The sequence below is a fragment of the Talpa occidentalis genome, unplaced genomic scaffold (genome assembly GCF_014898055.3).
Source record: "Talpa occidentalis isolate TD23 unplaced genomic scaffold, MPIMG_talOcc4v2.1 talOcc4.17, whole genome shotgun sequence".
NCBI lineage: Eukaryota > Metazoa > Chordata > Mammalia > Eulipotyphla > Talpidae > Talpa > Talpa occidentalis.
The window spans coordinates 52,887,745-53,004,568 of NW_023601754.1; the positions used below are offsets into that span (position 1 = coordinate 52,887,745).

Below are 116,824 nucleotides of genomic sequence, written 5' to 3' on the forward strand. Positions count from 1 at the left end.
CAGGGGCCGGGCGACCTCACGGCGGTCACCCCCGCGCGCCTGAGACGCCGCGGCCTGGGCGCGGGGCACAGGCTGTGTCTGACTCTGTTTCTCTGCTGTTCCTGTAACATGTTTCTACATTTCACGTTGTTACTGTTCTATGTTTAAAATGACACCAATCACTGTCCACTGCTTCTACTCTGGAACTGTTTATAGCGACTCTGAAACTTTAACACGAGCCTTCAAATAAACACTGAAAAGGAAAAAAAGGAAAAAAACGAAGCGTGTGCCTTGGGCGTCCTGCAGCGGAGCGCGCGGCCGTGCTGTACCCAAAGCTGTGTGTCCCGAGAGGGCGGCTCTGCCTTCCGTGTATCAATGTAGCCGACCACATAGTCATAGTGCCTTGTCTTCCGCCCGGAGAGCCCCTGGCAGCGCACAGCGGAGAGCGGACACGCCCGAACGAACTGTCCACGAGACCCAGACACCCCTCCGGGGCCTCCCGCCCAAGGCGGTGGGACACACACCCCTTAAGTCAGAAAATAAAGAGAACGTTGAAACCGCACACCTGCGTGATCCATTCATTGTCCCCGCACGCGCCCCCAGGCCCCGCGGGGCAGGGCGCCTCCCGGGAGTCAGGCAGCGCGCACGTTCACCTTCTGGTAGAAACAAACGAAGTATCGGCTCCCAAGGGCCGAGCGGCCGCCGCTGAGGGACGCCGGTGCTTCTCAGGCCGCGGGAACGGCAAGAGCGGGTCTGTTGTCCCTTGAGAGGAGAGGGCGCAGGCAGCACGAGCCCGGGACCGCCGCCTGTGCCCACCCGCGCGGGGCTAGCCTGGGGGCTGGGGCCAGGGCGGGCGGCGGCCCTGCCTTCCCGGACACAAGCGCACGGGGCTGCGTCCCTGCCCAGCGGCCTGTCTGTGCCGCTGCCACCCCCTCCCCCCGCCGCTGAAGTGACGAGGCTGTGGTCAGCGTCGCTGCTGCCCAGGTCAAAGGCAGCCCGACAGCTGGACTTCGCTTTCAGGCAACAAACCCAGCCGATACTCCGAGAGTCTGGAGGGCTGCAAGGGAGAGAGGGCGGGGTCTCAGGGAGCCCCCCAGGGCACGCACTGTCCCCGCTGGAGATGCAGGAGGGACGCTGGCCACTGGGGCCACCTGGCAGCACAGGCGGGCCCCCCCTCAGACGCCGGTGAGACAGGACCAGGGAAAGGGCCAGTTCTCCCCCACAGAGCCAGGCCGGTGCACCGGGGTGCGGGTCACCTGCGTCTGGGGGCGGCACCTTCCTAGCCTCCCAGCGGCCAGCCATCCTGCCCCGCCCACTCGCGGCCCTCCTTGCCAAGAGACTCAGAAGGGCTTACATGTGTCCTTCCAGAACCCGGAGGCTCCAGGGACGTGGCCAGGACGCCAGGCGGAGGTCAGTCATTTCTGTGCAAGCTCCCGAGAGCTAGTACAGGCTAGAAAAGGAGGGACTCTGTCGGGCGCTCTCCATGCCGGTGCCACCCGGAGCCCGGTGCCCGCTGAGGCAGAAACAAGTAGCCCAGCGTGTCCCAGGCCTCCAGGAAGGCACAACTGGGCTCTGCCGCGGGCAAACCCACCCGGAGGAGAGGAAGCCCTGTGGGCGCCCCGGGGCCCTGTTGGGAACAAGGACGCAGCCCTCGTGCTGCCCTCGTGCTGCCCTCGTGCGGCCCTCCTGCCAAGGCCAGAAGGCAGGCACAGTGGGGCTCCTCCCAGCCAGTCACCTCAGGGCGTGAAAGGGGAGATTTCATTGCGAGGCAGCCGGTGACCTCATGCCCCTCGACCTGGACCGGGAAGCCGGGACCGCCGCCCCAGCTCGCAGATGGACGTGGTCTGTGCGAAGGGCCCACTGCCTAGGGGTGGGCAGCGTGTCCAGGCTTTAATTCCACGTGCGCCCCACGGGGTAAGTATGACAAAGGCGACACTCTTCACCAATGAGGAAACTGAGGCTCAGAAAACCAGGGGTCACCCCCAGCCCCTGTGGCCTCGAGGCACCCTGGAGACAGCAAATCCCTGGCGAGGCAGCAGACCTGCCGGGGTGCAGCCCAGGCTCCCCAACTCCACTCTTGCTCTCATGCCACTCAGCAGACCAGAACACCCCGCCCACGTCCTGTGCAGCCACCACCCGCAACCCAGGCCCACTGACAACTCCCACCCCAGCGCCAGGCTCCCTCCACGCCCTCGGCCTCCTCCCGCCAGGCAGCCCTTCCTCTACCTTCAGCACCGCCCTAGGCAGCTGCGGCAGGGAATGAAAGGCAAGTCCAGGGCCTCCCGGGGGTTCAGGGGTGAAGTCTCAGCACTATTAAGCCATCGCCAGCCACTGCAGCACAAGTCCCACCCCGGCCAGGGAGCGACCCACAGGGGCGCAGACCTCTCCCGCCGCCCGCTGCTCCCCTCAGCAGTGTCCTTCGGTCCTTCTGCCTGCTCTGCTCCCCGCTCTGGCTCTGGTGCATCCTCTCACCCCCGCACCTCTGGCCCTTGCGTGCATAAATAAATGAATTTTTTTTAAAAAAAGAAAGGTAAGTCCAGGACTACAGAACGGGCCTGAACGCCTGCGCCCCCAGCGCCGCTCCACCGCGAAGGGCCTGCAGGTGCCGCCGCCCCACAGAGCGCACCAAGGGGGGCCCTGCGCCCCACGGCCACCCCCAGACGGCCTCAGCGCCGCAGGCTCTCGACAGGCTCCGGACCCCGCCCCGGGCTGCTCCTGCTCCGGCCCCTCCCACGTGCCCCGGAACATTCTCGCCCGACGCGCACGGCCCCCCGGGCTGTAGGGCCGGGATTCACCCCCGCGCCCGCCCCGTCTCCCCGGGCGCTCTCCCGGCAGGCGGACCCGGGGCGGCCGACCCGGCCCAGAGGACGCCCGCCCCGGCCAGGCGAGCCCCCGCCGCGCGGCCCGGCCCCGGCCCCCAGCACCGGCCTCCTGCGGGCACCGGGCCGGCGCCGTCTGGGCCTCAGGGACCCGCAGAGGCGGCGCCCAGGCCCGCGAGCACCGCCGCCGCGCCCCCGCGCCCCCGCGGCCCGGCCTCTCCCCCCGCCCCGTCCCGCCGCGGCTCCCCCGAGGCCGCCGGGGGCAGCGCCCCGACCGGGCCGCCGGGCTCGCTGGCGACGCAGACGCCCCGGCGCGGCGGGCCCAGGCCGGGCAGAGGCGCCCGAATCCCGGCCGGCGGCTGCGGCCTCCCCTCCCCGCGCGCGGTGCCCCGCACGGCCACGCCAGGCGGGCGCTCGGCCGCTTACCTCGTCCCGGCTCCCGGCGCGGCGCGCGAGGCTCTGCCAGCGCCTCTCCAGGGGCGGCGCGGCCGCGGGGCGTCGAGGGGCGTCGGCGCGGCCCCCAGCCGGGCACCGCGGGCTCCCGGGCGCCGCCCTCGCCCGCCCTCAGCGCGCAGCCGCGGCGGGGAGCAGGGCGCGGGGCACGCTGGGGCTGCGGTCACGTGCCCGGTGCGCGCCAATCAGGCCGCGCAAATCCGCTGATCACGTGCGGGCGTGGGCCAACCACGCTCGGGCACAGGGCCCTGGTCGCGTGCTGCGTGGCCGCGTGCCCGCGCGGCTCCTTCCGGGCGGGCCGAGGCGTGCGGGCCTCTGATTGGCTCCGCTGGGGGGCGGGGCGGCCTCAGCCAATGGCCGCGCGCCAGGGCAGGCCGTGGGCACGTGGCGTGCACGCTGTGCGCGGAGGGCGCCCGCCCCAGCGCCGGACGGGGTCGGGGTCGGGGTCGGGGTCGGGGGGCGGGGGGGCGGCGGGGGCGCGGGAGGGGCCGGGCCTGGGCTGCAGCTCCGCGTCGGCCTCCCGCGCCCGGTCCTCGAGGGGCGCCCGCCTCCCGCGAACAGCCCGAGCGCGCGGCGGAGTCGGCGGCGCGCGCAGCCCCAGCCCCGCGCGCCCCGCTCCCCGCGGCCCGGCCCGCCGCCTCCCGGCTCGAGGAGCCCGCGGCCCGCGTGTCGGGGCCTCGCCCGCGAAGGGCGCGCAGGAGCGGGCGCGGGGCTGCCGGGGCCCGGGGGCGACGGGCCCTGCTCCCCCCGGCCCCACGGGCCCCGCGCGCGGGCGGGAGGCTGGGGCGCCAGGGCGGCGCCTGGGCCCGGCTCCGGCGCGTCCGCGGGCGGCTCTGCCCGGCCCGGCTCGGCCTGGCCCGCCCCGGGGCGGGCTCCGCGCGCCCGTCGTGGCTCCCGCCCGAGCGGGCCCGGCTGCCCCGCCTGGCCGAGGAAGGTGGCCGTGAGCCGGCGGCCCGGGCCCGCGCCTTCCCCGCTGCCTTCCCGACGCGCGCTGGGCTTGCGGGGGCGCCGCCAGGACCTCGGGAGCGGGGCCCCCGCGCGTGGCCGAGGCCGCGCCGGAGACCCTCGAGGGGGGCGCGGGCCCCAAATGCCGTCCGCGCGGGGTGCCGGGCCGGGAGCCGGGGGCTCCCTGCAGCGGGGCTGGGCCGAGGCCACCGTCTCGCGCCGTGGGGGGGACAAGCCCGCTCCGCCCGCGGCGGTCTCGCCCGAGCGAGGAGCCCCAGGCGCGCCCCGCCCGCCGCCGGCAGGCGCAGGGGCCGCATCCCCTACCCGCCGCCCTGGTGCGCCGCCGAGTCTGCAGAAGGAAGCCGGGCGGTCCGGCCGCCCGCTGTCTGGGCCCCGCGCCCGGCGGCCTGCTCCGCGCCGTCCTCCATCTACAGAGCAGGCGCGAGGCCGCGGCTCCCGGGGCCACCCGGGGAGCCCTCTCTGCCCAGGACGTCCAGAGACCCTACGGGGCGCCCCGGCCTGCTGGCTTCCGAAGCCCCTTCTTTAAAGCAACCTCCGCAGAACAGGCCTGCCCCCCCCCTCCAGCCTCGGGGCTCGCCCCCACACCCCCGGGGCTGGGCCACAGGTGCCCGGCTCGGCCTGGGGATACCCCTGCCGGCAGCTCGCCTGGCCACACTGCGTGCCCAAGACACCGTGGGCCTGAGGCCCATTCTGTCCTTCTGCATCAAGGAGGCACGGTCGGGGCGGTGGAAACCCCCTGCACCAGCTGCCGGTCGCGGGGCCAGGCACACTCTGGACATCAGTGCTCCCTTCCGGAGCACGGGCTGAGTGAGGCCCCCCCAGGACCTGCGTGGGGAACTGCCAAGCACAGGGGAAGAGCTCTGCTGTCACCTGAGTCACGGTGAAAATGTTACAATATTCAAAAAGTATCCGGAAAAGCCCATCACCCCTCCCGCCAGCCGCGGGCTGCCGGGAGCCTATCAGGGGTGCCCTGGGGCGGGGCCTGATCCATGAGCACGTGGATCATGAAAGACCCAAGTAGAGCTCGCACCACACGCTGCTCGGGCGGGGCTGAAGCTGCCTGTGCCCCTGCAGGTGCCATCTCTCTCAGGTGTGTGCTGGCCGCGGCGCGGACACCGGCAGTCGCCTAAGGGGGCTAATCCTCACGCTTCCTCAGATGGAGAAACGGGGGTGTCAGGCCGGGCACCCTCATCTCTGGGGCTCACTGGCCCCACGATCCCAGAGCCCTCCTTTCCCTGCACTGACGTCGGAGGAGTCTACACAGTGCTGGGACCACCCCAGCCCTCGTACCTGCTCGGGGGCCCACCCAGCGGCCCTGCCACCCCAGGCAGCCTGTCCTGACCCGGCCTCCGGCAGCAGCGGTCACGGGGCCGGGGCTGCGCAAGGGCGTCCACAAGGACCGACGGGATCAGAACGAAGAGGCCGAGTGCCGAAGCTGGGTGAGCAGCAGGTGGATCAAAAAAAGTTTATTTGGAATATTTAATTTAAAAAGTCATACCTCTGAGGTGTGCTACGGAAATCATAGTCATTGCATATAAAACCCGCCGGGACCAGCAAAGCGAGGCGCCACGGACGTCCTCGGGGAGGCCCCGGCGCGCCGGCCCCCAAGCCCAGCACCGGCCACTGCCCTGCCACCTCCCGGAGACCCCGCCAGAGCGTGCGCCTGACGCCCCGGCCTCTCCGCCGGTCCACCCACCGGTCCACCCACCGGTCGGGGGTCGCCGTCCTCTACCTCCCCGCGGAGGACAGGCTGCCGGAGCAGGCCGCGCGTCCCCCAGGCCAGCACGCCCGCGGGGCCTCAGCCCCTCCCCCGCCACCAGGCCAGCGCCCCGCCTCGAGGCTCCATGGGGGGGCCGAGGCCATGACCTGGAGAGACCGGAGGGGCCCACAGAGCCCCCGAGAGGTAAGGAAACGCCTGAAGCAGTGAAGAGAAGGGCCAAGCCCCGGAACGCGGGGACAGCGGATCAGCGGGTTCTGCGCGTGGACGTGCGGGCGGCGCGGGCGCGGCGGGGGCTACTGCCGCAGCTCCACGTAGTTGGCGGGGAAGAGCCCGTAGCTGCCCTTGCACAGCCCCCGCCACCAGCCCTCGTCGATCATCTCGATGTTGGTGATGACGTCGTCGGGGTCGAAGGAGATCTCGTCATCGCCCGCTGGGGGGGGGGGGGGGGGGGCGTGAGCTGGTCCCGCTGGGGCGGGATGGGGCTGGCGCTACTCGCGCGGGCGGCCCCCACCCGGTCCGCCCCGAGGTCCGGGGACTGAGGCGCAGACCCCGCGCAGCTCGGGTGTGCTTTCTACGACCTTGAACACGCGCCCAATAGGCTAAGTCGGCCGGCCCCGAGGTGGCCCTGCGCGCGGCGGGGTGGGGGCGGGGGCTGCGGGTTTCCTCACCAGCCTGGTAGTCGTAGAGGGCGATGGCGGTGACCCCGAGATCGTTCTCATACTCGTCGTAGGTGTTCTCCTCTAAAAATACAAAGGGATCTGAGAAAAGGCCACAGTGCGCAGCCGCGCCCCGCCCTCGCTCTGGCCCGCGGCCTCCTGAGGGGTGGCGGGAGCGGCCAGGGGGCCAGGCAAGCGGCCGAGCATGGGAACAGCAGCCTCCAAGGCAGCGCCCCAGCCCCACCGCCCCTCGTCAGGGATTCTCCACTGTCAGGCGGCCGCCTGCAGGGAGGGCCATCCCTGCCTGAACAGAGAGCAGGGCCCCGGCAGGGGGCCTACCAATACCAGCCAGGCCCAAGCGACTCAGGTGAGGACATCCACACCCACCAGCAGGAACCACAGCTCTGGGAGGACCAAGTTAGGGCTGGTGCAGCCTTCAGACGCCTCAGGACTGCCTGACGTCCTGGGGCTGGGCCCTCTGACCCACAGGCCTCCCTGGCACAGCACCCCCTGCACAGAACCCCGTGACTGGAGCCACTGCCCCAAGGGAGGTGGGGCCCAGCTGCCTGGGCCTAGAACCTGCCCACGAGAAGGACCCCAGGAGCAGACGTGGCAGCAGGTCCACCAGGGGAACAGGGCAGGGGCTGACGTGGGGCCCGTACCAGCCTGGTAGAGGCCCGGGGCCTCAGTGGTCTCGTAGACAGCCTCCTGGGCGTAAGCCGGGTCGCGGAGCTCCTGGTACTCTGCAGCCTCCACGCTGTGCACAGGTTCAGGCCCGCTCCCATTCTCGGTGTCCCGGTAGCCTGGCTCAGCCTTGAACGGAGCCGTGTCCTGGGGAAGCAACGAGATGACCCCCATGGCCGCCTCGCATGCCGTGCCGGTTGCAGACAGCAGGGACGCACAGCAGAGCCTCGCTCCTGCTGCCACGCCCCGCACGGCCGGCTGTCAGGAGAGCCGCCTCCACCAGCCCTGTGGTGACAGGGTCCCCCGGCCCATCTCCTCCTCAGGCCCCGGAGTGGAGGCTGCGGAGGCCTGGCCACCTTCCTGACCAAAGACTCTGGGGGGGAGTGGCCAAGGCGGGACCGTCACACCAGGTGTGCACGGGCGGGATAACCAACCGCAGAGCCCCAGCAGGCTCTGGACTACTTGTCAGCAATGGGGATGACCCCACTGGGGGGCGTCTCCACCGGGGTCCCTCAGGGCGCATGCTCGGAAATGCTCCCAGGAGCCGGGGCAGCCCAGGAGGGCGCGGGAGCAGTTTCGAGGGTTGTGGCCAGAGCCCACGCAGCAGAGCGCATGGACAGCGCCGGAGGGCAGGCCAGGAGAGGTGGTGGGAGGCCAGCATGCCTGCCCGTTCTCAGCAGGGCTGCCCCAGGGCGGCCCCTCTGGCGGGCACCAGGCAGAACAGCCGACCCAGGGGTATTTCTGTGGACACCAGACTCCGTCAGACCGACAGCACCCACCTCGTAGACGGGGCTCGGAGGCCTTTCCCGGGCCGGCTGGGGGCTCGGCGACGCAGGGGGCGTCTGCTTCTGGGCCCGGGCTTGCTCCTGCGGGACAGAGAGGTGGCAGGGAGCAGGGACCAGGTCCCAGGCAACCAGGTGACCACGCCCGGGTGCTCCGAGTGAAGGTCACGCAGTCAAGCCAACCCGTCTCACCCAGGCCCGACTGAGGGGCCGAGGCGACAAGGTCTGGGACTCCGAGTAGAGGATCCATCTTAAAATAGGGTGCACTTACTCTGCACATAGGAACTGAACCTTTGAGGACCTGAGGGGGGACGTGGTGGGAAGAGTAATGGCCCCACGAGGGTGTGGACGGCCACTCCCAAGGCCAGTGACGATGTCTCCCTACAGGGCGGGGGGGATGACGCAGGCGAGCCACTGCAGGGCCTCAGGAGGGCGGAGACCCGGGCAGGGGAGAGGTCACCCCAGGGCTGCTGCGAGGGAGGGAGGAGGGCAAGGGCCGAGGAGGCCGTGGATGCGGCAGAGGTTGCTGGGCATCGGCAGCCGGCCGCTCCCGCTCCACCAGGCGCCAAGTCACCTCTGCCTCCGCCAGGCCCCAGCACAGCCCACGGGGCCGGGACAGAGAATCCCTCTCCTGGCTGCAGGGTCGCCCCTAGTGGAGCCTCCCTGCATATCAGACCCTCCCATATGCCCCCTCAGGGCGCCACGTCTGATGGCCAGGGCGGCAGGGCTGGGTGGGAGGAGAAGAGCCCTTTACCGCTCACGGCCGCACCCCCCCATCCACTTGTCTGGGAGAGAAGTGCAGAAAGAACCCCGGGGGCACACAGGCAGACGCCCAGCTCCTCCTCCGGGCCCCGCAGGGCAGTGAGGACAGAGACAGCACGTCTGCCTGAGCGAGCTGCCCGGGGTGCTGGGCGCACCAGCGAGGCTGGGACGGACGGATCCGCCAACTCTGGGAACAGCCATGTGGGCTCAGTGTGGCCCAGAGCGAGGCCTGGGAGGGAGCTGGACGAGCGCCACTCACAGCCAGCTGTCGCCGGGCCTGCTCCTGCTCCTGCCGCTCCTTGGCCATGCGCTGCGCCCGCTCCGCCTCTGCCTTCCGCCTGTCCTCCTGCTCCTGCTCCTTCGCCAGGTTCTCAAAGTTGGCCCGGATGCTGCTGGCCTTGCTGTTCGCTGCAGAGGGCAGGAAACGCGGATCTGGCTCCCCTACCATCTCCCCAAATCACAGCCGCACACGGGGACAGACCTCTCTCAGGACCAGCCCACCCGGGAGGACCAAGAAGGGGCCCGGGACCCTCCCCAGCAGCCAGCTCCACCGCCCACCGGCGTGAGCCCCCGCCCCGGCCGCCCAGCGAGGTGGGGAGCATCCTTGTGTCCTGTCTCGCGCTCCCTGGCCACCCACCCTCGGGAGCAGGGCCCTTGACACAGCAGCGGAGAACCCGGCATCGCTGGCAGGCCAAGCCATGGCCCGCGTGACAGACGGGTGCCGGGCGGGCTGCAGTGCGGCCGCTGTCCCAGCTCGCCGGCTGCGGTGAAAGGACACCCGAGAGACCACGCTTGGGGGACGGGCAGGCGCCTCCTCCACATATACAGACCAAGCCCATCTTGGCAAAAAAAGTAACTGGGAGTTTGGAGTCAGCGGGACAAGTGCAGCTCCCAGCACAATTAGAACTTGGAACCCTCGCATCCACCGCCAGCATCACCCGGACACCGACGCTGGTGAGTCGAGGGGATCTCTTGGGCCTCGGGTGACCACACGCGGCAACATCTGACATCACCACAACTCAGCGCCCCGGTATGTTCCAAACGGCCCATCGCTGGCCGAGGCCTCCGGTCACGCTGCCTGAGCAAAACCGGCTGATGGCCAGGGAACTGCCACCCGCTGGCGTGGCCCCACCCGGACCCAAAAGAACTGCTGACCAGGCCCCCCCGCGGCCCGCGGGCCTCCTCGGCCACAGGCCACAGCTTCACGACCCCTCAGGTGAGCCAGAGCGGCGCTGAGAACCTGCACTCTCACGGCAGGGCTCAGCACAGCGACGCAGCCCTCCCGCGCAGTTGCCGCGAAACCGTACTTTTTCACAGAAAACGCTATTATGCTCCAGGTGACAGCCTCGCGAGCTCTGAATAACCTGACGTTGGATCCTTTTCTTTTAGTTTCTAACAAAGCCCGAGACGCACCCCACATGACCAAGAGCTCCACAGGTACTGAGGACCCCCATGAGCGTGCCAGCATCCTGAGCTGCTGGGGCAGCGCCCAGGTCAAAGGGGAACCTCTGCGCCCTGTTTTCATCTCCCAGGCTCCAACACCTATGATATGTGCCCCCCTAAAGGTCCTCTGCAGGGGGGCCCGCTGACAACGGTGCCCCGCAGCCACCAGCCGCCTGGACCAGCGGGCAGCTGGTCGGGCCTGGGAGGGGAGAGGGGCATCTCCTCGGCCTAGAGGTGGAAGATTCCAGCACAGCCAGCGGGTAGGCCCCATCAACCACCTCTAGCAGCAGTGAACTGTGGGCAAGGAACCTTCCAGAACCTATTGCCGGCAGAGAGGAGGCCACGCAGCTGTGCAGTTATCCTGTCTCTGTACCCCCAGAGAGACCCCCACAGTCCGAGAGCGGCTATGTAGGTCTGACAAGTGCTTCCGCAGGGACAAACAGGACCTGCCACCAAGGGGGCCATCAGCGGCCACCAGAAAACACGCTGGACACTCTCCATCCCTGCCCCGTACTGGCTCACGTGTCCCCACACCAGCTAACATGCCCCCACACCAGCTCACGTGTCCCCAACAGCCTTTCCCTCAGCATTTCCTGGGAATCTTCCCAGAAAACCAAGTTGGTCGGGCACGTGGGACCCACCTGCCTCAACAGGGACTGTCTTCTGGTAGCTGGAGGTCACCTGGGCGCTGTCCTCAAAGGTGGCCGCATTCTGCAGAGATGGGAGGGAGCTCAGCAAGTGCTTCTCCACTCAGGGCCCCTCACCGAGCGCCAAGCCCACCCAGAGCCCCAAAGGGCAACCCATGAGCACGGCCCACACTTGCTGGAGCCCAGGCAGCCACGCAGAGGACAGCAGGCCGGCCAGAGGGACGGCGGGCAGCGGCTCAGGGCAGCGAGACTCCCGAGTGGGGCGCCATGCTGGGGACACATGTCCCCGGGCTGTGTCCAAGCCCGCAGAACAGCAATGCCTGCAGCGGCCCTGCCCCCTGGGGGCTGCGTGACAAGGCCACCCTCGTGCACTGTGCCTCTGCTGTCCCCCTGCTCTCCGGGACCCTGGCCAACTCCCACCCACCCTTCAACACAGCATCGAGACTCACTTCCTTAGGACCCTCCCCGAGGCTCGAGCCCTCCCACGTTCTCCCGGGGCCCACCCGGCGAAAACCCAGTCCTTGTGGTCAGCAGTTAGCAGACTCCGTAGGCCTGGCGGCCAGCTGTGACCCCAGTGACACTGGACCAGGGCCGGCAGCGGCCTCAACCCCTTCCACAGAGCTGACAGGAGGCAGACCTCATCCTCAAGCCCAACGTGGGAGCTCAGCACTCCCCTAACCGTCCCTTCCCCTTAACCTCCCCCCAAGGCCGTGGCCATCAGTCCACCTGGCAGGTTTAGGACTGACTCATGAGGATGTGAAGCCCACGTGACAGGGCTGTCCAAGGCCTGCTGCTGATGCGCCAGAAGGCAGAGCATCTCCTGGAGGAAGGAGTGGCCTAAGAACTCAAGCTCCCTTCAGCTGACTACAAGTATTTCAAATCCAAACGGCCAGCCACCCTCGAGGGCTCCTGTCAGCCCAGGGGCCATACATTTGTATGGCGTGGCAGCCTGGCCACCGCCCACAGGCCTGCCTGGCCTGGGTGCTGAGTGCAGGGTGGACAGGGACAGCGCAGGGAGGACACCGGACACGCATGAGGCCCAGGCCGGGAGGCTGGTGGTGGCGCCATGGGCCACATATCGACTCAGACATCTGGGACCTGGCATGGAGAGGCCGGCGCCCAGGGCCTCGCACACAAGCGCCGGCCCCTGCCCCTTAGCCAGGGACACGGACGTGACGGGCTGGGAAGACTTGCCTTGTCCATGCGGTCCTTCTGCACCCCGTATTTCCCACCGAATCCTTTGGAATAGTCTGAAAAGCAGCACAACAGGACATCACTCTCACGGCAGGGACGGCGTGGAGCCCGGCAGACATGCAAACAGCCAGGACGAGCCCGAGAGAGAGAGAGAGGTGCAGAGCAGGAGCCAGAGCCGCAGGAGGGTGCATCTCGGCTTGCAGGCAGGCGGGGCAGCCTTCCCCAGTTCTGGGACACAGGTGGGGGCAGTGTGCAGACAGTGGGTATGGGGCAGGTGGCAGGCAGGGCCTGGGGCGGGGCGGGCGGCAGGCAGGGGCCGGGAGACCGGGGCAGGCCCCGCAGGCGCCACTTCTACAGCACAGTTTTCACCAGCCCCGGGCAGCGCTGCCCGCCAGCCGACGCTGCAGCAACACACACGCCACAGCCCGGGAGCGCACGAGCACCGAGCTGTCCCCACACAGCCACGGGCCCCATCGTGCCTTCCCTGACCAACACGGCCACTGTCTTGCATGGCCTGGTGCCTCCATGCTGCCCAGCAGACTGGGGTGTTTGTCACAACCGTGCCCAGGTTCTAAGCCCATTTCTGAGTTTGGATGGTAATTCAGTAATTTGCTCCCAGGAGGTGTCTGCTGACACGCAGACCCTGGTGCGGGCCCACGAGGGCCGTGTCTCTCGCTTGTGTGCAAGCTGAGCCGGGCGGAGAGGTCGCGGAGATGGTGTCGTCAAAAACACAAAACAAATAAGACGCCTAGAAAGACCACCGCGGTGAGACACAGACCGCACGGGACGCCCCCACCCCCTGCCAGCGGGCCTCTGGGCAAGGCCAGGGGTCCAGCCCGGCTGCCACTTCTGTCTGGGAGGCCGGAGGCGGCTCACCCTGAGCTACAGTGGCCATGGTCAACAGTGGGGCCAGCGGGGCATGCTGGGGGTCAGAGCCCATCTCCAGAAACTGCCCGTGGTGCGAGTGGAAGGGCGTTGCCTGCGGACTGCTGCCGCGCTCTGCCGGCCAGAGACCCCGGGGGTTGTGGGGAGGAGTGAAGGGGACAGGGGCAGGTCGACGTCCTCCAGCACGGCCGGGCTGAAGGACCGCGCCCGAGTCTGTGCTAGAAGTGCTGCGCTGGGGGGCACTGTGCCTTGCTGGGACTCGTGCTTGGCCAGTCTCTCCTTGTAATCAAACCCCACAGCACAGGAGTCCTGCCTCTCGGACTGAACACCAAATCTGCCTCCGAAACCAGCCTTATAATCTGCGCATCCACCAGCGACGTGGGGAACAACCGAGAGAGGAAACACAGTGGTTAGGAGGCCGCGCACACGCCGGAACCCAACACGGGAGGGGCTCCCAGCTCGGGGTCCAGGGCGCCCCGTCCCAGCAGCCAGAGGTGGGGTCGGGGGCAGGCACACACCAGGGGCTGGGACCCTCCGGGAGAGCCCTGGGTGGCCGAGGGTCTCGCCCACGTGGTGCGGGCAGGGAGGCATGGGGCAGTCCGGCTCTCAGCCTGAGCGGGCCACACGCCCAGCCTTCTTCCCACATGCCACTGGGGGGGGACGAGGGTCCTCTGCTCAGGGGGTGTCCCCTCCCGTGGCAGCAGTTGAGCAAGGAGAGCTCCTGGGCGGGGAGCAAGGTCGCCCCAGCAAGAAAGGGCTTCCCAGAGCAGGGATGAGGCGGAGCCGGGGGGCCGGCATGTAGCGCCTGCCCGGGGTGCAGACGACTCCCCACAGGGCGCATGAGACGGACACAGCACGCAGCACAGGACTGGCGCTGAGCGCGCGTGCAAACAGATGCACACACACACGCACGCACACACACATGCATGCACGCCTGGAGTGAGCACGCCTGGAGTTGGGAGAATGTACCTTTTTGGGATTCATGCAGCTGCAATTTCTCCTGGTGGTCCCAGCCAAGGGCACACTTGTCTTGTCTGTCTGTCTGCACACCAAACTTCCCTCCAAACCCTTTCACATAGTCTACACGTGTGACAAAAGGCCGTGCCGGCGTGTTAGGCGTGCTTGGGTAACAGGGAGAGAGGGAGATTTCAACCCTGTTAAGCATACAGCTTGCTACGAGCTCTGGGGAACCCCCGACACCCCATCCATCCCCTGGATCTGGGAAACAGACAGGCCCAACGCAGGAAGCGCCCAGCGGGGGTCTCCGCAGCTCTCAGAGCCGCCGCCCGCAGGGTTGTGACAGGCGCGAGCCGGGCCACACGGGCACGAGGCGGGCGCACCCGACAGCTCTGCCTGGACTTGCCGCCTCAAAGCTCAAAGCCAGCCAAAGGCGACGTTTGCTGCCAGGGGTGCCCCGCCCCGACCCCAACGACAGAGGCGGGCACCTTTCTGCGACTCGTGCTTCTCCGTGCGGCCCTGGTACTCGAAGCCCACAGCGCTCTTGTCCACCTTGTCCTTGTCGATGCCGTACTTGCCGCCAAAACCTTTGGAGTAATCTGAAAATTAAAGAGATGACATTCACACCAGCAGCGGCGTGAGGGACCCACGTGGGACCGGCAGCCCTGGCCGAGGCGCGCTGGCCACGCGACACCACCAGGGCCAGGCCACAGCCGCTGAGCACACCCGGGAGCTTCGAGGCGCCGCTGACGTGAGACAGGAACACGAGCCGCAGCCGGCAGGTCGGCAGCGTCGCCCCTCAACTCCCGGGACTGCAACCGCTCACACGACTGCCAAGCAGAGCCGACCTGCCTGTGCCCGCGACCCTAGGCCGCCCTGCTCTCAAGGCCAGGCAGGGCGAGTGAGAGCAGCATGGTGGCTTCCGGAGATGCTGGGGCCACGTGGCCCTGAGCCACCTGAAAAGCCGCCTCTAAACTGACACCTAGCTCCCCTGTGGACACACTGGGGACCAGGACGCAGACCTGATCCCTCGTGAGCAGGCACGGGGCGGGCATCCTGGGGCGCAGCCGCTCTGACCCTCCGCGGCAGGTCCAGCAGCAGCTCGCACGCCAGGCGAGGGGAGGGCAAGAGCCGGTGACACCTGGAGCCCCCCCGCAGCTGGGGAGGCGTGGGAGAGTCCATGGCAAATTGGTGGGGGGCTAAGAGTCCCCTGGCATCCACTAGCCATCTCCCTGGGGAAATGCCAAACGGGTATTTCTAGAGGTGATTTTTGCTTTGTTGTTTTTTTAAAGAAATCTAAATTTTTAAACGTTGGCAACTGTTTGAAAGAATTTAAATGTCCAAGCCGAGCAAAACAAAACAAAGAATGCAGAAGAGTCAAGCGCTGGGACTCCGCAGAAGGCACATCCTCAGCGCCCCCACCCCCGCTGCTGGGCAAGGCTCGTGACCAGGAGCCGCCGGGGCACGTGCGGGGAGGCAGAGGCCAGCCCAGCTTCCCGGGGCAGCGTGGCAGCTTCCATTAAAAATTTAAATTGGGCCTCCCTGGTTGTGCGAGGGTTAAGACGCAACCTATGAGGCTGTCTGCAGCCGCTGCAGCACGAGATCGCTCCCCGGCCTGGGAGCTCCCCACAGGTCATGGCGCAGCAGACCTCTCCTGTCTCCCCGCTGCTCCCTCAGCGGTGGATTTCAGTCAGTCTGCCTGTTCTGCTCCCCGCTCTGACTCTGGTGAGTCCTCTCACCCCCCACATCTCTGGCCTGTGCCCCAGTTCTTGTATGCGTAAAAAAATAAAAATATAAAAAAATTAAAAATTAAATTCACATCCCTGGTCCCACAATTCCGGTTCCAGAACTTCCATCCTTGGAACAATCCCGTACAGGAGACGCAGGTGCAAGCACAGCCGCTGCAGGCTCTTCCCCAGCCGTTGGAACAGGCAGGCAGAGCGGGCAAAGGGCTCGCGCCCGAGACACGCACCCGCACACCTGAGCCCCCGTGCTGTTATGCCCCCAGGTGACCGCCACTGGAAAACCCGAAGCAGCTAAGCTCCACACCCCCAAAAAGAAGTGTCCTGCAAGCGGAGACCTTGACCACGGCCCCGTCCACAAGGGCCGGGCCACCCCACACTGAGCTGCAAACACCAGCCCGACACGTGAAGGAAGGGAGACCTGGAAGGGAGACCTGATTGCTCCCGGAACATCACCGGCGTGCGTGTGAGCGTGTGAGGGGCGAGGTCGCCCCGCTGTGGACGGTGGGACCCACCTTTCTGCGACTCGTGCTTCTCCGTGCGGCCCTGGTAGTCGAAGCCCACAGCGCTCTTGTCCACCCGGTCAGCCTGCACGCCGAACTTGCCGCCAAAGCCGCTCGAGTAGTCTGAGGAGACAGGAGCGGCAGCGGCGCTGGGGGCAGGCCACCCGCGCTTCCCTCACGTTAAGCCACACGCAGGCGTTGGGGCCCCACGCGTGTGAGCAGCCTGCTCCCAGGCACGGCCAGAGGGCTCCGCTCCCGGAGCAGCGAGGCGCTGTGATCCTGTGAGCCGGCGACGACGGTGAGCTGGCAGCCGCACAGCTGCACTCCCCTAGCAGGACAGCACCCTTGGGTGCTGGGGGCAGCAGCCACGCTCCCGGGGTCACAGAGAGGAAGGGCCCAGTTTGAGGAAGTGAACAGCAGGAATCTGGGGCTCCATGTCCATTCTTAGGGTAGACATTAGCTTTGTGCCACCAAGTCAAAGACTCTTTCCCGGGGCTCGAAGGAAGAGGGGGTGATCCAGGGATGCCAGATGCCGGCCCCACACCCTCACCCACGACCCAGTGACCAGGGTCCTCGCAGGAGAAGCCCCAGGAAGAGGCACCCCTGCTGCCAGGGGGGCCTCCCTCACGGTCGGCAGCAGCCACGCTCACCTTTCTGCGAGGCATGCTTCTCAGTCTTCCCCTGGTACTCGAAGCCCACGGCCGACTGCGGGTACCGGAAAGAAACATTTTTGAAGGGAAACACACCTATCAATCCCGCAGACAAACACACTGAACCCGCAACCCGCGCAGAAGTTCTGAAAACACACGCCCCGCCTCTCGGCCACATCCAGGGCTGAGGAAGCCAAGGGTCCCGGTGACGAGCGTTTGCTCACCATGAAACCCCTGACAGAGCCGGGCGAGCTGCCCAGGCCAGCTTCAGCCGGGCACCCTGGCGGGCAGTCAGCTGACAGGCCATGAGCGAGCGAGGCAGCCGCCGCAGCCCCTGCCCCAGCGCGTCCCCACCGACACCCCCAGGGAGCTCAACTGGGGCAAGGGAGCCTCAGGGGCGCAGGCATAGCCACAGGCTCCATGCCGGGGCACACGCGCAGCCGCAGGAGACAGGCACCACACAGCCCATTTCATGGACAGGGGACGCAGGATGCCTCTAGGCCCGACCCCACATCTAGCTTCTGGATGGCCGTGGCACAAGCAGGGCCGCAGCCCAAAGGCCCGTCCTGGACGGCATGCACGCTGCATATGGCAGCCACGGCGATGCCCTCCGGGAAACCTCAGGCCAGTCCAGGTCCAGCCGACGACTGGACTCCCCAACACGGGGCCTTCTACAGCTTTCTCCTTGAGCTGGCAGGGAATCACCCTAGAACATCTGGGGGCCCTGTGGTCCTTCGAGGGGCACATCTCTGATCCAGACAGCCGGGCCCGCCTCCCCCAGCCCTGGGCTCCCGCCTCGCAGCACTCACCTGGTCAACCCTGTCCACCTGGACACCAAACTTGCCTCCGAAGCCACGGACGGAGTCCACCTGCGAGCAGTGCTTGGACAGCTTGGACTGGTACTCGTGGCCCACGGCCGACTGCAAGGGGTACAGCGTCAGCATCAGCCACCCCTCCCAGCCACGCCCTCCAGGTCAGCACAGAGGCTCCTGGGAACACCCAACATGAGATCAGCCCTGCAGGAGCTGACTCCCGGACGCGTGACGCCAGGGCTGGGGGCGGGCTGTCTCTGCATGTCTCCATCTGGGGCTCCACAGAAGTGGCCCGAGAACCCCAACTGCTGGTGGAGGCTTCTGAATGAAGGAGCACAGGGCCAGCCCCAGGCAGAAGCCAGCACCACAGCCTAAGATATGGCTCCACGACCCACAGGAGCCCTGGACAGAGTGCTCAGCACGCCAGCAAGGGGGCCTGTGCCACGGCTCCTGATGCACTCTGAGTGGGGCCCGGCGCATGCCACCCGGCCTGCTGCCAGGATCCCCGGCTGACGGAAGGAAACAGGCCCTGCCACACACCCAAGGCACATGGGCATGAGGCGGCGCTGCAGGCTCCCCACCACACCCTCACGCCTGGGCCAGCAAGCAGGCCCCTGGGAGCCACCCACTACCCCGGTTCTCTAACCCGGAACTGGGGGCGCAAGTTTGTAATGAGATTATCTTTGCTTTCACCCCCCAAGCCCCACCAGCACAGCCGTTGTCAGGGAGGGAAGAGTTTCCGTGGACTCTCACCCCTAAAACACATGGGGCTTTGGGGCACTGTTAAGAGCTACAAGCCTTTTTTTAAAGAATCCAAAGATGAGTCTGCTCCCCACTTTCCTGTTTCAAAGTATAGATGTCCCCGCGGGTGACAGGATGACACTGCGGTATCCCTGTCTCTTTCCTGCAGCTGGCTCCTCACCCCACTCCAGCTCTCGGTTAATTCTGGACATGGTTTGGGGTGTCCGCCGGGCCCTGTGTCTCCTCGGGGGTGACAGTGGCACCCTGGGGCACAGCTGCATGGTTCCTGCCTAGCCCAGACGCGGAACCGAGCCAGGCGAGAGGACAGTGCGAGAGTCAGGCCAGAGCCGACACCGCTGGCGCGTCCTCCTGAGCCAAGATGCCAACATAGGTGGGTTGGGGGGGCAGGCAAAGGTCCGCCTGACTGGCCAGGCGTGGCGGCCACCGCGGCCTCCTCTCCGGGGAAGGTGAGCCCTCCTGGCCGAGCCACGCCGAGGGGGGACCCCGAGTCCTGCCCAGGGCTTGCGCTCAGCCAGGCCCCACGCGCCCACATCCCACGACAGGACGGTGGCTGAGGCTGCCGGCTCCGCACCAAGCACCCCTGCCAGGCCCACCCGAGGGTGAAGGATGCCGACTGGCCTGGGGGTGACCCTTCACCCATGCTGGAAACACGGCACACCAGGTGTGATGCTGGCCTAAGGGCGGGGAACGCTCGGCTGCGTGCTCAGCTGCGGGCAGGGCGGCAAGGACCCCTGTGGACGAGCCACTTCTGGCCTCTGTGCCAGCCACCAAGCCCACCCATGGGAGCCGAGCCCTCCGGCCCCTCCCCAGCAGCCTCCCAGCCGGGTCTCACCAGCGCAAAGGGCTGCTTCGGGCCAGGCTCAGCCCCGACAGACACACGCAGAGCCTCCCCGCCGAGGGGCAGGCCTGGGCAACCCCCTGCCAGCCACGGGACGGGTGGAGACGCAGCGCTGCCCGCCGCCACTCACCCTGTCCATCCGGTCCTGCTCCACGCCGAACTTCCCCCCGTAGCCATGCGACGCTTTCGGGCCCGTTTCAAGTTCCTTCTCCTTGAGGGTCTGGTGTTCTTGAAACACATTCTCCCTCAGCTTGTGTATGCTTGCAGGGGACAGGGGAGAAAGCACAGGGCCAGTCAGCCACACAGACGCCGTCCCGCTCCCAGGAAGGGGGGCAGGATGGGAGCCCCGCGAATCTGGAGGCTCCTAGTCCTGCCTCGTGGCCTGACACTGCTCTGCCAGTTGGCCGTGGACGCAGCGTTCCCAGAATCAGATGCGAGCGTAACGGGAAAAGGGAAAGCATCTGAAAGTGAACATGAGTCATCCGAGCACCCCCGGAAAGACCCGAGTGCATCCGAGCTGCAGGCAGGAGAACTGCTCTGGGTGCCGCCCCCGGGGCAGCTGCACCCACCCCCCTGGGGCAGCGCAGGTGAGGGGCCTCACCTACCACCCCCTGGGGCTGTGCGCAAGCCAGGAATGCAACCCCCCACTTCTTGTGAAAAGGAGGCGCTGCCCACAGGCGCCGAGGTGGAAGGAAAGACTTGCAGCTTTCACAGTCGAAGGACCAGGCGTCCTGAAGGGATCACAGGACCTGGTCCGCCCTGACAGGCCTGGAAGCTCTGCCTGGTCACAGTGAGCTCAGATAGGCCCGACGACAACCCCAGGGCCTATTGCCCGAGGAGACGCCGCCACACCTGGACCACAAGCCAGAAACCAGTCAGCGCCAGGAGGAAGACCACCCCCAGGGCCAGGAAGGCCAGCTGGGTGGCACCAGCGACTGTCCAGCTGGTCCCGCAGTGCTCGCTCCGGCCCCGCCAGCCCGGCGCCCAGGAGCTGCACCTGCGCTGACCCGCCCGCAGGCAGCTGCGGGACAGAGGGAGCAGGAGGCGCAACCAGTCCGGTCGGCCCGGCCCCGAGCAGGAGAGGAGGGCAGCGGGGCCGGGCCCAGCCCCGGTGCCCACGCTCTCCAGCGGCTCCCGGGAGGGCGGGGGCGCGGCAGGGAGAGGTCAGGGCACGTGTCCCGGCACCCGCACTGCAGACGTGGCCCTGCTTTCCGGGCGATTTCCCGTGTCTTTGTCGGCCAAGAACAGCCTCGTTTCACCTCAAAGACACCGATGCCGGCTCAGACACGGCGTGCGAGTGACCACACGGGCCCCCCGGTGGGCGGGGCCACGCCGGGCACCCAGGAAGTGTCCGAGCACATTCTCGACCACCTCCACCTCTGCCTCCCACCCGAGCGGGCCTTGCCAGAAGCCCCGGCGTTCCCAGCTGGCGCGCCAGGGTGAGCAGCACAGCCCCCTCTGAAGGGCAGCGTGCCCGTGCCCGTGCCCGGGCCCAGGTGCAGACCCACGCTCGCCCGCTCGTGAGAGCCAGCCGGGCCCCGCCGGGCCGCTCACAGCACACCCCACACCGGCAGGAAGAGCAGCTCTTACTTGATGTGCTCCTGGTGCCCGGACCCCTGCACGGTCTTGGCCCCCCATCGCTGTTCTTTCTCACTCACGTCGTTCTGGGGGAGAAAAGAAGCGCTGAGCAGGAAGCCGCAGCGACCCACGCGCGGAGCCCAGGACACGGCCTTCGGGAAGCGCGAGCGGCCGGGGCTGGGACACATACCACAAAATCGGGGTCAGTCTCCCAGTCGTCGGCTCCCCCGTCGTCCTGGGTGATGGACACGGCGTGGCCTGCCGAAGCTTTCCACATCTGCGATGAGGGCGCGGGGCCGTGACCGCCAGCCCCCGGCAGCACCGGCACTTGGGCCCTGCACCCCCCAGGAGCGGCTCCGGCTCCAGAGGTCACGTCGCGGGGGCGGGGTGCACCAGGACCACGCCCGCCCGCCAGCCCAGGCCGCTGCGCTATCTGCGCAGAGACACCCGCCGGGCCGCACCGGGCGCTGGTGGCGCTTCAAGTCACACGACTCGGGGGAGATACCACGCGCTCGCCGTCACCCTCGCGGGGCGCCTAAGGCCCAGGCTCCGGCAGGTCGGTGAGAGCCGGGCGCACGCCGAGGGCGGCTTTCCCGCGTACGTGGAGACTGCGGGGCACAGGGGCCTCCCACGCCAGCCCGTGGCGGCTCTCCCTCCGCACCCCTCTTCCTCCGCACCCCGCACAGGCGGAGCCTGACGGAGAGGGGCCGGGAACAGCCACGTCTCCCCCAGGGTGCTACAGAGCCCCGCCCCCCGGGGGCCCGGAGGGGCCTGTCCCCGCTTCCTCTGGCAACGCTTGGGCTGTGCCGAACGAGGACAGGACAGAGGCCCTCCCGGGCCAGCGACCTCCCAGCCACATCCGCCGGTCTCAAAGCCTGAGTCAGGCTGCAGTGAGTGGCCAAGAGTGAGCCCCGGGGCGCAGGGCTCTCGCGTGCCCAGCGGCTGCCACAGGAACTGGGCAGGGGACCCACAGCCCTACGTGGCCACCGCAAACCTCAGTCCCCTCAGTCCAGGCGTCCCCAAGCAGGGCAAGAACATGCCCGCTGCGACCTCCTTTGGGACACAATTTTTGTGCAAATGAACTCAAATCCCAGCCTGGGAGGCACGACAGGTGCCCGTGCCAAGCGCCCACTGACGCATGAAGGGACAGCGTAAAATGACCTGGTTTGCCCCACGGCGCCACCCTCTCCTAGAGAAAGGGTTCCCTGTCCTTTGCCGGTTCCAACCACGGGGGTGGGGTGGTGCCTCAGCGAAGGCGGGGCTGTTGGGCCAGGCCGACCCTGCCCGAGGCCAAGGGACCTCCTGTCTGCCGGTGACGCCTACAGACCCATGAGGGAAAATGAGCAGTGCCCGACCCTCATGGATCTTTCTGGAAGCCTGACCAGCTGGCAGAGCGAGCACTCTGTGCGCCACAGCCTTGTGCTTCCTGCTAGAGGCTCCTCTCTCCACAGAACACACAGGTCAGGCCAGATCCCTCCAGAGGCTTCTGAACCCGTTTCTCAAACCACAGGCCACAATGGAAATTTGACTTGGTTTTTCAAACAAGGAAACTTCCTTCCAGAAAATCACTGTCCTGACTCTGCGCCCCTTGCCGTCCAGGCGGGAGCTCACCTTCCAAGGGAAAGACGGCTGGAACAGAGCAGCACAGACCCTCTTCCTGCAGAAGACAAACCCGCTCAGAAAACTCCGCTTAGAGCCCGGTCATGTGAGGCGGCCTCCGGGCACCGGGGGAGTCTCTGCAAGAGGACGGAGGAAGAGAGCTGGGGGACAGCCGCGGGCGGGCGGGCGGGCACAGCCTCCGCGTGGGAGCCCTTCCGCCACCTCCAGAGAGCCGGGAAGGAGGGCGGGAAGGTCTGCGTTTCACTAACAGAAGCTGGCTGAGCCCCAGGCACAGCCACGGCTGGGGGGCACGTGCCAGCAAGCTTTTCCAGAGGGCGCGGCACCAGCCTCGCCCGGACACCAGCCCCAGGCACGCAGCACCTGACACGGACGCCCCTGAGCTCCAGGCCCTGGCCCGCCACAGGCACGAGCACCGGGAAGCCCGGGGGGCCGGCACCCTGGTGGCCGGCTCGCACCACCGCCCTGCTCCTTCCCGAGCCCCAACCCCACACCCGCTCTCTCCCCGTCCCCTCAGGAAAGCCTCGGCTGCAGGTGCCAGCGACCCGCAGTGCCACCGGAGCACTGATTCAATCCCAGGCCAGGGCGACGGCCCCGGCTCTCACCTGCCGCCGCACGGTCCCTGCCTCCCCTACAGCGCAATTTTTTTAAAAAATCACAAAATGAGTTGGCAAATGACAAGCACGGCCACTTTATGGCTCCAAAGAGAACACGCCCAGATGCCTCGCTCCGCACATACAAATTAACTCACAAACGGCTCAAAGGCCTCCACCCTGAGCTAAAAACTAAAGCGCAGAGCAGACCGCGAGCGCACTCTCACGGCCGTTGCGCACGCTGGCGCCCAGGGTGCCCGAAGCGCCGCGGAGGCCTGGCTGAGCGGGACAGACTGGACTTTGTGCTCCAAAACGGACCGCGAGGACGTGAAGACGGCACCGAGGGGGCCATTTCCAGTTCTGCACGGAGCACACACGCGCCTTCACAGCACGCAAGGGCACTCGGACACATTTCAAAGTGGGGGGGCATCTGCGCAGTCTCACCGCCCCCCCCGACAGCCCCCTTCCGGGAAGGCCCGGGAACCCCGGGGTGAGAGCAGGACGGTCAGAACCCCCGACATGGAGAAGTGGCTGCAGGTCCGCGGAGGTTAAACAAGGAGGTGCCGGGGGGCCCAGCCGCCCCACGCTTGCTTACAGGCCAGAAAGGAACACGCTTGCGCACACGTGAACACTGGTGCAGAACATTCCAGCATGTCACCCCCAGCAGCCAAGAGGGAGGCCCATGAAGCGGGGCTCATGCGCACAAGAAGGACCACTGGGCAGTGAGGAGGGAAGCTCCTGCCTGCGAGGATGACTCGAGAGATGCTGACCCCGAGGGACACAGGCCGCGGCCCCGAGACACCAGAATGGATAAATCTATGAGGTCGAAACCAGTTTCATGGCCGCCATGTGGGGTGGGGTGGGGTGGGGTGGGGTGGGGGGGTGATAAAAACAGGGTTTCTCTCTGAGATGATAAAATGACTTCAAATTGCGGCGGCGCCTGCACAGTCCCCCCACGACTGCTTTCCTGGCAGCCGCTGACCTGAGCTCTACAGGGGTGCCCGTACGAGTCCCATCCGCCAAGTCACGAAAGACAGACCTCAGGACAGTGATGACGGCTCCCTCCAGGCCCCGCACGAGGCCTCCCCGCGGCTGTCACCCACACATCGGGCCGCACGGGACCCACGAGCACGAGCGACGTGGGCAGTGACCACGCAGGGCTCGCGGCCTCGGGTGCCCACGGAGCAAAGGGCAGCCCCCCAGCCCTAGCCACACTACCCTGGGAGCCGCTCACACCCCCCTCGGCCGGCACTGGCCAGAGCTTTCAAAAGGGCCTGGAGGGTCAGTCCAGCCGCCCCGGGCCTGCCGGGTGGAACGGCCGAAGGGAGAGCTACGGGGTCCCCCTGGGCCGCCCCGCGCCTGCTACCGGGAGGCTTTCCCGACAGGGCCCGCATCCGCGCCCCGGCCCGGCCCCGGCTCAGCGGGCCCCGCGCGGCCGCCGCCCGCGGTCCAGGCCGGGCGGGCTCATCCCCGCCCAGCGGCGGCGGAGGCGGGCGGGGCGGCCGGCCCAGGCTGCGCTCCCAGAAAATGGAGCCCCTCCCCGGGCGGCCCGCAGCGCGGCTCGGGCGGGACAGGCCGGACGGCAGGGGCGCCTCTGCGACGCCCAGCGCGGCCCCCGGCGCTCCCGACCCGCCGCGCGCGCAGCCGCCGCGCTGACCTGGTTGCCGGCCCGCCCGGGGCGCCGCAGGACGCGCCCCAGGCCCCGCGCGCCCCCCGCGCCCCCGCCCGCCCCAGCCCCGCGCGCCCCCCCCGCGCGCCCAGGCCCCGCGCGCCCCCCGCCCGCCCAGGCCCCCGCGCCCCCCGCCCGCCCAAGGCCCCGCGTGCCCCCCGCCGCCCCAGGCCCCGCGCGCCCCCCCGCGCGCCCCCCGCCCCCCTGCCCGCCCCAGGCCCCCCGCGCCCCCCGCCCGCCCAAGGCCCCGCGCGCCCCCGCCCGCCCCAGGCCCCGCGCGCCCCCGCGCCCCCCGCCCGCCCCCGCGCGCCCAGGCCCCGCGCCCCCGCCCGCCCCAGGCCCCGCGCGCCCCAGGGGCCCGCCCGCCCCCCGCGCCCCGCCCCGCGCCGGACCCCGCGGCCCCGGCCCCTTCCGGGCAGGCCCGTGCGCCCCGACCCGGGCCCCAGGCCCCGCGGACCCCTCCCCGGGCCCCCCGCCCTCACCCCCGGGCACCCCGCGCGCCTCCCCGCGCCCCGCACCCCGGCCGCGCTCGGGCTCCCGGCCCCCCGGCCCCCCGCCCGCCCCGCAGGCCCCGCGCCCCCGCCCCGCCGGGCGCCCCCCGCCGCAACCGCAAGCGGAAGCGCGGCCAGACCGCCGCTTCCTTCCCGTCTCGGGGCGGCGGCCCCGGCGCCCCAGCACGAGCGCCCGCCCGCCGCGCTCACCGTGCCGGGGTCCCCGCCGCTCCGCCGCCCGCGCCCCCCGCGCCAGCCCCACTTCCGGTTCCGCGGCGGGGGCGGGGCCGCATCCGGGCCCCGCCAGGCCCCGCCCCGCCGCGCCAGGCCCCGCCCCGCGCGCCAGGCCCCGCCCCGCCGCGCCAGGCCCGCCCCCCCGCCGCGTGCGCCGCCCGCGCTGCCCCGGAGCCGGCGGGGACCCGCGCGGACGAGGCCCGCACCGGGCGGCCCGCGGCGGCCCGGGCGCGGCAGAGGCACCGGCAGCGGGACGGGCCCGCCGTCCTGCCCGGGGTGCCGTGGGGGCGAGCGCGGCTGTCGTCAGCCCCTCGCCCCGTGTGCGCCGGCCGGCCCACCCCGCCCCGCCCGCGCCCGCCGGGACCCCCCCCGCGCCCCGCGCCCGCCGGGACCCCCCCCGCGCCCCGCGCCCGCCGGGACCCCCCCCCCGCGCCCCGCGCCCGCCGGGACCCCCCCGCGCCCCGCGCCCGCCGGGACCCCCCCCCCGCCCCGCGCCCGCCGGGGCCCCCCCGCGCCCGCGCCCGCCGGGACCCCCCCCCCGCGCCCCGCGCCCGCCGGGACGCCCGAACCCCCGTCGCCGCCCTCGCACAGGGCCGGACGCGGGACAGGGGCCCGGAGCAAAGACTCGGGCGGCCCCCCAGAGGGGGTGTCCCGCCAGAGGGGGTGTCCCCCAGAGGGGGTGTCCCGCCAGAGGGGGGCGGCGCGTGTCGGAGCCGCGGGGAGCGTCCCTTCCCGGCGAGGCCCGGGGCGGGGCCCGAGGGGGGCGGGGGCACCGAGGCCCGACCCTGCCCCGAGGAAGCTGGGCCAGGCGGGAGGCGGCGGGGCCGGGACAGGCGCGGGCGTGGGGTGGGGCCGGCGGGGCGAGGATGGAGGTGCGGCGCCCCAAGGTCGCGCAGGAGGCCTGTGGTCAAGGTCGAGGACAGACGGGCGCGGGGGCAGCTGGAGAGCAGGTGCCCCGCGTCGGCGTCCGCTGAGGGCCCTCAGTGGCAGAGGACACCCGCCCGTCGGCGAGCGCCCCGGCCCCTGCGTCCCGCTCGGCCTCTCAGTGGGCAGCAGCGTTTGGCATGAGGCTTGGGGCTGGACACGCGGTCCCCAGCAGGGGCTGTGGCTGCTCCTCCCCTGAGAGGCGCGGGCGTCCCAGGTCTGCCCAGGAGGCCCGGCAGCTTCTGGCCTCGCGCTCCTAGAGGACGCCCCCACGGAGAGGCCGCCTCCTCCGGGCCCTGTGGGTGCTGGAGCCCCCGGGCGCCAGCAGCTGCCGTGCCCCTGGGGGGCCATCTTGGGCCCGGCCCCCCCCGGGCAGCTGGGTGGCCGCTCTCCAGGGCTGCTCCTGGGACACACCTGCAGAACCCCCAGACTGAGCTCATGGCTGCGGCCCTCCGGGTGGGTTCTTACATGGAAACCGATCGGAAAACAGCAGATGGTGCTCCTTCTGTGCGTGGGGACATCGGGCGGGGGGGCAGGACGAAGGAAGGAGCAGGCAGCACACGGCGGCGCTGTCGTCGCGATAAGCCACCCCAGAGCTGGTGACCTGGTGGGTGAACTTCCTGCCGGAGTTCTGGCTGGGGGTGCGCGCCTGCGTCCCTCACACCTCTGTGGGTGCCGCTCAAACGGCGCCACGGGGCGGGCAGGAGCCAAGCGGGGCTTGGGCCTGCGCTTGGTCTTCTCCCCGTGAGCGTGGGCCCGGAATGGCTAAACTGGCTCATTTACTACACGCTAGGCCCTCACCATAGGCTGTTGCCGGAGCCCGGGTCGGGCCGCTGGGCGGCCAACACTCAGGAGACGAGAGCTGGGGAGGAAATCAGGCGTGCTCAGGGCAGCCCCGCAGAGCGGCCACCCGGCTGCCCCCGGGGGCCCCTTCCTGGGCACACGGGCACCCTCCCCCCGTCCTGCCTTGTGTGCCCCACACCCGCGCCAGGCGGGTTCCCGGTGGCTGTTTCACCCTGTGACAGAGCAGCCGCCCCGTGGGCAGTCGTAGCCGGTAACGCTGTGCACGCACGAGTTGAAAATTAACTGCCCGATGAGTCAAACCCATTTGTGCGCCCAAGGTCGGTGCTGATGGTTTAAAAATATCTTCCTTCCACTTCCTCCTGGTCAGTGCCCGCCCCCGCCCCCATCTCTGGAATGGCCTGGAACGCGCCCCGCTCCCCCACCCTGCCCCAGGCGGCGCCGGCTCCAGGCTCCCGGCTCTCAGCCCTGCTCTTTTTGGGAAAGTCAAGTCCCTGCCGGAAAGCGGGTGTGTCGGGGCAGCCAGTTCTACCCGTTCTGGGCGCCCAGGGGCAGGGCAGGGCGCTCCAGAACGTCACCTGGCGGCCCACAAAGACGCCTCTGGAACTGGCATTGCGACTCTATTTGGAAAAGAGGTCCTACGGGCGAAGCTAAGGGTCTTCAGAGGAGGGCGGGCCGGGACAGGAGAGGGACGTGGCGACCAGGGAGCTGGGGGAGGCAGAGAGATCCTCCCTGGAGGCTGCTGCCTCCTCCCACCACGTGGTGGCGCGGCCAGGGGAAGAGGCAACCCAGGGCTGACCCATCAGCCGGGAAAAGGCGCGCGGTCGAGTCAAGGACATGCACTGGCTGCTCATCCGCGCGGGAGAATTATGGGGCGAGTGCAAGAAGTGATGGTGCTGGAGTTTCAGGGCAATGTGCCGATTTGTGGGTACAGCAGCGCGGCCCTGGCCAGCCCCCCACCCACGGAACACAGCCAGCAGACCCTCCCCATGGCCAGGAAGCCCATCCCAAGCAGGACAGGGCTTAGCCAGCAAAAAGCAACCAGAGCCCAGACCCCACACCTGCCTTCAACTGCATGATGGGAAACGTGGAAGAAACCTCAGGGCAGCGACTCGGAAGCTAAACGGAACCTGCACCGTTAATAAAGGTGGGACATCAGGAGGCGTCAGACGGGCGAACACCAAGGGTCTGTGCTACGCGCGAGCCAGCGCCCCTGCAGGGTCCTGGGGGGCAGATGGGGCTCACCACACCCAGCAGGGCCCGGAGCGGTCACGAGCGCCGACTCGTGGAGGGAAAGAGCCGCTGCCTAGTGGGTGCTCGGCCAGATGCTGCCGGGGCCGCCATCCTGTGAGCTGCCACCCTGCACCCTCTTCCCCACTACCCCCTGCCTGGGAGTCCGCTTCTGACTTCCGTCTGGGAGGGCCTGGCCCCCGCCCTGTCGTGCTGGACTCGGGACATGGGCTGAGCTGTGAGGTAACCAGGCGCCGTTCCCTAAGGGCCTTGATCTGGAAGGCGGCCCCTGGGGCCACTCCGGGCTGTGTGGACAAGCCGGGGGCTGAGCCCACAGGGAGGAGCAAGCCTGGGCCCTGGAGCCGGGCAGGCCTGCAGGCAGGCAGGGGCCAGCCACCCTCCCGGACGGCGTCCCCTCCACCCGGTTCCCCCCGGCGCCGGTGAGCCGGGCCTCTGGGCTTCCAGAAGCGCGGGCAGGGACCCCTGGTCTTCCTCTGGGCGACACCCTGATCCTCGCCGCTGGTCTCTGCGCGGGACGGCCCGCCCGCAGCCGGCCGGCCGGGACGGGAGGGGACGCGGCTGCGGTCACTTTCCAATGCAGGCACGGCTCATTCTCGGATTCTTTATTGGCAGTGGAAAATGCTTCAGTACTTTATTGAGAGAAAGCAATAAATAATACTGTGATAAAAATAGTTCAAAAGTAGACTGTACATATTTTGTTACATAATCTGGAAGTTCACAAAAGATTAATAGAAAAACAGAAAGGTAACCATGAATTGTACAAGTAAATTCGGAGCAGAAACCTCTACCCGGCTAAGGGTCAGCTGCATAATAAATAACGCACCGGGGGCTGCACACGGTTCTTGCTGGCTTTTTAATATGCCATTTAAAAAGTAAAAGTTACAGTTTCTACTTATACAATCCAAAGTGGCTCTATCATTAAACTCTAAAAATTTCTGAGTAGGTCCATTCAACATGTTTACAAACGAATGTAAAAAGATGATTTAAGTAGGGAAAATAAGGCCTTTGTTAGAGTCCAGGCGTTTCCAGCCAGGCTGCCAGCGGGCGCCCTCATTGGTCCTCTGCCCCGGGGGCGCCTCTGGGCCCTGCTGCCCCAGGCCCCGTCCTCCCTTCCCGCCAGGCACTGACCAGACAAGCGGCCCAAGGGCGGGGCGTCTCCCAGCCCAGCTCGCTGGAAGCTGCTCTTGAACTCCAGATGTTTTTTCATCTGTTCACGCGGTAGAATAAAGCTTTTTTTTTTTTTTTTTTTTTTTGCTAGAAAAAGGACAGTTAAGGTCAGTCACTGAAACACAGCATTAGAGTCGGCTCCTCTCGCCACGGTCGTGGTGGAGCCAGGACGGGCCCAGGGGGCTGCGCGGGGCCGGGCGCGCCCTCGCTCAGTCCCGGCGTGTCGTTACAAAATCAGACAACCGTAATTACAATAATGCACAATTTACAAAAGCCCTGTATTTGTTCATAGAATTTATACATATAAGCATTACAGTATATTCATTTGAAAGACTAAAATTAGAGTGTAAGAACATGGGTTGATTTGAAAGGATATTTATAGCCTGGATAGACATGAAAAAGTAAGGAACTATATAAATGAAGCCATAAGTTTACATAAATATAAGAAACATTAAATTCTAAAATATTTTCTCTATGGTATTCATGAATTTTTCACTAATTAAAAACTCTGTAATAAAATATCTTAGGGTCCATATAACAAGTATTAACAGATTAAAGATTCCACTGAATTCTAAAACGTAGTCCTTGTAGGGTTCAGAATGCTGCATGATCACCGGTAGAAGTAGTGTGGGTAAACTGGAAGAGAAGCAGACATGAGGGTCAGTCTCACGGGTCCCCACACTGTCGCCCCAAGTGCCCCAGCACCTGCCTAGAGGCCCCGGCGCCTCCCGACTGCTCCTGCGGCCTTGAGTGTTCAGAGGACATGCAGGCCCGTGCCTGCCAGGGGCAGGGCCTAGACCGGCTTCCTTCTAGTGTGTGTGGCAACGTGGCCAGTTAGGAGAACAGGTGACAATTCCCCCAATGTTCCAGCTGCGCAGGAAAGCATAACTGGGCCCAGGAGCCGTCCCCAAGCCTGGGGGCGTGAGGTGAGGGCAGGGCTCCGGGCTGAGCCACTCGGAAGGCCCACAGGAACAGGAGCCCCGACTGGCGCTGCGCTCCTTCCTGAAAGCAAGTCTCGGGCCTGAGAGGCCACCAGTGCAGAGCAGGTGAGCCTCACGGAGCTCGGGGCTGTGGGCCCACCAGGGATGCACCAGGTGCCCAAGCGGGAGCGTGGGGCAGCCGGTGAGAACTGAGCTCGGTCACGTATTGTTCTCCAGCCTCCGGACCCGAAACAGACGTCAGCAGACTCTTAACATAAGCCGGCAGTTTAGGGTCAAAGGAAAAGTAGAAACAGGTGTTTTCCCATTAACACTTGAGGCCACACTAACCTCCTCATGGCCGAGACACGGAACACTGGGACCGTCTCCCTGCGGGAGGCTGGTGTCTCTGTGTTCTCAGGATTCCTAGGGTGTCGCCAAGGCCCAGCTGAACCTGGATGCCAGGGCGGGGCCTCGGCAACCTCGGGGACGGTGGTCGCTACTCACCCGCGGAGGCGCCTCAGCAGGAGTAAGTCCTGACTGTCGCAGAATCCAGCCTCTGCGCTCCTGACACACTGCCTGTTCGACAACCACAGGAGGAAGCGTGCAAACACAGCGTGCGGTTAGTCTTAGGTCGTCAGACACACTCACACCTGCCTTCGGCGTCCTGGGGGCCCCAGGGGAAGCTGCTGAGGGGGCTGGGCGGCCCAGGGGGTCACTGGTGTCCACCCCACGACAGGGTGTCACAACCCCCACTTGAGGGTGCTGTGCTGCTCCACTCCAGATGGGCGGAGCGGCTGGACTGGCCCTGCAGCCCTGGGAGCTGTGCGTGTAAGGGGGGTGGGAGGCGGACCCCTCAGGGCGCTGCAGGCTGAGCCCCCCAAAGGCTAGGAAGCGGAGCCCTGGAGGAGGCAGAAGCTTCTTCAGGGTGTGGCTGCAGGGTGGGGGTGGACGCTACATGCCCTGGCCTCAGTTTACACCCAGGGAGCAGTGTGCAGCCTGGCGCTCTGGTGGGTCACGAGACCCGCGGGACGAGGGCTCCCCAAGCCCCTTGCAGAGTGCTCAGAGGGTCTGCAGGGCTCTTGCTTCCTGCAGGCGCGGAGGGAACACACTGCATCCGTGCTCTGCCGCGTCACGAGGGTGGAGGCACTGAGGACGGGTCACCTTCATAAACCCTGGGATCCCAAGATGGGGAGGGGAGGGCTGGGAGTCACGGCTTTGATTTTCAAAGCGGTTGCAACAGCCCACTTGGCCGGGTTCCTGCTGCCGTTGCTGCACAGGGCCGGGCTGCCTTCCACGCACGCTGCGCCCTCTGTGAGGGCGGCTGCTCCTAGCCAGACTGCGCGCGGTGCGCTGCTGGCACTGAGGCAGCAGGGAAGTAAGCGCTGCCGTGGGGACCTTCCCATAAGCGGAAGGTTCAGTTCAAAGCTATGAACATGACCTGCACGCTCCTCGATGGCAAAGCTGCTCCCCGTCCAGCACGTGCTAGACGCGGGCAGAGAGGCAGCTCGTTACCAAGCGCGGCCTGCGGCTGCCCAGGGCCGCCACGCACAGGCGAGGGGCCAAGTCAGGGCTGCCACACAGCAGGCGAGGGCCAATTCAGGGCAGGGTGATGGCAGGAAAATGTAAGCGCCGCATCGCTCTCAGTCACTAGTGTCCTCTAGGCTGCCCAGCGCCCGTGAAGTGAGGGCATCTGGCAGGGACGCCCCACCAGGACAGAGACATTGACAGGGGCCACTTTTCCAGAGGCCCCGGATGCTCACCACCGCCAGGGCGGGGCGGGCGGCCAGCACTCTGCAGTGGAGAGTGAGACCCGGGCTCCTGGCCCTGGCCTGACTGGGGGGACTCAAGTCCTACCCCCCGGCGCCAGCTGGGCTCACCTCTTTCTCCCTGACCTTGCCTGGGGGCAGCGATGGGGGCTTTGCGGGCAGGGTGAGAAGAAAGGGAAGGCAGAGCTGGGGGGATGGAGACCAGGGGGCTTTAAAGCAGACGCCAGCACCTCCCAGCGCGGAGGGAAGTGGGCCTGGGCTACGGGCCTGTCTCTCAGAGCTTCCTCTGCGCCCTCCACACGCACCCTGGAGTCGGAAGGCCGAGAACACACGCGCGGGGCGTTGTTAGCTGGACGAACAGGCCGACGCTCAACCAGACAAGAACGCGACACTGAAGCCTGCACTGCTGTTAGACGCTCACAAGCGGGTGTTAGGGTCACACGTACGCACTGAGACGGGAGCAAGCGGAGCAAGCCCGGGCTGCCCAGGAGCCACACCCGCAGCCACCTACCGTCCAGCTGCGTCTTCTTTGGCTGCATGGAGGGGGAGGACAGAGAGGACGTGACCCGGAAGTTTGCGGGGAGAGTCTCTGCTGACCCAGCAGCTAAGCCACGGACGTCCTTGGGTCTAAACTTCTTCCTCCAGGAAGGTGCTCTCCTGAAGCTCTTGTCGTCGTCCTGGCAGACCAAGGGCAGACAGGAGATGCTGCAAGCGGAGGACACAAACCCCGCGAGCAGCCTCCGAGAGGGCGCTGGGCGGCCCCGTGTTCTGCTCGTGCTTCGCCCCGTTCCTGACAACCACCCGGTTCTCGGTCCCAACTTGCAGGTTGAAAGGGGCGTGGCAGCCCCTATGCTGTGACCCCAAGGGGTAGGTTCCTCCTCTCACCACATCCCACCTCACAGGATCTGCCCTGCTGTGTACAGCATAAGCCCTCGGGTCCGGAAAGGGCAGCCCCGCTGTCAGCAGCCCCCCGCCCACCCCACACACTCCTGTCTGCTGTCACGTGCAAGTGTTCCTGGCTCCAGTGCAGTGACAGGTGGCAGCGCGGGAACACCTGAGTGACGTCCTAACAGCAAACTAACGCGGTGTGTCTTCAGCATCCTTCTGAGGTGTGCCCCCAAGCATGGGCTCTGGGCCAGGCAGACGCCGAGGTGCCCACAGGAGACGCCCCACACCCCCTCCGAGGCTGCAGCAGGATCTGAGGGCTATCGAAGCTTGAACAGCAACGAATAAAAAGGGCAGCCACCTTACTGAGGGTATGTTTCTTGACAGCTCTTTTGCTAACAAATTTTGAGCACGACTTCATCTGTAAAGATCATCTCCACACCTGGAGAGATACCCCCGAAGGGCTCATTCGAGGGTCACGGAAGAATTCACGCTTGAGGCGCAATTAAGACCACCAGGTGAAGACTCACCTCATCGAACCTCCTGTCAGTCCCCACGACCAGAAGGTTGTTGAACTCTCTTTCCAACACAGCGCGAGCCTGAAATCAGAGGCAAGCCCTCAGCCGTCTCCAGCCATCAGCCATCAACACTGCTCCTAGCCGAGCCTCCTGAAACACGCCCCCAGGCAGGCCTCAAGCTGTGATGGCAAACCCGGGGTTTCAATGTGCAGCGAAGGACAGGATTTGGGGAGAGGGGCCCACGACCTCTTGGGATCACGCATGAAAGCATGCTGGGTGGGCTGGCGCTGGGGTGGTCAGGAGTCTTGGCCAAAGGGGCACAGGATAAAGGAGCAGAATGAAGCACCCGATCCTCCCGAGCACCCGCAGGCCAAGGAGAACGACGCGGGGCCGTCACCCGCAGAAGCAAAGCCAGGGCCCCGTCCAGGCCCCTCCAGGACAGAACATGCTCGGGGCAGATGGGCCTGCGGGCAGCTCCCTGGCTTTGCAGACTGCAGGCCTCCATGCTGGCAGCGGGACCAGCGACGAGGGCGGGCGGGCACTGCTGGTGCCGGGCCACGACTCCAGAGCGGGGGAGAAGTACAGGCTGCCCGAGCGGTCTTCGGTCTGGCTCCGGGGACGCTCGCTGCACCGCGGGAGAGCCAGCTGCAGGCGGGGCGGGCCCTCACCTGCGTGTTCTGCGTAGGGATCTGTAACAGCAGGGCCAGGGCGTTGAAATCGAAGGTCTCGTCCAGGGCGATGAGCGCGCCGTGCACGCCGCTCTCCACGAGGTTGTCGGCATACTCCTTGAGCCCGATGGAGAGGACCCAGCGCACCACCCGGTCGTTGCTCCAGACGAGCACATCTGCCCGGGGACAGAACACGGAAAGTGGCTTCGGGGGCATCTGGGCCGTGTGGCCCGGGGCACAGGAGGGCGGTGCCTCGGGCTCCTGGCCCCTCAGCACGTGGGGGACGTGCCCTGCACCAGGGCAATGGCCATGGCTCCAAGGGCAGGTCCGGGCCTCCAGGCCCTGGCCTCCCCATGCTCCCCCTCAAGCAGACCCAAGCGGGTGACGTCACCACGCACACTTAAGAGCAGAGGGACGGAAAAGGACAAGGGTGGAGGGACGGGACACAGGAACCTGGAGGCCCGGCGTTCACAGGTTTCTGCAGACATCAGGGCCCTGGACGCTTTCTGTCCTGCACAGGAGACAGCACCGATCTCCTCTGCACCCTACTCAAACCTCTCGTGCATGATCCTGAGGCCTTTTTATCACTTTACAAGGAAACTTAAAGACACTCTCCAGCATGGCAGAGACGCTGGGAGAGGGTCTCCTATCACACAAAGCAGGGGAGTCATCAAATTGCCCCGGTGGAGGCCTGAACGTGGCCATGCCGAGCAGACGCCGGGCCGTCGCCCTGGGGAGTGTACAGGCCAGGCACCGTGCTCGCCGCGCACGTCCACGCGGGTGACCAACCACACCAGCCTCAAGAGGCCTCGCCCCAGCCGCTTCCTCATCTTTAGTTTCTTTCTAAGTCAAACCGGGATGCAGCGACCCCTGTGCGCGTGGGACCCCGGTAAGGATGAAGTCAGTCAGTCTGCGGAAGTGCTTGGCGCCAGGGGCCTCCGATGTTGGTGCTGTTTCTACGTCCCGGAAATTCCAGATTTTGAGCTTCAGCATTTATCTAACGACAAACTGCTCTGCTGATCCCTAGGGATGGGCTGTGTGCGGTGCCCACAGAGGAGAGCACCTCATGCCTTCCGACTGGACCCCCATGACCCTCACAGTTGGTTGAACCCCCATGTCCTCTCCCCCTGCCCTACCTGTTTTCTACCTGAAATGCCACCGTCTTCCTCCCCTGCGTGGCAGCCCCTCCCTGTTCGAGGCCGTCATGGCAGCTCTGTGCCGGCCTCTCCACCTGGGGCAGAGCTCCGCCGCTCTCTCTGTGCCCCTCTGGTCCCAGACCTACTGGCAGAACAGGTCCCCTCAGCCCAGTGCGCAGGCCCACGCCCGCCTGCTGGCCTCGGCTGGCAGCAGCGCCTCTGAAACAAGGTGTGGCAGCACCACAGCAGAGCTCCCGCCTCAGGAACACACCCCCGCCGGCAGGGGACAAGCACGGCAGCAGGCGCGCGCTCCTGGCCATGGGGCGCTCACGGCACCTGTCCCCCTCTCCTCTGGGCCCAGGCCAGGCTCGCTGTCTACACGCAAAGCCTTTCCTGCTTCTCTCTTGAAAACAGGCCCTCGCCAAGGCTGCAGATACGTCAGGAAGCAGAAAGGGGCTCAGCCAATGAAGCCCGCGGTACTAGCCTTTGACCTCACTCTGGCTTTCGTCTCGTTTTCTTTCCAGCTCTTTCCGGTCATAATTTAACTTTCGCAGGCACATGATTCCACACTGGAAACTGTTTCTATGGGGAGAAATAAAAAACAAGTGTTTTAGAGATGGCAACAAACAAAAATCTCTTAGTTGACTGAAAAGCATCCCAAGGCGCCACCTGTGGAAGCTGTCGACCATCTTCAGCTGCCCCCGCAGGTCCTTCTTGGTCAGGTGGTCCAGCATGCGCGCGTCCACCAGGCACTCCATGAAGTAGCTGCGGTACTGCGGGAGGCCCAGGCTGGGCAGCCACTCGTTGCCGACCCACTCGTGGTTCATGTCTCCGTAGGCCAGGGTCTGCTTTCAGGAGCAAAGCATGACCGTCAGGAGAGGCACCGCGGGGAGAGACGGCAGCTTCAACAGCCCCTCGGCTGCAGCGTCGCTGCGTCAGTCTCCACCGCTAAGCTAACATCGTTCTTTATCTTCTCTCAAACCAGTTCGGTCTTTTTCACTCCCTTTCAATGCTAGTAAAACTTAGCAAAAGGAATTATGCCATAAAAACCTGTACCTCAACTGTGCTTATAAATTGAACCTATTTACCCAAACTACAACCAAACGGTAGCTGATCACACATTATCTTTCTAAAATAGTATTTATATTTACAACAAAAAAAGATCACGACTCATGAACAAGTTTGAAGGATCAACCCAACCCTAATCATTAAGAGTACCTCTGGCTGGTTTTAATTTTATTTTTAACACTTAGTTTTCCAAATTTCCTTAATAAAACAGATGTTCATTTCGAAATCAGCTACAAAATAAACGAGAAAAGTGCTAAACAAAGCAGCACCCAGTAGGACCGGAAGGAGTAAAAGACCAGCCCACAATCAGGCACAGGGCCCGCGGCTCCGCCAGTGCCCGTAGTAACTGCCCAAACAGGGACGCCTGCAGGGGCCCGCTGCCGCCCCGCCCCCGGCAGGGACCACCCGCTGAGGAGGCTGGAATCTGCAGGCTCGTCTCCCCCAGGAGCTGAGCTGGGACTCAGCACGGAGACGGTACCGGGAAAGCGCCCGGTGGCTTGGGCGCCGGCGCGCTTCTGGGTGGCCCCTGCGGCAGGGGAGCAGTGGCAAGAGAAACGGTAGGAGACTGCCAATCAAACGAAAGCGAAGACACAGCGTGGTGGAACGCCGGGGGCCCCTGAGCGCCTCCTCCGAAAGGCCAAGGGGGAGCCGTGACGGAAGTCTAGTTTCAAGCACTGACATTATAAATGAAGAAAAGCCGCAAATAACTAACCTGAGATTCTACCTTTAAAAAGCAGAAAGAGAGGAAATAAAATCCACAGCAAGCCGGAATAAAGAACACAGTGAAATAGGAGAAAAATATTAGCAAACAATGAAACCAAAATCTGTTTCTACTTGTCAAGATTTACTGGCCCTGGTCACAGTGGTCAGGGAGAAAGACACAGACGGTCACGTCACAGGTGACAGAGACACCAGGCCAGGTCCTCTGGGCGCCGAAGGATGGACAGGGGAGAGCATGGCCGTCCCCGGGCCGCCCAGAGCAAATGGGCGAGTTTCTCGAAAGACAGTGATGACACCACTCATGGGAAAGGCATGACCTACAATTACTAGAATCCAAATTTTAGTCATAAACTTTCTCAGAGGTAAAACCTCTGCCTGAATGGCTTCCCCAACGACCTCACCACTCACTCAGGAAAGGCATCAATTCCACACAAACGACCCTCGCTCGTTCTGTGAGGCCAAAACCAGACAAACATATCGCAAGAAAACTGCAGAGCGACATCCTCGTAGATACAGATGCGACCCCCTAACAGACCATCTGGAAATGACACTATCAGCTCCTTGGCACTGGGCTGAACAGAAAACCACACCACCTCCTCCAGGGGCGCAGCGAAGGCATTCGAAGGGCTCCTCCTCCCTGAGAGACCCCACCGCCCAGGGCACCTGAGCCGCTGGTCACGGGGAGGAGGGTGGGGGGGCCGGGAGGGGACACCCTGAGGCGCGCCCTCCCGCGAGCAAGAACCCAGCAAGCTGGTCTCTCGCCGCGGGACTCTGCCCCTGCCGGGAGGCGCGGAGAGGAGTCGGCGGTGCGGGGCCAGGGACACGGCCCGCTTGATTCGCAGGTGGCCGTTCTCAGTGCAGAGAACGAAGCCGCAGACACCTCAGCAGAGCTGCGGGATACAAGGTCGGGAGCCGTACTTCCAAATACCAGAGCCGAACCGGGGATTAAAAATGTCTAAAAACTATTCACAGCACATGGAAACCCACGAGACCCTGAGCGAGAACCCCACCGGCCGGCGGGAGGCGCGCGGCGGAGACGAGCCGCCCGCGCACACGGCTCCCGCGCAGGCCCCGGGGCAGGGCAGGCTGGCGCGCCAGCACACCCGCTCTCGGAAATGCAGCCCAACCACGCTGGAGCGAGCGACTCAACGTCAACAAATTCTTTTTTTCACACAACTGAAAGGACCGGCTGCGGGAAGGGGAGGAGAGGCCCCCGCAGACCAGGCGGAGAAGCCCCCGGAGCCCGGCCCGCTGCAAGAGGAAACGAGCGCGTGCCTCCGTCTCTGGCCGCCACGCGTGAGGGGGCCGAGCCCCGACCGCCCGCAGAGGCCCTGCTCGGTCGCCTGTCCACACCCACTCCCGCCTCCCGGCTGATCACGTGTTCTCAAACAGACACGAAGGGCAGGCGCCCCTTATCGGCTCTTGGCTCGGACATCTGTCCGCGGTCTGTAAGCGGCCCCGACTGCCCACTCCTGAGGGTCATCGACCCCCATATCCGTCTCCCGCACCGCCGCCGCAGAGGGCAGGGCCAGCACAGGGCTCGGGGAGCACCTGGGCCGAGCAGGCCTCACTTCCGGCTATGACAGAATCACAGTTGCACCTCAGCTTGGGGAACTCTGCAAAGTGGGGGCCGCAGTGAGGGCCTCTGCTAGTGAGGGCCGCAGGGCCTGGATCACACCCAGGCGACTGACACCCCTGGGCACAGCCCGGGGACGGGGCGCTGAACTTCTGTCTGCCCCAGAGGCACCCCGTGGTGTTAAGGACACTGGAAGCCCCTTCCTGGTCCTCTTGCCTGGAGGGGGGGTCTGGGGCCCAAAGTCAGTTCTGGCTGACTCTGCTGCCGCCAGCAGGGCCCCGGCTCACCCGCCCCACTGGGAAGAGGCAGGCTCCCTTCACTTAACAAAGGCCTCGAGCCCGTCTCAGGGAGGCTCACGTGGAGGTGCTGACAGCGTTGGGGGCTCATCTGAGTAACACGAGGGCCCTTTAGAATCAGCGATGCCGTTACTGGCCCTGTGGAGACACCTGGCCAGGCCGAGCAGCAAACGAGGCCACTTCCCTAGAGCAGCAGCCGGGAAGGGGCCTCCAAGACCCCGACAGCCTCTCTGAGGGCGACACCAGCGAGGCTAGCTCAGGGCGCAGGTGGGGGGGGGGCGTTTCCTTCTCTGGTTGTGACCAGGATGACTGACTGGAGCTATTCGGACGCCGGCAGAGGTACAGTTAGGTCCCTGTGCACGGTGTGCCGCTCAGGAGAGCCCCGAGGACACCAGCCCGCGCAGCCCTGCGGCTCCAACGTGTCGCAGACACCTGGGGCAGGCAACGCCCTGGGACTGAGGCAAGGCTGCGCATGCTCACATGGCTGTTTGTGGGTTCCCCTGGGAGCTGCAAGCTCAAACACATATTGAACAAGCAGAGGCTTGACTTCTAGAATTCCACCAGTAAGAAGGCCTGGGGGCACCACAGGATGAGGACAGGCCTCAGTCAGCGAGCAGCCCAGACCTGGGGTAACGGCTTTTCCAGCTCCTGGGCTGGGAACTTCCTAGAACGCAATTTCCGGCACGGGAACCCCGCCAGGGACTCACACACATCACCTTGGGGCCTCCAGCGCCGTGGCTGCATAGGAGACGCCGTGAGCTACGCCAGCTGGCTGCCATGGCCCGGGGAAGGTTCAAGATTGTCCATGAGACGTGCTCTTTATTCCTACGCTTTGCTTAGACCAGCACTTTCAAGTCATAAACAGTATTCTGATAAATTAAGATGTTAAAGGTCAGGAAAAGTGAACTACAAGTTTTCATGCTCCAATTGCTGGCTGTACATACAGTGAAGAACGTTACAGAGAGTCTCCAACCTGAGCCCAGCTGCCCTCCTCATCCTCCTGAGGTTACGTGGTTAGGATGCAAAAGAACACAACTATTAGTAACGGTGAGCGCGCGCGCAGGCCAGGGGTGCAGTGAGCGGGGGCACGTCTGACACCAGGACGCCATGCAACACTCATGCAAAGCTCAGCTGGGCCTCATGCACGGCGCCAGCCCCAGGCCAAGCACCGCCGGGAACCGTGGGCCAGCTGCCCAGTGGAGGGCACCTCAGCCATTCCAAAGGGCGCGGCCACACGATGGCAAGCAGAGCAAGTCTACCCCCCTGAGCTGGTAGGAAATCCCAAAACAATACAGGGGTTCTCTATTAGACATCGCATCAACCTAATACCCAAAGGAAGCGCTTATCCAGAGCGACTAAACATAAAGGGACATTTTTGTTTTCCACAAAAAGGCCAAGAACTGGGCGGCTGTGGAGGGGGGAGCGGGTGGAGGGAGGCGCACTCGGGGCCGCGACTGACCGTCTGTGGCGTGGCTGCCAGCGTCTCCATCTCTTCGTGTGTTAACCAGACATTTCCTGTGGTCTGGGGAGACCCAGTGACCGAGCACATCCCAGGCCAGGGAAGCAGTGACGGGAGGGAAGGTGGCAGACATGTGAGCGCGGGCATGCGAGAGAGCAGGCGGCACTAAAGCCACTCTTTCGCCCGAGTGGCCTGAGACGCCGTGGAGAGAAACACAGAGCGCCGCCCTCTTGGCCCTTGGAGGGAGGCCACACGGCGGTGACGCTGCACTGTCAGGAGTGCAGCCCGGGACGTCGAGGCCGCTTGACCACCTGAGAGGCGGTGGCCGCAGAGGTGGGGAACGCACTGTACTCCTGGGGCTGGGGCTAGTTCTCGGGGGACCGTGAAGCTACACGTTTAAAACCACGTCACCCAAACAGGCCCAAGAGGAGCGCAGTGCAGAGCCGAGCTCCAAGAGGCGAGGACAAGTCTCAGCAGGAGCCCCAAGGGCTGGGGCCACCTCGCCGGGAGAGGCCCCGGGGCCAGGCGACCGCGCTGGGGGAGCTGAAGAGGCGGGAGTAGGGCTGACATGACCCGCGTGGCGACCCGAGAAGGAGGCCCGTCACTGCCCTGTGTCCACGGGCTCATAAGGAGCTGCCTTCGCTAACACGTGTTAAAGCACCTCCCCTGGCAGGAAGGCCACGGAGGGTGAGACCCAGGACATGCCCTCCGGGACAAGGCTGGTGAGCAGTGGGTGGGCCGTGGGCGCCGCTCACCTCCTCACGTCTCCGAGACACAGAACACAGATGGGCTCTTAGCCCCTGTGGGAAAAGCTGCTGGCAGCCCTGAATCCGAGTGCCCCAGTCTCAGCTGTTCTCTGCAGCGTGGACGGACAGCAGACTGGGGGTGAGCCCCTCAACAGCGTCCACATCTGCCCTTATCTCAACCACCCAGTCTCTTCACTAGAGCCCTTCTTACCCTGTGAGGACTTTCAGGGTGCTCCCGGGCGGGGAGCAGTCAGTGAGCGGAGACAACAAGTGGGTGCACTTGCACACTTACAGACTGCTGACCCTGAGCAGGTGGGCCTGCAGCACCCAGACAAAAGGGTCCCAACCCATCAAGTCAAGTGCCACGAACATGGTGGCAGCGCCCCAGGAGCCAGCTTTGTCCTTTTAGTTCTGACAGACTCGTGTGTGCACGCCCTGCCCTCTCAGAGCTCCTATGAAGCGCAGAAGCGCCTCCCAGGGCGCCCCCCCCCACCCCCCCCACAACTCGCGCAGTTACACGCGTGCTGTTTCGGACACTAACCGCCGCAGCGCACGCTGGGTGCCCACGCAGTTGGAGAAGCCCTGAATGGGACTTAGCACGTACCGTCCTGGAGGTGGGGGGCGCGGAGGGGCTGGTCAGCGACATGATCTCCTGGATGGCCAGCCGCAGCTTCAGGCGGTGCAGGGGGTTGCTGATGCCGATCTCCCGCTGGATCTCCGTGTCCGACAGGGCGGACATGATGGCGCCGCTCTTCACATTTGCTCGGCAGGCAGCCACATACCAGGCGGGCATCCCGACCCAGAGCTAGAGGCGGGAGGACGCAGGTCATGCCAGCGCAGGACGCATGCGATTTCCTCCTACCCCCTCCCATGCCCAGGACATACCTCCAGCCAGACGACGACTGTCGGCCCGTCCCACTGGGCAAAGGGCAGGCCTTGCCTCCGGGCCCCCTCGAGCAGCTCGTGCCTGCAGTGACAGGGGCGCAGGGTTAAAGAGGCACCGTCACCCACAGAGCACCAGCTGGCGGAGGAGGATCCGGTGAATTTTCAAGTCTCATCGCTTTCCTGGAACCTCCTCGCCGTTCGCCTGCGCTATCTGGTCCGCACTGCAGGTTTCCTTGCCTTGCAGGATAGTCTTACCAACTTGAACAACGCCCAGCAGAGCCTCATCTCAAGGCAGTGGCCGCTGGAGGGAGAGGCCAGCGCTGCCCCCTTTCTGAACAAGGAGGCTGCGTGGGGTCTGAACAGAGACGCTGCCACCGCCAGGCCGCCCACCTCTGTGCGACGAGGAGCGAGGCTGGGCAGCAGCTGCCATCTCCACCCTGCGCCGCCCCGCTGGTCGCTAGACGTGGCCTCCTGTGGATGCCGCTGCGGACTGCACATCCTAACAGCTCCTACCAAGACGCAGGAAGCGCGAGCCAGGACACAATCCCATCACCACCACAGTGAGCGGGAGGCCCAGCAGCCCCCGGCTCACAAGCCGGGAGCACACTGCCCCACAACCCTGAGCACTCCAGCCGGGCACAGACATCACGCTTTAAAAGCGATTCTGCTGCTCGTGACAGCTGTCAGAGGGGACACACAGCGTGACGCATGCCTCCCTCCGGTGTGCCGCCTGTCGCAGACTTTCCAGAAGACACGACCCCTAAAGACGAAGGCCCGGGAAGGCAGATGGCCAGACCGGATAAGACGGCCCATGAGCTCGGGCGCGGACGCCCCACGTCATTCTATAAGTCCTGAGCCTTTAAGCCTTTAAGCCCGCAGCGATTCCCGCAGAAGGCGTCGGTCTCTGCCTTGTAGACGTGGCTTGTCAGTGTATCTGAGGAGCGCTGGGCTTCTCTAGTGTCTAAGCTTGAAGCGCCTCAAGTGAAAACGGCGTGTCTAAATTCAACTGAGGCCTCCAGACGACACCGGGGTTACCTGGAGGAACCGTGCCGGAGCAGGCAAAGCAAGGCTTCATAGCAGTTAAAGCAAAAAAGACAAACTTTGGGGTTCAAATAAGCAGAGCTCCTCGATCGTGAAGAAGAACGTGGGTGCGTCAGCGCTGCCACCCTCTCAACCCAGAGGGGCAGGCCAAGGGGAGCAGGGCCTGGCGGGACGGCCGTGCCCGTGCGCCAACTCCCACGCTCAGCAAGCCAGGCCTGCCGCCTCGGGGTGCGCCGCCACCCACACTCCCAGGCCGCAGCAAGCGCCCAGCCAGCGGGGACTGTCCCACGCAGCCCGGTACACACGTGCCCAGGAATTGGGAAGAAGCCAGCACACACTCCCGACGCGGCAGGAAACCCAACTTGTGTGGCGGGCATGGACCGGAGGCAGCAGCTACAGGGGGACGGCGCCACGCATCTGTGTCCAGAAAGGATGAGGACGGGGCCCAGCGCCAGGCCGGTGTCCGAGGCCCAGGGCTGCCGACCACACCGGGAGGTGCACAGCCAGGCGGCAGTCGCCCACACCACATGACAAGTCTTACACGGCGCGAGGACCTGCTGCAAGGGTCTCCAGCATGCCCCCGGGCAGGGAACCAGAGCACTGGGCTTCCAGCAGTTCCATGAATGTAAGAGAAAGGACAATGTTTGTTGCACCCCGAAGAGAATCAACGGTGAGCCAGCGAGATCGCTTCTGTGATTGCTGAGAAGCGAATGAAGCAAATTTCACAGGAGAACAATCAACGGGCAGCTCTGGGGCTAAAGACCAGCAGCCCTCTGCGGAGGGGCCCTGGGCTCACGGCTCTCAGCCCGGGCCCCAGCCAGTGGGGGTCTCACGCCACTGAGGCATGTCCAGACGACTGTCCCCAAGTCAGACGAATCACAGACCCCACCAGGTGCGCCCAGGTCGGCGCCCCCAGGTTTCCGTCTCCTGGCCCACTCTCAAGTCAGGCTACACACGGCCTCCTCTGTGCACAGAGGGCTCGGCTCGGCCAGTGGGGTCCTGGGCACTGTTTCGGCCTATCTGGGACCTACTGGCTGGCCTGGGGCGCGGCCAACTGACACACACCGCTTCTGGGTCAGACAAGGCCGGGAGGTGCAGGCTGCCCCTTCCTGGCCTGATCCCAGCACACAGCCGGGTTCCTCTCAGGAAACCAGTTTCACGGCTATCCCTTGTTTTCAGATTCAAGACAACTCAGATTTAAAACTTATCTGGTTACAAAGTTAAAGAGTCCGCGCACAGCATGAAGAGCAAATCCTGAAAATTCCAGGTACTGGCCAACATTCTGCGCTGGAGGGAAGCGGGGTTCCTGCCTGATAGGGTGCTGGCTGCTGACTGCACTGTGCCTGGCGATGCAGACACAGACGGGAGCCCAGGCGGGACGCCCCAGACAGGCCCACGCAGCTCTGTGCGCAGCTCGCTCAGGGCCCGAGCCCCTGCTGTCTGCCACCACCGTGCGGTCAGCTACAGGCGGACCAGGCCCACACGCACATCCTCGGGGATCGCGTGAGCACACCAAGTCATGCAGAAAGCTTAGTGAGCCCCAAGGCTGGTCTCTGGGAGGACAGCACCCACGCAGCTGGAGCGATGCTCCGCGACGGAACATTGGCCAGAGGTCAGCCCGTCCGGAAACCATCAGCAAGCAGGACAATAATAAGAGAATGACTTTTTTCGGGCCTCCCTGATGGCGCAGGGGATAAGTCTCCACACTATGAAGCTATCGCCAGCCACTGCAGCCTGAGTGCGAGCCCCAGCCAGCCACGGAGCTACCCACCTGGCGCAGCAGACCTCTCCTGTCTCCCCCACTGCTCCCCTCAGCAGTGGATTTCAATCAGTCTGCCTGTTCTGCTCCCCACTCTGTCTCCGGTGGATCCTCTCACCCCCCACACCTCTGGCCTGCACCCAGCTCTCATATGCATAAATAAATAAACCTTGAGAAAAAAAACTTACTTTTTTTGAAGTTTACGATTTTTTTCTGCCTGTCCTCCCAATTTGCTGAGTCCCAAGGCATCCTGAGATGAGTTTTCTGTCTCTGAAATGCCACCTACAAGGAAGCAGAGTGGCTCAAGAAAGGAGAAAATCAAGCTGGCCAGCCAGGCAACCAGTGTCCCCTCCACAGGCTCTGCCGGGGCCTCAGGAGCGCTTGGGCACAGGCCTCAGCCGCTCACCAGGCGTGAAGCCCCTGCCAGCAGGCACCCCGGCATCAGTGCAGGCACTCAGGTGGCGGGAACCACCCACCTTGTCCTAAGGACTCCTTGCCAGCGGGTCCGGGCCGGCCCTTCTCCTTCTTGCCAAACAAGCGGCCAATGGAGGACTTGATGCCCTTCTTCTTGGGGGCCTTGTGCAGCGAGTCCTGGCTGCTGTTGCTGCTGCTGGGGTTGCTCACGGGGCCATCCTGCGAGCCTGTCGAGCTGAGGACAGAAAACCACCTGAACAAGTGCCGTCGCCCACAGCTGTCCCCGTCGCCCCACGCTGTTAACACGCCTTCCTCAAGCTCCCGGTCACATGAGCCCCGACACAACCACGTGGACGCACAGCAGGGCCCAGGGGTGCGACGCTGGGTGCTATTGTGGGAAGCAGAGGGGCTGATGGATCTGGTCCTCAGGCAGGCCCACGGCAAATCACCCAGTGTGGACAGCACGGCCACCGGCCTAGGCGCCTCTCGTGAGCAAGGACGCCCATCTGCTGGCAGCCGCGCCAATGGCCTCCTGACTGGCCATGACAGAGCAGGGCCCGGCGCAGGGTGTCCACTCTCACCGACCCAGGCGCCTCTCACTGGGCACCACTGGGACAGCACAAAACCTCAAGAGGAGGCAGCTGGAGGAGCAGCAGAGGGGACAAGACAGCGATGGGTCCTGGGGAAGCGCTCCACGGCAGGGCGGGGAGGCAGCGCTCTCGGCTCACAGGAACCAGGCTGCCCAGGGGCAGGGGTCTCTCGCAGAGAAGCACCTCCGGGCCAGCGCCTGGCGACGCTCCAGCAGGAACAGAAGTGGGCTCTCGGGGGACTCAGGGGCTCCGAGAAGTGACATTTTCCTAGAGCTGCAGCCCTGGCCAGACACGCGTCCTGCAGGACTTGGCCGCGCTGGGTGGGGCAGGCGTCCCGAGAATGCCCTTTTAATAAGCTCAGCTGAATTCTCTGGGACCCCTTGAAAATCTCGGTTCTGGCTTTCTCCGCCAAGGGAGGATCAATGCCTGGGAACAGACCGCCACAGCGGGGGCTGTGCAGATGGCCGCGCCCTGCTCCTTACTTCCGGACGTCCCTGATGTCCTCGTGGCTGACCGTGTGCGGCGCGCCTTTGTGCAGCCTGTCCAACCTCAGGGGCCGCGGGGAGGCCGGGGGGGAGGTTTCACATTTGATGGTGGTCTTGTCGTCGCGTACCTCGTCTCGGGAAGCCGGCAACTGGTGGATGGAGGCAAGCAGAGGATTAGGCAACCACAGACCGTGCCCCCAAAATCACAGGCTTTACATCATTATCACACACTGCTTCGAAAGCCCATACGCCATGCTGTGCGCCGAGCCTTTAGTCGAGAGTCGCCTGAAGGGCTGTCTCGTGTGAGCGGGAGCCTGCCGAAGCCCGCGGGCCGCAGACGGGCGCTGGGGGTGTGCTCGTCCTGAGCCAGCTCTGCACCCAGAATCCTCTGCCACCGCGGGGCCCCACGGAAGGGCCAGCCAGGAGCTGCAGCCTGCCTGAGAGCACACATGGGGCTCCTGCAAGGCACGTGGGAGGACCAGCGCCCCTCCTCTGGAGAGAGGCCAGCGAGGCAGAGCCTCTGCACGGGGGCATGTGGGGTACGGCCGGGACCCAGTATCTTTTCTAATAATGGCTGAATTGCTGTACCTATAAGAAGTCCGAGAGTGAACCGGGACAAACTCTTTACCCCAAACAGATGTGTCTGCCTTGAACTTCTTGATATTCCTTGAAAATGACTGACCGAGGTACTTATAGGCAGTTGAGAAACGAATTTGTTCAGTAAGGCCTTGACGATGGAAAATATGGCCAATCGTCCCGGGTCTCATGAAAAGGTGATCTCCTCCAACCTCTCTTTTCTTTGGGGGGGGTGGGGGTGGGGGAGGGGCGGAATGTGAGGGTGGAATGGACGGAGGCAGTGGCCACAGAACTGCTGAGCAGATCAAGGCCTCCGGGGTCCAGGCAGGGCGGCCTGGTCAGCTCCTCATGGAGATCAGGCTGGGCTGGACCCTGGGACAGGCCAAGCAACCCCCACAGATATGGGGCTGGGAGAAGCTGCCGCAGGCGGCGAGTATGGGGGAGAGCCATCCCTGTGGTGGGCATGTGGGTGCTGTACCCCCTCCTGGCTCCCGACCCCAACCAGACAACAAAGGTGCCTGCCGAGAGATCCCCAATGTAAACTCCGCGGGGACAGGTTTCAGACTCAGGTTAAAATGACTATGTAAAAAATGAAGCCCACACGGAGCAGGCTGTGGGGCACGCTGGAGCAGCCACAACCTCGATGCAGCCAACAGGTGGCAGGAGGTGGGCCCTCCCCAGGCGCCTCCCTATCCTCGCCTGCTTCACCACGACAACTCCCAGCAGGCCTGCAGGGGCCAGGCAGTGAGCCAGGTGGGTGTCGGGCACAGGAGCAGGCGGTACTTCTGGAGGCAGCTTCTGCCCCCTGCCTGGAGGGGGTGCTGCTGCCCAGGAAGCGGCCAGGGCAGCCAGGCCCTCCGGAGCACACTGAGGGGCGGCTTGTCGTGCTCGTCACTGCACCAGACAGCAAACCAGGGGGCAGCCACACACCCAGGTGACCGTCACTGCCAGCGCTAAGTGATCCAGCAGTCGCCACTGCCGCTGGGTGCCCCCACCCCCACGCTGGCACACACGTCATGGCTCTGGCCAAGGGACAGGGCCGCAGCACTGTCCTGGGAGCCTCTGGCTGGCTTGGGATATGGGCCTGACCTGTGGGCCAGAACACAAAAGTTAGAGGCCACTCTGGTGAACAGCGCTGTCCCTGCACTGCGCTCCCTCAGAGGCCAGCTCACTGTCTCCTGGCCCTGCCTCACTGACAGGGGTGCTGGGCAGGGGTGAGAGCACCCCGAGCCACAGGCGCTAAGTGCTCACCGCCCCCACCTCGGGGCACACAGGTGGCCCGAGGCTCAGGGTCACGTCTGGGAGGTGTTCTAACAGGGGCAAGGCGGCAGGTTCTGGGGCTCTCGGCACAGCCAGCACACCCCACGTCCGTACTCAACGCTGCTGGCAGGGCCACTCGCGTGGGATCCCCAACACCACACCACGGCAAGCTGCCAGTTTCTCGCTTCTACAAACCCAACGCCTGGGCAAACAAAGCACGCAGCCAGGAGAGGGCAAACGAGGAGGAGGGTGGAGGCCTGCCCCGCCCTCCATGAAGACCACCAGTGGCTGTCCCCTGTGCGGCCGCCCACAGAAGTGGCGGGAGTGTCCCAGCCAAGGCGCGCCCCCTCTGCATCCCCATGGGCGGCAGCACCCGCGACGCGCGGTAAGCAAAGGGGCGTGTAAATCACCAGGTGTTTTACCTTTCTGCGATGCTTCCTTAAATCGCTAGGCTGATAGATGCATGCAAAGAAATAAAGAGAAACCAGATTTACTGCACACTTTGAAGTTACAAGTTCAAGAATCAGTACAGGCAAATATATTTTTTAAATGGCAGGACAGATGTAAGGTACTATTTAGAAGAGTGTTTAACTGGAAATAGAATATTTTTTCATCGCACAATTTTAAACACAACGTGTTAGCATTTCATAGAGGAACAACATAAATTACTCCCCAGGGAGATAAACCCTATTACAAAACAAACGCTGTCAGTACACACGGCGTCTCACCTAGCGGAGGGCCCTCACCTTGTCCATGCCAGGCCACGCCCCTCACTTTCTTTCCTCAGTGAGAAACACGTTATACTTTACAATGTCACTCTGGTGAGGAAGCCGCTGCAAGTCCCCTTACACACTCGTGTAAGATCCTTACCTAGAATTTGACTTACAACGTGCCCAGCATAAGGGCGCGGCTGGCTGGGGAGCCCTGGGAGCGCGTGGAGGGCAAAGGCCAGCAGAGCAGCAAGCAGGGTGGCCGCGCTGTAGGTTCCAATTTTAATTTTTTTAAGAAAGTCGACTACAGGCGTGGGTGCAGGGGTTCGGCACGGCGGAGACCTGGCCTCGGCCACAAGCACCAGAACCAGAAAGCGCATCGCCCTGTGAGGCTCCGGAGGGGTGGCAGCAACGGGCTTGTTTTCTTATGTGAGGCGCTTCCACCCACGAGTCAGCCAGACCCACGCAGAGAAAACCCCCTGGACAAGCCAGCTGTGTCCACAGCGGGTTAAAATCCGCCACTAGTAGGGAAGAACCACTTTCTAATGAGAAATGAAGATGAAGCCAAATCCACTCGTGAGCGGTGAGCGGTCAGACACAGCCGTGTCCACACAGTGGCCATGGCCGAGTGCGTGGCAAGGAGGAAGGGGCTGGAGGAGACTGGCCGGGCAAGGCTGGACAGCAGCGAGCGAGCAGGCGGGCGGGAGGCAGACGCGGCAATGGAAAGCGAGACAGAGCGGATGCACCGGCAGCCCCGCAGGGAACGACAGAAACAAGGCCTGGAGCCTCCGCCGTGACTGACTGTCCCGATGGCACCGGCACGAAGCCACGGTGACAGTCACAGAACTTAGCACATGGGCTAGTCAGCTAGGGTGTCAACTGCAGAAAAGGTGGCAGACGTCACGGTGGGCCGCAGCCTGTGCGCACACTCAGGCCGCCCCTTGCCACCGCGCGGATGTGCAGGGGACCTGGAGTTGGGCCTTCCCCTGGGCTGCAGAGGCGCCGGGCTCTCTGGGGTACTGGCACGCCCGCAGCTCCCACAAGGCACTCGGCCCACGGGCGATCCGCTAAGGAGCACCGAGGGCCATGCCCCCGGAAGCAAGCTGGACTGTGGCCCCCCGTGAGAGCCGGGGACCGCCCACCTGCATTGGGACCCCACACCTCATCAGGACACAGGCCCAGCGCCCAGCTAAGGCTCAGGCGTGGTAAGTGCGTCTCTCCTAGAGCCTTCCCCCTGTGCCGGGACAGGGCCCTCTGTGTGTCAAGGAAGGTCTAGAGCTGCCACTTCGTGCCGTCACTCAAACTCGCGGTTGGCTTAACCACGTGTTGGGGAATGAAGCGACTGAAAATGGAAGTTGAGAGTAAAAAATGACAACAGAAATTATAGCTAAAAGTGGAAAACAGGCAACGGCCTCACCAGTAAACAGGCGATCAGCTCAGAGCACCTAACCAGAGGTGACAGACCACACAGCATCCCTTCGGGCTAGACATGTTGCCACCAGCAGCCCAGAGGTCACTGCATTTCTAGATGCTGGGAAGCAAAGACGCGCATCTGCTCCCAAGGGGCCTGGAAGCAGCCTGACTTCTCATGGATACAGGCCTGGCCCCCCGGGCCCGAGGCCTCATGGGCCTGACCCTGCACCCGCGCCCTCCTGTCAGGCCCCAGGGTCAAGACTAAAGATGGCACTGACGCCGTCCTGTTGGCAGGCGGCTGCCTATCCTGACGTGCATTAAACCATCCGTTCCTGGAGGATGCACGCTCTCCCCTGTGGCTGTGGCCACTTGCCCGGCGCCCACGCTGCCAGGCAGTGTGGGGGTCCTCATGTCGCCCCGCTAGCACCGACGTGCTCGCTGGTTTTAGGAGCCTCGGGCCTCAGCGGACGGGACGCGCCTGATTGGGGTGGGGAAGGAAAGCACCCGGCAGCACCCAGGCCGACGCCAGGCATGCGCAAGAGGGGGCAGTGGGCGGGAGGCCGCACGTACCAACGTCATGATGCCCAGTCTGTCCACCTCCCGGGCGGGGCTGTGCGGGATCCTTCGGGGGGTGGACCGGCCACTGTTGGGAGGGGAGGAGCCAGCAAGCGAGGAAGCAGGATATGGGGGAATGGAGCTCATTGATCTAAAACGACCAAGATTGTCCAAGCTTCCGCTGCCAACTCTGCTCTCAATCTCCTCCGCCCGCTGCTCTGTGTTCTCCTTTTCTTCTTGTATCAACCTAAAATAAACGAGAGACAGGCACCCCCTTCAGAGACCAACGCCGGGTGTCAGGATAAAGCCCGCATGCATCTCTGCCAGGAAGGCCGGGGGCCAGCGGCCCACTGGGCGGGACGGCCTCCCTGGGGCTGCAGGGCTGCTCCCCACGACCCCGTGCGGTGTCCCCCAGGGGCACTGCTTTTTGAGCCCCGCTGCACAGAGACGTCAGCACCTCACAACACACGCTCCCTGCTCGTGAGCAAAGCTGCCCACTTACTGATCTCTTTTTCAATCGGAAATCAGGAACGCTTACGTACATAAAAATAATCAACCGACAAAGCAATCAGGAATTTTCAGACACTTAATTCTCCACAGGAGCTGGCTTCCTTAAAGGTTGAATTTGAACAAGACAGCATGATGGAATTCGCTAGCAGCCTCGCCTGAGGCTCTGGGTTCACGACAACTGTGCTGCACGGATGCAGGACTCAAGGCCAGGGCTCCCCTCCTAACGGGCAGTGCAGGTGCTTAAGTGCAGGTGCTTAAGCGGCAGTTTTAAAGGCCGACTATGCAAATAATTACCTGGTATTTATTACCTAGTAAATGCAACTTCCTTTCCACTAAAGTTCTGCTTATGTTCCAAAAGTAACTAAAAAAAAATCTACAAGGTGGTGGGTGCGACCTGCCACTCACACCAGTGGGCAGAACCCACCACTCACGCCAGCACAAAGACGGCACGGAAAGTGAGCTCCTCGGCCAGAAAGCACCTTAGCGGAGGTCAGAGGTGGGGCGCGGGCGGGTGGGAGAGGAGAAAGGGGCCAATGAGTAGAAACTTCTAGTCATAAAGTAAGTAAATCCCGGGAACGTCAGGTACAGAGCAACTGTAACTGTAACGCTGTAGCTGTACCGGATACCGCAAAAAAGGTCACGTGACATAACAGGATCCTGCAAACACAAAAGCTGACTGCAGGACGCTTGCACCCCTCCAGCCTCACTGGGAAAAGACCTTTCCAAGCTCTTCGGGGCCACCACACAGCCTGCCGACTGCCGCAGCCCCTACAGCCCCTCGCCACCCTGCCCGCATCACCTCACACGCCCTGGTCACTTGCTGTGGGCCCACGGCAGGGGCAGGGCTGCCCCCCCCACCCCCCATGTTGCTAGACAGATGTGCGGCCACGGCAGGCCTGACGCCACGCCCCAGACAGAGGCCTCTGGGCTCCACCGCATTGGCACGTGGAGATATCTTCTCTAACTGCTCAGAAGCACCTTTACATGCTGACGGCTGCAAAGACCCAAACGCGGATCCTTAGCCGTCAGTGTCTGACAGAAGCGCTCCTCACGGCACGGTGACAGTGCAGTGCATGTGGAAGTGGGACCTGCCTCAGCTGCTCTCTTCCTGGTGCCAAGTGACATGCCCCAAGGGTGCGGCAGGTAGGATGCCGGCCGCGTGGAGACACAGAATGCCATGTACCACCGGGCACCTCGGGTGCTTGGGGTTCAGCATTCAGGGGCCACACAGGCTGGGAGGGGTAGACGAAAGGCTCACCCTCTCACACCCAGTGACGCGCCACCATCCCTGCCTGTCAGCTGCACTGAGCTCCCCTCGGTGCTCTCCAGCAGGGCCACCAGCTCTGGGGGTGGGCAGGACCCCTTCCTCCACAGACCTCCAGAGAGGCAGCGGAGGCACAACTGAGAGGACACCCGGGTCCACAGAGGAGCCTCCGAGGGGAAGTGTGGGCCTTGCGGTCTGACCACAGGCTGAAGCAAGCTTTCCTTTCAGGGACCTGGTGATTGACCCCAGCACTCGCGGGCCTCTCCCAGGAGGGCAAGGTTCCTGCGATACCTGATCTCTTTGTTGATGGCGTCCAGCTGCTCCTGGAGCATCATGGCGAGCGTCTGGGCATCGGCCTGCCCGCTGGGTGACAGCAGACCCGCCGAGCTGAACAGAGTGTCCCTGTCCTCTTCGCCATCAGACAGATCGACGTCGCTTTCGAAGGCTTGTGCCACGTTGGCCAGGACGCTAGCTTGCTGGGCGCGTTCCCAGTCCTGCTCGTTCAGCGTCTGCACCTGCACACAAGGACGCCAGCGCTTAGCCACAGCAGAAACAGCACCGGCCACCACAGCAACTTCAAAAAAAACTATTGGAGACCTAACACATTTTGAATAGATTTTGGAAGAATCAGGTACGTTTATAAGCTGCCGACGCCGTGAGGCGATACTCAAGAACGAGGGGGCGATCATGCTGTCCTTCGGGCCTCCTGCCACCCATACCTGCCTTCCTGGGGTAGGCATTTCCCCAGGGCCTGGGCCACGCAAGCCGCCCTGCTCCCGTGACCCCTGTGCCGAGCACACCGCGCCCCTCGAGGCCCTCCCCCATCACCACGCCTCGCTGTCCGGGTGGCCCATCTGCTCCCGCGTCGCTCCCACCGGCGCCTCTCCCGTCTCCCCTCTTAAGATAGTAAGCAGGAAACCGCAGCACCTCAGCCCCACATCTCCCCCAGCAACCGCTGCCTTTCTCTGCTCCCGAGAGGTTGAAAGTTCTCCAGAGACCCAAGGGCACCCACCTCTCCCCACTGCTTCAGTGACCCCCACCCCCCGCTTGCTGAGTGGAGCCAATGAATATGCAGAGGCACAGACGCACGCCAGAGAGGTCCCATTTTACCAGAACTTTTGGTCCTAAAAAAAAAGGATAGTGGGCCTCCCAGGTGGCCTAGGGGTCAGTCTCAGGCTGTCATCACGATGGCCTGAGTTCGATCCCGGCCAGGGTGTGACCCACAGGGCACCGCAGACCTCTCCTGTCTCCCCGCTGCTCCCCTCAACAGTGTATTTCAGTGGATCCGCCCGTTCGGCCCCCTACTCTGTCTAGTGAATCCCCTCAGCGTCCCCACACCCTACACCTCTAGCCTGCACCCCAGCTCTTCTATGTGTGACTTTGAAAAGAAACCCTTGGCCAGAATAAAGAGGAGCAAGGAGGGGGAGCGAGACTGTGACTCAGCAGCATGGGCCCCAACCGTCTTGGGCCGCAGGGAGAGGACGGCCTTGCCTTGGAGGGCTCATCGCGCAGAGCGGCCAGCCGGCCCTTCTGGGGACGCCGCAACACCGCGCTGCTGCCGTAGGGGTCTGCGGGGCCGTCCGCCACCGGGAACCGGAAATCGGGGACGCTGCCCAAGTGGGGCCGGCTGAAACAGGAGGGAGAAAGATCGTGATCAGAAGTGAACTAACTCTGTTAGTCAAGCCAGGACCAGCCAATCTGGAGAATCAGCAGCTTCCCAGAAAAGGCCTCCTGGGAGGACGCCTCTCTCGCTGGCTGCGGCGGCGTCCAGTCTCTTCAACCCTGCCGGGCGAAGCTGTGAGGCCCAGGACGCCAGCGCAGTCACAAAGCTCAGGGACGGGCCTGACACCCTGGAGGCCCCCAGGGCAAGTGCGGTCCCAGGCGACCTTTCTGGGGGACGGGCCCCAGCCGGCACACCGGCCTTCACCTGCTGTCACTCCCTCTGATCAGCGGGGCACCGGTGGGTCACAGCAGCCGTCTTCATTCCACCTAATGCACCCCAGAGGCGCCCCAGCCCCTCTGAATGCAGAGGTGATGCCATCTTTAGCGCCCTGAGTGCAAACAGACAAGCAGCACCCCGACTGCCCATCAGGCCCTGGGCAGGGAACCCGCTTGAGCAGTGACAGTGAGGGGCCTACGCGCCTTCCCAGGTGACCCAGAGGGCAGGGGTGACCTGCCAGCTCATCGACTTTCAGTTCACACACACCTTAATTCAGGGCGCGTCTTCCTGAGCACCCCACGGCCGCCACCGTTTGTACTGTGACGCCTGGTCCTGGCTTACCCGCACCCTCGCGCCCGCCGCAGCCAGTCCCTCCCAGGCTCTTCTCCAGACGCCTGGTCATTTCAGACGTCCATCATCATCTTTCCCACTCCTCGGCCTCCTCCCAGCTGAGACCACAGAAACGAGGTGAGCAACGTCACCATGGAACCGTGGAAACAGCCGAGACGTTCACCAGCCACCTCCTGCCACCTCCCAACCCCATTCTGGGCCGGCTGTGACACGCCTGCTCCGTTTCTACAGTCCCAAAAGCAGACTCTGCACGTCACGGGCACAAACTCACTAGCTCTGTCTCCTGGAAACAGGTCCTTGCCGCTGACCGTGCCCTCTTCTGCCCCCCGTCCTCAGAGCAGCCACCGTGGCCTGGGCATGGCCTCCAGCTGCCTCTGAGCACCAGAGCAGAGAGCTTCTGTCGCCTCGCCTGCCACTGCTGACACCACACTCCAGACCGTAACCTTAAAAGCTGCCCGCACTCTGTCACCCCTTGAAGGGCCCACACCAGCCCCACCCATCACTCAAACTTCTGGGGTGCCGGACTCGGTGTCTGCTTCCTCGTCCCCTCACTTGCTCTCTCCCTAGGGCGGTGCCTGGGGTGGTGCCTCAGCACACCAGTGACACCAGCTTTTCCCAGGGGGGTCTCAGTCAGTCGACCGAGTGGCTCTCTGCCCTACTCCTCCTCCATGCAGCCCTCTGCAATCACAGGCTCTCCCTGACCTTCCATCCCAGAGGCCCTGGCTCTGCCCTCACTGACGTCTCGATTCCAGGTGGTGGCTTGGGAGGGACAGCACCAGGCCCCTCAGAGGCCCTTAGTTAGCAGGTATAGGTCCGTGTGCAAAGGCCCGAGGTTGTCCTGGGCCCGCTGCAGGCAGAGCCTGGCTCTACAGGCGAAGACTGTTCCAGTGAGCCACACACCCACCCTGCAGAGCTGCACTCTCATGCGACGAGAGTTTTCTACAGGACAATGAACACTGTGATCCCTGCATGAGAGTCACTGCCTCTGCAACATGAGTAAGAAAGAAATCAGGATGCTCGAGCTTGCTAGATTCATCCCCAGCCAGGTGAGTCTCTCCCAGTCAGGTCTCAGTAGACACCTAGAGACAATGTCACTCACCCTAGAGGCTCTTAAAATCCTGTGACAGGGGCCTCCCTGGTGGTGCAGGGGGTAAGTCTCAGCATGATGAAGCAATGTCTAGCCACTGCAGCCTAAGTTCCATCCTCGGCCAGGGAGCTGACCCACATGGCACATCAGACCTCTCCTGACTCCCTGCTGCTCCCCTCAGCAGTGTATTTCAGTGGATCCACCTGTCCTGCTCCCCATTCTGTCCCTGGGGAATCCTCTCGGCCCCTGCACCTCTGGCCTACATCCCAGTTCTTGTGTGCATAAAAAAAAAAAAATGCTGAGACAGGCATGGACTGCACCAAGCCCACAGATACTAAGGCCGCTCGCAGGCGGCTCCCAGCGCAAGGCCACGCCAGGGGAGCGCCGGTCCTGTGCAGCATGTCATCTCCCACCCTGGGCTGCCCCGGTCAGCACGCCCAAGCATTCACCGTTGCTTCCCACCTTCCACCTGCCCCGTGGATTTGAGTTTGTCAAGGACGGAAGAGCCACTCTCCCTTGGAACGAGGTTTTACTCCTCCCTCTTGCCTGCCACTGGCAGACCAGGAGCCGTGGCCGCAGACGTGGCCCAGTATGGTGCCGAGGGTGCCTGCCGTAGGCTGACACGTACCCGTGGTGAAGAGAGGTCCCTCTCAGTCTCACTTGGTCAAGTTCAGTCCTCAATGCTTCGATGTTCAGTACAAGCTGGTCCTACAAAACGGCAAAGGACAGACGTTGTAGCCCTGTCTTTCAGGATTTAAAATGATTTGCATCAAATGTGCTCAAAGGCTGACCGTGACCATATCCATTAAACGAGCAGTTATAAACACCAGACATCTGATTCGGAGAAAATTTTCTCCAAGAGCCCCATAGGAAACAAACTGCTCAGACGACCCAGTTAACGTGATAAACCACTGAACGCTGAGCTCTTAGTCCCAGCAAAGCTTCTAGAGGCAACGCTGGGCCATTCGGAACTGCTCTCTCATGGGGAAGCCGATGCCCTCGGAGACACCTGCTGCCGTGTGGCTTTCAGCCCCGAGAGCAGGCCCACTCGGGCGTCAGCTTTGTGTGTGCCTGGCTCTTCTCTGTCAGTGATAAAACAAAACAGAACTGCCAAAAACTGCTCTAGGTCACCCAGCACCCCCAGGCCCAAGCTCCAACACAGCCACGAGGCGGCTACGCACTGGCCGACTGGTCCCGAGCGAGGGCTGCCATGGCCCAGCATGCCACAGACGGCGGGCTTCGCATCCGGACAGCGTCAGGAGCTCGCTGATGGTCATGCTCATTAAGTGACAAAATAACATGTTCGCGACAATGGAGTACGTAAAATTAATTCTACCAGTTTCTTCTAAACGTGACCACTAGCAAGCTGCAGATGGCACTGAGGCTCACGCTGTCTGCTGGCCAGCACGCTCTAGACAAAAGGTTTATGCCAGCGTCTCCGCTCTCCAGGGAGCTCAGAAAGCTCAGAGCTGCAAACCAGACACCTGCCAGACTCAACATCCAGCTGGGACCAGGGGCTCCCGGCGCACAGTGGAGCCAGGTGCGGAGGCCATCCTAGCAGCCATGCGCTCGGCTCGGGTCAGCTCGGGTCAGCTCGGGGTGGACGTCTAAGCAAGTGAGAGATGTAACTACCTTATCATGTTGCGTTTCTTCTAGCTGCTTTTTCACATTTTCAACTTCTCGCAGTAGAGAGTTCTGAAAAAGAGAGTCCTTTGGTGTTGGTTCTTGAAAACAAGGGCTGTACACAGCAACACTGCCTCTCTGCTCGAGACAACGAAGGGCAGAGGAGGGGCTGAGCCGACGTGCCGACGAGAGCACATGCCGGCGAGGGGCCCCGCCACCAGTCATCACCCACCCACGTGACACGTACTTCTTCACGGACTGACTTTCCACGTGTTGGCATGCCAAGCTCTCAGCATTTAGTTCATGTTACACTGGGTTATTCTCGCTTTCAGGTTGCGGGTCATCAGCCACATGGGAAGACTTACGAGAACTTTCCAGATATGACGTTCCAACCTCCCACCTTGAGGCTGGCCCGCCCATCAGGGAGGAGGCCGGGCCCAGCCTACACAACCTCTAGGAATGCGCCTCACAAAGATTTTGTGCAAAGCAAAAGTGTCGCAGCTAACAGCAACAGGGAGTCTCTCTCAAATAAGCAAGACCCCGAGTGCCAACCTCGGGGAAGATTCTGCCCTGTGCTCAGGGCCTAGTGCCTCAGGACAGGGTGGACCAACCTAGTCCCACTCCTAGCCCGGAGCTGCTCACCATGGACCGGGCACTCCCCATGCTAGCCACAGCCAAGGGATTTCCACGCTGCGAGGAGCAAAAGGCCAGGCTTAGAGTTTTCCCAAACCAAATGAAAAGAGAGAAGGCGGGAGCTGGAATGTGAGAATGCTAGCTTTTGCGTGATGAAAAGCTCGGGGTGAGCTTTTCACATCCTGTCACACCACACCTGTCACATCCACACTCGGGACAGGAAGGGACTTCCAATGCAAGGACAGCCAAGGGCTATCCCCACAGGCACAGTCTTACTGGCACACCGTCACATCCATTTGTGTAAATCCCACCTATGGCCGCTTCATGCTAATTACTGATTAGTGTGAAGCGATTTTACTCAACTCCTAATAATTAGTGAAAACCTAAGTATTTACCAGCTGGCCCTCTAGACGGTTCGCCAGCTGCCCCTAGAGAGCAGGGGGAGAACTACCCCACGCACAGGACAGCAGGCACAGGACAGGCACGTGGGCTGCATGGCAAGGCAGTGCCCGCGTGTGCGTCCTCCACTCTAGGCGACATCTTCCCCCGCCACGGCGGCTAGCCACTGTCAGGCTTGTTCCGGGAGAACAGCGCCGGGTGGGGGCTGGGGCGGCCCCGTGGGGTCTGCGAGGCCCACCTTATCCTCTAGCGCGGCCATCCTCTCTTTAAGATGGAGCTGAAGCCTCTCGTTCGATTCAGAGAGAAGCTTGTCCACGGTGTCTGACAGGCGTTTATTATGTTCTTCGTTCATCTTTTCTCTCTGCCTGGCCTACGACAGGAGAAAGGACTTGGTAAGTTCACGCAGAGGCACGACCCGTATTTAAAAGCGAGGGCACCCCCCTGCCGCCTTCACTGGAGCCTGCACTGTGGCCGGAGCCGGCGCGCAGAGGCAGGGATGCCGCCACCCCACGTCTCCAGCCCTGAGGCAGGAAGATTACACTCTCAGGGCGCGGCGCAGCCCCGTCTCCACACCATCTACTCCCCGGCAGGACACTCTCCTGCTGTGTGAACAGACACTGGGCGCTGAATTCAGTAGCGGGAAAGGGAGTTTGATTTACAAAGCAGAAGATTGAAATATTCACTTTGGGAATAACTAGCGGAGAGAGACTTGGAGCTCTCTTCCTCTATACCCTCACACAACTTGAGACTGCTATCATGAACATTTATATTTAAACAATTACAAAGAACTACCGCAAGCAATCCCACAATGCAGGAACAAACATTGCTAAGTCTTGTTTTATAAAACTGCCATCAACTTCATGGTTTAAAAGATGGTCTTTGCCCCAATTCTGAAATGAACATGAAAGATAAGGTGGGGGTGGGGGGAGCGCTGATGCAGCACTGCCAGGCGGGCCCCTAGGCGGTGCCCTGAGCCGGCGGGCAGTCTGGGTGCTTCTTCCCGAGGGGCCAACCTCCGGCCTCCCACCCCCCACCTGACAGTGTCCAGGTGGGGTCACAGCCGACCGGAGACGAGGCCACGACAGGATAGAGACGGGGCTCAGCCTCTCCTGGGCCACGTACCCGCTGAAGCTCCTGGTTCTTCTCCTCCAACTGCGCCTCCATCTGCCGCAGCCTCTCCTCGATGTTGCCATGTCTCTCTTCGGCCTGGCAGCAAAAACAGTGTCAGTGCGACGGTTGGGGCGCCGAGCTGGCCGCCGCCTACTGCTGCAGCAGCACCAAGCGGGACATGCTCTGCGGGGTGGCCGCGCCAGCTAAGGGGAGGCCCGACGTCCACCTGGGAACAGGCCAGCGGCTGCACTTGTGCCCCATGCTGCCGGCCTCCTCTCACGGCGGTGCCGGGGCAAGGCTGGGGTGGTGACTGACTCGGTAAGAGACAGACGCGCCTCCCGCCCCATGCCACTCTCAGAGGGCCGTGTTCGTCCCCTTGTCAGCGTGCCTCCGGTCAGTCAGCATGGAAGCGGGAAGCAGCAGGCACAGAAGCAGGGCGCGCATTCTACCTTCCTAAGCTGGGAAGTAAGTTCCAACAGTTTAGCTTCCTTAGCGGCAGAGCTTCCAGAAGACAAAGGGCCAGACTACAAGGCCGACCAGGGACAGGAGAGACGACAGGGGAGAAAAGAAACCGAGACTTTAAAGGCAGATCATGGAGGAGAGCTTGTTAGAGCTGTTAGCAAGACACCTGCTGAAGGAGCTCCTGACCCCAGCGGATGACCTCAGGCCGGCCTGCAGGACCAGCATGCAGGGATGCCCTGCCCTGCCCCGCCCTGCCGGGCCCCTGGCCACTAAGCCGACGGCAGGTGCCCCGGGCCCGCATCTGCTCCCCTCGGCGGACACTGCCTCTCAGCCCAGAGAGACCTCCTGTCCCTCCCCTGGTGGACGCCCAGACGCCATCCCCGCAGCTGCTACATCCATCCTCCTGCCCTCACTGCCCCCGGGGGCAGTTGAAGACTGTGCGGGCAACGGCTGGGCCTCACATGTGCTCAGCCGGCATGTGAACAAGTGAATGAATGTTACTGATAAATTTACTGCAAACTTATTCTGTCTCTAAAAGAGAATGGTGTCAGGCCTCCCCGGTGGCGCAGCGGTTGAGCGCTGGGTTGTGAAGCTGCCCGCAGCCTCTGCAGCGCCGGTTCAATCCCCGGCTGCTCCCCGGCCCCCGGAGGAGGGTCCCACATGGCGCGCAGACCTCTCCTGCCGCCCGCTGCTCCCCTCAGCAGTGTGCTTCGGTCCTTCTGCCTGCTCTGCTCCCCGCCCTGGCCCTGGTGAATTCTCTCACCCTCCCGCGCTTCTGACTGTACCCAGTGCTTGTGTAAATAAATAAATGTTTTTTTTTTTAAAAAAAAGAGAGAATGGTATCCTCCCGTTGCCGGGAGAAGCCGTCCTCACACACAGACGGTCCCAAGGCAGTGAGGCGCTGACCTCTGCCAGACTGAGCGCGTTGACGCGGGGCGAGCACAGCAGAGCCCAACAGTGTCATGTCTGACAAAACTGAGGAAAATTAGTTCAGGGAGAACAGAAACAGGGGTAATGTCTGACGCTTAAAAAGCATCCACCCTCAGACAAGCCAGCACTAACAAGAAGACGGAGCAGTTTGGGGGTTTAAGCGCCGACACTGGCAACAACAAAGAAGGCATCAGAGCCCATCATCGCTGAAACCCAAGTCCCTGCACCCCGGTCCCAAAGAAACGGAGGCACCACCTTGGAGAGGGCCGCCACCCTCTGCGCCAGCTCGGCCTCCACTTCGGGGAGGGTCTCCGCCTTCCGCAAGGTCTGCTGCAGCTTCTGCTCCGCCAGCTCCAGGCGCTCTTGCAACTGGCGGTTCTTATCCTCTGTCTACAAATGAGAGAGCGTCAAATGCAGCAGAACTCTGAGCTGAACCCGCACCTACAAACTGACACAAAAGCTAAAAGCAGACACAAAGCTGGCTCCCCGTGGCCATCCGAGCACTGGTTCTCAGCCCAAGGCAGCCTGCACTCTCTCTCACCATGCACTGGCACCGCCCAAGAAGTCCTTTAAAAAACAGACAAGCAAAGTTCTCCACATGGAAGAAAACTAGTTTCTGTGGATCCTTGCTCACTCTTGTCGGCAAGCAAAGGGTTCAGCATCGATCCTTCCTAAAAACTCCCAAGGCCAGTTCTGCCACAGGCACAAGGCCTAACTGCGGCTTCACCACCTCTGACCACAGCTCTCCCAAGAGCACAAAGCGCTGCTCCAACTGTTTTTGTGAATGATTCTTCTTTTAAAAAAAACCTTGTTTAGGCCTCCCTGGTGGCACAGCGGTTGAGCGCTGGGCTGTGAAGCTGCCCGCAGCCTCTGCAGCGCCAGTTCAATCCCCGGCGGCCGCCAAGGATCCCACATGACGTGGCAGACCTCTCCTGCCGCGCCCACTGCTCCCTCAGCAGTATTATTTCGCCAGTCTGCCTGTTCTGCTCCCCACTCTGGCTCTGGTGAATCCTCTCACCCTCGCGTGCTTCTGACTGTACCCAGTGCTTATATAAATAAATAAATCATTAAAAAGTCTCAACACAGGGCCTCCCCTGGTGGCACAGGTGGTTGAGCACCGCGCTGTGAAGCTGTCTGCAGCCTCTGCAGCGCCGGTTCGATCCCAGCAGGCTGGCGAGGGTCCAACATGGTGGGGCAGACCTCTCCTGTCTCGCCCGCTGCTCCCCTCAGCAGTGTTTTCTGCCCGTTCTGCCTGTTCTGTTCCCCACTCTGTCTCTGGTGAATCCTCTCACCCTCCCGCGCATCGGGCCTGTACCTCGGTTCTTGTTTAAAATTAAAATTAAAAAAAAAAAACTCAACACAGAAATTTAGAAAAGGAGTGGGAAAAAAAAAAACCCCAAACATAAGAACCACTGTGAATTCTGGGGGGCGCACATCTATGTCCACACAGCTACCCTCCTAGCGTTCGTGGGCCCCGCTTGGCGGACAGATGCGTGCAGGCCGCATCCACAGCCACAGAGCTGTCGCCACAAGCCCTGCACCCTCACTGGCTTCAGAGCACTTTGTTTTTATTCCGGGCTTAATGACACCCTCTATGACACACCAGAGAAACGCAGCCTCCTTCCAAGCAGCCGGCGTGGTTCCTCTGGCTAACCCTGGGTCTCGCCACCCGCCTTGCTCCCATGGTAAATGCCAGCACGCAACAGACCAACGTCCAGTCACAACCACAAAGAGACAGCGCTGTGAAGTGGCTGAGCCGCGGGTCAGGTAAGCAGAGCTTGTAAGAGGAAGTAACCCACGCCTGAGCATTCTTCTAATATTCTAAGTTCATAAAAATAACATGTCGGGACTTGATTTCCGGCCTAGGAGCCGCAAGGAAAGGCCGTCAGTGCCATCAGCAAGTGAGAGGGGCCGGCGCCGCACCACTACCTGCCGATGCATAGAGTCTTTATTGGCGATCTCGTTTTCAAGCTTGTCGTTGAGGTCGTGCACAGAGGTGGCCTCCCGCTGTGCCGCGAGGTAGCGTTTCTCCAGAGTGGTGATTCGCTCTTCCATGTCTTCCTTTTGGGCCATGGCCTACAGGAGGTAGTTCAGAAGGAGAAAAGATCAGTAGTTAGTACAGAACCTATTGATGTGGCTGACGGAAAAACCTGGATTAAAACCCAAATTTCAAATCAAGTATAAAGTCCGCATTCTCAGCCTGAAGGAGACGCCAGCCTTCTCCTGCACGCAGGAAAGGCCTCTCGCCTCGGCCAGCAGAAGGCTCGCCAGCTTGCTGCGCCAAGGCTCCTGATGCCACGTCTGGCCACTGTTGACCAGTTACCTTTTCTATACCGGCACCCAAAAAAAATAATAAACATCCCAATGGCCAGGAATCCTAGGAGGTGAAGGTCGGGTCCCCACAATGAAGACAGAGAAGGAGAGGCCTCTGACAACAGCTCTCCCAAGAGCACGCCTAACAAAGCGCTCCTCCGACTGTTTTGTGAATGATTATTCTTTAAAAAAAACCTTGTTTAAAAAATCTCAACACAGGGCCTCCCCTGGTGGCGCAGCAGTTGAGCACTGGGCTGCGAAGCTGCCAGGAGCCTCTGCAGCCCCGGTTCGATCTCGGGCTGCTGGCGAGGGTCCCACATGGCGCACAGACCTCTCCTGCTGCACCCGCTGCTCCCCTCAGCAGTGTTATTTCGTCGGTCTGCCTGTTCTGTTCCCCACTCTGTCTCTGGTGAATTCTCTCACCCTCCCACACTTTTGACTGTACCCAGTGCTTGTATAAATAAATCTTTTAAAAAAAAAAAAACTTAAAAAAAAAATCTCAACAGAAATTTAGAAAAGGGATGAAAAAAATAAGAAAACCTAAGAACCACCGTGAATTCTGAAGGGTGCGCATCTGTGTGCACGCAGCCCCCCTCCTCGAGTCCACATTTGTTTTTATTAGGATGGTTAGTTTCTCAGAAATTACTACACACGCAGACCTGCTGGCCCAAAACGGGTGTATGTGTACATGCTTCACAGCATCGGTAATCTTGACGTGTGTTGTGTACGCCAACTCCATCTCACCGCCTGGCCAGCAACATTAAATACACACACCCTTCAAGGAGTCGAGGTCCAAGACTAGAGACATCCCTGACGCCCCCTCAACACGTGGGCAGCGACGCCCTGGGTACAGGAAGCAAACGAGTGGGCAGCATGGCCAACGCCCAGTCCACCAGCACAGGTACGGGTGAGTGTGACCCCGAGGAGCCCAGCGTAAGGAGGGATGCGTGCAGGCGGCCTGGAGCCCATGAGAGCAGGGGGTGCAGCCCCATGGCCGGCCCGGGGTGGGGCAGCTGCAGCAGCCTTGGCCACTGCAGAGACCACAGGGAAGGGAGGTTGGCACAGAAAAGGGCGCCTGCCCCGCCCACGGCACCCTTCTGTCCTGCCATCACCTGGACAGCAAGCCAGAGGCTGGACCTCACCGGGAGAGTCAGGGTGCACAGGACGGCCCCGCGATGCCTAGCCGCAGCAGCAGCAGCGTCACTCACCTCCCGAACTTCACGCTGCAGCTTGGTGTTCACTTCCTCGGACCGGATGAGGTCCTTGCGTGCCGTGTCCAGGTCCTCCTCTAGCTCCGCCACACGGCCACAGAGGGTGGCCAGGCGCTCCTTCATCTGGCTCTGCTCCCGCGACTGCCTGTCGATGACCTCCTGGAGCTCCAGCACTTTGGCCAGGTCCTCCTCGTGGCTCAGGGAGCCGTCAGAAGACCTCTGCGGGGGAAAGCCCTTAAATGGCCTCGCCGGGCGGGTGTGGGAGGAGGTAAAGGGAAGGCGAGGCGGGCGGTCTGCTGGCTCTCAGCGCCGGGGCTGCTGCCCTGGGTGGGCACAGGCACGCAGGGAGCGGGAAGGGACTTGCCTGGCCGTTGGTGCTCGGTGCGGCTTCTTGCTCACGGCGCGTGTCAAGCACCCCGTCTGTTAATGTTTTTTTCTGGTTATTCTGTTCTTTAAGAATCATTAGCTAGATCAAAATAACAACAAAACCAGGAGAGGTTGTGAGAGGGGGAGACGGAGGCAGTGAAGCCCCATCTGGGAAAGCGCGCGCTGTGCCGCAGCGCACAGAAACAAGGGACAGTGAGGCAGCACCCTGACTATGGCCAGTTCCAAGGTAGAACCTTCGGCCTCCTGGGCATCAGGTGTGGGCACCTGCAGCTCTGAGGGGCAGACGAGGGCGCTCGCTGAAGCGCCTGCACAGCAGCCCCACCCGTGAGGGCGGCCCTCCCACCGTGAGGTCAAGGACAGAAGCCCGGGCCCCAGCCACACCAGCCCCAAGCGCACCTCCTTGTGTGTGGCACCCAGCTCCTCCTCCAGCAAGCTGCACCTCTCCAGGGCGACTCGCAACCGCTCCCTCACCTGCAAAGGAGAGGCAGAGGCCACCGGGGCATTACAGGCCGCTCCCCAACAGGCAGAAGGACACCTGCAGAGGGACACCTGCCACATGCCTCTGACCCACTGCCAGGAAGCCTGCTTGTTAGCAGCTTGGCGTTGAATGTTTGAGAAAAATCTTCCCTCTACACAAATCACATTACCCGAGCCTTAGCCACAAATCAGTACAGGTCTACACCTAAGCCAAGGAGGCCAGCTAGTGCATTCATGCTCCGGGAACTGGCAACAAGGAGTCACAGGACACGGCTGCCCACCCCCGAGCCACCGGCACGAGCCCGGGAGGCACCTTCTCATCCAGAGCCTTGTGGTGCTCGAACAGCGACTTCAGGGCCTTCAGGACCTCCACCTCGCTGGACACGCCCGCCGGGGACTGGGCCTGCCTCTTGACCACCGTCATGCGGAGGGAGCGCTCGTGCCTAGAGACCAGGCACTCCAGGTGTTCCAGGAGCAGCTGGGAGAGGCAATAAACATGCTGGAAGGACCGGTCCCTCTCAGGACTGGCCCGGGGCATAGGCCGCTTGTGTGCCAGCCAGTCTGAATCCCTTCGATGCAGCCCCAAGTGAGAGAAACCTCCCCCGCAGATGTATGAATTCTCATCATCAATGCTAAGCCCAGCGCGAGAAGGCTGACTGACCCCAGTGGCCTCAGGGGGAAATGTGGGGAGCGGGCCACATCTCTCCGAGCCGAGCGGGCCGTCTGCGGGGCCCAGAGATGGCAGCGCCGTCCTCCGGGCCCGAGAAGCCGCCCAGCAGCTACTGACCCGCGTGTTATTTCTCTCCGCCTTCAGCTCAGCGATCTCCTCCTCCCGCTCTAGGAGCTGCTCCCTGCAGACGTTGAGCTCCTTAGTGAGGGCTGCGAACTCCTAGGGACAAGAGGCAGCCCCATGAAGGCCCCCATCCCCGCAGAGCAGGCCCGCACTCTGGTCCTCCAGAGAGAGGGGAGCCAGGTGGCCAGCCCAAGTCCACCGCCCCCCCCCCGAAGTCGGGCTCACACGCAGGGCCCTCCAACGGCCCAGAGAGGCCCAGACGTGGGTGCTGACATCAGGCCCCGAGGACAGTGTGAAGGGACCCGGCACAGAAGCCCGGCCCTCGCGGCCAACCTCCCTTTCCTTCCAGGTCAGTCTCCGCCGGGGAGACCGTGCGTTCTGGGGACAAAGCCAAAGGCCCCGAGACTGGCAGCTAATCTGGCAGAGCCGAGCCTTCTGCGCAAAGGGCAAGTTCAGGAGACTTCCTGCTCAGGCGCGCGCTGGTGCTCCCGGCAGGCACCCTGGCGGAGGAGGCAGGGCCCCGGCGCGCCACCGGTCAGCTCCCTCCACGTGAGCGCCAGACTGTACCCGCTGGCACAGGAAGTGAGCTCAACTCCTCCTGCACATTCTCGAAGGAGCAAAACGCCAAAATAATTAAAATCACCTGCCCCTGCCATTGTTTCCCTGCACTGCAAGAGCTTTCTCTTCAAAGGACACAAGCGAGAGGGCCCCCGCAGAAGTGACAGACCCCCGACACTCAGTCACAGGAAACGACGCGGGACAGCGGCGCTGCGGCTCCCTGGCCGGCGGTCCTCGGCCGCCCCGACGAGCCGCGCCACAGGAGAGCTGCCTGGCAGCTGCAGGAACGGGCAAATGCACTTATTTTTTCCTTGAAGGCTGTGACTCTGGGAGGAGCGAGCGGGGGGCGGGTGGGAGGCAGGTCATTTCTCTGCTACACTAGCACTTCTTCCAGAGCCCACGACCGGCGGTCACTTTGCAGCGGGACAGCCTGTGGGGCTCCGCGGGCCTGCGCCCCAGCAGAGCTGGAGAAAAATCACACACAAGAAGCCTCCGAGACGGTCCTCCCAGCGACAAACGGGGAAACCGCTGTTCAAGAAAACCTACAGAGACTCCGTGCGGAAGGCAAAGCCCGCCGGCTGGGGAAGGAAGAGCCCCCCAGAGGCCCGGCCCAGGACCTGACCACCCCCCCACACGCTGCGCCCCTGCGAGGAGCAGGACAGCAGCAGTTCTCGTGATGCCGGTGCAGAGAGAAGTGGGGGTACGGCGGGAGAGGTGCTCTCTGGCCCTCCCTACCCCCTCTAGGGCGCCTTCTTGGTTGTAGGGAGGCCCTGATCCCCTGGCTTTGGGGGCCCCTGCTGTCCCCACCCCCCTCCAGAGGGGGACTCCCGGTCTCCGCCGGAGGGGGACTTCATGGGTGAAGTTTAACCACAAGGTGCTGCCAAGAGTGGGTGGTTGGGGCGGGCGGAGACCGAGACAGCGGCTGGCCAGGCAGCGGGGGAGAGCTGGCCCTGAGGCGGCAGGGAGGCCCTGCCCAGGGTCGGGACAAACACCACACTGTGACCCCAGGCGCAGCTCCTTGTGCGTCAGGATCCTACTGGCTCCCTCTGAAGAGGAATCTGCACCCCAAGCACTGCCAGGGCTTCACAGCTCCGCGAGGTCAGGGAAGGGGGGAGACCTGCCAGTGCCTGGCACCCAGGGGCTGTGGCCTGCCCAAGGCGGCAACCTCCCCGAGGGCAACCTGGGACAGACGTCACTAAAATCATCCAGCCGTTCAGTCAGGGGCCCAAACGGCAAATTTCATGTTGTGCATAATTTCCTGCACACGCGCGTGCGCGCACCCACACCCACACACATTTTTAAGACAAGGCAACCTAAGAGCACAAAATCAGCGACGGCGCGGACGACCGTCGGGAGCCTGTGGAGGCGCCAGCCGACAGGAGGACGCCGCGCACGCACGGCGCCTTCCAGCCCCGCAGAGGGCTGCATCCAGACCACAGCCTCCGGCGGGGGTGTGGGGAGGGGCCCCTGAGGCCGGCTCTCCTCGTTCCCCACCAAGTTCTCGCAGGGACTGGCTTCACACACGCCGGGTTTAGTCAGATGCGATCCCTGACTCTCATCTGCCCCGGAGAGCAGCGCGGCCGACGCGCAGGCGGCTAACACCCCGCGCCAGCCAGGCCGGCACCAGCTCCTTGCAGTGGGGCGGCCGTGAGGCCAAGCCGGCGGGGAGCTGACTGCGGGCCTGGGGGAGCGGGGTCTTGAGTGTGTGTGAGCCTCGGCGCCGAGGTGGCGGTGCGGGTCAGGCTTGGCCGTGGCTGGGAGTCAGCGGCTGCGTCTTGGACCGTGTGCGCTCCCAGCTTCCTCCTCCTGGCTAATCTCTTTCATTCGCGCAATTTCAAAGTGGCTTCTTGCCATGCCCGCCTGCACTTGTTTCTTTTGTGTTCATGGGGTTAACTCCTCTTCTTACGCACCGTAAGCACACTTACTCTGGCCCTCTAGGCCGGCCTGGCACAGGGCTCGGTGCAGGGGAGCCCGGCTCCAGAAGGAGGTGCTCAGAGCACGCCTGGTGTGTGGGCCTGGGTCCCAGCACTTCCGTGGGCGAGGCGCCCCTCCTGCCTGCTGTCCTGTGGCTCTGCCTTCAGGGCCTCCCAAGGCTTCCACAGGGCCAAGCTCGGCTTCCACATCACTTAGGGCCCCTGCTGTGCGGTTATTTGTGACCCCACTAGGGGACCCTGAGGCAGTGCGGCTCTCCCACTAGACCCACCACTTCCAGGGGATTTATTTCGGCGTTAGCCGGGAAAGCTCACCTGACTCCAGGTTCACACAGTGAGTCTGAATCAAGTTCTGATTCCACCGTGTACTCCAGTCTCTACTGTGCCCTGACCCAGGAAGCCACGTGTCCTGCCTGGCGGACAGAGCGCAGAGGACTGGGGCAGGCCCGGGCCTCGCCAGTGGACACCTGCCATGCTGGACTGCTGTCCTGACCCTGTCCTGAAGGCTCTTTCTCCGTTGGGGCCTGCCTGTGTTTGGGGGATTCTGTCCTTAAATCTATCTACACTGACATGCTCAGGAGAGCAGGTCAGAGCAGGCTCATGTCCCATCCTGAGTGGGAGGCCGCCCACCAGGGCTGTGCACACCTGATCAGGCCTGCCTCCTCGGGCTGCGCTGCAGGACAGGCAGACAGGCCAGCCTTGACCGGCAGCGCGGGTGCTGAAGGAGACGGCCCCCCAAGCTGGATTCCAAGCAGGAACCAGCGACCCAGCTGGTGAGAGCCGCTGCACAGAAGCACGGAGGGCCAGGATGACGGCAGGCTGGCCAGGGCAGTGTGCAGGGCAGTATGCAGAGTAGGGTGAGCTGGGAGTGGGTGGGCAGAAGGATGAGCCGGTCTCACTGGGAAGGCCCAAGGGGGCTCATCACACACAGGCCTGGGCCAGGGACTGGGCAAGCCCTTCCTGTCCCGGGCAGGGCTGGGCGGGCACCCAGGATGGGCTCACGGGGGCGGTGTGTGAACAGAGGCAGAGTGGGCTCTAGGAGACCAGCAGCAAGAGCCCCGCGCCCAGCCCACGGAGCAGTGAGGCTCTGAGGTGAGGCCAGTGCTGGGGAGCGGGGGCCCAAGAGCGAGAACACAGTAGCTGCCTGATGCCCCTGTGAGCCCCACGGGTTCTGGAAGCACCCGGGACCGAAAGACGCGCCCTCGGGGACCGGGACGGGCAGGAGCCGCCCCCGCCCCGCAGCGAGCACACAGCTCTGCAGGCAGGTCCCAGACAGGCTTCCCGCAAGGCGCCAGATCCGTGGCCAGAGCCGGCAGGGCCGGGAGAAGGAGGCCCAGAGCGGGCGCGCAGGCCCCAGGCCGCAAGCAGAGGTCTCGGGGGCCAGGGCTCCCGGAGGACCAAGTCCGCCGCTGCTGGCCCTGCCAACCCCGGCCCGGTGCCTCGGCGAGCAGACAGGGAGGGCAGGCAGCGAGGATGAGCACCGGCTCTGGGGGCGCAGGGCAGGGGAGGGGTCAGGAGGAAGGGCAGGGTGGACAGAGGCAGTGGGGAGGGGCTGGGAGACGCTGCTGGAGTATTTTCACCTGAAAATAGAGGACGGGGCAATGCAGCCATTTATCTCCACTTGACATTTTCTAGGCTCGCTCTGAGAAGAGGGAAAACGATGTTTAAGCAATGAAATCAGTTCAGAGCTTGGTTTGACATAGTGCTTGCAAATGTCACCATCATTTCTGGGCAAAAGGTTCAGCTCTGGAGAACAGGCTCAGGTGACACAAACCGACACTGACCAGAATCCACCAGGAGGCCAACAGGATTGAGACAGGCGCTGCGGGCTGGTGGCCACAGCCGGGCAGACCTGAAGGGCCTCACGCAGGGGGCGGTGCGGAGGGCCGGGGCGCCCTCCCAACGGGCAGCGCGGCCTGCGCTCTAGGACTCATATCCATTTCCACTTTTAATGACCTCCTGCTGTTGCCACTAACCTGCTGGAACGGAAATAAAGCTTCACCTGAGGCAAAAAGCTTGTCCTGAGGTGCAGGGATGGGGCATCACAAAGGGGGACGGGGCTCGAATTCGCAGCTAGGCGGACGAAGCCGAGAAACTGACCTCCGCAGGCACGTCCAACACTTACCTTGTCAGTACAAACTATTTCCCTCCCTCTTAGGTTTAAAAGTAAATTCTGCATCAAAACAGAATCGCAAGTTTTCATATGAAATCGAAAGCGCAAATGGTTTGGGACTCCACGGCGTCTTGACAAAGGTTTACACAGGGGCCGGGATCTTTCACAGCTGACAGGGTGCTCGGAAAACACCGCAAAACCCAACGGGCGCGGCAGAGCTGGTGCGGCCTCTTGAGGGGCGGATGGTCACCCCGGGCTTAGCCACCGAGTCAGCGGGCCCAGGGCGCGCGCAGCCCATAAGACAGCACCCAACACCTCCCGTCTAGCCAGGCCCCACCCCGAGCCTTCCCGCAGGCAGGCGCTCGCCCTTTAGGTCCAGGAGCCACTTCCGGGGTCTCAGGGCAGGCACCCCGACCAGCAGGGGAGTGGCCAGGTTGGTGACCACACCGCCCCACCCTCCGCTCTCTGGATGCCGCGTGAGCTGCTGCTGAGGCGCCACCTCATTGGAGGACCGGTGGTGGAGCCTCGGAGAGGACAGCACCCAACCCGGCGGCCTACGCAGCGGTGGCCACGGCTGGCATTCAAGGGCAGCGGCAGGAAGAGAGCTGAGGACAGAGCTTTTTTTTATACAAACCTTTAAAAAAAGATCGATTATTCTGACATGGCCCAAGAGGCACCTGGGGATGTCTCCTCCCGGGCAGGCCGCCTGCTTACCAGCTGCCAATGCACCGGTAAGCCGCGGATACCCCGTGCCCCTTGCTGGTCCCGGCTAAGGAGACACAGGGAGAAGCTGCAGCTTCACTCCAGAACACCCTCTCCCTCCCTATAGCCGCACCGTGTGCGCCACAAATGCGAAGGCAGCCTCTGCCGCCACCCACTGGAGGACTTCGCGCCTGTGCCGCCAGGCTCCGCTGGCACCAGGGCAGGGCCGCGGGGGGCGGCACACAGCGCAGCGCTGGGCTAAGCACATACCTTTTGAATCCGCGCTAGCTGTGATTTGAACAGAGCTGCTGAACTATTTCCCGGAGGCCGTCAAGTGGTGCAGACCCTGCTTCCCATGCCCCTTCCCCTGGCGGGCATCACTCTCTCGCTGTGCCAGCTGTTCTGTTCTGAACCATCCTCCCCACTTCACGCCCACTGCGGATCGCAGAGTGGCCTCCAGAGCGCGCTGTGCTGGACCCAGACGACACCCGCCCCGGCCCGGCAGCTGGGGAGGCCACTTGGCTCCGCCGCCCCGCACGCTGCCCCGCCGCCCTTCCAGCTGCGGGCACGCACGCCCTCTAACCAGATGCAAGCGAGGGGGCTGTTTTCCCTTATCCTAGCCCGTTCAGGCAGCGGCTGCCTCCTCTCCGCGACCTTCTGTTCCCCACAGGCCGGGCTCTGGCCACCGTGGGCACAAACGCCTGACTCACGACTTGCATCTTCCCGCATCCTGCCCGAACCGAGAAGCTTCACTGTGAGCGGCTTTCTCGCCATCTGCTTCCCATCACAACTCGGGCACCGCGTGGATTTCCCAGGTCTTTTCATGAGCATCGTTTCACGATAGCAATGAGCATGACTTAAAATATAAAAAGGGGGTGTTGATGGCTCTGCGGTGCACACCTAGAAACGGACCTGCCAGGCCAAAGGGTATGCAAGTTAACGCTCAACGCTTCCAGTGTTAAAAATCACAGTGTACTAAGCATCAGCTTTACTGTTTTTATCATCTCCTCAACAATTACAATTTACAGCAAGAGGTTTTCATATCCTGGCCAAAGAGAAGGCAGCGATCACCCCAGCTGGACTTCCCCAGCGATGAGGCAACAGCTGTGGGCAGCGAGGCCCGCGCAGCATCCGCACCAGCTCAGGCGGAGTGAGCACTGCCCACCTCCTGCTCAGAGCACCACTGTCCCCAGATGCATTTATTTTGTTCAAATTTCTCCATTTAAAATCTTTGCCTTGGGCCTCCCTGGTGGCACAAGGGGTTAAGACGCAAACTATGAAGCTGTCCGCAGCCTCTGCAGCACAAGTTCGATCCCCAGCCGTCCAGGGAGCTACCCACATGGTACAGCAGACCCCTCCTGTCTCGCCTCTGCTCCCCTCAGCAGTGGATTTCAGTTAATCTGCCTGTTCTGTTCCCCGCTCTGTCTCTGGTGAATCCTCTCACCCTCTACACGTCTGGCCTGTCCCCCAGCTCTTGTATGCAGAAATAAATAAATCTTTTTTAAAAAAAAGACATTAAAAAGTTGCTTAATAACATTAACAATAAAATAAATAAAATAAAATCTTTTACTTGTCGGCCTCCCTGGGGACCAAGGGGTCAAGTCTCACCTCTGGCGCCACCACGGCCTTAGTTCAATTCCAGCCAGGGAGCTGACCCACATGGCCCACAGACCTCTCCTGTCTCCCCGCTGCTCCCCTCAACAGCGTGTTTCAGTGGACCTGCCTGTTCTGCTCCCCACTCTGTCTTGGTGAATCCCACCCACTCCTTTAGCCTACACCCCAGTTCTTCTATACAAAAAAACCCCAAAAACAAACTTTGCCTTTTTTAACTTCCCAAGGCAATAAGGGTCAGATTAGAAAGCCGGATTATGTTACGCTACACTAAGAAAGCAGGCCGGTCTATAATTATTTAGCCTTATACCCAAATTTTTAATTTTATTTAAACATTACCTACATAGCACGTACACCCAAATATAAGGCAATCTTGAGTTATGAAACAAATCCCTCATTTCCTATTAAGACAACTGCCAAATTCACTTTAATATACGCTTTGAGGAATGTGGCCGCAACAGCCAACTCTGACTCAGCCCCGCATATCTAGGGAACGAAACCGAGCCAGCTGCCTACCGCGGCGGCACGCTACACGACCGCACCCACCAGACCTGTCTCCGCGGCGGCGCCGCCAGGGGGTGAGGCCCTCCACTATGCCTCAGCCACACAGCCTATGCTCTTCTCTGCTGTGACACCCGCAGCTCACCACTTGGGAGACACGCGACACCCGTGGGCACCCAGGCACTCCCCCGGCTACACCGGGAAAGCGGGCCAGTGCGGGCCGGCTGGGGGCCAAGGCCAGCCCGGGCGCCACCACGCACGGTCACGGCCCATGCCGCCCCGAGGGAGGGCAGTGCGCGTGATCAGTGATGTCCCCAAGCTCACCCTGGCTCCCGGGCACCAGCAGAAACAGCCCCAGCGCAAGGCCAGCACGCTGCTCAGCAGCGCTCCTGGAGAAGCACGGGGGGCCCTGGTGGCCTGAGCCAGGGCTGATATGAACAGGGACAGAGCTTTGCCGTTCCAACGGCTGGGGAGGGGAGTCTTTGAGCAGTGACCCTCTCACACATGCAGCTTGGGCTTGGACCTTGGCCTCCACTCAGTGGATGCCAACTGGCGCAGGACAGACTGTGTCTGGCCACATGTGGGCCTCTGTGAGATCTGATCTCTCTCTCCTCCTGCTTCAAAGACAAGCAGGAAGCTCCGGCTCACAACAGGGCTCTGGGCATTTCACGGGGCTGGGAAGACACACATTTGAGTGGAGGCCTAACAACTCAGGCAGGGCTCACGGGGCGAAGATCCCGAGGAAAGGGGAGCGCAGAAACAAGCCCAGTATGCTGCAAACTCTGCCGAGAGGCTGAACCTTCAGCAACCTCATGGTGTCTAGGCATAAAACCTGGGCTTCAGATGTGCCAGGAGGGTGACCCTGGGAAACAGTCTGGCATCAGAAGAGTGCAGGCGCTGCCCCGGAACAGGCGAGGGGCGTGGAGACAGGCTCAGAGACTAAGTCCCCGAACACTCTGAAGAGCTGCCCCCACGCTGAGGGGTGTGAAGGACATGCTGCAGGGAGGAGCCTGGTCCAGAACTGCACGGCTTCTTGGACCTAAAGGTGCAAATTAAAGGGAAAAAAAAAAAAAAACAACAGACATAACAACAAACAGGACCAAAAGAAAAATGAAATGACTCAGCGGGGGCCACAGACAAGGCAGTTATCAGATGCAAACTTCAGCTGTTCAAAATATACTGGACAAAAGGAAAATCTTTACCAGAAAATCAAAACAACGTCTAGAACTGAAAACGGTATTTAACTGAAACTAAGGATTCAATCTATGGGTTTAACAGCAGATCGAACACAACTGAAGAGAGAATCAGTGAACTGGAGAATCAAAAAAAGAACACCTCGATAGAAGTCAGACAAAAAAAGTCCATAAAATACAGGAGAAGCTCGGAAGACCAGAAGGACAGGGTTAAAAAGGCCCAAATGTGCATATCAATGAGGACACTACAAGTGGGAAAAGACAGAATGGGTATAAACAGTATCTACAGAGATGATGGCCAAAACAAAATTTATGCCAAAACTTGATTAAAGGATCAAGCCACTGACTCAACAAAGACAAACACATCTTGGGTTTCGGCAGTTCTGCTAATGCCTGAGGTAAGAAGAAAATGTTCAAAGCAGCCAAGGGCAAAAAGACACTGCCTCTGATGGGGCTGCAGTAACACGGAGAGCTGACGTTTCAAGAAAAAGGGAGGAAGCCAGAAGACATCAGACGGCATCTAAAATGCCGGAAGAAAATCACCAGCAACCTGGAATTCTATGCTCAACAGAAACATTCTTCAAGAGGGAAGGCAAAAGGAAGACTTACCAGGCAAACAAAAATGAGACAATTCATCACCCACAGACGTGAATTAAAAAAAATATTAAAGACAGCTCTCCAGGGAAGAGAGCAGTCTCTGGCGGAAACATGGAACGTGAGGAGTGACGAGCAACAAACAGGGTAACCGTGAGGGAGACTCTGAATAAGCAGCGACCTTAAAAACAATGAGCAATGCCGACAAGGCCGCACCTGAAACTGAGCAGCGCAGCTAACAATGACACCAAAGGAGTGGGGACTTCAACACAGATCGAGAGTCCAAGGCAAAAGCAGTGTCGGGAAAGGACTAAATTAGGCTTCCACCTAACCCGCACCCTGTTATCTAGGAATTCTCTAGAAACAGAGGATTAAAAACACTGTCATTCTACAAGAAGACAGTGATGTGGCACCTATAACTGAAATGTCTGTTTAAATAGAGCAAATACCTGAGAGAGAAAGACTGTTAAGATGATTAAAATAAAGCTAACCGCACTATCTGAGAGGACACCTTCACACAAGATCACACACAGGTGGAAGCAGACGACACCCGGCAGAAGGAGCTGAGCTCTCACGTGGCAAACGCCACCCCCCAGAGGGCTCTGCGGCAGGAAGCGCTGCTGGAGACAAGAGGGTCATTTCACGGCCTGGAAGTTCACCAGACCCCAATGACGGCTTTCGGAACTCGAGGGTGCCAACTACACAACCCCAAACACACAGCACTAGCCAGGACTAACCAGCACGTAACTAGTACAGTTAGTTCTCTAGTACAATGAGTATGGAAGACCTCGCTAGCTAGAACTAGTACATAACTACCACTAGTACTAACTATGGCTAACTAGTCTATAACTAGTACATAATGAGTTACTGAGAACTAACTAATGCTAACTGGGGCTAACTGGAACATAACTAGCACTAACACTATTGCTAACTAGTACATAACTAGCACACAAGTTAGCTAGAACAGACTAGCACTAACTAGTTAACTAGTATATTACTAGTACCACGGGGGGGTGACCTCTCTAACTAGAACTAACTAGTGCTTACAAATTGATAGGCAGAGTGGATCCACAGTCGCAGAGGCAGACTTCAGACCCCTCTTACAACAAAGGGCGGAACAGACCCCGGCGGGCGCGGGGCTGCTGGGAGCGCAGGAACCGGAAACGCGGCCCCGCAAGCCAAGACGTGTCTCAAGAATAAACTACACGCCAGGTTTCACAGGCGGTATGACGGCAAGAATGTAAACTATTCCATCCGTCTTTTCATGCCGATTACACAACGAAATAACATTTTGGATATGTGGGTTAAATGAAAGATGTTACCAAATTTACTCTCCCCTATTTCTTTCTCCTTCGTGTAACGTGTCCACGAGAGTCAGAGAAACACGATCCACAGACGCGCTGTGCCTGACGCAGCAGCAGGCCGCGGCGTGGCCATCAGCCCGCGCTCCTCTCAAGGAACGCCTAGGAGAAACAAGGGTGGCCCCGAGGAGCGCGCCCCACACCGCAAAGACTGAAAGACCACATGGGGGCCATGGGGACCACAGCGGGTGGCACTGTGGCCGCCGAACTCACTACAGCCAAGGCGACAGCCGCGGAGGGCGAGGACTCAGGGAGGCCACCGGTCCTGAGAGGAGGAGCTCCGCGCCCTCTCCCGCAGCGGGCAGGGAGAAGGCAGCCACCTGGGGCGGGGAAGCCGAGGACGGGCAAGCACGCCCGCCCACAGAGCAGACCCCAGAGCCCCCGGAAACAACTTGGGCTGCCTGTGAGCCGCCCGCGGGGGGATCTGGTGACAGCGGCCTGAAACGGCTAAGGCGGGGGTCTCGGTGGAATTGGGCTTGAAAGCAACACGAAGGTGACCGGAACAGCCCCGCCTGGCGCTGCGGCATTAAGTGACACACTTCTAAAGATTCTGTGGACAAAAGAATACAAGGAAAATTGGGCTTATCAAACCTGTGGCTGCGGCTACGATCTGCTTGGAGGAAACACGGAAGCCGCCAGAGCACGCGCTGGAAAGAGTCGGGGCTCAAGCTCAAGGAAGCCCCTCAAGAGACTGGAGAAAAGAACAACAAAAAACAAACAAACCACAAGTATATGGAAAGGCATTAATGCAACAGAAAACAATAAAAATAATCAATAAAAACCAAAAGTTGGTTCTTTTGACAGCAACTCCGGCACGACTGAGAGACAAGGCGCCAGTCACCGGTGCTGAGAGTCAAGGGGGCGTCCCTGGAGACGCCGAGGGCACAGGGCCGCCATGAGCCACCTCAGCTCACCGGCGAGCTGGGAAACCTCAACGAATTTCTGAAACAGAAAACGCCGGACATAGTCTTAGACACAAGAACTATAAAATCAAATGTAAAGCACTGAACATGGAATCAAAAGCCTTCACACACACACACCCCCCCCCCACACCCCCTCACCCCCCCCCCCGCCCCCCCGCTATACCGGCCAGTTCTGCCAATCAATCCTTCCAAAAACCTAAGGAAGAAAGCAGCCGCCCCACAGAAGCGCTTCTGGGAGTAGCAGAGCAACACTCTACACCCTGTTTAATGAGGCCTGATACCAAAGTTGAGCAAGGAAAACTTAAGCACCGAAGCGACAGCCCAGTCGCTCGCAACCACAGATCCACACTCCTCTGCACAACTTGCACAGACGAACTCCAGCTGGGGGAGGCGAGACCAGGTTCATTCCAGAAATGCACTTTCTTCTTTTACGTCTAAATCAGCACACAAAAGAAAAATCAATTGTCTCAAAAGATGCAGAAATTGCATTTAAGAAAATTTTGATTCAAATGTCTGTAAGAAAGCTGCAGCACCCACGCCAGGGGATGGCGAATACGGGCACGCTCCCTGACGCTGGCGCCGAGCCCCAGGCCCCATCATCACTGCTTTTCTTTTTTTTTTAAGATTTATTTATTTTTATACAAGAACCAGGGTACAGGCCAGATGCGCGGGAGGGTGAGGGGATTCACCGGAGACAGAGCGGGAAGCAGAACAGGCAGACTGAAAAAATCCACTGCTGAGGGGAGCAGCGGGGAGACAGGAGAGGTCTGTGTGCCATGTGGGCATCTCCCTGGCCGGCCGGGAATGAAACCCGCGCTGCAGAGGCTGCGGACAGCTTCACAGCACTGCGCTCAACCCGCTGTGACAGGGAGGCCCCCATCGTCACTCCCTCTGTGGACACCCCAGAGCTGCCAGGCCAACAGCAAGGCAAGGGAACAACAGTCTGCACTTAGGAAGGGAAAAAAAAAAAGACTCATTTGCAAACATAACTGTATATACATGGGAAACGCAAAAAGTACTATTAGAAATAAACGGATTGGTCAAATAAATGCATAAAAATCAATTCCAGTTTGATATACTGGTTATAAATAATTACATAATTGGATTTTAAAGCTATAATGCATCCATAACATCAAATACCTGTGAATATACCCAGCCAGGGGGTGCCAGGCCTCTGAGCAGAAGGCTACGCAAGAGGAAGAGAAATGAAGGAAAAAAACGGCGGCGATGCAGCCGAGCACCGAGGTCAGGGCCCTCAGTAAGCCCTGCCCAGCCGCCCAGGCAGCTTCACACTGACGTTCGAGAAGGCACACCTGGCGCGCCTCACACCATAAGCAGAACCACTGTCAGAGGGCGGCGGCGGGAGCGGGAAAAGCAGACCACACAGCCTCCTAGGATGCGGCCCGTGGGAGCCTCACGAGAACATCTTTCCCTGAACGCCAACAGCAGTAAACACAGCAGCCACCGGCCGTTGGGCTATACTAAAATGAAAACCTTTGCTGGGAAGACACTCCTCCGAGGATGAAATCGCAGACACGGCCAGGACACAGGGGGAGGATGCCTCAAGCCAGTCAGCAATACGGACGCGCCAGGCAAAAACCAGGCAAAAGGCAACCCGGATGCGCCCGCACGCGCGGGGAAGCCTTGTCTCCCCAGACACCCCCGACAGCCGCAGGGGAGGCTGGACACAGCACTGTCACGGCCCAGCTCTGCGCTGAGTACCGAGGGTGAACGACCCACACTCGTCCCTCTTCACCGCCTCCCTCCTGAACACACCAACAGTGTACCGATCTGCACCCCGAGACAGGCCAGAGCTTTCAGGGGGCATCTGGAAAAGCTCGAAGCAAGCAGACACCGCGGAACAGCAGAGCCCGGAGGTCCAGGCACAGGCTGGGTGGCCCGCCGGCGGAGAACACCCGTGCGACACCCGCGGGTGCTCACGAGCAGAGCTGTGAGAGAATCAAGAAGCAAAACACCCACGTTCCGACGTCCCATCTGTCGTCATCACGGACATGCGGCAGGGACAGACAGCAGGAGTCTCCACGGGGAGGGGAGGGGCTTCCGGGACGCCTGGCACGCCCTGGTTCTCAGTCTAGGTGGCGCTGCGCGCAGTGAGACCTCGCTGGGCTGTGCAGGGAGGCCTGGAGTGTCTGATGCAGCTCACAGCGACACCCTCTTTAATGTGCCGCTACCCGCCTGTGGCGTGTGCCCGGAGCGCAAGTGCACTTACTGCACCCCCACGCCCGGGTGGCCACACTAACCCACCAAACATGACACGAGTGCCAGGAAGGGAAGCTTTCAAATAGTTGGCCAAGAGAGGGGAGGGGTTGAGTCTCAGAGCTACCAAGCTATCAGCAGCCACTGCGGCCTGAGTTCGACCCCCAGCCAGGGAGCTGACCCACAGAGCACAGCAGACCTCTCCTGTCTCCCCGCTGCTCCCCTCACAGTGTGTTTCAGTCAATCCGCCTATTCTGCTCCCCGCTGTGTCTCTGGTGAATCCTCTCACCCCCCCGAGTTTCTGAATTGCTGGCCTCAGGAGCTCAGGTGGCGAGGCGAGCCGCTGACATCAACCCTTCCTCCTCTCGCCTGGCCACCACAGGAGCGGTCGCTAGAAACGCGTCCTGAGCAACGGCTCACGGCTGGCGTGACAGCCACACTCACTCACACGCTCCTCCCAGCCCGGCCCTGGCGGCCCTTCTTTCCCCAAACCACCGCATCTGATACCTGACACTCAGTTCGGTACTCAAATCACATGATAACAAGCACAAGCACCAACACACACAAACCACCCAGACTACTGGAAGGACCCACAAGTCACTGGAAATCCTGGTAAAATGTAATCTGGCCAATGCTTTCCGCTGTGGTAATGAAATCTGACCTAAGCAACGTTGGTAGTTTATAAGATTCAAGTGAGAAAAACTGTAATGATTCTTCAACCCAACAAGAAGGGATGTTACACCACTAACATCAAATCATTGCTGCTAAGAAAAGAAATCCAAATGTTCAGCTTATCAATCTTTCAAGAGAACTGACTACAGCCAAGAAACGCATTAAGGCCAGTAATTATTCATTTACTAATTTACCGCTGCACACCCGTCATGGGGCTAATGCGGGCTATTCGGCTCTACCTGAAAGCGCCATAAAGGCACCTATTATGAATAAGTAAAATGGCACCCAGACAGCTCATAAACACCGAAATAACCTCACGCTCTTCTAGGCGACACTTTCTCCCTCCACCTATCATTAAATCCTCACTCAGTCCCATAAGAAAGGGCTCGGAAACACTGATCCGAATGTAATATACTTAGCGATTCTGAGCTTTGTAACTCTCATCTGCCAAGAAGAAAGCTCCAAAGGAATCAAATCCACTTTTCCATCCCTTAAAACAAATTCGATTTACAAAGCACAGGTGTCCTGCAAAATATGGACTGTGACGTCAATTCTCCACGTGCACTGAACGTCCTGAGGTCATGGGGTTCCACCTGCACCCCATGGGAACGTGCTGGGAACCGGCTGATGACAACAGCACGGGAGGCCCCACAGAGCTCAGTGCCTCGGGGACCTCTTCAAAAACGCTGTGCCCACTCCCCGGCCTCCGCCGTGCTTTCTGCTGCCCCCAAGAAAGGAACGGGAGCTACATGGCACTGTGACCTGACTTCAGGGGTGTGGCCTCCCCCAGAAGGTCAGTCCTCAGTAACTTCATTGACAGGCAACTGACAAACACCAGCCCGAAGTGCCACCAAGGGCAAGGGCTGTGCTGGAGAGGCACTAAACAGGGAAGGGAGAAGGACCTGGCGGCCGTACCTGCGGAAGTGCGGTGCTGAGCTGCCGCTGCAGGGAGTCCCTCTCGTGACCGACTTCGTGCAGCTTCCCCTGGGTCAATGCCAGCGTTTCCTGAGTCTCTCGCAGCGTGTCCAGGAGACGGTCCCTCTCTTCGAGCATGGAGACCATCAACTGTTCAAAGTGGGAGTCTGCATCTGGCTGCGAAGGGGAGCCGGGCCCCGGGCCCCCGCTGCCACCTCCAGGGGGGCCTTCCGCTTCGCTGATGGTGGGCATCACCTCGCACATCATCTTGGAGAGAGACCCAGAGGTTAGATAAGTGGCGCGAAAGAAAGGCTCCTCCAGGCTGCACCCGAAAGTGCTCAGCCATGCACAAGGGAGAGGCGGCTGCCTGGCTCTTCCCTCCCACCCACAGGGCGGGTGGTACGAGAATACGCTGGCGAGCAACACCGCAAGCTGGACTGCCAGGACCCGCCATGGGGACCTGAGGCCAGGAACCATTACAGTGTTCTGTAAAGTCAAGGGGCGCCCCCAGGGAAGGGTGAAAACCAGAGGACACCCCGACGCGTGAAGAGCAAGCCCTGCGGTACTGTGGGCAGCGCTGCACTCTCCAGCGCCGCGAACAAGTGTGCGTGTGTGACCTTCTGGCCCTACTTCCCGGCGTGGGAGAGAAAGTCAAAACCCAGCCACCCATCGTCTCTCAGGGAAGCGCGGAAGGAGCCGCAGCCAGGAAAACTGACAAGCACAAAACCCATCCGGCATCTCCCAGGAATGTGGGCAGTCAGCGGCGGGAGACCGGCGGCTCCCGGGCTCGGGGCGGACTCGGTGCGCGCCCAGGGCCGGGAGAGGTGCCCGGAGGCCGACCCGACCCGGCTGGCGAAGTCGGCACCCCCTCCCCAGAAAGACGCGGCCGCAGAGGCGCCGAGCGGGCCGGGCAGCCGCCGCGGCGAGGCCGGGACGGCGACAGGGTGTCCCGAAGTGACGACGGGCCGCGGCGGCGGGCAGGAGCCCGGCCCCGGCGCCCCAACCGCGCACCTGCCGGCGAGCGCGGCCCGGCGCCGCCACCGCACCGGCGCGCCGAGCTCCGGGCCCGGGGGGGAGGCGGCCGGGTCGGGCGGCGCGGGGCCGGGGCCGGGGCCGGGAGGGCGCCCGGCCGGGCCCCGCGCCTCGCCGCGCCCGGCCCGCGCCCCGGTGACAGGCCGGCCCCGCCGCCAGCCCGCAGCCCGCAGCCCGCTCCCTCACCTTGCTGGCCGGCGGGAGCGGCGAGGAGGCGCCGCGGCGGCTCGGGGCGGTGCTCGCCCGGGCGCGCTCGGGGCCCGACCACGGCTGCCCGCGCCGGCGCCCGCCCGCGCCCCGGCCCCGGCCCCGGCCCGGCCCGGCCCCGGCCCCGGCCCCGGCCCCGGCCCGCCGCAGTCACCGAGCCCGGCCGCCGCCGGACACTGGCCGAGCGCAGGAGGAGCGGGCCCGGCGGCGCGTCGCGGGCGTCAACGTGCCCGACGTCGGGCGCGTCGGTGCGTGCGTCAGCGCCGAGCGCCGCCGGGCCCGCTCCTCCCGCGCCCCGCCCCGCCCCGGGAGGGGCGCGCCCGAGCCCGGCGGCCGAGTGCGCAGGCGCCGCCTCCTCGGTGGGCGGGGCGCCCCGCGGGCCCCGATTGGCCGGGACCCGCGGCCCCGCCCCCGCCCCGCCCCGCCCCGCCGGGGTCCCCTGTCCGGCGCCTCCCGCCCCGCGGCCGCCGCGTCTCCTCGGCCCCGGGCGTCTCGAGCGCCCCCCCGCGGCGTCGCTGTCGGGCCGGAGCCGGGCGTCAGGGCACCTCGGGGCGTCCGGGCCGGGGGCCCGAGCCCGGGGTGGGGGGGCACGGGGGGCCTCGGGGCGCGCACGGGGGGCCGCGGGGCTCCGAGGCGCGGGCTGCTCGCGGGGCCCCCGCCTGCCGGGCGCCCGGCCTCGCCTCCTGCCGTCGCCCCGGCCCGCGTGAGGCTCCCGGGCGCGGAGCCCGGCCCTCCGCGGTCACCTGCAGCGGGGCCGCGGGGCCGGCGCCCGAGGGAACAGGCCGGGGAGGCGGGGAGGCAGGACCCGGGCGGAGACCCCGCGGGGCGGCCGAGGGAGCCGGGCCGGACGTCCTGCCTTCGTGCTCACGCCTCATCCCGCTGCGAACCGCCGCCCGGCGGCTCCAGACACGCGCCTTGGAGAAGCCCCCGCAGGCCGCGCTGCGGGCCCGACCCCGAAACAGACCGCGCGCCCCGCGTGTGGGTGGGCAGCCCCGCGTGCGCGGCCCGGGGGCCCCTGGCTGCTGCTCGCCCCGGGCAGCCGGGCCCGGGACTCGCTGGGTCTAGGCCAGGGCCCGAGGACGTGGGAGTGACCTCCGAGGCTCTCCCCGGTCCTGGTTGTGAGCCGGGACGGCCACGTGCTCCCGCCCGCGACCTGTCCTCCTTCCCGGGCCCGCCCGGCCGCCACCGGCCAGGCTCTGATCTAAGGAACAGGTATTGAGTGACTGCGCAGAAATGGGAACTTGCGCCCTCGCCCCAGGGTCCCGCACAGAGGGAGGTACCAGCTCTCCTCAGGCGCACCAGCCCATCCTCGCAGCCCATGCGGCGCCTGCACGTCGGACCTCTGTCCTCAGGGACAAGCACATCGGGCCTCCCCCGGTGGCGCAGCGGTTGAGCGCCCGGGTTTGTTCCCCGGCTGCCAGCGAGGGTCCCACAAATAAAAAAAAGGGCCTCCCCGGTGGCACAGCGGTTGAGCGCTGGGTTGCGAAGCTGTCCACGGCCTCTGCAGCGCCGGTTCGATCCCCGGCTGCTCCCCGGCCACTGGAGGAGGGTCCCACATGGCGCGCAGACCTCTCCTGCCGCCCGCTGCTCCCCTCAGCAGTGTCCTTCGGTCCTTCTGCCTGCTCTGCTCCCCGCTCTGGCTCTGGTGAGTTCTCTCACCCTCCCGCATTTCTGACTGTGCTTTTATAAATAAATAAATAAATCTAAAAAAAAAAAAAAAGAAACAAGCACATCGCCAACATGTCGTCCAAAGGAGCAGAATGCTCACTCATTCCACGAACATTCGTAGAGCTCTGTGAGCCAGGCAGGACCTAACTTTGGGGGGAACACAGGGCACCCCCCAGGTCACAGCCTGGAGGGGAGAAGGGAAACCATGACGACGTGTGTCCTAGACTGCGCGCGACGTGGGGGGGCGGTGGGGCCACGGGAGGAAGGAGCGGACGCCCCAGAGCAGCTCCCCGAGCACAGGGAGAGGCCCGTTTGCGTAGCTGCGGGGAAGCAAGAAGCCCAGATTTCGTTCACTGTCGTTCGTTCATCTCATGCCCCGAGATAGCAAAGCCAGTGAGAATTGTAAACAGCCCAGTCTGCAGTGACCGGCCGGCTGGGTGCACTTCCGAGGGACACGGGCTCGGGGACATTCACAGCCGTGTTGGGGGGAACTCATGACAGGCAGACCCGTGTATGCCGCGGGGGGCGCGCTTCCATGACTGCGCGTTTGTGGACATTCACACACTCTACACGCATATGTAGACGTGCCTAATTTTAAAAGTGGGGTGTCTGCTAGGAACTGGGGAGAGCTGTTGTCCTTTCTTTGTGCGAGTCTGTGTTTTCCAGATACGTGAATGTGTCTTATTTTTTATTAAGTGGGAAAAACTCCACTGCCGTTGCTTTAATAAGATCTAGGCAAGAAGAAACCATGGAGACGTGCTTTCAGGAGCCAGCTCGAGTGCTACCTGTATGGAGTTATCTATACCGCCCAGCCAAACTATTTCCCAGAAGTATTTGTCTGAAAAACATTTCAGAGATTAGGCGGCATCCTTACAAGGCTCAGAATTCAGGAAAACAAATACAAAATGGTTTTGCTCCCATTCTTGTGTTAAGGCTGCATGAAGCCTGCACAGTGGCGGGGTGGGGAGGGGACACTATGCCCAGGGGCTGTGTTTGATCATGTGCCTGAAGCCTGGGTGCCACCTGTGATGGAGTTAGTTGTCAGCCCCGCACACCGCCCCGGTGGTCTCTCCTTTCTAGAGAAGTAATGGACCCTAGGAGGAGGCTTTCAGCTGAGATCAGAGTCACCCAATACCCCCATGGTGAAAATCTCAGACTGTCCCAAGCCTTTCTAGAATACGTAAAGCAACCTCATGAACACCTGTGTGGGCATAAAATTAGGGGAAGATCTTAGCTGGGGGTGTCTCGTGGGAGATGCGGTCTCCCTTTATGGTCAGGAAACGGAAGCCTAGAGATGCAAAAGAGGTTTGCCCATGTCGCAGAGCTGGCTTGGGGAGTGGGGAATACAGCCTGGTAGCTGGGACCCTTGATTCCTGGTCCAACTGTGAACCGGCCTCACGGGTGTGGCCAAGGAGTGGTCTCTTTAAGGGACAACCCCAGAGGAAACCTTTTGTCAGTGGTCTCAAGTCCAACCCCTGCCCTGGGCTTCATGAACTTGGGCACTTCAGCCACAACGCCAAGCTTGTTCGGATTTCCCGGGCATGCCTGCTAGGGTGGGGTCCAACAGCAGGAGACAGGGAAAGCAAGAGGGCTTTTTAGCATCTCGATCTCATTCAGTTTACAGCTCATTCCCCGTGAGGTCATCTCTGTACCCCTCCACTTTGCAGCTGAGGACACTGAGGCCCAAGTGGCCCCTAAGCAGGGGTGGCCTCCATCCTGAATGCTCAATTCTCCAGGCAGTTAGCTCTGTGTCTTGCAGTCCACCAGTTAATGGAAATTTTGGTCCAGCCTGTCGGGAGCTTGGTTTTGTGTGAATCAGTCCTCGGGAACATGTGTGCATGTGGAGTGATGAGAAGGAAAGGGCGTTTGCAGAGTGACTTGCAGAGCACCCTCTCCCCCATGAGCCCTCACCAGAGCCTCCCCTTTACAGAGGAGAGCACGAAGGTGCAGAGAGAGTAGGTTACCTGTGCAAGGTCTAGAGCTTCTGATCCATATGAGCTGGGTTTGGACTGGACACTAGCCCCCAAACAGGTTTTCCCCTGAAGGTGCCCCCAGGCCCCCAAAACTGAGGACAAAACTCCTTCATCCTTGCAGGGTCATCCAGGTCCTGATCCCTGATGCTACTGCAGGTCTAGGATGCCATTCTGGCCACTTAGTCTAAGATGCACCCCTACCCCAGCACAATGCCAGGCCCCTGAGCCCCCCAGGGCCCCCTGCCTGGGTGTGGAGGCTCCCAGCCTCTTCGCCTCTATAATTATATTTTAAAAGCCAGTTGGAAGCGCCTTGCAACCTGCTGCTCTTGACACCTTTGTGGCTCGGTTCGGCAGATGGGCATCCGATAAGGATGCCAGCTGCTGGGGGACGGGCCAGGGAGGGGCGCAGGGCTCACCACCACCGTGCCTTGGGCCAGGCCTGTCATCCGGACTGAGCCCCAATCTCTTCATCTGCCAGACGGGGTAATAGCACCCACACTAACTACCACGTGGGCTGGCGAGAGACTCCAGAATGCCCACCGCAAGCCAGAGCTGGCCACCCCGGCGCCCGCCGGCCGGTCGCCACAGCCCTCCCTGCCAGGTACTCTCCATGATGGCCCCATGGGCTGGAGCTGGGGCCATCTGTGCCTTGGCTCTGATTCTCAAGGCCACGGCTGCGTGTTCACAGGTAACGCTGGACTTTCGGGGCCTCCGTTTCCTCATTTCTGCAGCAGGGCTTCCTCCCAGGGCTGCGGGGCTGAACAGGAGATGCTGCCATCACCATCCTACCACTTGGGCTGTGCCCCTCCCCAGCAGTGAGTGGGCCTGACCCAGATCGGCTGGCATCTGGGTACGTCCCACAGACCCGGAGAGGCGGCCGAGCTCTCGCAGTGTGACCTAGGTGCTGTTGACACGGCCTGTCGTCAGGGATTTTCCTTTTGATAAGAGAACGGCACCAGCAGAACATCCCGCTGAGCTGTCAGACCCTGGTCTCAAGCCCTGCGGGTCCACAGCTCCTTCCCACTGCTTGCCAGGAAAGCCTTGCTTTCCCGGTCCCAACAATAAGAAAGATCAGTCGAGAAACTGAGAAAAACGGAAAGACATTGTCATTCTCTTTGGAGAGTTCAACGGGGCAATCAACATGAGTTAGGGCAGGAGGAATCCGGGGTTCACTCCAGGCCAGGGCGGGAGGCTGTTGCGTGGAGCAGGGCCAGGCGTTCCCGGCCGGCCGGGCGAGCTGAGGCTCGCGGTAAGTGCTGCTCTTGGCCTGGCCAGACCAGTGGTGGCAAATCAAATAAATATTATGAGTTTATACACACAGTGCACTTGTGCAAATCCCGCCAGTGGGGTTCTCGGGAACAAGCAAGCAATGCGCTCCTGCGGTGACCGTGGGGGCCAGGCAGCTCCAGGGAATCGCTGAGAGAGCCAGCTGTGCCGGCCAGCCCCGCTCCGGAGCTGGGGAGCGGTGTCCAGGGCTTGAATATTCATTGTGGGCGCCTGTTTTTGCGAGGCAGATGAAAGAACTTGTGCATTTAGCAAGTAACCTCGTGAAGGAATCTTGAGGACGGGGCATGGCCAAAGCACACCATCCTACTGGCTAAGGCCCCTAGAGTTGGGGGGCCCAGGGAGACTGGGGTGGGTGAGGCCTGGGGCTGGGGGCACAGCACACCCATATGCCCCTCGCGCCCCACTCAAAGATGCCACGGACATACTCCTAACATTTCAGCCCACATCGGTGCCCGATGCCACGCGTTTTTCTACCACTGGGATATTTGTCATGAAGCAGTGGGTGAAGCTCACTGGAGAGGTGGAACCTTAAACTCCAGAGAACACAAGTGACATCGGCCTTAGACGTGGCTTTGAGAATTTGACGCCAATGCAAGGGCAACAAAAACAAACGGAAGAGCTTCTGCCTGGAGAAGAAATCATAAGATGAAAAGGCAGCCTCCCCAGGAGAAGGTATTTGTAAATCATACACCCAAGCAAGGGTTCATAGTAGAACTATGTAAAGAACGATACAACTCACCAAACCACCTGATTACAACATGGGCAGAGGCTCCGAATAGACACTTCCCGAAGAAGACGCACAGGTGGCCGCGGGCACGCGAAGAGGTGTTTCTCATCTCTTGCTATCAGGGAAATGCAGATCAAAACCACAATGAGCTGTCACCTCCCACTGTGAGAATGGCTGCCACCCAAAAGACAAGACACAGTAGGAGTTGGTGAGGACATGGAGGGAGCCCTGGTGCGCTGTGGGCGGGAATGTGAATCAGGGCTGCCCTGTGGGAAACAGTATGGAGACGCCTCAAAAAATTAAAAATGGAAATTTCATACCATCCGGTTATCCCACTTGTGGGTATTTCACAAAGAATATGAAAATACTAATTCAAAGAGACCTCTGCACCCTCATGTTCATTGCAGCACGATTCATGATCCCCAACAGCTAGGAACGACTTAAGTGCCCAGCAACAGATGAAGGAGAAAGAAGAGGTGGTGTATGCACCATGGAGTACAATACAGCAATAAAAAAGGTGAAATCCTGCCATTGGCTACAACGTAGATGGACCTTGAGGGTATTCTGCTTAGTGAAATAAGTCATGTGAAGAAAGATAGACACTCATCTGTGTACATAAACAAAAAAGACAGCGCTATCAAGCTATCCCCAGCCACTGCAGCACGAGTTCCATCCAGGGAGCTACCCACCTGGTGCAGCAGACCTCTCCTGTCTCCCCACTGCTCCCCTCAGCAGTGGATATCAGTGGATCCATCTGTTCTGCTCCCCACTCTGTCTCTGGTGAATCCTCTCACCCCCAGCCCCCACACCTCTGGTCTACACCCCAGTTCTTGTATGCATGAATAAAGAAATCTTTTTAAAAAATACAGTGATTTTGAAAAACACAGGATAACCCCAATGCCTTGTTCCCACGTCTTGAGGGTGAGTATCTGCTGGGAATTTGGAACAGGCGGCGCTGGGTAATGACAGTGGATGATCAGACGGGCAAGCCGGGCAGCAGCTGCCACCTCACCAGGCCTGTTGAGTGAAACAGGGGAATGAACGGGCAGGGCTCTGGGCACCTGGAGTGGACGAGCTATGCCCGTGGGAGGGCAGCCAGCCAGGGGAGCCTTTTTCTTTCTTCCCAACAGTTTCCTGAAATCACTTTACCTTTGACAGATGACAAGCAGCTGTAGCTGTGGCGATTTGTCCATTTCATTCATTTACTCTGCAACGCTGTAATGTTGAGCCACTTTATGGACCTGAGTTTAGGTTTATTTTTTAATTTTTTTGAAGATTTATTTATTTATTTATGCATACAAGAGCTGGGGGACAGGCCAGAGGTGTGGGGTGGTGGTGAGAAGACTCACCAGAGACAGAGCCGGGAACAGAGCGGGCAGACTGACTGAAATCCACTGCTGAGGGGAGCAGTGGGGAGACAGGAGAGGTCTGCAGCGCCATGTGGGTTTCTCCCTGGCCAGCCGGGGATTGAACTCGTGCTGCGGAGGCTATGGTTTGCTTCATCTTGCTGTGCTTAACCCCTGCGCCACCAGGGAGGCCCCTGAGTTTAGGTTTAAATAATGTGTGGGTATGTGGGGGAAGGGGCGTCAGATCCAATGTGAAAAGACAAGGTCCCCATATGGAGCTCACCTGACTCCTGTGATTGGAGCGCTGGCAGCCCACCTCACCCCGACAGGGCGCCCCAGCCCTCAACCCCAGGCCCAGGTCCCTTTGGTGTCCGCTCTGCTTCACCTCCCTCGGCCCGGGACAGAGAAAGGAGGACTCTCAGCTGCACGGGGAGGGTGGGTCTGCAGGTGCCCATCCCTCTGGCCTGGGGTCCCCAGCGGTCCTGGTCATGGTTCAGAGCAGGAAAGGGGACATGAAGCCCTTTCTTGGGCCGTGGGGCGGGCTCCTTCCGGTTCTGAATTCGGGTTGAAATACTTGGCTCTGTGCCTGCTCCCTGGTGCCAGGCGAGGGGGTAGTGACGTCCACGGCGGCGCCTGTGAAGACAGAGGAGGCAGGGCTGCCGACCCGGCCGCGGAAAGGGGATTCCAGCTCCTGGAGAGAAAGACCCGCAACCTCCATCCCCCACCCAGCCTGCTCCAGCCCGTGTGAGTCGGGAACCGGGTGCTGGGAGGTGCTGCCGACGCCAAGACGGACCCCCAGAGTGAAGCCACTGGCTCCAGGCCCGGCCTCTGGGAACCCGCAGGCTGGGGCTGCCCGGCCCAGGGGCAGCTGCTCCCAGGGGTGCTCACGGCACCTGCGGCCCACCCCCCCCACCCCAGGCAGACGAGAGTGTGGGGTCTCTGCGAGGATCGCCGGCTTGGGAAGTGCATGAGCAGGCCCTCTGCATGGCTACCGCCGGCCTGCCCAAGTCTGGGCACAGAGAAGGCACAGCAGGTCTGGGACGTGGCCCCGGGCAGGGCCCGCTCGGGGTAGGGTGCAGGAGCCTCACCCTTGGTGGAGGGCAGGCCTGGGCAGCAGTCTGGCTGCCTGCCTGTCTGTCTGTCTGGATCTCCAGCAGCAGCAGGCGCTCAGCACCATCATGGAGTGGGTGCTGCCCCTGGGAACTGCCCGGGAGCTCCAGGCTGCCCAGGGAGGTGGGGAGGCCGGGGACAGCAAGGCCAGGCAGAGGCCCCAGCAGGGCCAGGCAGAGCAATTCTTCCTCCTGGCATGACTGGGCCTGGGATGCTGGCCCAGCCTGTCCCACAGCCTCCTCTGACTGAGGCCAGGAAGGATCCGGGTGCCCTCCACCCCCGGCCCTCACTCACGTGATACGCAATGACCTCTCAAGGGCCCACGACGAAGCAGGAACAGGGCAGGCAGGATCCTGGGCAGGAGATAAGCCCGAAACAAGTCGTCACTGTTTCTATGACTACACGGCGAGGCGTGCCTTGACCGCTGGCCACAGGCCGCACTGGACACTCCCGATCTCGGGTGGGCAGGAAGGAGGGTGGTGGGCGAAGTGGGGCTCCGCAGCGGGCAGATGCGGCTGCCGGACACCCTGTCCTTGCTCAGCAGGTCCTAACAAGCCCTCACAGGCTCCTGAGTCATCTGTCCGGCAGCTGGACCTGCTCCTCCTCTTCACCCCAGTGGGCAGCTGGGGTCCTGGAGGCCTGAGACGTGCCTCCCACCCCGGAGGAGAGGCAGAGCCTGGAACAGCCTCCCTCTATGGGACCCCTCAACTTTCTGGGCAAGCACTTCTTCACCGAACACATTCTGAGCTTTCCCACGAGGGCGGCGGCGTGTGTCCGCATCACCGCCCTGTTATTCACCAAGCGTCGTGTCTGCTCTTCCGCGTGACGTGAGGGCGCCGGACAGGCACGGGGCCGAGCTCGTGCTCTGCGCGGCCGGCCTGTGGCGAGGTGGGTCTCTGAGTCTCAGTTTCCCCTCTGACGCCGGAGGCGTGGGCGGGGGAGTGACAGTGGAGAGACAGAGGAGCCTGGCGGCGTGGACGCGGGCTCGCGGGCGGCCAGGTCCTCTCCCAGGAGAGAAAGAACGGTCCTTTTTCCCCTGGGTCTTATGACTTCACGCCTTTCACAACAGAGCTCCTGCCTGTGTAATGCCTGAAGGCCTGGCGGGGCAGGCCACGCTGCTCAGCGAAGGCCAGAGTGTTGGTTGCACAAGGCCCCGTGGGTGGCTGCCCGTCCGCCCCGGCCTATTTCTCACCGAGGAGCTGGGAACGGAAGGGCGGGGTGCTCCGGCCGCCTCTGCCAGGGACACCCCCGTTCCACACACTGGAGTCCTTCCAGATGGCGGCTGGTGACCATGGGGGCAGGGGGTGGGGAGGCTCCTCCCCTGGGACCACCGTAACCCCTGTTCTATCCCAGCCTCAGCCCTGTACGCGCGGGGCGTCGGGAAAGCCCGCCGGCCACCTGGAGGGCCAGGGCCGGCTCCTGACACACTTGGAACAGAACCCGCAGCCGCCTCAGCTCCGCTCACTCCCGCTTGGCCTCTTTGTGGCCTCAAACCTGCCAAGCTGGTTCTTGCCTCTGGGCCTGTGCACTTGCTGCTCCTCCTTGCCCAGAACGCTCCGGCTGCCCCTCCCTGTGGTGACGTGTCTCCGTCACTGGGTTCCCCATCGAGTCGCCCCTTCCTGGAGACACCTGCCCGTGGCCCCTTCGTGCCACTTGCCCTCCGCTGGCTCTCACTGGCTTTATTGCCTGCGCTAGGCTGGCGCTGGTTTCCAGGAGCCGTGGGCAGCCAGGTGGCGCCGGTCCTGGGAGGGGAGGAGAGAGCAGGGCCCAGTCTCCCGGTTACGCCAACCCGTGATGGAGGCAGGTGCCAGGGTTCAGGCGGGCGGGAGCACGGCGGGCTTCCAGAACACACATTCTGTGGTGCAGAGAGTGGGGGAGGGCGTGGTGGGAGCCGGCACAGGCCCTGCCTCAGGCGGGGGAAGCAGGGAGGTCTTCCTGGAAGAAGCTGAAGAGGAAGGATGATTCAGTTAGTCCCGTGGAGACAGCGGGGGAGGAGCTGCCAGGGCGGGAAGCCAGCACAAAGGTCGGGAGGCCCGGAGTCTCCTTGGTCCTTCACCCCTTCTTCCCAAAGACTGGGGCTCCCCCTGCTCTGCCTGCAAGAACTCCTGGAATTCCCTTCGGGGCAGCCTGAGGGCTCTGGCAGGAGGCCTGAGGGCACCGACAGCAGCAGTCCCTGGGGTGGGGGCTCCCGCTTCCCCTCTTTCCCACGTCTGCAACACCCCTCATGCCCCCCGCAGGTTCCAGAGCCTGTGGGTGCGCAGACGCCTCGGGCCTCCACCTACTGGCCAAGCAGCCACTTGCCCGGAGATAATAAGCTTCAGCCACACGTGAGAAAGATAATAAAAGCCGCAGAAATCAAAGCAAGCCAGGGAAGCCCAGAGCCGGGCAGGGCAGGCCCCGCGGGCAGCCCCTGCTCTGGGCTGAACAAAGCCGGCCTGGGGAGGCGGAAAGCCGAGAGGCAGAGGCGGCGGCCCCGGAGCCCGGACCCCAGCCGGCCCCTCGCTGGGAGACGCAAGGGCGTCACGGCCTCAACGCGCCCAGCCCTGCGCTCGGGAAAGGGCCCTGCCCTGCCCCCCCGGCCCACACAGAGCCCCGGGTGGGATCGACTGAGACCACGGCCAGAAGCCTCTGCAGCCGATCCACAGGGCCCCGAGTCGGCGGGGACGTTTGTGCCCCTTTGATAACGACCGCGGTGGGGTCAGCCCACAGCGGTTTGCCCTGCAAGGCGCAGAGATCGGGAGGAGAGCGCCCAGGGGCACGCGGACCAGGGTAGGCCTCTGGCCCCTCGCGCCCTGGGCCTGCGCAGGCGAGCAGCCGGGCCCCACACGCGGTGCGTGCTCATGCCAGGAACTAGAGCGGGGGGCGCCCCGCCCGGCCCGGCCCGCACCAGGGGCCGCAGCGCCAGCTGGGTCAGCACCTCCAGCCTTTCCCGGTGCAGAGTGGCCTCCTAGGGCCAGAGGCGCTCAGGCATGGGGCCAGAGCTGCAGACACTCAGGGGGCTGGGTGCCCCCCAAGCCAGCCCTATTTCAGAAGGGGCTCCCTACTGTGGCTAGGAATCCAAGGGAGGTCTGAGGGACCGGGGATGCTGCGGGAAGGCCGAGAGGAAGGGGCTGGGACGCACGCGCAGACAGGCGTGACCCCACCCCACCCCTCGGGCACAGCTCTGCCGGCCCCTCTGCCCGAGGCCCCCAGCCGTGCAGCCCCACGGCCATCAGTGTTCTGACCCACACTCCAGGAGGGCGGGAGGGGAGAAGAGGTTTTCTTCCCCTGCTGCCCCCCGTGTGGCCTTGTCATGAGGATGAGACCAGAGGGGTTGGGGTGCACAGTCTGCAGGGTGCCCCCTTTCCACCACAGGTAACCTGGCTGATCAGATGCCCACCCGGGCCAGGAGGCTGGACCCCGGTCACCCGGTCACCCTGCCACTCCCTGAAGGTCTGCCTGTGCCAGCATCGCCGTGGGGCCTGGGGTTAGCCTGGAGGGGCTTCTGGGGCCCTAGGGGAGGAACTGGCCGCATCATCGCAGGCCCCCACTCAAGGCCCGGAGGACGTCTGCACAGCCACTGTGTGGAACTGAAAGTCCAAACCCATGGAATCTGGGCTTTCCCCGGGAAGCCCCGAAGACACTCTCTCCCCAGAACGCAAGTGCGTGGCTCGGCGCTGCCGCTACTTGCCCGTGCAGTGGGCCCCACTGCCGTGCCTGCTCCCCTCCCAGCTGTGACCCGGCCCCGGTTCCCTTCTACGCTCCTAGCCCTGTGGTGGCCCCTAAGCTGGGTCCTCAGCCCTCCCCCTGGCCATTCTCGTCCCTTCCCGGGGCTCCAGTGACCATCCCATGCCGACGGCCCCACCGGCTGGGTCACGTGCCCCACTCACATCTGCCTGCAGCTCAGCGCGTGGGCGGATTTGGAAGGAGGGTCTCGGGAGGGGTCGATTGTGAGGATGCGGTCACCCCGGGTCAGGACGGGCCTTACGTCATCAGCAGGTGTCCTGAGGAGTCCCGTGCAGTCTCCAGGGGAGAAGGGCCCGGCGGGATGGAGGCAGACAGGGTGCCGCCGTGGGCCAGACACGGCCAGAAGCCGGGGAGGCGGGAAGGCTGCTGGACCCCGCCCCTCCGCTCCAGAGCACCGCTCTGCTGTAAGGCAGCCGGGACAGGGACGCAGCCCCATCCGGAGCCACCCCCGCCTGCTCGCCTTCGCACCTGCACTCCCACCTGCCTGCAGGCCACTCCGGGTGCTCCTCCTGGGTCACACCAGCAGCTGCTGAGCCCGGCCATCTCCCCGGTGCCTCCCTGCCCTTCCCCCGGATGCCGGGTCACGGCTCAGCCCTGTGCATCCCAGCTCCTGAGTCCTTCCCGGAGACCAGAGACGGAAACCAAGGCAATGCCGGGCGCCGGGCCCCTGCCTTCAAAACAAACAAGCACAGGACAAGAGATCCCCGGAACAGCAGGGGAAGCGTGCACGCGGACGCGGGGCTGCCATCAGCATTACGAGGGTCGTGAGGGGCAGAGGAGCGCGCCCTCACCCGCGGATGGGGGTCTGGCCAGCGCCGCCCGGTCTGCCTGCCTGCTGTCCCCAGAGCCATGCTGATGACTGCTGAAGCCAGGTGACCAGCCATTGTTCCAGCTTTTCAGCAGGGCGACAGTCTTTGTAAGAAAAAATGGGGGGGGGTCCTTTGACCTCACCCCACCCTCTTGATCCCACTGCTGACACCCTGCTTTGGACGCCCACCCCCTCTCCTGTCTGGGCCATCTCTGCTCCGGCTCTCTGGCAGCTGACTTTGCTCCACGGCCAATCACCCCACCGCCCGCCAGCCAGCCTTGTCCACCGGCAGCCAGGCTTCTCTCTCCAAAGCCGGCCGCTCATCATGCCCTCCTTGCCCGCTGCTCTCCCAGCCTGCTCTGGGGACAAAGTTCAAATTCCTTCAGTGGCGCAGGAGGCCCTTAGTTACCTGGCAGGCCCTCACTGCCGGACACCAGACTCAAAGCTCTGGCCTCACCCAGGCCACGGACATTCCCACCCCGGGGACGTCCTGCCCCAGCCTCACCACCTGCTCCCCTCCAGGTCTCAACTCACACCCCCTTTTCTGCAAGTGATGTGCCTGCACCAGGGCTATCGGGGCCCAGGGGCGTCTCTCCCTCCTGCTGTTGTCATTAACTCCTCGTTGGAGGCCTTGGCAGAGGGCCTGGTGCATGGGTGAGCAGTGGCAGCCGATGAGTGGGCGCCTGTCCTGGGCTGGATGGACGGGGACAGTGTGGAGGACGGACATGGGTGAGCGTGGAGGGGTGTCTGGTAGAGGGAGGGGTGGCAGGTGGGGGGAGTGGGCCCTGCACAAGGCTGCCGCGAGAGCGTCGGGTTTCCTGAAGGAGGCTTACTGGGGAGGCCCCGCTGGCCGGTGAGCAGAGCCGGGCAGGGAAAGGCCAGATGTGGCTGTGGGAGGCGGCTGGCCCGGGCAAGATGGGAGCTGGCACCGTGGAGTGGGGAGAAGACAGAACGCAGGGAGAAACGAGCCCAGTGAGCTTGAGGCGCCCGCCAGGCACCTGGCCCTACTGCTGTCCTTCCAGGCTGGTCAGCTGCCCGCTGGCCCCGAAGGGAACTTGTCCTTGTGCAAGGCTCCTAGGGGGCCCACGCACGCCCTGGACACCTACTGCCAGCGGGGCGGAGCTGCCTCACCCCTGCTCCCCAGGAGAGCAGAGCCCCGTGCAGCGGGGACAGCCGACACGATCCGGGGCTCTGCTCGAAGCCCCTGGTAGGCGCCAACTGGTGTAACCCACTTTACAAATGAGCAGGACTGAGGGAGGGGAGCCCAGCAATCTGGCCAGGTCACCCCGCCAGCGTGGGGAACTGCCTGCCGGGTGATGGACAGCGGTCTGTGTGAGTGGAGATGGGGTGACTTGGGAGATTGGGGGGTGCAGGCAGAGAAGCAGGAAGTGGAATGGGAACAGTGGGCCCAGGCCTGAAGGGGTCCCCCAGGGGGTTCCCCAGGGGGTCCCTGCGCCCCAGGGGTGCACTGGGCTGCATCCTAAGGCCCGGGCCTGTGGGGGTGTCCAGCTGCACGGCCGCAGGTGGCTGTGAGGTAAGGGCCCCGCACGGAGGAGCGGTGAGTCACGGGTGAGGAAGTCTCTGGTCCGATGGTCACCCCGTCCTGAGCAGGCTGAGATGGAGTCTCCCTCGCGGCGACCAAGACCTTCCAGCAGGGAGAGCAGCCCTCGGGCACGGCTGGAGGGCGCCGGGCCTGTCAGTGGCTTCGGAACAGACGCTCTATACTCACGTTCAGTCACCTTCTGTGTACTCCACACACCCCCGTGTTTCGGTCGGCGTCAGGTTTGTGGTGAGTGTTCAGCATCCCCCAGCCCAGCGGCTTCCGTGAGAGAAAATTCCCTCACTACACGCATCCTGAGGTAAGGCCTCCAGGGCATCTGGGGAGGCTCCCCCATGGTCAGGAACCTGCACGCCTCCCGCTTCGTGGTCTCCTCATGCTCCAAAGCAGCTGCCAGTGCTCCAGCCGTCCTGCTTGCGTTCCAGCCAGAGGGAGGAAGAAGGGGGTGGAAGGCACAAGCCCCTCCATGTAGGAACACTTCCAGGAAATCCCACGAGCCGCTTCCGGGAAGACTCTACGCCGTCAGTGGCTGCGCCTGGCCGCGGGGAGGCTGACACAGCCAGAGACGGCTTTCTCCTCGTGATGGAGACATCAAGTTTCCCTTTTAATTTAAAATTAAGTGAGGCGGGCCTCCCCGGTGGCGCAGCGGTTGAGCGCTGGGTTGCGAGGCTGCTTGTGGCCTCTGCGGCGCCGGTTCGATCCCCGGCTGCTCCCCGGCCACCAGAGGAGGGTCCCGCATGGCGCGCAGACCTCTCCTGCCGCCCGCTGCTCCCCTCAGCAGTGTCCTTCGGTCCTTCTGCCTGCTCTGCTCCCCGCTCTGGCTCTGGTGAATTCTCTCACCCTCCCGCGCTTCTGACTGTGCCCAGTGTGTGTATAAACAAAACAAACAAACCAGCAAACAAATAAATAAAAGCATGCCTCTATTACAAAAAAAAAAATTAAGTGAGGCAAGAGTCACTGAACAGGACACACGAAAGACCAGGTGACGCCGGGCCGAGACCACCGTCGCCGAGCTGGACTCAGGCCGCAGGTGAGCCAGACGGGGCCGGCGCCATGCGGGGGCTGCAGCCGGGGCCAGGGGGCGGCGTCCGGGCGGAAGCGAGCACTTGTTCAGGAGGAGAGGGGGAAAGGGCCGGAGCGGGGCCGGCCTGCCAGGGGCCCGAGAGCTGGGAGGAGCAGGGCCACCTGCCTCCTGGGAAGGAGCCGGGGCTGCGGCGCCGCAGGAAAGCTGGTGGGGTCCGGGAGGCCGCCTGCCCGTCTCCGCGCGGACGCAGAGGCTGGGGCGCCGGTGGGGCGGGGGGCGACGGGGTCTGGGAAGAACGAGGTGGTGCTGGGTCAGAGGCGAGGGTCAGGGCAGGCAGGGCAGGGGGCAGCAGCTAGAGGGGCGAACAGCAAGGACGGGCTGTGTACGGGCCGAGGGCGCGTGTGGGGCCGGTGCCGCCGTGTCCCGCCGGGGCGCCGCAAGCTGTCAATTTGGTCCCTGCTGCACAGAGAGGCGGCAGCTCCTGGGCGGCGCCCTGTGAGCCGCAGAGCGGACCCACGAGCTCGGCTGGGGCGGAGGCCAAGCCCAGCGCCCGCTGTGAGATGTGCTGGGGAGCGGGGGAGCGGAAGGACGGGCTGTCCCCCACTTCTTCTGAGCCCAAGCACCCCAGCAAGGCGCAGCAACGATGCCCCCTCCGCCCCCGGAAGTCCATGGCGGGAGGGTTTGATTCTCCCCAAACAAGAGGGCGTGGGGACCGGCGCGGGCTCTTGGGCCGCCCTGACTCCCGGGCCAGAGGCCAGCAGCCGGGCTCGTTTCCAGCTGCGCGTTCAGCAGGGCTGCTTGGGAGCACACCCAGGCCTTATTTTAGCTCCTGCTGGGCAGACCCTCCCAGCGTCTGCTTTCTTGAGAGGAGAGTGGCCCGGCGGGCAGCCCGCCCCAGAGTCTGTGGATAGGGCTGCGGCGGCCGCGGGCCTCGTCCGCTCCCCGAGCGGGGCCGCTGCTGGGGCCGGTCGGGAGCGAGACGCTCCCACAGCGCAGGCTGCTCTCCGTCTGGCAGCGCCAGAGCCCTCACTCCTTCTTCTTGGAGACCCCAGTGCTGGTCGCCAGGCTCCCGTGACTCCTGGCTCCTGACGAGACAGCTGGAAAGGAGGGCTCCCCCGCCCAGAGCTCAGGTTCCTGGGAGGCTGGAAGGAGGATCCGCGCGGAGCCGCCTGGCCCGGGCCGCCCGCCTCCTCTGCTGCTTCTATCACCGCTCCCCGGACTCGGCCCCAGTGGACGACCACTAAGAACCTGGCTCCCGCTGAACACAGTGCATGGGTACTGGATCCCTAACAAAGGGGACTCGGCTCACACGATGTGGCCGCTCCTTTTTGCCCAGAAGATGGAATCCAGGCCGACCTTCCAGGCTGCTCCCCTGCACCTGCCGGGAACCAGCCTGCTTGCCAGCTTGCTGCCTCTGAACCAATACAGTCAGGCCTCCTGGCCTTTGCACTTGCTGCTCCCTGTGCCTGAACTGCTGACACCTGGCGAACTCCTACTCGATCTGTGAAACCCAGCCAAAAAGGTCCTTTTCTGAAGACACATTCAAGCGTCCTGAAGGAGGAGACCCGGCTACTGGTTGGAGCTACCCCTGTGACTGACACATGGCTCGGCTCTCAGGGCTGCAGCCTCACTTGTCACTGCTCTGTTTGCTTCTCCTGGGCCACCTCCACACCCGTGTTACGAGCAGCGTGGATGTCCTACCCACTGCGCGGTGCTCCAGGATGTTTACTTGTGGTTTATCAAACCAACACACGAGTGGCTGAGGACCTGTGACAAGTAGACACTGGGCAAACTGACCACCAGAGTGAGGGGTGGGCTGGGGCTTCAGGCCAGTAACCCGGAAAGGCTTGTAGGCAAAGGTAGGGTCCCTCCCTCCAGGGCCTGTGTCTCGCTCCCGGGCCCAGGGCCAGCGAGTCCTAGCCCAGCTTGGGGACTCAGTGTGTCCGAGGCAGCCAGAGTGCCCCTGAGCTCTCCGGCCCAACAGGGAGGAAGGAGGGTGAATCACTCCATTTGTTTCACGAATCCAATGCAAAGCCTTTCAGATTTATCTGAAAACAAAACCAAACCCCAAAGCCAAATCCACCACTTAGGCCACTGCCGTCTGGAGGAGGGCAGGCCTTCAGTCCAGCCTCCGGGAGCCCTGGAGGTGGCCGCTGGCCTCCCAAGCACACCCTGTCTCCTCTCCCTCCCGCTCTGGGTTTGCAGGGTGCAGTCCCGGGAGGGCCAGAGCCCCACGTGGTGGCTGCTGGGAGACTCTGGAGGGGCTGGACCACCCAGGTCTGAGATCAAAGATGAGCTAAGATGGCAGCAATTAGGAGTGGGGCTACAAGCCCAGGGCAATTAGTGGTGCTTAACAGCAGGTGATTGAATCAGTCACTGCCCCCAGGGAGGGCAGGGTAACTCCGGGTTCCACCCAGGGCTGACTCAGACGCTGCAGGAGGGGCCTGCCGTCTGGACACACTCGGGAAGGCAGGTCTCCAGGGGCAGGTGCAGCGTTGGACCCGTTGGACCCGAGGCTCCTGTCCTCGCAGGCCCGGCCCCCTCCCCGCTCACCGGTTCTCACTCCCACACCCAGGGTGCCTGGCCCACTGGATACCTCCTTGGAAGCCTGGAGGGCACCTCCCAGCCTCTGTGGGCTGCCCTTGCTGTATGCCCAGCCTTGGGGTCCTCTTCTGGGGCACCCCACCCTCTCTCACGCCCCCTACACCCCGCAGGCCCCGAATACCCCTGAAATCAGATCTCTGCTCTTCTCTCAGTCTCCACACACTACCCCAGACCCCCTCCTCATCCCCCCTCCCAGGCCCATTCCAGTCCCTCCCTTCTGCTTCCTCCCCTCCCTCTGGTCCAGCCTGCAGCCCAGGGGTCTGGAAAGATACGGACCTGAGCATGCCCCGTCCCAGGACTCTCAGGACCTTCTTGGGGTCTCGGGAGCAGAACCCAGACCTGGCTGGTTCCAGCTGCAAAACAAAGGCAGAAGACAGCGTGAGCGGTCCCAGCAGCGTGCCGCTCCAGGCCAGGCCTCGCACCCAGCGGCGCGAGAGCCCCTGGGGCCTTGAAGCAAGCACTGTGACCGAGGCCCGCCGTGGGACCCGCGCGCCACCCAGGCCATGGATGGGCTCGCAGGCTGTTGGGTCCTGGGCTTCCCCCAGCGGGCAATTCAGCTGGCAATCCCCAGGGGCTCTGGTGGCCCTCATTGGGACTGGACGGCTTGAAGTCTGGGTCGCATGGGCACACACTGGCTCAGACATGGGGCGTCGGCGGTGGGGGGAGGTGCACTCGCACCCAGGCTGGACCTCTCTCAGCCTGACCGCCCTGCGAGTGACCAGCTGAAAGCAAAGGCCCCTGAGGAATCTGAAACTCTGGTTGGGCAGGGAGTCGGGGCCCAGGGGTACACATGGGCCTGGCCTTGTCCGGCTGCAGCTTGTTTATTCATCACCTACCCACCCACTCACCCATCTGCCCTCCCTCTGTCCGTCCACCCATCCATCTGTCCATCCAACAAGGAGCCTGCACTCAGTTGGCCCCACAGAGGATGCCATGGGTTTCTTCCCTGGTGACGCTGAGTGCCCTGGGGGCAGGACCAGGGGCGGTGGGGGAACCCTGTGAAGAGTGGGGCATCTGGGCTGGGCCTGGAAAGCAGAGGCGCCTGGGGAGCGGGCAGTGAGCAGAGGCGGGCAGGCTGTGGGCAAGCGCGGTCCCTCGCCCCTCCCGGGCACCACGGGCTGGGGATCAGGAGTCTCCCAAGGGGCTGGGCACCAGGGAGCGGCCTTCTGCCCGGAACCCCCTTGGGCAGGAGTGGCGCTGATTCAGACCCAGGGATGAGCAAGCTTTTATTTAAAGTCGCGTTATATGCGGGCGGATAGAAAGGGCCTCCAGTCCCTATAAAATGCCAATAAAATCCTGAACGAGAAACCCGCAAAGGGGGGGGGGGCGCAGGCAAGGTCAGGAGTGTAATTAGCTGATGTGAGGAGTGAGGCTTTCATTGGGGTCACCTGGCTCCTTGAACCGTTTTACGTGCCCTGGAGCACCCCGGGGCTGGCCCTCCGACCCTCGGCTCCCACCGCCCCATCACACTGGTGCCTGCGCCGCATGCCCGCCTGGCGCCCATGGCTCTCCGGTCGTGACCCCACGAAGCTGTGCCAGGACCCCATCTGGCACGTGGGCCTCCGCCCGCGGCGGCCACCGCGTGGGTGGCGTGGCCGCATCTCCACCGGCCCACTGCTCCGGAACGGAGAAGCGGGCCTTGGTGCAGACGCCCCAGGGGCCAGCCCTCTGCGGCAGGGAAGTCTGGCCGGTCTGCGGAGGCCAGGCCGGCATTTGCCGTTATGTCCCGGCGCTGCCGGGTCCCAAACGCAGCCACGCGAGGGCGTGCGGCGAGGCTGTTGTGGGTGAGGGGGCTGGGACGGCTGGCCTGAGACCAGGTGCCACCCTCGGCGTGTGGAGCGGAGCCTCGGGAAGCCGGGGCCTGCAGATCACAGCTCGAGGCTTCTGTTTTGGTGGGGGCCAGGCAATGCGGGGGGGGGGGGGGACAGGCAGGATGCAGAGGTGGTTGAGGGGCTGGTGTTACACAGGGAGGGGCGCCCCCCAGGTCCTTCTCAAAGCTGGGGCGTGGGGTGAGGGGACTAGTAGCATGTGCAGGCCCGGGCGTGGGAGGGGGCGGGGGACACACGCAACTGGAGGTGTGGTGGGCCGCTTGCCCACGTGGTGAAAGATTGGTGAGAAAGATCCAGTGCCGGGGACGTCTGCGAATACGAACGATCTGAAACTTAGGGACTGAGGGGAAGGGAATGAGAAGACACCGACACTTGGTGAGGTGTTAGTATCTTCTGCCGAAAGGCTCAGCAGGTTCTTTATTTATACGTTTTTGCAAGCATTGAGATTACACTATCAAGTTCATAGAAACAAAGCAGAAACAATTAGTGCATCTCCTTTTCCGTGCTCTCAGCAAAAAGGCAACCTTCGAGGTCAATAAAAAACTAAGTCTTACACTAAAATTCATTGTTTCAGCTAAACAATAGCCCAACACAATTGATAGCCACCGGAACATTCCCATCAGCTAAAGCCTAAGCAAAGAAAGAACTTTTCTTATTCTCATGGCCTTCACACCAGGGGCCGGCTGCTACTCAGCTCTCAGAACTTCCTCTACCTAGAAACTTCTTAACTCAAATAGCTTCATTTAAAAACTTTCCCAAGTGGGCCTCCCCGGTGGCGCAGCGGTTGAGCGCTGGGCTGTGAAGCTGCCCGCGGCCTCTGCAGCGCCGGTTCGATCCCCGGCTGCTCCCCGGCCACCGGAGGAGGGTCCCACATGGCGCGCAGATCTCTCCTGCAGCCCGCTGCTCCCCTCAGCAGTGTCCTTCGGTCCTTCTGCCTGCTCTGCTCCCCGCCCTGGCTCTGGTGAATCCTCTCACCCTCCCGCGCTTCTGACTGTACCCAGTGCATGTATAAACAAAAAACAAACAAACAAACCAGCAAACAAACAAATAAAGCATGCCTCTATAAATAAATAAATAAATAAATAAATAAAAAACTTTCCCAAGAAACTTCAAGGGAAGGCAAAAAAGAACTCACAATAATAGTTGTATTGTAATGCTTGTCAGGCATGTTTAATAAACCATCTCCCATTGTCAAGTGGGCCAAATTGTTTAATAATTAGTTTTTTTTTTTCCTTTTTTTTTGTTTTGTTTGTTTATACAAGCACTGGGTACAGTCAGAAGCGCGGGAGGGTGAGAGAATTCACCAGAGCCAGAGCGGGGAGCAGAGCAGGCAGAAGGACCGAAGGACACTGCTGAGGGGAGCAGCGGGCGGCAGGAGAGGTCTGTGCGCCATGTGGGACCCTCCTCCGGTGGCCGGGGAGCAGCCGGGGATCGAACCGGCGCCGCAGAGGCCGCGGGCAGCTTCGCAACCCAGCGCTCAACCGCTGCGCCACCGGGGAGGCCCTAATAATTAGTTTTTAAGAGATAATTTTCCGAGCCGTTTATTTACTGTATATTGATGTATCTAATGTAGTGCCTGATGTTCCTTTTGGGAAATTTTTCTCCTTTTATGACCAAGAACAAAAAGTGAAGGGATGTTAGATCTTCAGCCCCACGGTGTGAGGCACAAGGAATCTTCGGCCCCACGGTGTGAGGCCCTTTCTCTTTGCTGCTTGTCAGTATCCTATCTGGCTGGGGCAACAATGCCCCCTGCAGCATCTCCCCCTTTTTTGTTTTTGACCATCATTTCCATGGTGATGAAGATCGAATATATGGATGTTGGAATGCAGTCTCAGATGAAAATTTTACTGGGTTTCAGTGTGAAAGAAAATCAGTCCCTCCAGGTATTGTCCATTGTAGAAAGCAAAAGTCCTCCATTTTTGGAAAAACAGTTCATCAGTCCAAGCAAAAAAAAAAAATTCAGAGACATTAGTCAAAACAAGACAGCAAATATGTCAAAATTTTAGAAAAAAAAAATTTGAAATGGTTCAATTTATGTAAAACACAAATTCTCCCAACCTTGATCCCAAACTTCAACAGCACAGCAAAAGTTTGTAAACTAAATCTACTTTTAAACCATATTACCTATTTTTGCATACAATCACAGGGCAGAATAACTAAACAGCAATTTCAGCTGGCTTTGTTGGAACACTTCATATACGATCAGAGCAAACTGTTGGCATCCGGCCCATGTAGGCTTCTGGAACAAGTTGGTGTTATCAGACTCCACCTGGGCTTTCCTCTCCACGAGGGTACCAGGGACTTTTCGTTGGCCGGGTTGTCCAGTCCTGCCAATGAAGGCAAGCTTCCTCACCTTCTCTGGAGGTTTCTGGAACCCTACAAACAAAGCAAACAGGTTCTCCTCTTCTCGGTTCAGCTCTGTTTTAACTTTTTGGAAGAACTCCACACAAAGCCACACAATTAAACTCATGTCCAAATTTGTTTGTATAAACAGACAAGATCCCTATGGAAATTATGCAAAAACAGACTTTGAGCTAAGTAGTAAAAGATTACTACCACTATTTTTAGGCTGTGTTGGAATCAAGGGGAGAGAAAATGCAAATACAAGTTAGCTTTGCTGGAAAAAAGAATTGCAACTTTGCTGCAGATCATGGTCACCAAAACAAGAAAACTTTGTGGATTCAGAACAAAATGCAAAAAAATTTTACCAGTATTATGTCAAAAAAAAAAAAAAAAAACTTAGAAAATATCAGGTATATTCAGTCCTGTGTAGGAAATTTGTACTCTCAACAGTTCCATCAATAGGAATCCGTTGAGGTTTTTTGTTTTTTCCCTATTTTTCCAGAAACAATTTCTGAAATAACAATTAAACAATAAACAATCAATAAACAATCGAAGTATACAATATTACAAGGTGACAATCACCACTGAAAATTTACATACATATCAGGTACTGAGGGGTTTTTATACACATTTTAGAAAACCAGTGTTAACATTTCTGTACATGCCAAAGTTTTATCATTTTCCCAAGTGACAATGTTTCCTTTCCAGTTTTACTTCACTAGGTAAGCCAAATAGAACAAATATATTTAACACCTTTCCCCAGAGGAAAGGGAGAAACCTTGTGGAGTGTCTCAGGAGCTCTACTGAGGTTCCACAAAATTTCCTTGCATCAGCCAAATGACAGACCACCAGATTCGAAACTGAATTCAGACCCCCAGGAAGCCCTGCCACAAAGATCAGAAAAACAACAGAAACAACAACACAAAATTTCCATGAAGGCACCGGTTTAGTCCAGCACCACAATGTTGACAACTTCACTGAAATGGTCTGTGTGGCCACACGAAAGCAAGATTTAGCATTAATTAGTCTTTTTTCCATCAAATGAATAAATTGATCAAATAATGTAATACAGCCAAATTTCCAACACATATCATTGTTTTTCTTCAAACCCATTATTTGCAGGTTTTATAAATCAAGGCAAATAAAATTCACTTCCCTCAAACCTTCTACAACTTACTACATACCCTCAATTTTAGCTTTTTTCTCTATTCCTCCACATTCTGGCACAACCAGACACTTTAATTTTAAGACAAAACTACTCTCCCTTCCCTTCTTTTTTAATTAACCATCAGTCATCAATTTCCTTCCTCTTTTCTTCAGACATTACTGAAACTTTCAACAAATCATGATGGAGTTTTTTTTTTTTTCAGTAGTCCAGAACATAAGGAGGTGCTTTGTGTGTTCACAACCCCAAAATGCTACTCTAAACATAGCAGATTACTAAAATTGACTTAAAAACAGTATAGCTTAGTTGCACTTGGTAAAGTTAATATGACAAAAAAAATTTTACATATACATACATATATGCATATATGTATGTTTTTAGTCAAGGAAAGGAAAATACTTTAAAGATACATTTACACAGAGTAGATTATTAATATTTAACATAACTTTAAGGCATATATGCTTTGAATTATATCATAAAATTTGAACTAGTTTTTGTATATTAAAAATTTGGATTATGATCTCAAAATTTGTTTTTATTAGAACTTATATAGGCGCCTTTTATAACTAGTCCTCCGGAGGTAAAAAACAAAACAAAACAAAAATACAAAGACAGACACAAACAGACACAGAGATCTCTTGATAGACATATAAATTTTTGGCCATGTGCATATATTTTAAAATATAGTTATTTTACCAATATGTGTGAAGATACTGAGGTTTAGAATTTAGCTCAAAAATGTCTGTATTATCACTTTATACTTTACCAGGTTAATTAGTTTTAACAAGAAACTTAACCTTTTACAGTTCCAATAAGTAAATTTAAAAGCTTTTATTCAACCAATAAGTATTCTATATAGCTTGTTAGCAAGTCAAAAGTAACTCAATAGTTTTTGCCTAAGACAATTTAGACTTTAAAATCAGAGAAACACAGGGAAATAGAACTATTTTTGTAGAATGAACCAAAATAATTTTTTAAGGTGGACAATAGAAAAGTTCAGTCCCCCACAGCCGGAAGGCAGTAGAGACCTGCCAGTGATCTCAACACCGGAGAAAAAGTCCAGGCAGCTGCTTGCTGAGATCAAGGGCAGCCCCCACCTGTCCACCGCAGTGGGTTTATGATATTTTAATAAAAACCTTTTAGTCATATTATAGTTATATAATCTTACATAGTCATATTTAACCATTTTCTATCACTTTACTAATTGTGAATGAACTTTGAATGCTATTATTTAGAAATACCTTATTTATTTATTTTAAAAGAAACAAATGGCAAAACTCCACCAGGGGGAACCTAGCCTCCTCCCCAAATAATTAACAGGAAAAGATTGGAGCATATTTTTCTTTCATTTAGGATCATGACACATTATCTCTTACTTGTTTTTGAGTTTTTATTTTTATCTCTTAACAATTTTAGCCAAGTCCAGGCTGGAAATTTGGGCTGGATTTTGGAATGGTCTCATAATTGGGAGCCGATGCCTCTGCAAAGAGGTCAGTATTGGCTCTAGAATCAACTTTTGGCTTTTGAAAAACAATTTCACTATCCCAAGAATCCTGATCACTTTCTCTAATACTGCAGGCTATTTTTTCTTTTACCTTTTGTTTTGCATCTTTCATTTTACCTCCAGCCAGGCAAAAAACGATCTATTTGTTCAGGCAACTGTTTTGTTAATACAGGGCTGTCAGCTGAGTCCTCTTTAATGTCCTTTAGGGATGCAGATAGCCGTAATTTTCTTCTATCTTTTGGAAACCAAGGACAAATCTCAACAAAATTTAGGAAACTAGCCAATTGCGCATGAGAGGTCTTAAGGCCTCTCTTAACAAGTATACTTATATCAATAAAGAGTCCTCTTTCCTTAGACTCAGTATGGCCCAATGCTTCTCAACAATAAGACACTCACTCGCCTTATCACGTAATAAGACACCCACTAGCCTTATTACAGTTCTGACTTTCTGCTCCCCCAAACCTGCTTCCTCTACAGGAGGGTATGTGCCCTACCCTATGGAGCAGATCCTAGCCGTCCCGCACGGGAAAGAAATCTTACCTTTCAAGTCTCTGCTTCGGGCCACTTGCCGGGGACCAGCCTCCGGCAAAATGTCGTGTCAGGGTTCCTGAAAGGATGAGAGGCATCGGCGAATACGAATGATCTGAAACTTAGGGACTGAGGGGAAGGGAATGAGAAGACACCGACACTTGGTGAGGTGTTAGTATCTTCTGCCGAAAGGCTCAGCAGGTTCTTTATTTATACGTTTTTTGCAAGCATTGAGATTACATTATCAAGTTCATAGAAACAAAGCAGAAACAATTAGTGCATCTCCTTTTCCGAGCTCTCAGCAAAAAGGCAACCTTCAAGGTTAATAAAAAACTAAGTCTTACACTAAAATTCATTGTTTCAGCTAAACAATAGCCCAACACAATTGATAGCCACCGGAACATTCCCATCAGCTAAAGCCTAAGCAAAGAAAGAACGTTTCTTATTCTCATGGCCTTCACACCAGGGGCCGGCTGCTACTCAGCTATCAGAACTTCCTCTACCTAGAAACTTCTTAACTCAAATAGCTTCATTTAAAAACTTTCCCAAGAAACTTCAAGGGAAGGCAAAAAAGAACCTACAATAATAGTTGTATTGCAACGCTTGTCAGGCATGTTTAGTAAACCATCCCCCATTGTCAAGTGGGCCAAATTGTTTAATAATTAGTTTTTAAGAGGTAATTATCCAAGCTGTTTATTTACTGTATATTGACGTATATAATGTAGTGCCTGATGTACCTTTTGGGAAGTTTTTCTCCTTTTATGACCAAGAACAAAAAGTGAAGGGATGTTAGATCTTCAGCCCCACGGTGTGAGGCACAAGGGAATCTTCGGCCCCACGGTGTGAGGCCCTTTCTCTTTGCTGCTTGTCAGCATCCTATCTGGCAACAATGCCCCCTGCAGCAATCCAGGCTGGAGAGATGAGGTGGGGCTGGTGGGGTGAGGGGACCTGAGCTCCTGGGGGCCCCAGTGAGGTGGGGGTGTGTGCGAGGGAGGAGCCCGAGGCAGTGGCCAGAGGAAGGACCAGCTAAGCCCTCTGGCCGGGCCTGAGGGAGCCAAGCGCCCAGTGGGTAGCTTGGGGTGAGGCCTGGGGGTGCTGGGGAGGAAGAAGACTGTGTTGAGGGCAGCAAGGGCAGGTTGGGGGACTTCAGGCGCTGGGGGGAGCCCAGTGCCTGGTTTTGGGGTCCCAGGACGGGTAGCCACAGGTTCGCGCCAATACTTGTCTTTCTTTCCTGGCCCGTTTAAGCGCGCTCCCGGGAAGCCGACTTCCCAGCCCAGCTGCCTCCATGTATGGGGTGACGTGTCTACAGGGACAGGCCCAGCCCTGACTGGAGGTGGCGGGTGGGCGGACAGGACGCACAGAAAACGCAGCACCCCAAATACCTAGCTTGGTCAACACCATTCCCCCTGGGCCGAGGGCTCAGAGCAGGGGCACCTGTGTCTGGGCTCCTGCTGTGGCTGGCATCTGGCACTGGAGAGCCTGTGGAGGGGCCCAGAGGGCACGGCTGCGCTCAGCGGCCTGGCCAGCACGGGCGCAGCACCCTGGGGGGCAGGCCGGCAGGCGAGGGAGGCGCGCCCTCAGTGGAGAGCAGGGCTCTCGGGACACAGCCGCCCTGTCCACGCACCGGGCGCTCGGCACCGGCTGAATGGCGCGGCCCAGCAGCGGGGCTGCGGAGGACACCAGGAAAAAAAGTCATTGGCAGGAATGGAAAATTCTGTGTGGCTGGGAAGGTCCCTGTAAGGCACTTCTTTAATTGGGTGACAAACCCCTGGGCGGCAGGAAGGTGCCTTGTTTGGTTACAGGATGCAGCTGCTTCGGCGATTCTGTCATCAGAAAGTAGTGATCTTGACACCAACAGCGATCAAGCTGCGGAATCACAGGACTCACGCGTGACGCCTGCGGGAACGTCAGGAGGGCGCCACCCCCGCCGGCCTCTCTGGCCAGTTGCGGTCTGGGGAGCCCGGCTCACAGACCGTCCCCAGCCCCTCAGGCCCAGACCGATGCCCTCAAGTCTCGACCAGCGATGCCATGGCTGCAGGTGTGGACGTCACCCCCATTCCTGCCTACCCCGACTTGCCCCTGGCTCCCGCGCCTGTTTCCCACAGGGTAACAGTGACAAGGGTGCGTTCAGATTCTTCCCACACGCTGGACATGGCTCCGGGGCACGCTCCCGTGGGAGGCACACACTCGTGATGTGACTTCCTTCCCCAGGAGGAGCACCTGCCGCGCCCCCACCCCTGCTGGTAAGGCCGACTGAGGGGCCAGAGGGTGGCTCTGAGGCGAGGTGGCCGGGGCTCACGCTGGGTTTTCACAGGCTGGGCACACGGGGCCCTCGGTCACTTGGCGCAGAGGCCCTCTGGGCCCTGGGGAGAGCTCCTGGGGGTTCCCAGGGCGGGGGAGTCCGGGCCTCAGGACCCCGGGAAGCCAGCGCCACTCTTGTTCTCGTCCTGGAGGCCCTGGGCCTGGCCCTCCTCCACGAGGTCGGCCACCAGGTTCAGGCGGCAGGCCCTGAGCGCCGTCACCAGGAGGGACACGGTCGCGTCCTCCCTGTTGGCGTTCTTCCAGACTCTCAGCGCCTCCCTGATCTTCTCGGTCAGGTTTCGGGGGTACCTCTCCTCGATGGCATCGATCTTGGCATCAGACACCCTCAGCTGTCGGGCCACCTTTTTCCAGTCCTTCCCCACGTTGTCACAGACGATGTCAAATGCCGCATGCAGGTCTGGGGAGGGAAGGAACAGTGACTCACCGGCGGTATGTAGCTCCGTGGGCCACAGGAAGCCCCATGCGCCCTGGTGGGCTGCCGAGGCCAACCCCTGGGCACACTCGCTCTTCCTGGAGAGCTAAAGCCACCAGCAGCAGAGGGGCCGGGGCCGGTGACCAGCGCCCCAGAGCCACCAACCCACCCTGGACAACCCCACCTCAAAATACTCCATAAGAAGTGTGGGCGGCTGAGGACTGACAGTTAGGGGAGGGTGTGGTGGGGCCCTCTGCTTAGGACAGGGGACCCCTGGAATGGAACCGTTAGAAATGGAGCCGCTTCCCTGCTCCAGGGGTGGCCCCTAAAAAGCTGTGTCCGCGGAAAAACACTGTGACCGGGAACACCAGCTGATGGAAGAGGGTCTTTGCTGAGGTGATTACAGTTTTGAAGTAAGGTCACCCTGGCTTACCCACAAGGGCCCCTGAGACACAGAAGAGGCCAACTGACTGGGGGCAGAGCTGGCGCATCGCGGCCACAAGTCAAGGAGCCCTAGTGCCCCAGTGCTGGAAGGGGCAGGAAGGGGCCCTGCAGGAGGCGGAGGGAGCAGCACCCCACACTGCGCGATTTCACACTTCTGGCTCCAGAACCATACTGGACCCAGTTTCTGTACTGTAGGCCTGCTACGTTGTGCGTGCCTGCCAAGGCGGCCCTAGGAAATACACCCCATTCTCATATTGGAAGCTGCCCTGCCCACCCGGGTCTAGCCCCACTGCTGCTCTCAGCGGCTAGAAAGGCAGTGCAGAGACGAGCCGGCTGGGGGCGGGCCAGAAAGGCGTCTCCAGCTGGGGCAGGACATGACCAGCCCGGTGTTACCACGGCTACTTGTCCAGATGGGGAAACTGAGGCACCGGGAAGGAAAGTGAGTCCCCTGGGGTCAGACAGCCGGACACGGGAAACCTCGCCAGTCTGGCGCCAGCCCATGCTTCAGCGCGACACGAAGGTCACCTGGAATCACCCCACACCCCCCTCCCGCACAGGCCGCCGGCCCTCGGTGCCCTTCCTCCAGCCGGCACAGGCAGCACACCCGACTCAAGGGCTGCGTCCCTCGCGCACCGCGGGGCCCCCCTGGCCCTGAACACCCTGGAAAACACCCCCCTGCGTCCTCATTTCGGGCCCAGGTTTCTGCACTTCTGCCGGGTGCGTCAGCCTGTGCACTCAGGGCCCCGGCCCGCCTGAGGGTCCGGCAGGCCCGAGAAGCAACGGGCCTTCGAAAAGGGGTCTGGGAAGTGACCGCAGGGCAGGCCGCGGCTCCCGGGCGTGAAGCCGGCAGGGGGTGCAGAGGGACCGCCCGAGCCGCCTCCGGGGGCTGCGAGAGCCCCCACGGCGAGGGGGGCGGGCGGGAGGCCTCCCCAGCGGGCGCGGTCGGTGAGACCCGGCTGCCCGGGCTCCCCGCGCGGGGGCTCTGGGCGGGGCGCCCCGGGCACCCCGAGAGGGAAGGCGGAGGCCCCGGCCGCGCCCGCCCCCCCCCCCAGGCCAGGGGCGGCCCCGCGGCGGCGGGTCCCCGGCGTCGCCCCCGTCCGGCCCGGCCCCGCCCCGCCCCGCCCCGCCCCGCGCACCTCGCTCCTCCGGCGGCCCCGCGCCCGCCGCGCCCGCCTCGAAGGCGTCCAGGCGCCGCAGCAGGTCGTGGCGCCGCAGCGAGGCGAGCAGCTCGCGCAGCAGCGCCGGGTTGTCGCGGCCCAGCGCCTCCTGCTGCAGCAGCGCCGAGAAGAGGTCCAGGCCGCTGCGCACGGCCTCCAGCTTGCGCTTGCTCAGGCGGCCGCCGCACAGGAACTTGAGCTCCTGGAGCTCGGCCTGCGACAGCCCGGCCGACACCGCGTGCAGCAGCACCAGGAACGGGTCCATGGCGCCCGCGCCCCGCCGCCGCCGCCCGCGCCCCGGCCGCGCCCCCGACCCCGGAAGTCCGCCCGGCCCCGGCCGCGTCTCGCGAGACTGCCGGGCGCCGCGCATGCGGCCCGCGCTCGAGTGGCGCCGTTTCCGCCCGGAGGCCCGCGCCCCCCCCCCCCCGCGCCGTCCTCTGCGCCTGCGCGCTGCGGACCCGCTCACCTGCCCCGAAGGTGCGGTCGCGGGTGCCGAGACCCGGGCGGGGTCTGGGGGGGCCCGTCTGCTTTTCCTGTGCAGTGTTGCCTTGCGGATGCCGACCAGTGCATTGTTATTAATATTTGGGGAAGTGCACGGCAAAAAGACGTCTTAGGATTATTTGGGATTAATCTTTAATATTTGGCTTTGAACTTACAGCAATTTATTCAAAGAACATTTATTCCAAGATCACCGACCGTGTGCCCGACAGTGTGTGCGGGGACAGAGTCGGGAACACAGCCCAGAGGCCCCTGCCTGCCCGGCGCCCATGTCATCAGCGCGCAAATGGCTGTTTCCTTCATCCGTGGAGACGGGCTTTTTCCCTATTCCCGGAGGATTCAGCAGCTGCCGCTTGAGCCTGCGCGCCCCGACCGAGAGGGGCTTGCTGGCCGGGAAGAGGGGGCAGAGGCCTTCCCAGACCGCTCACGGGAGGAGGCCAGCCCAGGCCCACCCGGCTGAGCCGCATCCCTGGGGTGGGGGGCGCTTGCAGGTGGGATTATCTCCCCTTGGGACAGAAGGCATCTTCCTGCTTGCGCTAAGAGTGGGTTCCTTCTTTTGGGGCGAGCGGTGAGCGCAGGTGATGGTGAGGATTCCCGTTAGCTCCCTTTACAAGCCTCCCCCTGCTCCAGTTTGTTGAACTTTCCTGGGTCAATTTGCGGGAGAGTTAGTGTTGGGTGTGCGGAGGGGGGGCCAGCAGCGGCCTCGAGGGGGTGGTCGCAGCGAGCCCCGAGCAGGTGGACAGGCGGGGCCAAGTGTGGTAGGCAGGGGGCAGGGGTGCAGCAAGAACAGGGGCACAGAGCAGAGTCTGGGTGTCCCGGGCAGCGGGAGGATCACATGGTCTGGGGACAAGCAGGGGGAGGCCAGGGAAAGGAGGCAGGCTAGGGCCCCTACAGAACAGGTGAGACCCCGCCTTTACTGCCCCTGAGCGGGAGCCCCGCAGAGTGCGGGCAGAGGAGGGAAGGCGTCTGCAGCCCCGAGCCGCAGCACACACGGGCCTCCCTTGCTGGCACGAGAGGTTCTTGGAAACTGCAGCTTCGGGTGAAGGGACAAACCAGGAACCGGTCCTGGAAGCACCTCATTCTGGTCGACACTGGCAGGTTTTTTCCCACAGGCGTTATGAGACAATGATGCTGCGTGAAGCTAGAACTTATTCAAAGACCTGCTCTGTGTGTGTGTGTGTGCGCGCGCGCGCGCGTGTGTGTGTGTGTGTGTGTGTGTGTGTGTGTGAGTGACATTCCATGCAGATCACTCGGAGTAAAACGCAGTGGTTTTCACTATAGTCACAAGGTCGTGCAACCCTCACCATCAGCCAATTGTACATTTGCTTATCCCCAAGTGGAAACCTGCACCCAGGCCCTGGCACCAGTGATTTTCTTCTCTCTCTTTGGATTTGACTGTCCTGGACATTTTCTATAGGTGGCAGCCCCCCCCTTCACCGCCCCGTGGCCTTTTGTGTCTGTTCTTTCACAGAGCAGCCTCCGTGTTGGCAGCACTCCATCCTTTTTTACCGCTGAATAATACTTCCCCGTGGAACGTAAGTCATTGTGTTCTTCTCTTCACCAGCTGATGGCGGTGTGGTTGTTTGAATAATGCTGCTGTGAGCACTGATTACATTAAAGAACCACTCTGCTGTGGGGTGAAGCTAGGGGACTCCCCAGGAACACCGGCAGGAGGCGAGGCCCTTGGACAGGTGCAGGGCCCTGGGAGGCTGGTAGGTCTTCCTTGACTCGGGCTCTGCTTAAATGTGAGGGTTGAAGCTGCTTGTAAGGTGTGCAGAGGGTGGAGCATCCAGGAAGGTGTGCGGTGAGATGGGGGGGGACCTAAAAGATGTTAACAGGGTGGTGGGGTGCTTGGCGAATGCCATTTGTGTTTCCTCCCTAGCGTTGTGTGCTTAAGAACCCAGGAGGCTGCGTCTCCCGCCGGTTCCTGGACGCAGACCGTCGCTATTAGTGCGGAAGCGGAGCAGGGCTGTTGCCCCTCCTGTGTTTTCTGCCCGCTCTGTCCCTTCTTCTGCTGCTGGTCTCTTACTCACGCTGGCTGCTTTCCTCGAATGTCTGGGACCTCCCAGAGACTCCTTCCTGGGGGAGGGGGCACGTACTGGACAGGTCACTCCACTCCCCAGTCCTGTGCATCGCTCATCACGGGGCAGCAGCGGCTGCGGGTGACGGTTCAGGACTCCGAGCAGGGGAGATGAGCCTGGCTTTCCCGGACCCCGTCTATTCGGGAGCCCTCGCCAGCCCCGAACTGCAGAGGACTCCCCGCCGGGCTGGCTTGGTCCTGCCAAGCCACCGTGATTTTAGCCCGGTGAGAGCTGCCTGTGGCCTCTGACCCCTGCGAGGTGACGCGGGCGGGTTCTTCCAGGCCCGGGGTTTGGAGATTTGTCAAGGCAGCAAGTGAAAAACGAACCCAGCCCCCTGTGCAGCTCCCGAACCAGCCAGAAGGGGGCAGCAGCCACCAACCAGAAAAAAAGGGTGACCCGCCTATCTGGGGTGTTTGGGACAGGGGTATGGCTCCTGGCGCGGGGGCGGGGAGCGGGGCGGGGATCCGACTTTTGGTGGACGCTGACTGGGAACTGGGATCCGCGCCGCTTCTGTGAGTTTCGCTGCAGGACAGACGGGGGAGAATGAGAAGGACCCAGTAAATAAAGGCCTGGGCTGACCTGGGGAGTCGGCGCCAGGCCCCACCGAGGAGCCCTATTCTCAGGGAGCCACCAGCAGCCTGCACCGGCCCGCCAGGGACCAAGCTGCCCCGCCCTGGCAGGCCCAGGCCGTGCGCTCTCCATGCACGCTCCCGCCCGCGGCCGTGTGAGGGGGCAGTGGGTGGACAGCCGGCGGCGGCCACATCTGTGGGCCAGAAGGTGTGCCCGCTTGCCTCACTGCCTCCACCGTCCCTGCCAACTTGACTCGCGGTCCACTCAGCTCAAAGACAGAAGGACCCAGTCGCCAGGCCGGAAGCACCCGCTGTGCGCCACCACCCCCGGCCTCGTGCCCCCGTTCTCCCGCCCGCTGTCTGTCGTCCACCCTTCCCGTGTCCACGGTTGGTCCATTCGAACATCCGCCATCCGCCCATCCACACCCGCCCACCCATCCGCCACCCGCCCTCCGTTCCCTGCCCGTCTACCCTCTACATGTCCATCGAGTCATTGATCCGGGCGGGCAGCATCCACCTGCCATCCACGCGAGTAGCCATCCAAACCTCCGCCTGCCCCTCGCTCCCCCAGCGCTTTCCGGCGCTTTCTCTGAGCCTTCTGTGTGCCAGTCCTCCTTCCTGACCCCGTTTTCTAGCGGGTGTGACCCAGCAAGGCGTTGCCCTCTCTGAGGTGGCTCTTACAAGGCACGGACAGGCTCATGAGTGTTGCTCAGAGCAACACCCGTGGCCGGGAACATGCTGGGGGCTCCTGCGTGGGAGTCGGGATGCTGGTGTCTGGGGCAGTGGCTCCGAGTGCCGCCGTGGGGGCAGAGAGCCCTGTCCCAGGCACGCTCTGACCAGACGCTTCCAGGGGTTCCACAGCCAGCCCTGGCCCCAGGCACCGGGAGCCGCTGTCTCAGCTGCCCCTTTGGCAGCAGGGCAGGCACGTGGTGGGGGGCTTGGCCTCGGGAGAGCAGAATCCCGAATCCCCGTGGCAGACGCCGGGGCCGCTGGACCAGGCCCAGCCCTCGGGCCCCTGCAGGCCCCTGCCCCGCCCTCTCTCACCCACGCCAGTCCAGGGACCCTCTGCCCTGGGTGCCGCGAGGCCCCTCCCAAGG

At 61.8% G+C, this 116,824-nt stretch overlaps 3 protein-coding genes and 1 long non-coding RNA gene across 8 annotated transcripts; all 4 read right to left on the reverse strand.

Moving 5' to 3' along the window:
* Positions 1–857: 857 nt before the first annotated feature.
* On the reverse strand, positions 858–2,335 carry LOC129146107 (uncharacterized). The gene is made up of 3 exons (XR_008552597.1): positions 1,715–2,335; positions 1,334–1,429; positions 858–1,036 (listed from the first exon to the last, which is right to left on the reverse strand). It is a non-coding gene; the product is annotated as an uncharacterized LOC129146107 (long non-coding RNA).
* A 3,288-nt stretch (positions 2,336–5,623) lies between these two features.
* Positions 5,624–25,450, reverse strand: CTTN (cortactin). 4 transcript variants are annotated; one of them, XM_037517403.1, is made up of 18 exons: positions 25,413–25,450; positions 22,444–22,568; positions 21,023–21,109; positions 20,845–20,918; positions 19,385–19,514; positions 17,652–17,762; positions 16,843–16,897; positions 16,205–16,315; positions 14,436–14,546; positions 13,960–14,070; positions 13,239–13,349; positions 12,106–12,161; positions 10,906–10,975; positions 9,081–9,229; positions 8,057–8,143; positions 7,256–7,424; positions 6,606–6,677; positions 5,625–6,367 (listed from the first exon to the last, which is right to left on the reverse strand). In XM_037517403.1, exons 3-18 carry the CDS (start codon positions 21,107–21,109, stop codon positions 6,231–6,233), a joined length of 1,641 nt encoding a protein of 546 aa, XP_037373300.1. In that variant the 5' UTR covers positions 22,444–22,568; positions 25,413–25,450; the 3' UTR covers positions 5,625–6,230. The 4 variants fall into 4 exon arrangements, with proteins under 4 accessions (XP_037373304.1, XP_037373300.1, XP_037373302.1 ...); XM_037517405.1 differs by lacking the exon at positions 13,239–13,349; XM_037517404.1 differs by lacking the exon at positions 22,444–22,568 and having other exon boundaries at positions 25,413–25,443.
* A 3,533-nt stretch (positions 25,451–28,983) lies between these two features.
* Positions 28,984–83,055, reverse strand: PPFIA1 (PTPRF interacting protein alpha 1). Of its 2 annotated transcripts, XM_037517409.2 has the most exons (28): positions 83,024–83,055; positions 81,806–82,072; positions 66,509–66,610; positions 66,035–66,199; positions 65,641–65,715; positions 65,222–65,323; positions 64,855–65,076; positions 63,263–63,409; positions 61,589–61,723; positions 59,954–60,037; positions 59,070–59,201; positions 57,809–57,871; positions 56,805–56,884; positions 54,291–54,426; positions 53,091–53,314; positions 51,041–51,272; positions 46,509–46,660; positions 45,499–45,671; positions 45,211–45,304; positions 42,223–42,304; positions 41,942–42,142; positions 36,142–36,317; positions 35,957–36,054; positions 34,337–34,512; positions 33,681–33,749; positions 32,777–32,942; positions 31,004–31,075; positions 28,984–30,215 (listed from the first exon to the last, which is right to left on the reverse strand). In XM_037517409.2, the coding sequence occupies exons 2-27, from the start codon at positions 82,070–82,072 to the stop codon at positions 31,017–31,019; spliced, it is 3,612 nt and encodes a 1,203-aa protein (XP_037373306.1). In that variant the 5' UTR covers positions 83,024–83,055; the 3' UTR covers positions 28,984–30,215; positions 31,004–31,016. The 2 variants fall into 2 exon arrangements, with proteins under 2 accessions (XP_037373306.1, XP_037373305.1); XM_037517408.2 differs by lacking the exon at positions 83,024–83,055 and having other exon boundaries at positions 81,806–82,486.
* A 21,164-nt stretch (positions 83,056–104,219) lies between these two features.
* FADD (Fas associated via death domain) lies at positions 104,220–112,858 on the reverse strand. The gene is made up of 2 exons (XM_037518245.2): positions 112,559–112,858; positions 104,220–110,963 (listed from the first exon to the last, which is right to left on the reverse strand). Exons 1-2 carry the CDS (start codon positions 112,842–112,844, stop codon positions 110,653–110,655), a joined length of 597 nt encoding a protein of 198 aa, XP_037374142.1. The 5' UTR covers positions 112,845–112,858; the 3' UTR covers positions 104,220–110,652.
* Between the last annotated feature and the right edge of the window lie 3,966 nt (positions 112,859–116,824).

What these genes read in the sequence shown, in the direction of transcription:
- CTTN (XM_037517403.1), bottom strand. Translation starts at nt 21,109, where the DNA reads ATGTGGAAAGCTTCGGCAGGCCACGCCGTGTCCATCACCCAGGACGAC. An exon ending in GAAGCATGCCTCGCAGAAAG is followed by an intron (nt 16,316 to 16,842) that starts GTGAGCGTGGCT and finishes CTGTCTCCTCAG; the next exon opens with ACTACTCGAGCGGCTTTGGC. An exon ending in AGGCCCGGCGACAGCTGGCT is followed by an intron (nt 8,144 to 9,080) that starts GTGAGTGGCGCT and finishes TCTGTCCCGCAG; the next exon opens with GAGCAAGCCCGGGCCCAGAA.
- PPFIA1 (XM_037517408.2), bottom strand. Translation starts at nt 82,282, where the DNA reads ATGGTTCCTGGCCTCAGGTCCCCATGGCGGGTCCTGGCAGTCCAGCTT. An exon ending in AAGACTCTATGCATCGGCAG is followed by an intron (nt 61,724 to 63,262) that starts GTAGTGGTGCGG and finishes TCTCATTTGTAG; the next exon opens with ACAGAGGATAAGAACCGCCA. An exon ending in TGCGCGATGAGCCCTCCAAG is followed by an intron (nt 53,315 to 54,290) that starts GCAAGGCCGTCC and finishes CCTTGTGTGCAG; the next exon opens with GTGCAGACGCTGAACGAGCA.
- FADD (XM_037518245.2), bottom strand. Translation starts at nt 112,844, where the DNA reads ATGGACCCGTTCCTGGTGCTGCTGCACGCGGTGTCGGCCGGGCTGTCG. An exon ending in GGGGCCGCCGGAGGAGCGAG is followed by an intron (nt 110,964 to 112,558) that starts GTGCGCGGGGCG and finishes TTCCCTCCCCAG; the next exon opens with ACCTGCATGCGGCATTTGAC.